This window comes from Meles meles, chromosome 12 (assembly GCF_922984935.1).
Source record: "Meles meles chromosome 12, mMelMel3.1 paternal haplotype, whole genome shotgun sequence".
Lineage (NCBI taxonomy): Eukaryota > Metazoa > Chordata > Mammalia > Carnivora > Mustelidae > Meles > Meles meles.
The window spans coordinates 20,054,331-20,163,924 of NC_060077.1; the positions used below are offsets into that span (position 1 = coordinate 20,054,331).

Sequence of the window (109,594 nt, forward strand, 5' to 3'; positions counted from 1 at the left end):
AGGGCCAAGGGTGCAGGTCCCAGCAGCCAGGAGGATGCAGGAAGTGGCGCTACACTAATACCCCTGCCATGGCCCCCAGAATGGCAGTGAACAGGGAAAGACGTCTTGAGTCTTATAAAGAGGCAAGTGTATGTTTGTCTCGGGAATTCTCCACCCTACATTGGGAGGTAAGGTTTCCTTCTCCTCTGTCCTTTTCAGGCCCAGTGTTCGGTGCATAGTTACATGCCTGTGCTGGGCCCCCGATAGAGCCTGTCTAGGAGATGGCCAGCAGGGGAGGGGCAGCGACGCTGGAGAAGTCTGCCCCCATGACCTCAGCGAGGGTGTGCCCTGGGTAATCCGGCATGAGCCACCCAGAGGTTCCCCAGGTGGTGGCCTTCAGCCTCTCCTCCCCCAGAAGCCTCTCTGTCCTCCCAGCTCTTTCAAAAGTTCCTGTCAGTCACCTGCAGACGTCATTCCTGGGTCCGCCATCATGTCTCCCGATGGAATCTTCCCCAGCACCTCCCTCCAAGACGGAGTAGCTTATGGGTCCAACCTGGGCATTCGGTCTTGTCCAGGGTGCTGAAAGCCGCTGGCACACCGGGATGGAGGTGAGGCTGCCGACCCATGGTGAACACATATGGGGGGTACCCAGGTGTCATTTTAGGGATTCCTCCATGGCCTAAATCCAACAGGAAGGAGCTTGAAAGTACATGATGAAGGGGCGTCTTGGTGGCTCGGGTCACAATCTCAGAGTGCTGGATTGAGTCCCGCACCCAGGCTCCCTGCCCAGTGAGGAGTCTCCTTCTCCCTCTGCCTGCCACTCCTCCTGCTTGTGCTCTCTCTTTTTCTTTGTCAAATACATAAAATCCTTTTTTATCTAAAAAAAATTATGCGATGCAAGAGATTTTCTGACTAAAAAGATGCTTCTGAGCTGAAGCCTGGGAGATGATACCTTTATCCTGAATGTCCTCCGAGACAGTGCACATACTGAGATGCAGTGCGTTTCCAGATTCGCTCACTCATCTGCAGACTCTAAGATCGATGGGGGTGGAAATAATGTTAATGCGCTTATCAACCAGCTCAGCAAATGTTTATCAGGCCCTCCCCTTCATAACACTGTGCTGGGCCTTCAGGGCTTGGTAAAGACATGTGAGGTTTGGGTCTGGAGGGTTATAGGTAATAAGGTGTCAACATTCAATACAGAGTATAAAAGATGAGAGAACATGTATTTCAGTGCTGTTAACATCTAGCTGGTAAATTTAGGAAGTCACGGGTCTTATCAGGAGCTGGCTTTCTGAGAGCTCACTGCCGTCCCTTGTTTAGGCAGAATTTGGGGTTGACAAGCGTGTTAAGCATAGTTTCCTATCACAATCCCACATTTCCGTGAAGTTGACTCTAAGACTTACTTTTGCTGCTGGAGCTTTGGAAGAGGGTCCTCTGTGAGCGATATAAACCTCAAGGAAATTAGGAAATTGTATCAGTACTCAGTAGCAACCACGTTTCTCTGTGTGTGTGTCTCTGACTCTGACTGCCTCTGTTTGTCTCTCTGTCTCTGTCCCTCTCTCTCACCATTTCTGTCACATGCATGCAATCTTCTCTTTCTGTGTGCAAATTTTATGTTTTTTTTAAAGATGTTATTTATTTATTTGACGGAGATCACAAGTAGGCAGAGAGGCAGGCAGAGAAAGAGAGAGGAAGGGAAGCAGGCTCCCTGCCGAGCAGAGAGCCCAATGCAGGGCTAGATCCCAGGACCCTGAGATCATGACCTGAGCCGAAGGCAGAGGCTCAACCCACTGAGCCACCCAGACACCCCTCGTGTGCAAATTTTAATATCCTCTACCTCACACTGGCTCTTTCCCATGGACCCCAGCCACTGACTTCCGTAGAGACTCATTCTTCTAACATAATGCATAAACATCTAACAGGTAACATCCTTCCCTCTGGATTCAAGTTCAAAGCTCTGCGTGTGGTCTAGTGGTGTCAGCAGCCCTGTTCTAGCCAATTACCATGGTGAGGAAAAGGACTCTATTGAGAAGGCTGAAATTACGTGGGAAGGAGAAGCATCTTCCAGAATGAAATGATGTGGTGTCTTATGGCTCCAGGGACACGGGATGATAAGCAGCAGCTGCATGAGTGAGACATTACAGAGCGCCTACACGAGGCTCTGTCCCAGCAGTTCTGTGTGAGATGCTGCTTTGTTCTTAAAACATCACTGCAAAGTGCTTCAGTTTTATAAGTGATTCATATTCAGAGAGGAAGAGCTAATTTGCCATGCTGACTCACCTGCTAGGCGGTGGGACAAAGATTCTCATCCAGATCCTATTCTTTGAGCCATCTGCCTGCTATGCCACCAGTGACAACAGGCACGGTTATTAAACTTCTGCTTTTAATGGTCTTCCTAGGACACTTGCAAGTTGTTCTTCTCCATAATGGCACTTCCTAATCGCACTCAAAGGTCTCCCTTAACATTTTTCTTCTGCTCCCGCATGTGCATTGATGGCTTGCTTGAAATCCTTTCCTGTGTTTTCATGGGCTCTGACCACCTCTAATGAACAGCGTATGTTTCTGTCAGTGTGTGACTCCTGACCTTCAGGAGGAGAGATGAACAAACACACACAAACACACACGTACACACACAGAAACACACACTTACACACAAACACACACGAACACTCACGCCCATGTGTGCGCACACACATACGCCCCCATGCACACTCAGACATGCATGCCCATACGCATATGCATGCACATGTGCGCACATACACAGCCACATATATGCACACCCACACACTCATGCATGAGCACCCATACATAGATGTGCACTCACATGCACACTCACAAATACACACCCACACACTCATGCCTGCCTGCCTATACACATGTGTGCTCACACATGCACACTCACACAGACACCATCAGCTTTGAGGAGTCATCTCGGAATCTAGTTCCCCTTCCTTCTGAACATACGCCTTCCTCTCCCCATGTCCCGTGCAGCCTGGGCTCAGGCACTGTGTCACATTTCTTCCTGGAGGAGAGGAGCCAGTGCACTCCTGCACACAGAGCTGGGCATGCTGCATGCTTCCTTACGGAGCCTGAACAAGTCAATGCTTAGCTCAAAGCAATAGTGCTCTGATAGCTGAAGGCTACTAGATATGTGAAAACTAGATAATACTGGTCAGGAACCAGGTCTTCCTCTGGCCGGCACCACCTACACAGGTGCTGCCTGTGTGTCCTATCAAGGGTTGGTCCTGTGTAAGGTGACACCTGCAAAGCAGCATGACCTCATGTGCATAATGCGAGTGAGGAGGGATTCCAAGTCCTGCTAGCCCCAGCTTTCCAGGACCAAGCGGTGGCCACTTCTGGGCTGAGGGCTACGGCACCATCACACCATCCATCCGTCCATCCTGCCATCGTTATTGACCAAGCTCCCACTACGTGCAAGGAAATGCTCCACACTGGTGTGCAAACGGGAAAAAGAACTGGAGGTGTGGTGGTCATAAGGGGCCAGGCTGCTACTGGAACAACGGATGTTTGAGGTCCTTCGGGCCTGTGACTGTCGTCCAGGTCACGCACGGGGAGCAGCCACCATGTCGAATGACACCAGCTGGTGTGCCAGAAGGAAAGAGGGTCCCTGGGAGTCCCGCACTGGCAATTAAATGCTTTGATTAGATATGACATGTGTCATGTCTATTCAAAACTCAGTGACCAGGACCAGTCACTGTCCCCACCCAACCCAGGAGACCTGAAAGTGCAGTCCTTCCATGCCTACAGAAGGTAAGAACCAGGCACAACTGGCGAATATCACTACGCTGCCATGGGGAGGCATGGGCTCCTTTACCATAATGTCTCCCCCGTGCTTTCCAAGACTCGCACATCACGGAGACCTGGAGCGTGGAGGATCTTTCTTAGCCAGTCGTTTGGTCCCAGAGCCCTCTCCATGGAGAACGGGACCTGAATTGCTACTTCCTTGTACACACAGTCCTCTAAGGACCAGATATGAGTCCTTATTGATGATCTATACCGACAGGCACTCACAGTGATGAAGGCTTTGGCCACACCCCGCCCCGCAGTCCTGCGCTGTACAACTTCCGGAGTCACCCATGAGTGACATTCTTACTGGGGGTGGTATCAGGTGAGTTGGATGAACCTACAAGAAGGTCTTCTGTGACTGCAGACTTGCTGGAGGCAGGCAGCTCATCTGCAGTGAGAGACTCGAATGTGTAAACCTGAAGACTTTGCAGGATTTACCTTTAATTCAAGTGCTGATACTTGCTTTCTTGTTTCTCTGGAACCCTAGGTTGAAATGCATCACTCACTGCTTCACAAAAGAGGAGGCAGCTTGTGACTGAGTATCACGGGACCACCTTCTGTCCTAATTCTCTCCACCGGTTTGGTGGAGGTCTTTGTTCCTCAGGTTCAGTGTGAGGTCTCCTTCTGGCGGGGACAGCAAAGGGGCTGCTCAGCCCATTCCCTCTAGAAGATGTCCTTCTCTTGGCTGCACAGTGGCCTCAGTCGATCTTGTCCAGGTTTGGGTATGTGAAAAGCACGAACCACCTCAGTGAACTCTGTTTAGGGTTATTTCATTTTACTCATAATACCTGGTACTTCTATCAATGCTATCTGTGGTTCACACTCCTCACCTCCTTCCACACCGCGGTGGGAAGAACCATGGTCCTGACAGGTGTGTGCCCCATCTCCAAATCTCACGGACCACAAGCCTTGGCCAAACCGTCTCACATGTCTTGAGACTCAGGGACCTCCTCTGCTCAGTGACTCAGAGAGAGTAACACCGGCTCTCGGGGCTGAGATGAGGGTCAGAGAGGGTGTCAGCTGATCAGTGGTGGGCGGATTTGCCTTGCATTGGTCTTCCCTGGGGCTCTGGCCTGAGCACTGTGAGGGCTGTGGAAGCTTAGCGGTCATCCAGGGCTTCTTCCCGCTTAGCCTCCCCCAGAGGTGAGCTGTTCTTCGCTTGCCCAGAGTTAGGAACCTAGGTGGGATGCTTGGGAAGTGGTTCTGGTTGACTTTAACAACATCCTTTCAATCTGCTCAGGAATTGGAGATATCATTTTTCAAACCTTTCGAGACCATGACCAGGAACCAAGGTCTTAATAAACCCACAACATTTGGACAACTTATAGAAGCTCATTTTTTGTCATAGTCGTGAGAAGGATCAGAAGTATCCCACTGGGGGCACCTGGGTGATTCACTCAGTTAAGTGTCTGGCTCAGGTCATGACCGCAGGGTCATAAGATCGAGCCCTACATGGGCTCCAAGTTCAGCACAGAATCTGCTTAAGATTCTCTCCCTTTCTCCCTCTCCCTTCTCCGCTGCCCCTTCCCTACCTGATGCACTCTCTCTGTGTGTGTGTCTCTCTCTCCCTCTGAAATAAATAGATAAATAAATAAATAAATAAAATACTTCTTTTAAAAAAGAAGCAGCATGGGGGGGTTGCCTGGGTGGCTCAGTGGGTTAAAGCCTCTGCCTTTGGCTCAGGTCATGATCCCAGGGTCCTGGGATCTAGCCCCGCATTGGGCTCTCTGCTCAGCAGGGAGCTTGCTTCCCTCTCTCTCTCTCTCTCTCTCTCTGCCTGCCTCTCTGCCTACTTCTGATCTGTCAAATAAATAAATAAATAAATGAAATCTTTAAAAAAGCGTGCCTCAGTGGCTCAGTGGGTTAAAGCCTCTGTCTTCAGCTCAGGTCATGATCCCAGGGTCCTGGGATCGAGCCCCACATTGGGCTCTCTTCTCAGCAGGGAGCCTGCTTCTCCCTCTCTCTCTCTGTCTGCTTGTGATCTCTGTCTATCAAATAAATAAATAAAATCTTTAAAAAAAAAAAAAGAAGAAGAAGCATGGGCACCTGGGTGGCTCAGTCGTTGAGCATCTGCCTTCAGCTCAGGTCATCATCCCAGGGTGCTGGGATCGAGCCCCACATCGGGGTCCCTGCTCAGCTGGAAACCTGCTTCTCCCTCTCCCACTCCTCCTGCTTGTGTTCCCTCTCTCGCTGTGTCTCTCTGTCAAATAAATAAATAAAATCTTAAAAAATAAAAAATAAATAAAATAAATTTAAAAAAAAAGAAGCTGTTCCACTGAAGTCAAGCAGCTAGTAAACAGGTCTGATATCCCTATTATGAAGGATATTGGATGGAGATTGTGGAGAACACATGAGACAAGGAAAAATGTGTAGTTGTTGAAAAAAGAGACATAATCATCCATATTTACAGAATGTATGATTATGTACACAGAAAACGCAATTACTCAACATCACAAATCATTAGGACTTAAAGGAAAATTCAAAATACAAAAATAAAATCTGTCTTCATGATGAGCAATAACTAGAAGATTCCATAGAAAAAGTAAGTTTCTCCAAACTGAGGGTTGCTGGAGGGGAGGAAAGTGGGAGGGGTGGGGTGGCTGGTGATGGACGTGGGGGAGGGTATGTGCTATGGTGAGTGCTGTGCATTGTATAAGACTGATGATTCACAGACCTGTACCCTTGAAGTAGATAATACATGATATGTTAATATAAAAAAATAAAAAATAAGGGGCGCTTGGTGGCTCAGTGGGTTAAAGCCTTTGCCTTCAGCTCGGTCATGATCTCAGGGTCCTGGGATCAAGCCCCACATGGGGCTCTCTGCTCGGCAGGGAGCCTGCTTCCCCTCTCTCTCTGCCTGCCTCTCTGCCTACTTGTGATCTCTGTCTGTCAAATAAATAAATAAATAAAAATACTTTTAAAAAGTAAAAACTAAAAAAGTAAATTTCCCTTTACTATGGCAGCAAGACCGGTGAAAATGGGAGATTTTTACAAAAGTGCCTATAAAACACCCCTGACAAAAGGAAGCTGACATTTGCTGTGTTTGTAAACAGAAAGCCTCAAAATCGTATCGCTGACATTCTTCCTGTTTTAATGCATGTCTCCAGTGCGACACCAATCAAAGCCTCAATGCAAAGTTTCGGGGACATTGACAAGTCAATTCTCAATCCATCTTGAAAACGTGCAAGAACTATAAAGACAAGAAAGGAAGGCAAGAAGGAGAAAGTGGTGGTTCTCTCCCAGCATTATATGTATATAACAAATGCATTGTGTATAAAGCAGGTGCAGACATCAATAGAGCAGACAGATCAATAGAATATAAAGAAAAGTCCAGAAACAGAGACATCAACCTACGTGAGTTTAACAGACCAGAAAGGAAGTACTTCGAATCCATAGGGGAGTGATAGCAATAAATGGTGTGGAGACAGTTGTCTATTACCGTGGGAAAATAAAATTAATCTTCAACCTCACCTCATTTCCCAAAGTAATTTAAGATGGATTTAAGACCTAAATATAAAAAATATAAGAAAATGTAACCTGAAGTGACAAAAGACATTGAACAACAACAACAAAAAAAAAATGTAGAAAGAGACTCTTAACTCTAGGAAACAAACTGAGGGTTGCTGGAGGGGTGTGGGGTGGGGGCCTGGGGTAGCTGGTGATGGACATTAAGGGGGACACATGATGGAGTGAGCGCTGGGTGTGATGTGCAGTGGAAAAGCCCCTGAACTCTACCCCTGAAACTAGTAATATACTAAATGTCAATTACAATGAAATTAAATTAAAATTTTTTTAATGCAGCAAGGTAAAATAACACATAAAAGAACACATAAGCTCGACTACACCAACATTTCTTACTTCTACATGACTGAAGATCCAGCTAGGAGATTACTCACAAACTGGGAGAAAACATTCACACAACTTGTAAAGAGGGGTTCACATGTACGTTCATTGCCTTCACATGGTAATCCGAGAAAGATAAGCAGCACAGAAACTCAGAGGATAGAAGCACACAATTCACGGGTCGGAGATTACAGACAGCCAGCAAACATTCAAAATGGTTGTCTGGCTGCGAATGTGGAACCAGGGTTCTTGTACCATGGTGGTGCGAACTTCAGGGTTGAATAACCTTTTGTGGAGAGCCTTCCGGGAGCGCCTATTAGAACAGAAACCGCAGAAGCCCTGTGGCTCACCAGTTCCTCTTCTTGGAATCCACCCTGGGGAAATGTTCACACGGGGGGGGAGAGGGGGGGTAGTGCAGAGACAGTGAGATGCAGGGACCTGCAACAGAACTAATGATAGCCTGGAGGGGAAAAATGGAATTAAATATCTTCCAGGGGTTAACTGCAAGATTTGGTTAAATGATGACCTGTCGGGGTAGTTCTCGTTCACCCTACAGGACTGGATGATCCTGACAGCTGTGGGTTGACCCCATCATGTATGGAACAGTGTGGTCATAGGAGGAGGGGCACGGCGGGAGCTGCCGTACCTCACTGGGATGCCCAGAAGCTGGATCTGGGTCAGTGAGTCCTTCCAAGCGGTTACTGCCATGTGTGGACGACTGACACCCAGAAAAGTATTGCACGTCCTCCCCGGCTGAGCCCAAGCAGTGCAGCGGACAGCAACCTGACATCATTGTGTTTGCAGAGCCCTGAGTCCTGTGGAATTAACATTCAGGTGCTCTGTCACACTCCACTGGGGAATGGCCAACATCTGGGGATGTGTGGAGAAAGGCAGGGTGTCCTGTTCAATGTGGTCCCATCCTTCCTGGTACCGTCTGCACCCTGAAGGCATATGAGTCTCTGCCCAGAGTGCCACAGGGGTCCTCTGCCCTCATGCAGGGGCTCGGCATTTTCACGTGCCCCTGCTGGAACCCAGATTTTTTCCCCTCTGAAGTTTGAGGCAGAGATTGAGGAGGATTATAGGTTCCCCTCTCTGAGCACATTTGAAATTATAATGAGCAGGCTTGGTGATGCATGGAGTGTGTTTGATACCAACAGGAGAAATTACCCCTTTCTAAGCCAGCTCTCTGCTTTCATAACACACATCGAATCAATGTCTGGAAAACAAACAGTCACCAGGTGACTCGGCAACTGTCCAGGGGTGGAGGGTGCCACGGGAAGCACTACACTAATTAGCTGAAGGAACTGTACAGCTCTGTCCTCAGGGCTCAACAGAAAGCTCTTCAGCATGGCCCCTGGATGCTGATGAGTCACAGGATCAAACAGGAACCTCCCTCGTGAGCCTCAGCAGGTGCCCCCCACAGGGAAAGAACAGAGGAATGTCTGAGCCCCTAAAGTTTTGCACGTGAGCCTGGGGTCTGTGGACCAGCAGCATGAGCTCACCAGGAACTTAGAAATGCAGGCTCCAGGCTCTTCCCTCCACATCTTCCCCTTCTGGGTATTAGAAGCCTACTAGGATCAGGGCACATGGCTGACCAGAAGAAAGACTTCATTTCCCAGCTGAACTTCATTGCTAGTGACCATGTGACCAGTCCTGGCCAATGCACTGTGAGCAGAGGTCATGGGAGGAACTTCCAGGTCATGGCCTGAAAAGATGGAGGTGAACCCTCCCTCCCATTCCTCCTTTCTGCTGGTCACATGAGGCTGGGTCAGCCTAGGTTCACCACTGCTCATGTTGGTCCAGGAAAACCAAAGGGAAAGGGGGATTTTGTGAGCTTTGGAGCAATTTAATTGCTTTATCATGTGGTGATCACTGAGCTCCCTGGGGCTGGGCTTCTTCAGCTGTGAAGTAGGAATGATGATGGTGATGATGGTGATGATGGTGGTGATGATGGTGATGATGGTGATGATGGTGATGATGATGGTGATGATGATGGTGATGGCAATGATGGTGCTGGTGATCATGATGGGGATGATGGGATCTCTTGACAGGGAGAGGAGGAGATGTGATGGAGTCATGGAAGGGCATGGAGCATAAGGTGTGCCTATTATTACTACCATCATTATTATTATCTCACACTCTTGGTGATGTGGAGCTTTCTCTCACCCAGCAGCTGTCCCTCTCGTCGTGGACACCTCTATATAACACAGGAGCTGAGCCCCACCTCTTCTCCCAGCATCTCCTTAACAGAAGTCCACCACAGGGAGCATGAACATCCCTGAGACAAGGAGGGGACACTGGTGGGTCTCTTGACCCAGAACCGAGACCCCAATAGGCCCAGCATCCTGAGAAGACTCACTGATCTACAATCTCTGTTTCCTGGAATAGATGATTATCAGTGTATTCACATCATGCTTGGGCAGTCAGGAATCGACATCAGAAGAGAGGTGTTAGATCACTTTGAAATAAGCCATTGATGTGCCCATCTCCTAGGACATTTCTGTGGGGGTCACAGGAGATGCCACTGCCCAGGGAGGCAAAAGAGGATGGGGTCAATGGGGGCTCTTAGGACATGGGTTGGGGACATCTGGGCCCTTCCAGGACCCACTCTTTGTGCCAAGGCCTTTATGGGGCCCCAGGACGACAGGCTGCAAACAGGGTTCCAGCAGGAGGCTGGGGAGGCTCTAGAGGTCCCCTGACCAGGCTGTCCCTCCCTCTGCCAACTACTCCCCCTCCCTGACAGCCTTTTGAGCCAAGGGCAGCGCTGAGCCAAGGTCTGTGGATGGAGGTGAGCAGAGCAGCTGGGAGGCTCTCTGTCCAGGATGACACCTTCCTGCCCCATGCTCCATTCTGGCTCTCCTGTCCCCACAATGGCCCCTCAAATCAGAATCATCACCAAGGTTATTCTCAGGAAAGGGCACCCTCTTCCATATTCGTGCTAATCACATACTTTTTTGAAAACATTCATGAATTAAAACATTTTGACAAGCTGGAGTAATGCACATGGTGCCTAGTGAATTAAAAGAGAAACAGGAAAATGGATGCCTTATTTCATTCTGTGTCACAAAAATGAATGTGCTGTTCAGGCTCATAAATTTGGGGAAGGAATTTTTGTGGAAATATTGCGAGCTTCAGAAACGTTCTCTGCCCACACAGCTGGACACAAAATCCCAGCCCTCCTCTGACCCGGACATGTCCACTCGGCCCCCCAGACGCAGGGACCTGCACCCTGTGCACTGAGAGTCCCATTGGTGCTGGGACACATGGAATCTGAGAGGTTTCCTAGAATCCCATAATGCTGGGAAGAGCTCGTCCCTTCTGGAAGAAGCCAGAGCAGAAATGGCGGGAAGGGTTATTGATGGATGACAGAGAGGTATCACGTTCCAGAGGAGCCGTCCAGAGAGGGACGGAGGTGGGGGCCATGCTAGTCTTCCTTGTGAGTCCTTCCCACCTACACACTTATTCCGGGCCATCCTCTGATTGGGTGAGGCCCACCCACCATGGAGGCAACCTGCTTTACTGATTCTCACTGATGTCACAACCAACCTCATCCAGAAACGCCCTCACAGAAACATCGACCACATACCTGGGACCCATAGCCCAGCTGGGCTGAAATGTGAATTACTCACCAAGACCCTCCCTGGGGATTGCATGGAGCACCATGTTCCATCTCTCTTCTGGGGAGCCCATTCCTGATGTGAAGCACAGGACCGGGAGTCCAGAGGGATACAGGGGGCAGAGCTGTTGCTTGCTCAGGGCGTGGGCAAAGCAAGGTCCTGGCAGAGTCCTGTTCGTGGGCATCCAGGGGAGGGGCAGAGGTGAAACCACACCCTTGGGACCTCCATCCAGTGTAGACACAGGCTGGAGCTCTTGGTGAGGAGCCATGTGGACGTCTGTTCCTCCAACACCCCAGCAAGGGGTCCCTGTCCTGCTGCTATTCTCTGGACCCTGTTCTCAGCTCAGGGTGGGCTTGGGTGCTTCGTGTCCACGCAAGCCCATGGGGCTCAGGTGTGAGCCGTGGAGGGCTCACTCTCCTGCCACCAGGGTGGCTTCTAGCATGACCAGGTGGCCCATCAGAGCCCATCAGACTCAGGCACCCTCCACACTGGACCTGGGGCCCCCCGGCCAGGTCTTGTCCCCGCACGGGAACCTGGGAGGCTATGGGCATCGCTGCCGGCCACTGCCTCCTCACCTCCAGGATTTCCCAAACTCATGAATTTAGGACAAGTCAATTCTGTTTTCTTTTATGATGAGAATAAATATGAACTCATTAAAGCCCATTACCAGGGTGTAGACACAATGCCCCGTTGTGGGGGAAAAGATGACAGCTGAGCATTTTCTAGAATAAGCAAGCGTACAAGCAAACATCACCGTGATTTACGCATCACAACATACGGAGACCATTTCTCGCTCTTGCTGTTCACAGAACAGGGAAAACGCCCCCAAAACTGGCTGTGGACGGGACCCCTACAGACTCTACCTGAGAATTTACAATGTCATTATCGCGACGGCTGCCACGCACCGTGGTGCACACCGTGTGAGAACGACAGCCTTGATGCCGCCCTCATTCCCGTGCGATGTGCCCACGAAATATAATCAGCTAGCTCGGCATTGCTCGCCTCGGAGAAAGTTTAATCATGTTTAAGTAGGTGTAATTAGGAAGAAATGAGAAATCCCTGCTACCCATGCCCCCTTGCCCTGGTTCAGCCCCACAGCAGCACTGATGCTAACAATTAAGTCAGTAGCTCCCAGATACACTGAGAATAAAATCCAAACTCCTCCCCATGACCTGTGGGTCAGGACAGGCCTCCTCTCCCAGCTGCGGACATCCTCCTCCTCCATCCCTCCCAGCACACTGGCCACTTGTGTCCCTGAGACACCTGTCTCCCTGCCTCGGGGCCTTTACACAAGCTATTCCCTCCCTCCCGAGTGCTCTTCCTGTGTGGGCACTGAGGACATTGAGTTGGGGGCTCATCCTGAGCCTGCTGGGGGCTGGGACGTGCGGTGCCATGATAGAAGCTGCCTGAGGGCTGCAGAGGTGCCTGGAAGTGACATTCCCAACTCTGTGTCATCCTGACAGCACCTCCACTCTTCCCACCTCTGTGAGCCCAGGACATGGCTCTGGGCAAACTACAAGTAGGCCCTTCCTCAGACACATTACTGCCATCTGCAGGGAAACTACCCCGTGAGGGCATAACTCCAGGATGACTGATGGGAACTGTACTGGCAGACTTGGGCAGTGCACAACCTGATCAACAGCACCTGGCAGCCCTGCCTCCTCCTCCTCCTCTGCATCCCTGACTCTTCCTTCTGACCCAGACCTCTAGTCGCCAGCTGACACTCTGTGTTCTGTGTAATAAATGTCGGTCTCACCTCTTGACTAGAACGTCTAGGAGGCCTGGGGTTTGGTTGTTTTATTCAAGGCTGTGCTTCCAGGGTAGGAAACATCGTCTGGTACAAGATAGGGACTCAACCAACACGTGTTGAAGAAACAAATGAATGACTGAAGGAATGATTTCTCCTTTCTCCCTTCCCCTGTGCCCGTCGGAGGGTGGGGTCCCTGGATTGTGTGCCGCCCCCACCAGACCCAGGGCCCCCAGGTGCCGTCAGGGAGAGCTGCCCAGCAGGCTCTCCGGTTGGCTGCTCTGCACCTGCGGAGGCACGTCTGGGCTGGGCTGGGCCGCCAGGTGCCCAGGGACTTCAAGCGCAGCCCGGAGGAAATGAGCCGGATTCTCTCATCACGGAAGCGTTTGAACAACCACACAGGCACGGAGCAGCAGCCAGTGAAAACGCAAGCTCAGAAAACAGCGGCGGCTTCTAGAAAGTAGAGGTTTGCGTTGCGCGCTAGACTTCCGAGCAGGCGTGGCCGGCAGGGGCGGCGGGTTCAGAGGCCAGTTCTCTGGGAGCCGTAAGGGCATGGGTCCCACGTGCCAGGAGCAGGTCCTGAATTGGATCCGCACCGGCCCCCCTGGTGACTCGGAGCCCCTCGGAGCCTCACGAGCGCGTCCTCGTAAAGTTCCTGCGAACGCCAGTCAGGCCGGAGCCCCCGAAGAGCAAACGCAGGGACTGAGGCCTCAGCACCGCAGGGCAACGTGACTGGCAGGTGCAGGGGGGAGGGGTGCTGCTTCCTGTCTGTGGGCCCACAGGGTGCACCGGGCACCTCTGCTGGTCTGCCCACATGTCTCATTCCCTCTGCCCTCCTGTGCAGTGTTCAGGGAGGTGACCTTCCTTTCCAGGTGTGAATGTCCACTCCCGTCCAGGACGCACCTGCCCTCCCCACCCACCTTCCCAAGTCCCAGATCCTGGAATCTCATCTGCAATGCCTACTTGGGTGGGTCCCCATCCGGAGACCTTCCTATGACCAGGACATGGAGCTCAGGGACTGCCCGGCTCTGGGGTCCCCTCGGATCCTGGCTGCAGGCCTGAAATTGGGGGGGTGTCTTCTCCCAGGGATGGGAGTGGGGGTGTGTGAGGGGGTTGGAGGATGGAGGGGGTCAGCAAATCAGGGGACGCCCCCTGCCCCCAGCTTCCAGGCCAGCAAACAGGGCTCTGCATGGGGACTGAGCTGCTCTCGGCCAAACGGCTGGCAGAAAGCCCGGCGAGTGTTCACCTGGGCTGTCTGTCTGCCTGTGTATCTGCCTGTGTGTCTGCAGGGCCCCTGTCCTCACCCCCTGGCTGTATGGGCAGCAGCTGCTTCCCGCGGGGGCATCAAGGTCCTGCTTACTGACATGGAGGTGAAAGTCACGTATCACCATGTGTGTCCGTGACGGTGAGAACATCACAGAGTCAGGAGGAGCCGCGGTCGGCTGCTCAGAGACGGTGACTCCACCTCTGGTCCGCGTGGTGCCTGGGATGGTGTGGGTCGGCGGGGGCCCGTCCCTCTGTCCCAGCTGGGGGACACCATCCTCGGGGGAGCACGTCTCTGAGGGGGTGCTGGGTAATGGTCAGCTCATTCCCACCAACCAGATGCAGGAAGCTGGGCGGGCGCTTAGCCTCCAGCACTTTCTAGAGCAGCATCACCTGCCCTTCCCCGTGGTGCCGGCTGGGGAAGAGCCAAACTATGCTTCCAGTCCAGGAAGGACCAGGAGAAAGCAGGGGCGGGGCAGGGGCAGTGCCTCGGGACACAGAAGCTCAGAAAGGTGGGTGCAGGAAGAGTATGAGGTCTCCTCTACTTTCTGTGGCCACCCTAGACGCCCTCTGTGGGGTGACAAGGGGCACGAGCGGGTCCCCGTGGGGACAGACACAGAGTTGAGCTCCCACGTCCTGCAGGAGGGAGCGAGTAGGATGTGGCCCTGCTTGGGCACCTGGCCCAGGGCCCTAGGTGCAGGCAGAGAGGAGGTTAGGAGCCTGGATGCCCCAGGACGGGGATCGGGGACAAACGTAGCCAGGTCCAGTTCTGCTGACACCCCTCCAGGGGCACCTCGCGATCAGTTGCTGGCCGCCGGCTCCATGGGAACAGAGCCTTAGCAACCCCCACACGTGTCCCTGTGGCACAGGCGGCATTCAGGAATTCAGCTTAATTTAGGAAAGGAGTCTCCTGGAGAGTCAGAGTCTAAAGCCACGTTGGACGCTGGGGCCTGAGGGTCCAGAATGGGTCACGACAGAGGAAAGTGGGTAAAATCATGTGTGGGACAGGCAAGGAACACAGGCCCTGAGCTCCGGCCTCCCTTGTGTGCCTCTGCACACTGTCCATGGCTGGATTCCACCCAAAGGCAAGACAGAATGACACGAGAGTGAGGCCTCACCTGTGCCATGGCTCTGACCCGTGACAGGCCCCTCCAGGATACGGGTCCCAGACCTGTGCAGCCCAGCCCTCTGGGCCAAAGCAGGTGGAGGCTCTGGGGTCTGCCAGGGGGATGCCAGGGAGGAGGGGCCACGGAGGGGCATCTAGCCTGGACCAGAGTGCTCAGGCCCACAGGTGTAACAATGTCACGGACCTGAGCTGTGCCCTTCGGGGGTACCTGAGGCCTCCAGGGAGACATATTGGCACCCATCACCCCACAGGGACTCAGGGTGAGCTGTGAACCTCAGAGCGTGGCCACAGACACATTCTGGCCAGGCTGGAGAGCCCAGCTGGACAGTCCCACGCCCTCTAAGAACCCTCTTGCTCTGTGAGGCAAACCTACAGATCCAAACGCACGGCTCCAGAATGAAGCCGACCACCGGCTGTGAGTGTCTTCTGACCCTCCTATTCCAGCTCTAGGAGGCAGGTCCCTCCCCCGCGCCCCAGTGGGTGCAGAGGGGAGATGGGGCTGGTGGGTACCCTCTCTGCCCCCAGGACTCACAACACTGCAGGGGCAGTCTGGGTGTGACCCAATGCTGGGCATATTGCTGGGCGGGGCTGTCCTGTGTCCTCACTGGCATGTGCCCTCCACTCCAGCTGTCTTGGCACATAGCACACACTCAGTAAGCATGCGTCAGGGACAAGCTAAGTGTGGCTCCCTCCACTTAGTGTGTGCAAAGCCCAGCAGGGGTGGGACCTGCAGGCCTGATCCGGGTTGACCAGATGACTGGAGTGGGAACCTGCGGAGTTCATTCTGGAATGAGCTCAGGACCTCCAGAGTTTTGGAATGAGTTCAGGATTCGGACTGGAGAAGCCAGTGCTGAGCCACCACAAAGCAGGAAGGAGGGGCCCCCAGGAGGGCGAGATTCTGGAGGTGAAGTCAGATGAACACCCACCACCCAGGGAGCGCAGCATGCCCACGTGTCCATGCCGCCCCCACCCACTCTACCCGTGTCGTCAGCACTGCCAGGCTGAGACACAGGGCAGGTAAACTGAGGGCCCAGTAGTGGCCTCATTGCCCCAGGTCCCAGGGCCGCTGAGTTCTGAGCCTCGCCCTTCCCTCCCTCATGCCCCAGAGCCAGGGTCCAGCCACCTCTCCTGGAGCCCCCGCCTGTGGGGAGCTCCGGTTCCAGCAGGGATCCTGCTTTTCCTCTGCCTGCCCCCAGCACGCAGGCACAGGCTCTGGGCTGCAGCTGGTGATGTGGGCACAAGGCCGCCCAGGGGATGTCAGCAGAGCCCCTGTCCACTTGCCGTCTGCAGGCTTGGGGTTACGTGGGAACCAGCTGCAGCCTCATCCCGGGGCAGAAAATGGCAGCAGGCTCAGGGCAGGAAAAGGAGGGCCTGCCTCGTCTGCCGCCAGGGGGTTTGGGCCCAAGTGATGGGACAGACAGAACCTCCATCAGGAACCCCCCCCACCCCGGAGTCTCCCTGCACAGAAAGCCTTCCTGTGTCGATTGGGTCCCATGTAGACCAGGGCTCTGTGCCTTCTTCCAGGGCCTGCCCTTGATGGATGCAGGGTCGGGGCTCGCGAGACAGACTCTCCTGAGGAGCCAGAGAGCTGGTGCAAGGATGGGGCACAGCCGCGGGCACTGAGTGCCAGGCAGCCTTCAGTAAATGTCACTCTCCACAGTTGGCACCTGAGGTTTTCCTTTCCCTATCCCTCCTAGTGTTGGGGGCTGACCCCCTCTGCCGCCAGCGCCTGTGGTGTATATAGGGCCCTTGCCTTTTCCTACACGTGAATGCTGTGACCTGGGTCACCCAACAATGCCCAGCATCCCTGGCCACTGCGTTTTTTGGGGTTTGGGCATTCAACCTGATGCGGACCAATCAGAGTCCTTTTCGGGCAGTTGCAGGAGCTAGTGAAGGAGTCGGGGGTCTTTCTGGAGAGCATGCGAGGTTGGAGGGCTTGCAGGGCTGGTGAGGTCACGGCCGGAGGGGATCTTGGGCTGTCGGGGGACCGGTGCGGGGCCTGAGGTTGAGGCCCACAGGTGACAAGAGGGAGGGAGGGGAAGCTTCCTGATGGCTCACAGCGGGCCGGCCGCAACAGTAGTCCTTCCTTATGCGCCGCAAATGCCCCGCACACGCCCACGGGGAGCCAGTCGGGCTGTCCCCCAAGCGCAGAACGTCAGCCTCTGGATGGCCGCGCTCGGCACTCCGGCCGTGCTTCCCGCCCCCACGAGGCGCCGCGGGAGTGGGGTCACCGAGCGCAACTCCCCCGGCATGCGTGGTGTGTCAAAACCCAAAACCTTGGCGATTGATAAATAATGGCTAGGGAGACCCCACGTTGGGTCCGAGCAGCGGGCGGAGCCCGGTCCGTGTGGGCGCGGCTCCGAAGACGCCCCGCCCCTTACCGGCCCCGCCCACCCGTCGGAGGCGGCCGTGCCCCTCCCCCACCTCCGCCACCGAGGAAGGGCGGGCTCCGCCGCGGGCCAAGCTCTGGGCGGGGCTGTAAGGGACAAGTTTCTGTCCTGAAGGGGGTGGGGAGGGTCTTCCCTCGGAGGGTCCAGTGTCCCCTCCTCGGTCCTGCTAGTGCTGACCAGAACGGAACCCTCCGCCGCGCGCTCCCCGGGAGGAAGGGCGGTGACGACCTGGCGACACGCAGCCGGGACTGGGGTCCCGCGCCCTCCCTGCAGGTGGATGCTCGCCGGCTCAAGGGAGCCGTGCCGGGTTCTGGGGCTCCCCCGCGAGGAGCCGGGACCCGCGCACCCGGGCTTCGCCACCGGGCGCCGAGCCCCGTGGACCGCCGGAGTGTCGCTGCGTGAGAACACCAACAGCAGCCTAAGTCCTCCGGTTTAACCAAACCCGGCGAGCCCCAGCTCTCGAAGAGGGGCACCCGGAAGGGGGTCTCCTCGCTCCTGGAAAGGGGAGCACTAGAACGGGGGCGCCTTCCAGTTCCTTGCTGCCTGGTGAGCGCGGAAGCCACGTTCACCTCCAGCGCACTTCAAATAAAGCTTGAAATGTCCCCAATTGAGGAAATATTTATTTGCACATGATCAAGGAAATGTCACAGAAAAATCTGTTCAGTTGCAGAAAATGGCCTGGTCCTTGGCGCTGACCCCAGACGGCAGGAGGAGGGCCAGCCCTGAGCAACGAAGCTGTTGGAGTCTCCATCCTGCTCGCTGGACCGGCAGCGCTTCCTCCCCTGCCTCTCAAGTCCTGTCCTCCGGGGAGGGGGGGGGCTTCCTCCAGGCTTCCGGATTCCCTGCCAAGAGATGCCAGAGAGACGTGGTTTTGGAAGACGGGCCACTGCGCTGCTGTGCCCTGTCCTGCCTCAGGAGAGCCAGACCACAGACTAGGCAGTGTTCTCAGAGGGACCTGCCAGGTTAGGGTGAAGGGGGGATCTGGGGACTGGCAGGGGACTTGGGGATGGGGAAGAGACACATCTCTAGCTGTCTCCCTCTGCCTGTGCCCAGAGAAGGACCCAGTGAGGAAAAGGCCCTAGGTCCTTCCCAAGACAGCTCCTCTCTGGACATGCTGGTGACACCCAGGGCCTGCTTTTTACCCCTGGAGTCGTCCACACCTCATGGTGAGCTAGCCCATCCCAGGCCCTGTGTCTAGGGGCCATGAGGCAGCTCTCGTTAGGAGCCCACAGTTAGAGGAGGCCCCTGCGGAGGAGTGGGGGCTGCGGATCTCCCAGGACCCCAGGGCGGCCCCGGGGGTGCTGACAGGACCAGAGGGCATAAAGGAAAGGTGGGAGGTGGAGCTGCGACCCAGGAGGGGACCAGTAGGGAAGACAAGCCAGCCCTGCAGGGAACTCCCAGGAGGGAGAGGTCCCAGCCCCAAATTCAGAGTGTGAGATCTAAGGCACATTGCATCTTCCATAAACTGATCTAACTTCTACTTCAGCCCATGCAGCACACGGTATTCATGGGCCAGAGTCCTCTGTGACCTATCCTCCCCCCGCATTGTCATGGGGCCTCACCCCCACAAACGGCTCTCTGATCCTAACAGCACTGATGTGCAGCTTCCCTCAACGGACAGGAAGGAGAGACTCCCTGGGCATGTGTGTCCATCATTCCAGGAGGAAGAGCTAATTCCAGGGCTGGGGCAGGAAAAGGGTGAGTGGGGAGTCCAGTGGGGCCAGAGAGGGAGCCCCTGAACCAGCAGGGCTGGACGCATCCCCAAACTGACAAGATGCCCTCACCTCGTTATTTTTGCATATTAGGGTATGTTTTGTTTACTTCCTCCCCGAATTAAGTCCCATGGTTAAATAGAGTGCCAGGGGGACCCAGGGCAGGGATGTGAGCCAGAGTGAGCTGCTGGCCTCAGCAGAGCGAGTCTGAGCACGAACGCGCTTACACACCTACATCTATAACCGCACGTCTTTTTCTACAGATGGTAGCACGCCTCTGGACATTTCATAAACATCTCGAGGATCCTTCCACATCGTGAGGCTGCAGCGCCCTCGCCATGGGGAGACAGCAGAGCCCCGCTGAGCAGACGCCCCACAGTTCAGGTGGGTCCCTAACAACAGACGTTTACTTCAGCCTTTTGTTCCGACAAATAAGCCCACAGTGCATGTCCTTGCACAGACGTCCTTGCGCACATTAGAGCATTATTTGTAACGCATGCTTGGAATGCTCGGAGAATATTGCACAATAATTTACTTAATGGAGCCCTATTTTTAAACATTTAGATTGTCTCCAATTTTTCCACCATTATAAACAACACTGCTATGATCATAAATCTTGGCACACACTCCTGATTACTTCCCTGGGATGAATTTCTAGAAGGAAGGCCTGGAGTGCTTTCAACCTTCAAGCTGCTTCAAGCCCATTTTGCAAGGGCTGAGTCAGGGCCGCCCAGGCTGGTGGAGCAGGCTGTGCACTGCTCAGGATGACCAGGAGGGGGCACGAGGGGGCTGAGGAGGAGCCCGTGGTGCACGGGCCAGGAACCTAGGTGTCCCCTGGAGCGGATCCTTTTCCTGGTCTGCGCAAGGGTGCTGTGGTGCCAGCAGAGCCCTGGCCAAGTTGTCAGAGGCAGAGTCTGGGTCACAGAAGCCCTGACTGAGACCACCCACCTCGGGCACCAGACAGTCAGGATGTGGAGTCAACTCCAAGGACTGTCCAGTCTCATTCAAGTGACTCTGCATCGTCCCTGGGGAGAGGCTGTGTCATCGCTCCCGTCACAGTCCCCTGGGACTGTTTACCACCCGCAGGAACGGAGTTGCCCACCTGTCACCAGCTGACCGATGCCCATCTGGTCCTCAGTGGACGCTGTCCCCTAGATGCTCTGGTCCCTGGGCTCGGGAGCAGCCCCGTCCCTCGCGAGCCAGGCCCAGGCTTGTGCAGAGGTCCCCCAACCCCGGCTGACCCCACAGCTCTGGTGCCTCTGCCCCAGGGGTGAGCGAGCCAGCCACATAGTCTGGGGTCCCCGCACTTCACCATTTCACTGCAAAGCCGGGCCCTCAGTAGTGACTGTGGTCATCGCAGAGCAGGGCCTGGCAGATGGAGACGGGCTTTGGGCAGGGTATCTTCGGAGATGATGCTCCAGACCCAGGGGCCACCCAGTCAGTAAAGACAGAGAGACAGAGACAGACAGAGAGACATAGACTGAGGGGTAGAGAGAGAGAGAGAGAGACACACACACACACACACAGGGACAGAGAGAGAGGGAAGGAGGGACAGAGACAGAGAGAGACAGACAGAGGGAGGGACAGAGAGAGAGACAGGGAGAGAGAGGGATAGAGACAGAGAGAAACAGAAACACAGATGGAGAGACAGAAATTGACAAAAATAGAGAAACAGACAGAGACACAGAAATATGGAGAAGGCAGAGAAAGAGAAACAGAGACACAGAGACAGAAAGAAACAGAGACACAGAAATAGAGAAGGGAAGAAAGAGTCAGAAAGAGACACAAAGACAGGCAGAGAAGATAGGGAGAGAGACAGAGACAGAGAGACACAGGTGGAGAGACAGAAACGAAGAGACAGAGAGAGAGAGAGGCAGAGAGAGAGGCATAGAGACAAAAAGAGATAGGGGGAGAGAAAGACAGAGACACAGATTGAAATGGAGAAGGGAGAGACAGAGAGGAAGAGACACAGGTAAGAGACAGAGACACAGACAGAGAGACAAAAGACTGACAAACACAGAGACACAGATGCAGAGACAGAGATAGACAAGAGAGAGGAGACAGCATCAGGACTGTCTTCAGGAGGCTCAGGGTGGACCTGGCAGGACCCCTGCCCTCTGGTCCCAGGAGGTGGGGTCTGGGCAGGCAGATGATCTTGAGTTTTTCTATTTCCTTCCTCTGCACAGAGACAGGGAGCTACAGCCAGGGAGGAGGGAGGAGGGAGGAGGGAGGTTGGAGAAGCAGCTGGTGTCTGCTCTGGTGACACGAAGCCCTTGGACCACGTTAGGGCATCAGACCCTCTGAGAGGCCAGAATGAGAAAAGGGGGGCCGGGAGGGAGGTGTCAGTGCTCGGGATGCTGCTGCCTGCCACCAACCCCTAACTCCTGACTCCCCGTCCAGCGTCCCAGGAGGCTTTTCGCTGCCACAATGACTGGAGCAGGTAAAGACCTGTGCCTCCAGCAGGTGGTGACCAGGCACTGCCCCACGCTCCCAGAAGGCCTTGCAGCTGACCTCTCCCAGGCTCCCCATAGACCCCTCAGGAGCAGCGCTAAGGAGGGGAGGAGGGAGGACTGTGTCCACGGGGACAGCCGCCCCTTGGCCCAGAACAGTGTCTGCAGGCCAGAGCCCTGGCCCAAAAGTCTAGGTAATTCTATTCTTCAAGATAAGTTTCCAAATATTTAAATATTGCTTTGGATTAAAAAAAAATCCTCTGTGGACTTTGACGCATCCCCAACTGAACACAAAATTCAAGGAGAGAATGTACAGGTAGACATCTTGACGCCAAAACCCACCTGTGTCCGTGCCCACAGAACCCTGCAAACCCACCTCAGGCTTGTCGGATCCCTGAATCCACTAATTCTCACTTCCATACGCTGGGGAATGGGGGCGGTGGGAGGGGGGGGTGTCTCGGGCTGGGTGGAGCCTGGGCATTCGGGGACATTGACCAGGGAGTGCTGGGGTGGGTTTTGTCCCAGCAAAACCCCACTCGCCCAGCCGACTCTAAGGACCCTATGGCAGGGCCCTCAGAGAGCTGGGCAGAGCCCCACCAGCTATCATTTCTATGCTAATCCGCCTCCGGCCTCGCACCAGGACCGCCCCCTGCTCTTCTGCATCTGGGTCCCGTACTGGTACCCTGCGGGCTCTCACCAGTTGAATTTTCCCGACGCAGCCCACCCCACACCGCCTCTGCAGGCGCCCTGGCTGAGTGCCATTACACCGCCTCTCCAGCCCTTCAGTGGGAGGACAATGGTCCTCAGTCACATCAGCCCATGGGTGGGCCACCCCTCTTCTGAGGGAGTGCATCCCGGCGAGGGTGCCCTTCTCAGCACACACCCAGGGACAGGGAGAAGGGCCGGCGGCGCTCGGGCTCTCCCTGGGGTCTCTCCACTGGAGCCCCCGCTTTGAAACGCTATTCTGCGGGTTCAACCCCCTTCAAAAGCATTCAGGACAGGGGCTGCAAAGTGCTGGCCTGAGGGAAAGGTGCTTTATTAGGTCTGCTTTTTCCAACTTAAAAGGGGGGGGCACATAAAGACCAGACTTTCAGCTTCTCCCTGAGCCCCTGGGCATGGGGGCAAGGGTCCTCAATTCTAGAGAGGGGCGCTCCCAACCTCCCCTTCTAGCACTGAGTGACCTCATGAGCATCACGTCTGGCCCCTGCAAGCACCTGAGTTTAATATCTGTGGTTGAGAGGAAAAGTTCATTTTCCGGACTCAAAACACTCAGGTTGCTTCAGGAAGACAGAAGGACAAGGAACTGGTCCACAGCCGGGTTGCCCAAACCGTATCTGCTCCTGGTGGAAACAAATCATGAAGTGTTGGGCTCAGTGTTTCGGGGAAAGAGAGCGTGTCACTGCTTTGCTTCCATCCCTGATCTGGAGAAGAGGTTTGGCTCTGGTGTGGGCTCAGCTGAGGATGTCCCTGAAGGAGCCCTTTGAGGCCACCATTGCTACCTGGTCCTTTGCAGGTTCACTTGACAGACAGCAAAGGTAACCTGGCAACAACAGGAATGCCTCGGTGCTGTCACACCTGTCTACCAGTTACAGGCAGAGTCCCCCCCCCCCGCGGCCCCCCCAAACCCCCCGGGAAATGGTCATGGCCCTACATGCCTCTAAAGTAAATTCCCCGGCCACAGCTGAGGCCACATGCTTTCTGCGGTGGCGCTGAGCAGAGTCACCCCGAGCAGACGTTCGCTGAGACATCTACATGCCAGCAGACCCTCGGTCTCACCCCATCCCCGGTCCAGGTTTCCAATCTCGACACTTGCCTGTGCCACAACGACTAGAGGATGACCGTGGTGGCTGCCCTGATCGGAAACAGGGTCATCTGGGAAATGCCCGAAGACAAAACCACCTGGTGCAATCCCTGCCGTGGGCAAATGCCAGGTTAACTGCTCCCTGAAAGGCAGGCGTGAGCAGGCTCACAGCAGCACTGTCTGTAAGAGCCCCAAATGCAAACCACTCCGATGCCCAGAAACAGCACAGTGGATAAATAAATGATGCTGTTACCGCGATCAGATGCTATTCAGCAGTGAGACGGAACAACCCGGAGAAGAACCCGATAGCAATGACTCGCAGACGTTATCATGAACAAGACGCCAGATACTATAGCATTCCATTTATCTGCAGTGTAAAGCAGGCAAAACTCAGCTACTGTGATATAAAACAGGGGGTGCCTGGGTTGCTCAGTGGGTTAAGCCTCTGCCTTCAGCTCCAGTCATGATCTCAGGGTCCTGGGATCAAGCCCCACATCGGGCTCTCTGCTCGGTGGGGAGCCTGCTTCTCCCTCTCTCTCTCTCTCTCTCTGCCTACTCGTGATCTCTGTCTGTCAAATAAATAAATAAAATCTTTAAAAAATTCATTAAAACAGGGCACTAGCTCATTTCAAGAAGGAAGCCAATCAGTATATCCTGATTTATGGAAAAATACCACAATTTTTATTTTTTTTAAAGATTTTATTTGACAGAGAGAGATCACAAGTAGGCAGAGAGGCAGGCAGAGAGAGTGAGAGGGAAGCAGACTCCCTGCCGAGCAGAGAGCCCGACGCCGGACTCGATCCCAGGACCTTGAGATCATGACCCGAGCCGAAGGCAGTGGCTTAAACCACTGAGCCACCCAGGCGCCCCAATACCACAATTTTTAAGAGATTTGAGGGGATACTTCGCCGGAGAATATACCTACGTGGCTGATAAGTACATGGGAAGATGCTCAGGGGGCTCGGTCGGTGAAATGTCTGCCTCCGGCTCAGGTCGTGATCCCAAGGTCCCAGCTCAAGCCCTGCGTCAGCTCTCTGCTCAGCGGGGAGTCTGCTTCTCCGTCTGCCCCTCCCCCTACTCACTCTCTCTCCTGCTCTCAAGTAAATAAATAAAATTTTAAAAAAATAGATGCTCAACCTCATTAATCACTAGGGACGTACAAATCCAAACCACAGCGGGGTTCATACCCGCTAAAATGGCTCAGACGGACAGGACGGACCACACCGCGTGCCATAGGCATGCACATGGTACAGCATTTGTGCAAGACTTTGGCGGTTCCTCCAACAGTTAAATATGGGGCTACCACCATGTGCATTGATTTCCTGCAGCTGCTGTAACGAACGACCACATATTCAGTGGCTTTAATGCAACACAAATTTATCATCTTGTAGTTCTGGAGACTGGAAGTCCAGAATGAGCCTTCAAGGGGCTCCAATCCGGGTGTGGGCAGGGCTGGTTCTGTGGGAGGCTTGGAGGGGGGCGGAATGTTTTCTGCCGCTCCCTTCTAGAGGTCGCCACAGCGCCCAGCCTGCTTGCATGTTCCCGTGGTCTGCTCCCCCAATGTGCCCACGGCCACCTCCTGGTTATAAAGACCCTGGCGATCACACTGAGCGCCCCCCCTGAATAAACCAGGCTCCCCATCTCTAGACCAACTTCATCACGCCTGCAAAGCCCCTCGGCCGTCTGAGGCCTCTTCACGGTGCACGTGCGTGGGCTGTTGCCCTCCGTGTTTAACGGAATGACTTGGCCGGAGTTCAAGGCAATGGAAGACACGGGGCAGCCACGATCAGATGTCAGCGGACCACACGAAGGTAATCTCACTCCTGTTTCTGAAGTCCCCCAGGGCACCCCAGGCCCAGGTAACGTCTGACCCAAATTTTGCCTGATGGCTCAACTGAAATGCCGGTTCAGGAATGGTGCCGAGTCCAGGCTGAATACCATGCCAACCGGTGAGTGAAAGGATGACCAGGAAGAATTTGGTGAGGAGTAAAATACAGAGGTTCGCTCCTATCTAGTCAGCAAATCGGTGCGATGGGTAAATGAAGGTGACCAAAGCCTAGGGTGTGACATGGCGGAGCTGCATGAGGCTGGCTCTCCTTGGAGCTGAGCGCACGCCCCAGCAGGAACAAAGACGCTTCCCGAAGGGCTGCCCCACGACGGCCCGGAGACTCTCAAGCCGAAGGGACAGATTGGGGATAACATGGGCCAAAGCAGCGGGGACCAGACTGGGCTGCTTATTTGGGGGCTTGTCTTGTGGCGGTTTCTGAGCCTAGCAAACAGTATGGGCCGGAGCGGGGGTACAGATCTGTGCATTTGGAGTTCAGTGTGTTGTTACTGTCCTCGTTTGAAAGAGTGCTTTTTTCTCCTCGAGCTTTCAAAGCTTCTGGAATTGACACAGTGGGAAGACAGAGAACCGGTCATTAAGGGCAGAGCATGTGATCTGTCCTTTGTCTTTACCATAAAACCTCCCCAGCTGATGCACATGCTACCATCTTTGGCACAACCTGGCTTCATCTTCAGACTCGGCGGTTACAACGCCGGCTTGAGGGGTTCCTGGGGGCTCAGTGGGTTAAGCATCTGCCTTCAGCTCAGGTCATGACTCCAGGGTTCTGGGATTGAGCTCCACATTGGGCTCCCTACTAGCTGGGAAGCCTGCTTCTTCCTCTCCCACTCCCCCTGCTTGTGTTCCCTCTCTTACTCTTTCTGTCAAAAAAAAAAAATCTTAAAAACAAAACCAAAAACACACCGGCCTGAAGGAGGCAAGCCTGGGTCACACAGCAACCAAGACACCTGCTATCGTGGACACGATGGCATAGTCGGGCGGACAGAGACTGAGTGAGAAAACGTCCTAACAAAACCCTCTCTCTGCTGTGTCCCAGCTGCCCAGGCATTTCAGGTGTGCGCTCCCAGCTCTGAGCCCCTCAGTGACAGGGGCTGTGCGCACCTCAGGGCCAGCGCAGAGCACCGCCTCCACCGCGGACAGGAGCACAGGCTCCGGGAGGCCCCTGCCCATCCGCAGCCTTGGACAGGCCCTTGAGCTCCACACAGCACCTTCTTCAGGAAGAGGCTGTGAGAAAACAAAATTCAACTGGCCAAACCATAAAGGTCGTTCTGGCTTGATTCAAGGGTTCGAGACTCGGGCGGTATCCAGCGAGCAGAGACAGGAGCTCCGAGAAGCTGAGCAGACTTTCACAGGCAGAGGGAGCAGGAACGAGGCCATCACTAGACAGATCAGTGGGTTTCTTGGGGCACCCGGGAGTCTCAGCCGGTAAAGCGTCCAACTCTCAGTTTCCGCTCAGGTCATGATCTCGGCGTTGTGGGTTCGAGTCCCACGTAGGGCTCTGTGTTCTGGGCTGAGTCGGCTTGGGATTCTCTGCCTCTTTCCTTCCCGCTCATCCTCACTCTCTCCAAAATAAATTTTTAAAAAATAAAAATAAACAAAAATAAAAGCGGGCTGGTTATGGCAACGTTACTCCCTTTGGGGGAAGGCAGGGGTCTAACAGGACCCAACCAGCTCTGACCAGGCAGGTCCTGACGGACCTGCTGAAGAGTCTGTTTCTGGGAGATCTGAAACTGTCATTGTTTTGGTTCAGGGACGCGAGGCTCAGCACACACGACTCCCCCCAAGGCCCACTGCCTTCTTTGTAGCATGGTCTCGTGGGGACTGAGTGGGTGACACAGCCACCAGTCCTCCATCAACCACTGCCTTGGGCCCAGTGTCACAGAGGGCTCAGCCCCAGCTTCTGCCTGGCTCCAGCCAATGGTGGCACTGCCTGGCTGTCAGAGGGCAGGAGGAGGGGGTCAGGCCGTGGGCTTTCTCCATCATCAGGTGCGGTTTCTTCCTCCATTCCTGCTTCCAGCTCCCGCAGGGGCCCCATCTGGGCTCCAGTGGGGTCATTGCTGACGTATTCCTCCCTCGGAGCGTGGTAGGGGCTTGGGGCTGCCCGGCCCAGCTGTTTGCAGTTTTCCCTGGGACTTTACTATGTGCTCACTAACTTTCCTCCGTGGAACCGCCTCTGTTTTCCAGACTGAAACCTGATTGACGAAGCACTCGGTAACACGTGCCCTGTTTTCCAGCCAAGCACTTGCAGATTCACAGACCCGACGCCCCTTTGCAGTAATTATATGTTTACGTGGCTTCCCCCTCCCACTTGATTACACATTGAGCGGGAATAATGTAAAACGCAGCTGCTGGGGCTGGCTGGGCCTCCCAGTACCCATTCTTTGTTAGCAAGAGAATCTTCCTTTTATTCAAGAAGACAAAGCACCTTGCTAGAAACACAGCTCTCCGCTCCATCCAGCTCTGGGAGGCCGCCGTGTCATTTGTCACGGAACTAAATTCCCAACCAAGGAGGAGTCATGGATTTTTGTTGCCATTGGGATACAAATTCATGTTTTCTGACACACAGTGGGTATGCGGGCAAGATGGCATGACTGGTTCACTTTTCATCACCCTGAACCCAAACTGGGACCCCGGGCCCATCACTCTGACTTACTGCCTTCCTCACAGGAACCCTTCCACGTGTATGAAGAGCAGATCCCATTCAGTTGAACAGAGCATAAGTGCAAGAAAAGGGGCTGACATGGAAATCTAGACATATGCACCCATTTCCTGTGACTGTTGACTTCTGGCCTCTGCCTGTCACTGTGGGTGACCTAAGGACAGGCATTCCCTCTGCCTCCCCAAGACCAGCGTGACTAGTTAGCATGCGGGTGGGACCCCGCCCCGCTAGGTTCTTAGTCCCACAGATGAGGAAACTCTGCAGGGAGGGAAGGGGCTGCCGTCCTGCCTAACACCCACCCTCCCTGTGAGACGCCGGCTGCGTCCCCCGACACGCACTCCCCTGTGGGAACAAAGCTCACTCAAGCTAGCGACAATGCCCGATCACAGAACAGGAAGGCGCCTTCCAGAGAACACAAGCAGCTTCCAAATGTTTACAGCAAGCCCCCGTAAGAAGTACAGTCATGTGTGCGTGGGTGCAGCTGAGATTAAAATATAAAAAGTAGTAACAACTTAGAGCCGGAATGTCCTTTTTCCTTTTTAAAGGCATTAAAGAAAACGGCACTTGACAGTTTTGATCACCCACACAGCGACCCCCCAGCTCGGCAACACAAACGGGCATCCTAGCATGACCGTCTGCCTCCCCTCCCCCGCTGTAACACCTGTAACACCACTTTCCTTCTTTTTAACCTCACCAGCCACATACTCACCCCTAAACACTATGGGGGGATTCTGCCTGTTTGCCTTTTATGCGTGGAATCCTGTGTGTACTCAAACACTGCCTGCACTTTTCTATCTTGCCTCCTTTGCTCAAAATTGTTCGCAGGGCCCCTCAATGCTCTTGACGACAGCGGCGGCCCGTCTCCCCGCGTTATATCCCATCACGTATCTCCACACCCCACAATTTACTCATCCCTTCTACTCCTGACAGACACAGGCTCTTCCCAGTGTGTGGCCGCTCAATGAGCGGCACCAGAAACATCTGTGTCCAGGTCTCCTGCCGTGGCTGTAGCAATAAACAAACTAAGGAAACAAATAAACAGAATAAAAGTTGAATAAACCAAACAGAGGTTTTACCCACTTACACCCGTGAGGGGCTGATGAAGGTGTGCGTTGCCGCCCGTCCTTACCCACTCTTACATTGCGGTTTACATTTCTGGGGTCCAAACGGTATCCCATTTGCATTTCCCTGACAGAGATTAAGCTCCTTTCCATGTGTTTACTGTCATTTACGTGTCCTTTTTCAAAAAGCCTCTGTTAATCTTTCACCATTATTATTATTATTTAGAGAAACACTGCACGCACCAGTGCGTGGGAGGCAGAGGGAGAGAGAGCATCTCAAGGAGATGCTCGCCGAGCGTGGAGCCCAGTGCAGGGCTCGATCTCACGACCCTGAAATCATGACTTGAGCTGAAACCAAGACTCAGACGCTTAACAGACTGAGCCACTCGGGTGCCCCTCACCCATTTTTTAATTAATTTTCTTACTGATTCGTACAAGCTCCTTACATATTCTGCACTTCTGTCAACTGTAGGTCTTCTCCCCTCTCAACAACAAAAAGTCCTAAACAAAACGTTGTCAAATCAAACCCAGCAATGTATACATAGAATAAAATATCATGACCAAGTTGAGATAATCTGAAAAACTCAGGGTTACTTTAACATTAGAAAATCAACGTGGGGCACCTGGGTGGCTCAGTGGGTTGGGTCTCTGCCTTTGGTCATGGTCTCGGGGTCCTGGGATCAGGCCCTGCATTGGGCTCTCTGCTCTGCGGGGAACTTGCTTCCTCCTCTCTCTGCCTGCCTCTCTGCCTACTTGTGATCTCTGTCAAATAAATAAGTAAATAAAGTCTTTAAAAAAAAAAAGAAAATCAATATAATTCACTTATTAGATGAAAAGAGAAAAATCAAATAATCATCTCACTGCAAAAAGGGTATTTGATAAAATTCTACCATCTTTCATTAAAATACACACACATGCACAACCTAACGAACTAGGAATACAAAGCAATGTTCTTCCGATAAAGGGTGGTCTCCAAGAACCCCCACCCTGAGCCACACTCAACAGTGGAGATGGTAAAACCTTCACACCGAGATCAGGAACAAGTGAGCATGTGCACGATGCCCACGTGTCCTCCATCAGAGCAGAGGCACTCATGCTATGAGGGCGGGGAGAGAGAGAATGGAAGAATGACTGGACGGGAAAGAGAGGGCGGGACTGGGAAGAAGCAAAGTGGGCATCAGTCACAGACCATATGACTGTCCAGGTCAGGAATCCAAACCAAGCTACAGATAAAGAACAAGGAAATAAGGAAGCCGGACAAGGCAGCCAAACACACACTCAGTGTTTTAAGACTATCTTCTCTGCAACAAGCTATTTGCAAGTGGGACTTACAAGGGATCACGAGTTTGTGGAGTAAACACTGACAGAATTTTCAACAGACGCATGCCTAGTAGATTGCAGGAGCAAACATCAAGGTGTCAGCCCTCCCCGGGCAACCCCAGCAGCAACAAGTGGAGGCTTCTGGGAAGAACTGGACAAGCTAATTCTAAGATTCACTTGGAAATGCAGAGAACCAACGTAGGGACTTTTTCTTTGTGTTTTCATGCTGGTTATGAGCCTCTAAATGGATTCCATAGGCAGCGATGGACTGCAGCCCACAGTTCAAACACCACTGAACTAGTTCAACACCTAAGCTCCTACGTCCCCCAACACACACATGCTTCAGTGCTTTTGTTTGAAAATACACTTGGGGCAGAATGGACATCCTCGGCTATCAGCGCTGAGACCTCCAGCAGCTTTCTGAAGAAGAAGAGAGGCTCAGAAAGAACAGAACTCAAAATTCCAGTGGAACTGAAATCAGGGTTAGGAGTGCAACCCAGGTCTTCAAAATCCCATGCTAGGCTGAAACAGCCATCTGCGCAGGGTCTGAAGGCTTCCAGAATCCCTACAGGTCAAAGGACCAGAGGACTTTGGCTGGGAGCGTTGGGTCTTACCCAGCTCCCTGAACTCTAGGAAAAGCTCAAAGCAGAGCCAGCATCTCACCAGACCTGCAGGCGCCTAGAGCATCCAGTGGGACTTACCAAGCAACTGAGAAAGCTATGGTATGCCCTCTTGGTGGTAGCAAGGCAGCCTTGTAGAGCCAGATAGGACCATGGCTCCATCATGTTCATTCTACAGACAGAAATCCATGCTTGGCCAACTGTGTGCCAGGCGCTAGCCCAGGAACTGGGGATACTCAGGAGAACCCACAAGGCTCCTGCTCTCCTGGAGCGAATACTGGGGGGAGCTATATGTAGGATGTAATGTGAGACGGTGGTTGGTGCTCCAAAGGCAGATCAGCCCCAAGAAGGGAGGACCAGTGCAGGAAATTCTACTTAGTGTGCACACCTACAGCCAGGGTGAAAAGGGGACAGAGTTGGGACCTGGATGGGAAGACTGGTCCAGAAAAAGCCAGAAGAGTGACACAGCCAAAGAAATCACAAGAGCAAAGGCCCTGAGGTAGAAACTGCTCGTGGCTCAATTTTAAAAACCCTATTACCGTTTATATGCATTACCTTATCTCAACCTTATCAGTGGAAAAGCTGTATTTCACAGACAAGAGATGTGAGCTGGCGGAAAGAACATCTACTTCACTGCCAGTTGAAGCGCAGCTCGGAGAGCGCTCGGGGCCCCAAGAAGTGCTTCTGCTCTCCAACCGCTGGGCAGTCTGCCCTGAAGCTCTAGCCTGGACTGGAAGGTGCCACTCTCCTTCAGAACACACAAGTGGGAAAACCGAGGCCCAAGAGGAATGCACTCGAGTAGCAGTCACTCCACATCCAGGTGGCTGCTCTCCCAGAACCAGGCCCCCTGTACCAATCTCGACTACTTTTTTCCCACAGGAGTCCCCAGACCCTGAAGCCAGGTTACCGGGAGGGCCTTCACGGCTTGCTAAGCCCTGCAGTTTCTGCTATGGAAACATTCCCAGATGGATGGGATAAGGGTCCCGATCCCCAGGACCCAGAAGTCACCAGGGCCTCAGAAACCTGGAGCGACTGCCCTGGACAAGGCAGGGCCTGGCCCCCAACCCCCAGCTCCCTGGCCCTCCAGCCCCTTGCCTCAGAACTTCCCACTCCCCCACCCCAGACCCCAGCCCCCAGGCTCGGAGCTACCCAGCCCCCGGCCCCCAGCCTCAGAGCTCCCTGGTCCCCCAGCTCCTAGCCTCAGAGCTCCCCGGCCTTCAAACCCTCAGCCTCAAAGCTCCCCTGCCAGCCCCCAGCCTCTAGCCTCAGAGCTCCCCGGTCCCCTGACCCCCAGCCCCCAGGCTCAGAGCTCCTCGGCCCCCCAGCCCCCAGTCTCGGAGCTACCCAGCCCCCTGGCCCCCCGCCTCAGAGCTCCCCGGCCCCCCGACCCCCAGCCCCCAGGTTCAGAGCTCCCTGGCCCCCATGCCCTTGGCCTCAGGGCTCCCCGCTCCCCCGCAGCCTCTAGCCTCAGAGCTCCCCGGGCTCCCCCAGCCCCCAGCCTCTACCTTCAGAGCTCCACGGCCCCCCAAGCCCCAGCGCTCCCCGAGCTCCCTGCCCCTCGGCCCCGGGGCCCCCAGCCCTCCGGTCCAAGAGCTCCCCAGGCCCAGAATCTCCCGGTCTCCCAGGGCCCAGTCCCTGAACCCCAGTCCTCGGCCCGAGCTCATGCCCTAGCAGCGAGTACCAGAAGACCTCGCCCCGGCGCAGGGAGGGACCGCCCCAGAGAGCCGCGCACTCGGCCTGCGCAGCCCCCGCCCTCCTTCCGCCCAGCGCCCGGCAGGCCCGATGCAGGTAGCGCGCAATTCGGCGCCGCGCTTTCGCCACTGCTCTGGACAACGGTCTGAGAAAACGAACACCACACACGCGCTATCCTTTGATCACATCAGCTCCTACCGTGGCGACGCCTCCGAATGCAAAAGGCTAGAACCAAAATACTTTCTGGCGCCTCGAACGGCTCCAAGGAGTAGCGAATCTGCGGAATCTGCTCGCCGGAAGTAGGGCTGCCCTTCGCCGGAAGTTGCGCTTCCTCCATTTTGTTGCCCGCTATGGCGGCGGTGTCGAGTTTGGGGCCGGGATGCGGCGCTTTTGACTGAGGGGGTAGGCCAGGCGGAGGCATTGGGGACATCCGCGCGGCGCAGAAGAAGACCAGCCTGTACGCCGGGGACGCTGTCATGTACGGCGCGAGCGGAGGCCGTGCCAAAACCGAGAGGAAAAGCGGCGCGAAGGAAGAGGCCGGACCCGGTGGTGCCGGCGGTGGGGGGAACCGAGTGGAGCTGCTGGTCTTCGGCTATGCCTGCAAGCTGTTCCGGGATGACGAGCGGGCGCTGGCCCAGGAGCAGGGACAGCACCTCATCCCCTGGATGGGGGACCACAAGATCCTCATCGACAGGTCGGTTCCTCCCCCCACCCGCCGGTCCTCCCCTTCCCTCGCCCGCTTGATTTCGTCTGATGTTGACTTGATGGCCAGGACTAAAAAGGGGTTTTGTGGAGCCAGCGGGGATCTGGGGGACCCCCTCCTCTGTCCATACATCCCCCAGGTTTTGGAGGGAGGAGGACGGTGAAACCTGCCCTAAGACACTGGCTGGAATTGCGCGCCGCGTGTGTCGCGGGAGGGATCGTCTCTGCTCCTGCAGCCCCTCGCGACCCCTCACCCCAGTCGATGGTTCCGGTTGGCCACTCCGCACGGTGAAAGCGGCCGGTGCGCTGGCCTCTCCCGATCGGCGTTCTCGTGGGGGTAGTGCGCTGTCTCCCTACTCGCGGCGCTCCCACAGCTCAGTGTGGTGGCAGGGCAACCCCGAAATGCGCACGCGGAGGCCGAGCGGTTAGAAAACCTCTTGGATTCCGAGAGTTAGCCTTGAACCTCGTGTGCCGCCTGCGCCCTCCTTGTGGAGCGCCGGCATTTTGCCGGCATGACATTTGACTCCGCCGGCCCCCTCCTCCCCACTGGGACAATCTGACGGAACTGACCTGGTTCAGACCGAGGGTGAAGGTGCCAGTCAGTTGGAAGCCGGTTGACTTGGGGCAGACACTGGCTTTGGTGTTAGAGATAGTGTTCTTAGGGCTGGTTTCACGGTCTATTAAAACCGAAGGGTGGAACTGGGACGGAGATGTGTTTCTTTTCAAATCAAACCTGCTTTAGGTAATCGCCCTGGGGGATGTTTAGCCACTTTGGGCAGAGGGGTCCCGGGACTGGGGATTTCTAAAGATGTTTGGTTTGAAAAGGATGGCATTACATGGTGTAGGTTGTTTGCTCCCCGCCGCCATCCCCCCATATTTTCAGTCCCACTTTCCTTCTCCTCCTTGGAGTTTTGGTTTGTTGGTTTGGTTTTTTTGCCGGTTTGGCAACTCTACGTCTGGGGCCCGGACTGAAAAGCTAACGATGACCAGCCATTTAACTGTGGAATAGTGTCTCCGAGTGAAGGAAGCCCGTCGTTTGATTAAAGCTGGATTCTGCAAAGCCCTGGGACATGACTGTAGGGATGACCTGTGAGCTGGCCAGAATGGACACATTCATGACCAAATAGGCCTTATTCCATCCCTGACATTGCCGTTTGGAGTTAGATCTAGACAACAGTGACTTTGGAAGGGAGGGTTGCTGGAGCAGGTCTGGACCTGATGCTCCATGCTCTGCTCAAACATGCTGTGCCTTTAAACCTTAGTTTCTGTGATCAGTGTTGCCTGAGTTGTCAGGCAGCTTGCTTTTCCAAAGTGTTACAAAGTGTCACTTGTGATATTTATATTAAAGCTTGGTAAGCAACAAGTCTGAGCTCCTTATGCAGTTTGCCCTATCATTCTGTACATGATTGGAGTGTGGTCTTCCAAAACTAATGGGGAGCAAACGCTACACATGTACATGTATATTTTCAAATAATGATCTACATTTGTAAGTTAAGGAGGTTTACAGCAAAGTAAAAATGATTTTGAAATTTAATAAAGTGCAATAACTTGGCTACTCTGGAATTTTGGCCTTTTTTCTTGTAAATGTCTTCTTTTTTTTTTTTTAATACTTTTTGGTCCACATTACAAAAGTCAGCATTAAAAAATCAGGCAGACTTTTGTTTGTCTCTCTGTGTTTGTTTTTGCAAGCCTAAATTTGAGTGTTTCTAACTCACTCGTTTATTATCTGATATTGCACATCACAGCAGCTTCCCTGAATCTTCATGTTAAAAGCATAACAAAAAGTGCCCTTCTTATTCCTAATTTGGCTGCAGTGCCTGTTGGTCCATGCACATAAACATGGATGCGTCTTAACGTATGTGATTCCCTGGGGGTGTAAAGTTTAGAAGAAGATATTTATACTGCACCTGCTAATAGTTTTGCTCTGTTTCCAGTGAACCTCCTTAAACTGCACGTATATGTCACTGTTCCTATGTATGTGTGTCTCTCTATCACATAACCCAGCACTTATTTCCTCAGCCAAGTGGCTAGGGGGCGAGCCTAGCCAAGATTTTACCTCCAATGGACGCAAGTTTCTTTGGTGAAGATCTCTCCTGAGAGTTCGGGACTAGCAGAAAGAAGCGAGGAAATTTCGACCGTTGGGTTCTTACGGATAGGTATTTATGTATTCGGTTTGTGTGAATGTAAGCTATGATATTTGACTTCTCAGAAAAAAAAAATTTTTAGTTTTTATTTTTTTGCAAATGGCATTGAATGGTTGACCAAACCATAAACGGTAAGCACTGCCAGTGAAGTGGGCACCATTTATGCTGTTAAAGGATTGTTTACCTTTAATTATAAGCTTTATCATATTATACAAAGGAATTTAGACTTTGTTAAGATAACTTGAGTTTTAAAAGTAGGTGAGATGTGACTAGCCAAATTAAATATAAATCGGAGAAGATTTTTTTATGTTTGTTTTAATATTTATATTTTCTTTGTTTTAATTGGTAAGTATATATGTGAAACATCCCACACGAACCAACCTAGACGTTAACTTCTTCCCAGTGACCAGCGTGTTCATATTACAGATATGATGGGCGCGGTCACCTGCATGACCTTTCTGAGTACGATGCTGAGTATTCCACGTGGAACCGCGATTACCAGCTCTCTGAAGAGGAGGCACGAATAGATGCCCTGTGTGATGAGGAGAGGTATTTAGCCTTGCATACGGACTTGCTTGAGGAGGAGGCAAGGCAAGGTACTGCTCAAGAAAAACTTACTTAAGCAACAAACTTTTTAAAATTTTTTAAGTATTTAAAATTTACTCCCATTCATTTTTTTATACTCACTCTTTCTGATATTATCTTGACAGTACCCAGTGGATTGGAAAAACAGGAGTCTTTGCGTTCTGAGAGGACCTCAGGATAGTTTATATATAGAGAGCCACAAAGAATTTTCCCAGCTTTTGAGGGCAGACTGGGATTTGAAAAAACAAAAACCAAACTCTTTAACTGTTCTTCTTTAACAGTATCGTATAAACTAAAATTGATGTTCTTGTCTTTGCCTTAACAATCTTTAATACAGTTCTTAATCCCCAAATTTCTCAGCAGGAAGAAATTTTCCACAAAAGACGTGTATTCTGCTATCTGTGGTAAACGTGTACTGGCAAAAGTACATATTAATAGATGTGAGGTGTGAATTTGTAAAAACATTTTTGCCTCCAAAAGAGGCTGAAAAAAGTGTGTTGTATGCTTTACTGATAGCCACAACTTTAGAAATATGTAAAATTTTTCTCAGTAAGTTTCCATTTTTGTTAATAAAATTCTCATTTTTATTCAAGAGGAAGAATACAAGCGATTGAGTGAAGCCCTGGCAGAGGATGGGAGCTATAACGCGGTGGGCTTCACGTACGGTAGTGACTACTATGACCCATCAGAGCCCACAGAAGAGGAGGAACCTTCTAAACAGAGAGGTGAGGGGAGAACACTGCGCCAAGTGACATGGTGTTGGCGGCTACGGCATATGCAGTGGGAAAGTCTTCAAGGTACGGGTGCAGCCGCTGAATACTTGTCACCTCAAGGCGACGCAGGCGGCATTAGCAGACTCCTTCTCAGGGTAGAACAGAGCTAGAAGCCAGAAAATGAAGTGTTCTTGGAGATGGAAACTGAATGCAGGCTCATGTCTGCATTAGACCTCGTTGCCTTTCGCAGATTGCTCTTGGACTCCCTTAACTGGAAATGACTTACTCTGTAGTCTTTGTTCCTTATCTCATGAGACCCAGTGATTTGCCCTCGGGGCGTTGAGAGAGTAGGTGTTAACGACCCTGGAGTGAACCCCTTTCCCTGTGCCCTCCACACCTGAAATGACAGCCAGGCTCAGCAGAAGGCTGGCTGTGGAGCCGCTTGCTGCTCAGCAGGGAAGAGCTGGAGGACACCCCCGCCCCCACCCAGTTGAACTCGGTAGGGACCCGCAGCACGGGCGCCCGTGTGGTGGTGCACAGTCATAGTGATGTGAAATGGGAGACTTTAAAATCCTACTCTGCTGCTTTAACTCTAGGAACTTTGGATATAAAAATAGAGTGCCCCAAAGTAGCTGGACTGTGAGCGCAGGAACAGATACCCTGCCGCTTTGGTAGGCTCTGAGAGCACTGTTGTCACAGCCTTGTGCAGCGATCAGACACTGACATCAGTAATGACAATGTGAGCCGGAAACTGCAAGACTGGGTCACTGTGTGCAGGACACTCTGTTTAAGGGGAAAGAGAATTGTGTGGGGCACCGGCTGGCTCCGTCCATAGAGCACGTGACTTGATCTCAGGGCCGAGAGTTCCCGTTCCACGTTGGGTGTGGAGCTTAAAATAAACAGATAAAAACGTTAAAGGGAAGGAGAACTTTAACTTTTCGAATGTTTAACTTTATTTGAATGTTTAAAATAATGAACTAGAATGACATCAACCAGGGCTTTCGTTTTAGGGCTAACACTCAGTTATTTGGGACTTAATTGGCTTCTCCTTCAGTTGCAAACCTCCTCACAAGTCTAAAGTGGTTACGACCGCTCCGTGATGCACCGTGGTCTGCCCGGCCTGGTGCGGCCACCTGGGGCTCCTGCAGCCTTCAGGGGCAGGCATCACGTGGACGGGACAGAGGTCGGTCTTGCACGGGTGCTTCCTTGTTGCCCTTCCCCTCCTCCTGCTCTTTGCGTCGTGGGCAGCGGTCATGGCTGTGTGGCTGTGTCCTAGGAGCTTGTGATAAGACTTTACAGCGGTCATTGGGACTGTGATCAGTTAAAGCCTCGTTAAGACATTTCACGCCTTCAGGGGCACCTGGGTGGCTCAGTGGGTTAAAGCCTCTGCCTTCAGCCCGGGTCATGATCACAGGTCCTGAGATTGAGCCCCACATCGGGCTCTCTGCTCAGCAGGGAGCCTGCTTCCTCCTCTTTCTCTCTGCCTGCCTCTTTGCCTACTTGTGATCTCTGTCGAATAAATAAATAAAATATTTTTTTAAAAAAAAGACATTTCACACCTTCAGAAGTGAGGACGCAGTGGGAATGTTCTTACAGGTCTGGAAGTAAACGCTCACTCCTTTGTCCACACTTACCTCTGCTAGAGTTCCGGATAATAGAGTCCGTTGTTTGTTCCTGAATCGTGTGCATTTTGTCTGCTTTAAACACATCATGTTTTTGATCAGAAGGAAAGAATGTGTACTCTAACTTTGTACCTGAAGAATGGAAATTTGTAAAAGCCAAACGTCACTTGCAAGGTCAAGTGACAATCTTTGGAAAAATCCATAATACTAATTTCTTAACGTTCTCGATTAGGGCTGTGCACACTGCCACCATCACCCCAGCGGACAGATTTTGTCAGCGAAGTGTCAATGGGGTCACAGCCGCACTGGTTTGTGCACACAGTGTCTGGGCAGCCTCTGTGTCTCAACCGCAGAGTCAAGTAGTTGGCCCACAGGGCACGTGTGGCTGGAAGTGAGCTTACCGTCTGGCATTGTCCACAAAGTTGCCAACCCCTGTTACACATGTCAGATATCGTCTCGGTATAATTAAGCTTCTCTATAATTACTGAAATTTAAGAATTTCAATGTGATTTAGTTTGCCTTCTAAGTTTTAGTATGCTTTCTTTTCAACATAAAGTTCTCTTTAGTATTTTATAGTTTATTTTTCTTTCTGTAGTCATCCTCAGGACTTTGCCTTATATGCTGATTAAATTTTTTTGAAGATAGATTTATTTGAGATAGAGCACTACAGAGCATGTGCCTGAGCGAGGGGGTGGGGTGGTGTGCACAGGGAGAAGGAGAATCTGGAGCAGACTCCACTGAGTGTGGAGCCCAATGCGGGGCTGGATCCCAGGAGCCGAGATCTGGCCCGAGCCAAAATGAAGAGCCAGCGCTCAGCGGAGCGACCCAGACGCCCTGCTGATCAGTTTTTCCAGTGAAAGTCAGACCCATGTGAAACTTACATCCCGGCTTTTAGTTCTTCTCTTATGCTAATGCAGTAAAATGCCGCACATACCTGCACAGAGTAGAATTCAGGTTGGCGCCCAGTACCACTGATGAGGAAGTTCTACTTAAGTGTTGCATTATTTAAAAAAAAAAAATAGTTGGTTGTTTTTGTTTTTGTTTTGGGGTTTTTCAGTGCCATCAGCAGGTCTAAATATTCCTTGATTTTCAAAGTTACTCTGTTGTCCTGGCATTCTGGGAACACTTGAAGCTCCATGCTGCGAGCCGGCGGCGGTGGCTTTGTGTCTATATATCACCCCCTCTTCCTCCTGCATGGCAGATTCTTCTATTCCTGTTTTTTTCCTATCATTATTAAAGATCTTTTTTTTTTTTAAAAAAAAAAGGGGGTTTGAATTTATTTGAATCTGAGTGTTGCAACGGCTGTGTTTTGTTCTGTGCTACTAAAGCCATTTTCCTGTAAATTAAGGTGTGTGGAGCTCCGTGTAACCTCTGTGTCCCACACAGCTCTTGATTCGGGCTCCGCTACTCCGGGAGCAGCGGCCCCAGGCTCAAGGAGACTGTGAGATTTGAAGTTGCTCTTTGACGTGTTGCAAACCAGGGTGTCCGGTGTCCTACAGCCACACCGGGCCATTTGGGCCCTACTTCTGGGCTGCAGGGCTGCTGATTGCAGGAAGTGATCAGGCCTGAGTGTCTCTGGTTTTTAGGGGAGAAGAAGGCTGCAGAAACAGACAGGACGGACAGTGTTCATCCGCCCGTATCTCATCAGACTAGAATTCCCAGGTTTTTAGGTACGATGAAACCTGCTTACAAGCCCTTCTTGGCTTCGTAGAAGAATTAGATTTGATAGAAACCATCTCATCAAGAAACCACATATGGTGGAACGTTGATTTTGATGAAGATTTCATGTTTACTTAATGTTATTTTTTTGGCAGGGAAACCTAAGTGTGCCTTGAACTCCTTTATAATGTTAGCTTTGACAAGTTTTCTCTTAGGTTTTTGTACATTTCACTATGTCCTTTCAGTAGGTGATCCCCTGAGAGATTGCAAGATATGCAGATACCCTCTGATTCGGGAGGCTCTGACGAGCAGTGTCCTGTGAGACCCACAGCGGACAGAGCTGTTTGTAGATGGAAATGGGAAAGAGGCGTCTGGTCATTGACGGTAGGGAGGTGGTTTGCGTGTGTCAGGAATTCTTGGCAGTTACACTTAAGGGCTTTACAGCTCAATGGTGAAATCAGCCTGCCATCTGGAGGTTGGGCACCCATGCTGTGCTTGTCTCCCTGGGGATCCTGCAGAAACAACTCAGAGGAGGTCTTAGTGCCAGTTGAACACACACACAGATCACAGAGCTGGGAGCAGGGAGAACTGACCGCAGGCTGAGTGCCCGCTAAGCAGGGTGCATTGTGGGGAGACGCCTGGAGCTGGGTCTCTGGGAGAGCTCAGTGCCTTGGCGGCCTCATCCGGAGGGAGTTGGTAATGCCCGACGGGCACATGCCGGGGCGGAAAAGGAGACAGGCGAGTGTTTCTAGAGGTGATGATGGTGACGATGCGAAGGTGAAGAACCAGGGAGCGCCACTCGCTCTGGTCCCTCTGTCATTGCTTACTGTTGGTGGCCGCCTTCCTTCCTGGTCATTGTTCTGAAGTTTTATATTTTCTTTTTATACAGAAAAAAATGAGGCTGAAAACATAGAGGAAAACGAGGAGCCTTTCATTGCCCCTGTGGGGCTGAACGTGCCACCTGACGTGGAGCTGGTATGTATGCCTACTGTCCTGGTGCTGCCCATCGTTCCCGCTATGGGTTAGGAGCGCCAGGCGCATGGAGCCTGGCGCAGCCCTGACGGCTCTGTAAGGTCATGATGCTGTCAGATGATCTGTGAGTCGCGGACACCGGACCACACCCTGCCTGTCCTCCTCCGAAGAGAAAGGGAGGAATTCTAGCCCAGAGCACCAGGGACTCAAGGAGCTGGCCCTCGGGGGCCATAGGGCTAAGCCCCCAGGTTTATCAGCGTGGAGAAAGCAAGTCAGGGTGAACGGCGAGGAAGCCGTCAGCCACATTCAGGCCCAAGAACAGTCTTGATCACAGCAGTGTGGCTTGTGGGGAAGTGGCTTTGTCCTGCCTTTTGCGGGGTCTTAAGGGAAATGCTTTTACCTTACCTTGCTGCTTTCGTGCCCAGGCTTCCCGTCCCTGGGTACGAAGGCCCACTGGCATCTCCAGGCCACCTGGCACTCCGGAGGAACCCTGGGCAGGACTTGTCTTGCCCTGAGTGCTCTGCACCTTGAGCCTGGCCGAGCGGCGCAGTTCACGCTCCCCTCACGCTGCTCTTCCAGCTGCGCCCTGAGGGGTTCAGGCTGGGTTACGGTGGGCATTCCTGGGTCTCCTACACTCCCAGCCCTGCACTGGCTGCTTTGTATCTTCTGTGTTGTGTGATGTGAACGGCCCCATATGCTAGCTGCTGTGCCTGGCTCTCTTCTGTAGAAGACTGTGGCCGTGTGGGTGGAGGGCTGGGAGTGTTGCCTGGGCACACTCCGCAGAGGCCGGGGCCGGGGGGACGATGTAGGTGTTAGGGGTGGTTTTTCCCATGACGTTTTTGTGACTGAATTTCTAGTGGCATGGACACAGGCCTGCCCTGGTTCTGAACCTCTGGGTGCGGGGGTGGGGGGAGTGTTGAACTCTTGGTGGAAGGTTCTAGCCCCTGTTTTCCCGTGTTGATGGCAAGTGGCAGAGCTTCCACCCCGTCCCTTCCTGCATTTACACACTCACACCCTCTCCCTCCTTCGCACTCTCAGTCTTCGTGCAAGTAGGAGTGAAAATGCAGATTTTTTTTTTCTTCAAAAATTTAATTTATTGGGGTGCCTGGGTGGCTCAGTGGGTTAAGCATCTGTCTTCGGCTCAGGTCATGATTTCAGGGTCCTGGGATCAAGCTCCACATTGGACTCTGCTCTGCGGGGAGCCTGCTTCCCCCTCTCTCTGCCTGTCTTTCTGCCTCCTTGTGATCTCTCTCTCTCTGTCAAATAAATAAAATCTTTAAAAAATAAAATAAAATAATAGATTTTATTTATTTATTTGACAGATCACAAGTAGGCAGAGAGGTCGGCAGAGAGAGAGGGGGAAGCAGGCTCCCTGCAGAGCAGAGAGCCCGATGCGGGGCTCTATCCCAAGACCCTGGGATCATGACTTGAGCCGAAGGCAGAGGCTTTAACCCACTGAGCCACCCAGGTGACCCATGTCTGTGGATTTTGCTGGGTGAAATTATCCTATTTGTTTCCCCATTTCCAGTGTTCAGTTAAAGCTGAACATGCCAGTTGAACGTCGGTTATCCTGAGACTTGTGTTACTGGGCTTCCTCTGTGTGGTTCTGGGTTACATTCTTTCTTGTTCTGGAATGTGCTATTTATTTTACATGAGAGACCCACTAAAAACAACTTGCTCCCTTACCTATATTTAATGCTGAAAGCTTTTATTTAAGATTGACTATATGGAATTTTATTTATTTTTATGTGAAAGTTTATTTTTATGTGAAAGTTTATTTTTATGTGAAAGTTTATTTTTAAACCTTTATGCAGATATAAACATGGAAGTATAATAGATTTTATTGCGTTGTTTACTTTCTATTAAAGTATTTAATGGCTCTGCATTCTCAGCCAGAGTAAGCGTCACTAAGCTGTTTAATGGTCTCCTGGAGCTAAAAATAGTCGCTACCCTTTGGAGACCAGAATAGTAATTTGCCTTCTTGATGTTAAAGAGTTTCTTGTGATAGTATCGCAGAGCGGCCTCTCAAGTGGGACATTGTTTGATTCTGTGGAAACCGTGTCTGAGCACTGTCGGGGCACTGCTGGAAAGGGTCATTCCCTTTGTGCTGGCGTCAGGGCTTGGGGGCAGTTGGTGGTCTGTGACTCACACTGTGATGTTCGGGGGGGCGGCGTGGAACACGGGGTGCTTGCAGTGGGAGCTTCTGGCCTGTGGGGGGGAAGCAGTGCTGCCTCTGTGCAGGGGGTCCCCCCCTCACTAGGTAAAGAAAGCAGGCACTTGAATGTTCTTGATGTTGAAACTGGGCTTTTGGAGGAGAGCCTAATGACGGGATCTCTGGGGTTGTGTGAAGAGTGAGTAGTTAGAAATCGTGGCACTCGGGAGACGGATGTCGGTGGGTGTTCGAGGCAGGCCACGGCTGGTATTGTCCTCCATGAAACCCCAGCAGCCCTCCCGGCTCCACATCCCACCAGGCCCCTAAAGCAACCTCACAGCTTTGTTTTAGCTTTTCCTAGTGAGTCTGTGTGTGTTTTCTTGTGTTTCTCCTTCGGTGTATACCCTGGCATCGTTTGTTCCCGGGTTGTGTTTTCAGCCCTCTGTCCCCTTCTCAGGGACCCGGATGCCCATCTTGGTCACCTCCTGAGCTCTCCATGTGCCTGGTCCTGACTCATGGTGTACTCTGCTCCCACCTGCGTGTGTTAAGTTGTGTGCCTCCACACCTGGCGCACACCTAGAGCTCCGCTGGGAGTGGGGAGGGAGGGTTGTTCTGGTCAGCCACGGGGGCTGGAAGTGCTGCTGCCCCACAGATCCGGTTAGAAGTTCTTTCTGGGAGAAACACGCTCATCTGAACACTAAGCTGTGTTATAGGAAGAATAGGGCAGGATTCATTGTGTAATTGCCGCCATGCTCAACGTTTCCCCGTCTGGGGTTAAGGCCGTGCGGTGACAGTTGCCAACCACGTGCTCTGTGCTGTGCTCCTGTCCTCAGTCCTCGCAGCATGGGCGCCTGGGGAGTAGATGTGCCTGGCCGCACACACTGGAGACACGTTGAGGTCTAGAGGGCTCAGAGCTCTGGCTGATGGATGTTGAGATTAGAGTGTTGTTGTCATCATAATTCAGGGGTTCTGTCACCCCAGGATAGGGGTGGGAAGCATCCTGTGGAGTTCCTGCCTTTTCTTTGGGGTCCGTAAGGACTGTTCACGTATGATGAGTGTGCCCCGTGTGCACCGTGCATGCATGTTCTCCGAGCACCTTGTCTTCCAACATCTATTTCCTCGCAGAATGTAGAGTGTTTATGGAGTCACACACATCACTAGGTCCCATTGTAGCCCCAGGATTTTCTATTTTGTTCTGGAAGTCCCTTCCCACCCCTAAGATTTTAAAAATATTTTCCTGTTTCCTGCTGTTGCATTTATAGTTTTTTTGTTTGTTTTTTTTTTTAACAATTGAACTGTGAGTTGATGTAATATTTATTTTGGGCTGTGAATGAAGTGGGCATTTGCTTCTTCCTTCCCTGATCACAGCAGAGGAGAGGGCCAGCCCAGCCGCTCCAGGGGCTGTCGCTGTTCACGCTGCCTTCCGTTCCCATGCCACCCCATCCTGGTCCCTCTGCTTTTCCAGAGCTGTTAGGAGACCTGACACTGTCATGGGCTTTCTCACCTTCTTCCATTTCCCATTGCCTACCCCACAGTTTTTAGAGCTGTCTGTAATCTGGGAGGAGTGAGGAGGCATGAGCCTATCTTCTTGGGCTCGGGCACCTTCTTAAGTCAAAGGCTTCCCTGTATAAGACAAGCATTTCCCCTTTTATCATTAGTTTTTGTAACATATCATATACGTGTGTATGTCCTTGAAATCCCACTCTGTGGTAGGGATACTCGTGGTATAAATAGGAAAAGACCTGCGTAAGGGTAGTGTGATGCGGAGAGCAAAGACTCTTCCCACCAGGTGCGGGCATGTTACCCACCTGCTCTGGCGGCAGGCCCAGAAGTGCGCTCAGCACAGCTCTCTCTGTAGTCACCAGCGCTGTGGCCTTGTCTTTCCACCACGCTGTTGTGTCATGAATAGGCATTCTTTTAGGGATTTTAAACTGACAGCTTAGTGTGGTTGGCAGAGAGCGCCTCTCCATAGAGGCCGTTGTGGTTTCCTTTCAAGGTCACTGTTCTGAATTCGGTGTTAATGATCGATGTGTGTGTGGAACACAGATCTGAAGATTAATCCTGCTGTTAGCATGAGCCATTGAAAGTCTGCCTCAGGATCCGTACTCCAGGCACAGTGGGCCTGTGACGGAATCTGGTTTATTTTGGGAACAGTAAATAACTTTAATTGTAGGTACTTATCCTGTTTAAGTGTGAAGGACCGTATCACTTCAGGCATTAAATTTGAAAATTAAGGCATTTAAATTTTATGAAGGATGTGGTTCTGGAATTACGGAAAGTATCTTGAATACTTAACTGCCCATTTTTAATGAATAATTTCCCACTTTATTTGCATGTAATTTCTAAGTGTTAATCTCTTCATTATTATTAGAAGTATTTTTGGAGTATGGCTTTCACTGTCTGGTCTGATGAGCTCCGCTGGTGGGTGGGAAGTGCCACGCGTGTCATGTGGTGGAAGGAACTTCGCAGCTTGGTCAGGAAACTGGTTGGCAGGGTCTGATTCCTGGTAGTAACCTCACTTGGAGGCAGCAAGGCGGTGCCCTCTGTTCCCACAGGTGAGACAGACCCTCCCTGTTGTGGCCAGACCGTGCCCTCATGGTGTGGGGGTGAGTTAGGTGCAGGAGCAGGTGAGAGCATGGGGCTTTCCTCAGCTGCCCAGAAAGGCTGCTTCCCAAGCTAGGAAATCTAGTCCCAGCTCAGAAGGCAAGAGGAGTGCTGGGTAGACCCTTGAGAAACAGGGTGAATGTGTACACCCTCCCTAGAGACATGCACATGCGCATAATTTGCATACAGCTTCTGAGGGTTCACAGCCTCCAGCCCCATCACGGAACCTGTTGAATGTGGAGGTACAGTGAGTTGGTATAAAAAAGGTTGCCTTGAGGGGTGCCTGGGTGGCTCAGTGGGTTAAACCTCTGCCTTCGGCTCAGGTCATGATCTCAGGGTCCTGGGATCAAGTCCCGCATCAGGCTCTCTGCTTGGTAGGGAGCCTGCCTCCCCCCACCTCTCTCTGCCTGCCTCTCTGCCTACTTGGGATCTCTGTCTGTCAAATAAATAAATAAAATCTTTAAAAAAAAAAAAAAAAAGGTTGCCTCAAGTCAGTTCTGCTCAAGGCTGGAGTGGCCTGCCTTGGTCTGTGAGTTTTCTCCCCGTGAGATACTGCAGAATCCAGAAACAGGCCAAAGTGTCATGGAACCAAACAGGCTGTTCAAATGGGGTTCTTCTGACTGAAATGTCCCTCTCTTTTTCTTTTTTTTAATTTAAAGATTTTGTTTATCTGAGAGGGAAAATGCAAGTTGGGGGAGGAACAGAGGGGGAGGGACGAGCAAACTCCCCGCTGAGTGCAGAGCCTTACATGGGGCTCTATCCCAGAACCCTGAGATCATAACCTGAGCCAAAGTCAAGAGTCGGCCACTTAACTGAGCCATCCGGTGCCCCTTGAAATGTCTCTTACTTCATGTATTTGACAGTAAAATGAGGTTTTTCTTCTGTTTTAAGTCATGTGGCCAGTGAAAAGGGGGAAAATTGATCATGCGAATATGTATGTTTTTCCATAGCCACCAACAGCCAAGATGCACGCTATCATTGAGCGCACAGCGAATTTCGTGTGTAAACAGGGAGCACAGTTTGAAATTATGCTGAAAGCCAAGCAGGCCCGAAACTCTCAATTCGACTTTCTACGCTTTGATCACTACCTCAACCCCTACTACAAATTCATTCAGAAAGCCATGAAAGAAGGACGCTATACGGTGCTGGCAGAAAACAGAAGCGAAGAGAAAAAGAGTATGTGAGACCACGTGTCCTGTGTGGACCTGGGGCCTGTGCAGGGGATAAGCCTGCGCTGCAGGGCTTCCAGAATGTTCGTGCGACCCCCCACTGTGGCGTTCGTCAGACCTGCTGCTGGGGTTTAGGATGGGGCAAAGCTCTCCTTGAGGAAATCTTGACAACACACTAGATTCTTAATTATTTCCAGAGACAGTGAAATATAATTAAATATTGGTGCTATCAGAACACAATCATCTGGGTTGGAAGTTTTTCCTCTCATTTTGGCTGTTTCATGTTTCCCGGAGAAAAGAGTAAATCTGCCTCCTGGGATGGTTCCCGCCATACACGCACACGTGGCTTTAGGGCCTGAGGTTAAGTTATGTGTGCACAAAAATGGAAGTTAGTTCTACTCTCCTTTTTTTATTCATGTCTACCTTAAGCTGTTGTTTTTATTAAATATCTAAATTGGGAATTCTTACCACAAAGGCCAAGTAACTTTTGCATAACGTTTAGGGACAGCAGTCTGTCTGCACATGTCTGCCAAGGAAACGTGTTTTTCAGATTCATTTGTACAAACCTTGGTTACAGATCTCATTTTCTCACATCTGTTAGTTTTCTAAAGTATCTGTTGCCTTGTTCTGCCTTTCTTCCACCAGCACGTTTTGCCATTTTTCTGAAAAGTTAAAACACAATGGCCCCAGATTAGGGGACGCTGGACGGCTATGCTGGGTGGGCCCACGGCGCACACCTGTCTTCGTCCCCCGCTTGCCACAGAGCGCGTTGGGCGGTAGTGCTGCAGGGGCTGCTCCCCAGGGGTGCTTTCTGGGTAGAGGACTGCCACACGCTTGCCTGCAGCCCGCCTCTGTCTGCTTCTGAGTGTTCCCGTCACGTATCTGTGCCCTGTCTCTCCCCACGCACCAGAATCTTGAAACACGCTTTTGCTTTCCAGAGTCGGGGGTCAGCTCTGATGATGACGATGACGAAGGAGATGGGAGTTACCTGCACCCGTCTCTCTTTGCTTCCAAGAAGTGTAACCGCCTGGAGGAGCTGATGAAGGTTTCGATCTTCTGTGTTTTTTATGCCATAACAGAACTGGTGTTAGTCTAGTTTTGGGAAATCACGAAGCGGCCATTTTTTTTTTTTTTTTGTATCTTACTTTATCATCATCAAAGTCTGTTTTGCATTTTTGTTGTTTGCTTGGTGGCTCACACTTTTATGGGGGACAGTATAGTCCTGGCCATCCCGCCTTCCTTTTCCGAGTGGTTACTAGAAGGTGGAAGCCATGTGTTCCCTCGCTTCCCCTGGGACTCGGGAGCAGCCACATAGAGCATGGCCATGGTCATTCAGGTTCTCTGCGTGTCCTGAGGCATGTCCACTGTGCTCCGAAAACAACACTGTGTTCTGTGGTTGAGTTGAGACTTCTTGGCCACAGAAGGGTTCCCCCTGACTCCGGGTACGGGAATGATGTGACCACACATCCTCTCTGTCTGCAGCCTTTGAAGGTGGTGGACCCGGATCACCCCCTTGCCGCGCTGGTCCGTAAAGCCCAGGCCGACAGCCCCGCTCCCACCCCCCCCTCGGCAGACGGCAGTGCGCAGCCCTCCCAGGCGGAGTACGCCGCTGACTGTGAGTACCTCGCTGTGCGCCTCCCGGCCCGCGGCCTACTGCACGGCCAACCCAGCCGGGCCCCACTACAGCCGTGCATGCCGCGCGGGGCTAGTGGAGGTGCTGGGAGGACTCGGTCCCTTGGGTCTTCATGGGTAGCCGTCCTCAGTATGTGGCCTCATCCTGTTGTGCATCCCCTAATGGTGACAGATGGCTGCTCTGTGTCCAGTGTCAGCCGTGCCTTCCAGGAAGGCTGAAGAAGAGCGAGGGCAGAAAGCAGGTGTTTGGGGACTTTGCCCTTCTTTGAAGGGCACTCCGCCCCTCCCACCCAAGAAGCCATGCCTGGTGCCTCCCTTTGACCCTCGCAGACAGGACAGTGTCGTGTGGTCTCCCGGCCTGCAGTGGGGGCTGGAGTCTGACATGCCACGGCCCTAACTGAAGTTGAAGCTCTGTTACAAAGCCCAAGGAGCGAGGACTCTGGCGGGCTGTGGCGCTGTCCGCATGGTTGCTTTCCTGCAAAAGACACAGCTCGAGCTAGTGTGCGATGTGTGCCTCAGCGTTCTGGCTCGTACGTTCCCTCCTGTCCAGCCTGCTTGCTGGCCTTTTGTCTTCTTAATTACCAGAAGATTATTAATGGAAGGCAAATCTTGAGGTTCTGTTCAAGTAATGATTTGAAAGTATTGGAGCTTGGTCTCTTTATCCGATCTTTTAAAGTTACTCAGAAGTTAACGATGAACGAGGGGAGAGGCTTCAGGACAGCTGCAGGAGTTCGTGGTGGACCCGATCCGATCAGATGATCTATCCGTAAAGCTCGTCACCGTCAGAGGGCGAGAGGTCATCCGGAGAGTAATTCTCTTTTAAGACATAGGCTGCTTGTTATTTGAGTGTCTGTCTGAAAGAGTAGCCAGGCCCACCTGCGTCCCTGTCCTGGCGTGGCCTGCGGCCGTGTGTGACTAATGGTCCGAAGTGACATCTGCAGGCTTTACAGGTCAGTGACTTGGGGGCACTTAATGCGCGTATCCTGAAAGAGCCTTGTGAAGGACTGGGGGTTTGCACTGCTCACGGCGGGGAGTGCTGTGTGGATGGCAGGGCCCCACAGGTGAGTGGGAGCCAGGAGTGACCATAGAAGATGGCTGAGTGGAACATCCCTCGGCTTCCTCGTTCTCCTGTTTCACACCCGTCATTGAACTTCTGCAAGTTAAACACCTTGTCTGTGTGCATCCACTAGATCTGTGGAGCTGTTGGACTGTCTGGCACGGAAGAGAGGAAATTCGGGGGCAGGGTGACCATTACCAGATCGTCACTCTGTGTCATGGAGCACGTGCTGTTCAGCACCCAGGGTGGTGGCAGGCAGCATGTCTGTTGCCCCCATGGCACTGGGTAGAGGGACCCCACCACACAGCTGGCCCAGTGGCTGCTCTGTGACTTAGGCTCCCTGTGGGCTCACAGAGCCCCACTGATGCCAGTCCCTCCTCTGTCAAACGGCAGGTGCACCGGGTGCGACTCCCTGTGGGGACCCCAGCCCCCTCCCCTAGGGAGTGCTCCAGCAGGGGGCACCAGTTAGCACCCGCCTCCTCACGCAGTGGGAGCCTGACAGGCGGCTGCGAGCGGGGTGTCTGGGACTGGCACCTGGTGCTCAGCTGCACAGCTCAGCTGTCTAGCCCAAGAGCTGAAAGAACAGCACTGACAGGACTCGTGGCAGCTCACACATGGATCAGGGACCAGGTGCCAGAGTTTGCAGAGAAGCAAGAAATCTAAAACATTCAGGTGAACTTTCTCAATTGCAGGTGTCGACAATGAGATCATATTTTGTAAAAATGCAAGGCAGTCCAAGAAAACATGTGGCCCAGTGGGTGCTGATTGTAGACATCCCCCTACAGGCAGCCTCCGCTGTGGAAGGGGCCGCGGGCGCAAAGGCAACAGGCTGTCCCAGAGCTGCTCTAGAGCCTGTACTCAGCAGAGGTCAGGGCTGCCTAGAGGCTAGGGAGGCGGGCTGTGAGGTGTCTGCACTTCAGGCAGACACCTTGTTACCGAAGTGAGAGCCATCCCATCGACGTGGGGAGGCCAGAAACTGGACAGCAGACAGTGTAGAACTGCATGCCTGAGCATGGGCCCTCTGAAGCCGGGCTATGCAGAGGGAGAGGGGCCGTGCCTAGTGGGGACTGTGAGAGCATCAGCCTCAGGGTCACCACAGCAGCCACGGTCCAGGGTCCAGGGCTCGTGGGGTGAGGCAAGAGGCCTGGACAGCTGGACACACTGATCCAGTTTCCAGGAAGAGCCCCGGCACAAGTACGTGTGAGCACCTGTATTCAGGTCTTCAAAGATGTTTATTTTCGTCTGTAGATTCTATGGTTATCTTAAAAAAAAAAAAAAAAAAGAATATGAAAGGTTTGAGAAGGAGGCACGGTGAAGGGAAATGAGTCTTGTCAGGTAGTCTGTGAAATGTTACAGGGAAGACCTCTTGGGGCCTGATGAGGTGGTGGTCCAAACCAGCTCTGTGCTAAGAACTGGTCTAGAAGTGGTGCCTGCAGAGCTGAACCGTCTCACGACGAGAACAGGAGCTGGGCTGTTGGCCAGTCGCCTGGGACGGTGTGCCGAGCTGCCCCCCTCCGCGCTGGACGCCGTTTGGTGAGGGGTGCCGGCGCCCAGAGCAGAGTTTGGGTGGCCTCTGTGATGTGGTGGCTCTCATGCCCCGTTCTCTCCCCTGGTTCTGCACAGTCTTGTAAGCAGTTGTCCTTCCATTCATTTGCATAAATTTTAATTAAATACGTCATCATCACAGTAGCTTCTGTGGAGGAAGTCACTTCACAGGAGAGCTCTGTTGGGCAAACAGGTCCGGCCTGCCAGAGAGGAGCCTCCTGGCCCTAGGGTGCAGCGTGTCCCATTACCGGCTCACCCCGCACACAAACCAGGGGCTCCTTCCAAGTGTTTGTGAGCCAGAGCCCTCAGACCCACGCTCGGAAGTGGGTGGGGAAGGAGCTGCAGGCAGCCTGGAAGGAAGGGGGTCCCTGGGGAAGAGCCCCGCCTTTTACCCAGCAGCCTGGCGGCTTCCAGGCGGAGGTGCTGCGTGGACAGCTTTCTGCGAAGTCAGGAGACTTTAACCAGTGAAGGATTCTGTTCTTTAAGCCAACAGATAACTAGATTCTGCTAAGAGAAAAAAACTGATTGAGGAAGCAGAAGGGTCTAACACACCAACAGCTTTTATAGTCAAACGGGAGAGGAAAATGTGCAGCAGAAACACGGGCTGCCGTGTGAATAATTCAGGGAGGTAACATGGCCCCGCCGTTTTTTCCAAGGTTTCCCCTCGTGGCTTCCCCGAATGGCATCGTTCCTGCTGGCTCTAGAGCCCGGTCCGCGGGGAGTGCAAGCCAGGGTCGCCGTCGCGCCAGACCACAGCACACGTGTGCAGGATGTAAGACGGTCGTGGGCCCTGGGCAGCACGCGCGAACATGAGAAGTGTAAGCCTTGGGGTGCAGTCCGGGTTTCTGGGCTGTTGAAAGTGTTATTTGACATTAGTGAGTTTGAAGTCCTTCGAGATGAGAGAGGTTACAGAGAAGCCATGCTGGGGGGACCTGTGCCGCGGCGGGAGCGAGTGCGGGTGGGCTGGTGGCCTCTGTCCACCTGGGACCCTCACGGAGGAAGGAGGTATGGGAGTGTCCTCACAAGCCAGATTTCTAGTGCTGGCGGGAGACTGACATGCCCTGTGTGCCCTCGGGAGAGGATGCCCTCCGGAGAGGACGGAGGGGACCCTGTCCGTGCACAGGGGCGGGGTCAGGGGTGGAGCAGGTATAGAAGGAGGGAAGTGCCTCCAGCAGGTCAGGTGGGAGATGACCGTGGGGCTCCGTGGGGGCCTGTTGCGTCACCCGCCGGGCTGTGCCTTTTGGACTGTGTTGGTGACTGTCCGCTTCCCAGAAAAAGCACAAGGATGGATGGGATGATTGTGTGAGAGTACCCCAGCACCCCGAGGGGCTCTTGCAGGCCTGTGTTGTTAACACGCAGTCTGAGCACGTCTGTCAGCGCTTCCTGCAGGAGCCTGGGGCCCACGGGGCCCATCAGAGCTGGAGTCACCAAGGTTTTCCCATTCTTTCTATTAGCTCGTGATTAAGAATCCCCTCAGGCCATTACTTGGGATCGACTTCTTTCCAGTGAGAGATTTTCCTGGTTAGAGGCTTCCTTGGAAGAAAATCGGCTGTTTTTATTTGGAAAGAATTTTTTTAAAAGACCCTTAAATAGAGACGTGTAAAACTAACAATTCGCTTGTATTAGCTTGACAGTCATTTTCTGTTATTTGGTTCTCTCCTGCTATTTAGCTGTAAATCTTTGCAGAAGAGGGTCGTAAATACAGTTAATTATGCAGGAAATAGTGATACTGAAATATTGCCCACTGGTGTTGCAGTTTTTTAAAAATAAAATGCCAACCCAGTTTTTTTTCATGTTTCATTCTATAAATAGCTGAAGTGAAATTAAACCGTATTGTGTGGCTAGACTAGATATTTTCTTGTTTCTGCTGTTTTTTTAAGTGTGATTTTGCTGGGGTTGCTCATAGCATTTTTTTTTCCTGCAAAATCATGACCTTGAAGTGCTTTGTTTACCTTTGAAACCCTTTTTTTTAAAAAAACACATTTATTGTAAGTGAAGGGAAATGGAAGGAAGAAAGTAAAGGTATTACCCAGGATTCCACCACCCAGAAATAGACATTTTTACCATGAGGGAGCGTCCCTGATGCAGTGGGAAACACTGACGTGAGTGTAGTGAGGCAAGGGGAGAGTGGGAAGCTCCCAGCCAGGAACACAAAGATGAGCTTTGTGCCGAGTAGGGATTAGAAGGTTGGACATAGAGAAATATTTGTGTTAAAGTGGAAGTAAGCTTTTTTAATTTTACTCGAATTTAGCAGAAGACCCTGTAATAAAAAATCAAAGGGAAGTGGTTGCTGATTTTCAGATAAAAGTTTCTTCCGTACATCAAGAATTCTGTTCTGGCGATTAGGAGAACATTTAAAGAGATTGAGATTGTAGATTTTTTTAAAAGCTCTATTTTTATCTTAGATGTCCTTAATTAACTGTGAAACCGGAGGGAATTAAAATACTCCTAAATCCCTTCCCTTTCCACCCCCCCAGCTCTGGATTTTCAGGAAGCAGTGTTTGCGTTTGTGTTGTGAGAGCATGAGCCGGTCCGCTGCTCACTCTGCAGCCCGCAGCCCCTGGCCCGCTGGCCTCCCTCCTGAGGGTTGGGCTTCCACCAGGGCGCCTCTGCGCATTCAGCCTTGCGGACCCGTGTCGTGAGGGTCTTGTTCCTGCGTTCTCGCATGCCCGAGAAGTGCCTCCTGCCCTGGTACAGACAGGAAACCTGGTCTGGGTGTACAGTTCTCGGGGAGCATCTCCCTTCCCCGACTTTGTAAGCTAGCATCCAGCCTGGTCTTTTCCTGGCCCAGCCGGCTGCCGCCACTGACCAGTCGTGTGGAGTTGTTAGCTGCTTAGCTGTCACTCGTTGCCCCTGGCCGCCGTTCTCGGAGCTTGGTCACGTCGCTGAGCACCGTGGTGGAGAGAACCGTACTCGGTCCTGTTGCCTGGAGCCCAGGAGCGCTGCCAGGAGGGCTCTGAACTTGGACGTTGCTGGGAAGAGGAAGGAGCCGGCTGCTCCCCCACCTCGCCGCCGGGGGCCTGGCGCCCTCTGGCTGGATGCCTGGTGACCTGGCGCACACTTCCCCGTTGTCCTGGAGCATGTCCTGCCCCCTCTCGGAGATTCGGTTCTGCGTCCTGGAGGCTGTTTTCCGTTGTGTCTCTGTTGTGGGTCCATCCATCTCTGTCCGTCTCCTTCCGTGTCGGTGACCAGTTTTCTCGCTTACACCTCTTCTGCCTGTTGCAGCTTAAAATGTGTTGGTTCCGGAAAGGCATGATTTGGGGCCTCCATTCTCGCAGTGCGACAGCACGGTCTGCAGACTTGCTGGGAAGGTCCCCATGTCACGTTTTGGGTCCTGCGTGTCCCCGGTCTCTGTGGGCCAAGCACTGGCAGGAGTGCGAGGGGACATGACTGGGCTGCAGCAGACCGGGGTCACGGGTGCCCGGACTTGAATTCCAGAGGACATTTGTGTCTTGAAACGTTCTGTTTTCAGTGGCTGAAATGCAGTACCGTTGTGAGCTCTCCTGGGCTGCGCAGAAGCGGGCTGGAAGCCCAGTTACCCAGCCCCTCTCGGGCTCTGTCTGGCCCCGGCGGCTCGCTTTCCTTTCCTTTGTGCTCCGTGGAATTCTCTCCCACCAGATTCGTCTGCAGCTCCGAAAACTCCAAGCTTGCTTGCATTTTGTTTTCGTCCGGGCTGGGGGGCCACACAGCTCTGCGCCCATTCCTGGTCGTCTCCTGCCCACGCCCGCAGCTCTGTCCGAGCCTTTTACCCGATGCTGCGGCGCTTCCTTGACACCATTCCCGCCGCCTCCGAGACCCTTTGTCTTCCTTTCCAAGCGCAGCCTTTTCCGAAAATGCCCCCAAGCAGGTGTGGAGCGGCTGAGCCTGAAGTCGGCAAGCCGACCCCACGAAGCTGCAGGCGCCTCCGCCCGCGGTTCAGGTCCCGCGCTAGAGCCACTCCTTCGCCCAGAACTCTCTAGAGCCTGTTTCGGTGTAACGGGCTGCAAACCCAATACAGTATTGAAAACTCAAAACTTGCTGTGTGAGGGTCACTGATGAAGGCTTTACGTAGTGGGTGGAGACAAGAAGCCTTTCTAGAAGGAGGTGTTATTTGCCAGAAAGAGAGTGATTGCTTTCAAGCACTGGCGGAACGTCCCTGACTCCTGTATTCATAGGGTGAAACTGACGGGTTTGGGTGGTTTTCCAGCTGAACAGATGACGTTCTTCGTCATTGCAGAAGCCGTTCAGATTTTCAGTCTAAGGCTTTGGTGACTGAGACAAGTCTCCTTTTGTTTGGGGATTTTTTTTTAAACATTTTATTTGTTTGACAGAACACAAGCAGGCAGAGCAGCAGGCAGAGAGAGTGAGGGAAAAACAGGCTCCCGCTGAGCCAGGAGCCTCATGCAGGACTCGATCCCAGGACCCCGGGATCATGACCTGAGCCAAAGGCAGAAGCTTAACCCACTGAGCCACCAAGGTGCCTGTTACAGACTTTTTTTTTTTTTTAGATATTTATTTATTTATTTGACAGAGATCCCAAGTAGGCAGAGAGGCAGGCAGAGAGAGAGGAGGAAGCAGACTCCCCGCTGAGCAGAGAGCCCGATGAGGGACTCAGTCCTAGGACCTTCGGATCATGACCCGAGCCGAAGGCAGAGGCTTTAACCCACTGAGCCATCTAGGTGCCCCAAGAAGAGGTAGTGTTGTAGAGGTTTATGTTACATGGTGAGATCACCATGAAAATTACTTATTCTGACCCTGGTCTGTCAGCTCTTAACTACCAGGGAGGGCCGTGATCCTGCTGTGCCCGCCCCCAGGGCCTGTGCAGTCACTTCTGTTACCCAGTGGCTCCCCCCTCACCTCCCCGCCCTGCGCCCTAAAGTCTAGCTTTAGCTTGAATGTGAAGTAGGGTAAAGGAACCTCATTTGTGATCTGGAAAATTGTCTGCAATGTTGCACGTTTGTGTTTACCAGATGACTGTGAACCCAACTCGGAGATCAGACCCCCGAGTGTGTTTGAAGATGCCTCCCATCCTCTCCCCAGAATCCATCCATGTCTCAGGAACCCCTGAACGTGTGATCACAGAAGGGAAGGAATAGGGGGAAACCCAGATAATGGTGGGCCTGAGGACAGTTGTTACTCCTGTGTCTTTTCCATGTGTTTTTAATACACTGTTGAAGTTATTAACCGCTGAGATTAGAAGATTCAGAAAGTGTGAGTTTTGGAAAACAGAAACAAATATTCCGGTTTGTGGAGGGGAGGGAGGTGTAGCTAGCGTGAACAAAGCTGCCAGGTGGGCGGCGGCCTGCAGGCTGGGTCAGGCACTGCCTGGGCGTGTGCGACCAATCTTTACATCCTGCTTTCAACCCCAGTTAAGTGAAATGTCATTCTTTGTGAAAAGACTGTCATTCTTCCCATTTGTACACCTGTATCCCCCAAAAAACCACTCAGGTATTTTTATTATATTTGGAATTTCATCAATTAAAAGATGTGCGGGACTTTTTCTTACTCTCTGAGTATATCATGCCCCCAGTTTTGCCTCTTGGTCCACAAGGAGTAATATATTTACTGTCTGGCTCTTTGTAGGAAACATTTACCAAAGCCTGCTCTATCCCAGAATTAGTGAGAGACCTTACTTGAATATAAATGTCTTCATTTTATTGACTTTTTATATGAAAATCCTACACAGCAAAGACCAGTTTTGGTAAAATTCAGTTCTCAAGTATGTTGTTTGTATTCTTGGGAAACATTCTCACATCCTGTTGATACAGATCTGTGTCTGTAGCCCCCGCCTCCCCGCCTTTTTGCCGTCGCCCCCGGGCTGGGCAGCAGACGTCTTGAATCCACAGCTTCTGTAGCAGGACCCCCGACTTGCCCTCACACCCCCAGTTTAGGCCAGAGCAGCGGGCACCTTGCGAGTCTTCTAGTCCCTCACACCCACGTGTAATCACATTACACGCCCTTGGTGACCTCCTTCAGGATCTTCCCCCCAAGTCTGGTGTTCCTCACCAGGTCCACTCGTGGTCTCAGCTGATGTCAGCAGCCTCATCTGCCGCAGCCCCTGGTCCTCGTGCTGCGTTCCTGCAGCCCGTGCAGCCAGTGTGATCCTGAAGGTGAACCTGTGTCATTATCTCTCTACTGAGAACCTCCTTGTGGTTTCCCATCCCATTTAGATTCCAGAAACTCACCTCCACTGCCCCCAATCTGCTCTTCCTGTTCCTGAAATGTGCTAAGTGGGATCTGACCACAGGGCTTTTGCACGAGCTCCTCCTTGGCCTGAAACACTGTCCTCTCAGGTCAGACCTCCCCTGGCTGTGCTGATGGTCTTCCCCAGTTCATGTCCTTCTCACAGGGTTTCATATTGTCTTGGCCATTCTCAGAGTCTGAGCTTACTTTGTTTCTCATCTGGTTTCCTTTATAGCCTCACTTGAAGCAGCAGGAGGGCAGGACTGGTCTGTCATGGATACTGTGGGGCCTCCAGCCCCTAGACTCCTCTCTCCTGCGAGGACGTATTTAGTAATGGTGGCTGGATGGACACACGCAGTAATATCTTGGAGAGGAGCGAGAATAAGGCTGTTTCTGGGCCTCCTCCCTGGCGTTCAGGGGGCAGCGGAAAGTCAGATGCTCGTTATCTCTCTGATTGTAATTAAGATATTTTTAAAATTATTTGAATCAGAGTAATACACTTGGAAGTCATGTAACAAATGCTTTTTATGAGAAGTATTTTTCGAACCCCCCACACTTGTTTCACAGTATTTACTTTTAACCATTTGTCTTTGCATTCTTAGTGGTTACCCTGTGCCTCTAAGTCACGGGTCCATACTGCTGTTTCAGGGTTTATCCTCCTTGGGTTAGATTTTCTCTGTTATCTTTGTGGTGTTATGGGTAGTAATTGAGTTCATTTGTGCTCCTCTCACACCCCAAATTTTACTTACCTTAAGTGTTTCGTCTCTGGTTGCTTGTGACTTGAACTGATAGACTTAAATCTGTACTTTATAATTAAAATTCACAGGAGAAGGATCCCGAAATGGCTTACTCATCAGTCTCCTCCCCTGACTCCTCTGTAAGTTTGGGGCCTGTCTTTACAGCCTGCATTCGTGGAGCCCCAGCTGTCAGGTGCTGGAGGCCGTCACCCAGACAGAGTCGCCGTGACTGCCCGGCCCGGCATCCGCGGGGCCGCTGGGTGGTGGGCTGCCTCTCCTGGCACATAGTCATTTCAGACGCAGCAGGTGACCTGCGGGCGCTCTCAGAGCGGTGCACACTCTGGTCTGTTAGGGGTCGTGCTTGGCCGTCCGGTGACACCCACCGCTGTTTGCTGAGCCCCTTTGCCCCCGTCCCCATGCAAAGGCTCTGTGCTCGCAGCCTGCAGCCCGCTGTTGTCTGGCTTCTTGCCAATGGCCTGGGTTACTGCCTGCGCCTCCTGGGGCGCGTGAATGCCTTACTCCTTCACTCTTGGAGTTCATGCTCCAGTAGCGTACACAGGAAGGGGTACGTGGGAGCACAGATATTTTAGTCCTCAAATATCTGAAGGTGCCCTCATTCTGCTCTCGCATGTGGTAGTTAGGACAGGCCTAGAACTCTGGTTGGATACTGTCCCTTTGGCTTTGGAAGATTTGGGCCTCCGTGTCCTAGGGGCCCTTGCTGCTGCCGAGAAGCCTCCCGCCATCCCACGTCTCATCCTTGTGCACATAACTCGTGGTCACTGAGCAGATGGGCATTGTGCTCGCGCCCTGCTGGGATTGGCAGTGAACAAGATTCCTTCCGCCATGGAAAATCGTGGAGACTGAGTGCCCAAGAGCAGGTCACCGTGCCGGTGGACGTCGTTGGGGAGGCCCTCCAAGCCAGAGGCCTGAGGAGAGTGGAATGGGAGAGCGGTGGGACAGGAAGCAGGGAATGTGGCTTAGGCCTGGGTGGGAGAGAGGGGAGGGTTTTGGGTTTGGGGGGCTGCTCTGTCTGGTGCAGGCAGTGCTCCTGGAGTTTTAGAGCAGGGGTGGGGGAGTGGGGAGCGAGCGGTGCAGCTGACCCTCCAGCAGGAGGCACTCCCTGAGAGAGTGGCAGTGCCAGGAGGAGGCAGGGATCCAGATCTGAACCCAGGCGAATTGTTTATCACATGTCCCAGTGGGGGTGTGGAGTGAGCGGTTAATGTGCAGGGCCGCCCAGAGCTGGAGGTAGAAATTCTGGAATCTTCAAGCACACAGAGGGTTTAAAGCCATTGAACTCACTAGGAAGATCCCCGGGGTGCATGGGGAGGACCGTCTACAGGACCTGGACTTAGACAGGTGAGACGGTTCAGTCCAGGCCCCGGGGCTGTTGGGCATGCTCCAGCCTCCTGGCTTTTTGTGTAAGTCAGGTGGGTTGGTTCCGTGGCACTAGGTGAAGCTGTTTCTGTGCTCAGGGCACACGCATGCTGTTGGTCTTCCCCGGACCGGCTCTCAACTGGCTCACGCGGAAGGGCTTGCTCACCAGCCCTGCCCCCAAACCCTTTCAACACCGGGGTTCTCTTCTGGGAGTTAAATGTATATGAGATGAAGAGCACGTAAAGTATCAGTAAATTGACTTTGATTTTTGACGCCAGTTTAATAGAAGGGCTTTAGAAGGGAATTAGGTGTGTTGCTCTGCCCCCCACCCTCCATTAGGATGCTCCGTCCATCTCTGAGGCAGCTGTGGTCTGGGAAGGAGGGCTCCAGAATGTGCCTTACGTCCTGAAGCAGCTGGATTTGTTTTCTGGCAGCTGTGTCTGCCCTTAGGAGATGTAGGTGCCCGTGGAAACTTCTCTCTTGGATTCATTTGGAGTAGGCATTTGTGGCACCCCGGATGCTGACCAGGCCATCCACATCCAACTTCCTGTAAAGCCCACCCGACTCCCAGAAATTCAGCCTAGAGTGTGGAGAGCAGCGAGCCTGGTGAGGTATGTGATGTCAATGAAGCCCGGTGTGGGAGAGAGTGGCTGTGGCCCTTCGGGACTCGGTGCCCCGCCATGACGACAATAACTAAGAGAGTGCAGTCTTGGAGCACCAGGCCTCTGGCTGCCCTGCCTGTGGTCTGGTCCAGTGATTCTCAAAACTGGGTGTTGGTGACCGTCTTGAGTTGGGGGGGAAGGCACATGTACAAAAAACTCAGGTGCCCTGACGGCCGTTTTCAAGGGTCTGTAGTGTCATCGAGCCCCGGTCTTCTGAAAGCCTCTGTATAAGCGAGTGAGGCCACATGTGCGTGTAAACAGAGCATCTGGGAAGGCTCCCAGCCCGCTGTCAGCTGGCTGTGCTCATGAAATGCTGGGCAAGTGCCTGCCGTGCACCGGGGCACAGCCTGTTGCCTGCCACTAAGCTTCACATGTGGGGCCCTCATACCTTGCAGTGCCCCCTGGAGTCAGCCTGGGGAGGCGGGAGGGGGCTGTGTCCCACAGAGGACACTGTGGGATGTCCCGGTGTCAGAGGGGAGGGAGCGAGGCACTCGGTGTCAGAGGGGAGGGAGCGAGGCACTCTTCTCGGGAGTGGGATCCAGCAGTGGTGGGACAGGTGAGGCTTGTGTGTCGGGCTGCAGGTCACCATCACTGTCACACCCCAGCCCCCGGAGCTGGGGGAAAAGGACAGAAAGGACCCTCTCCCTGAGGCGTTTATCCCTGACAATCCTCAAAGTGAGGATCCAGCTGAAAGGGGACCTGTTACACCCGTGTGGCACATGCATTCTGTGCCAGAAGGCCTGCTGGCCAGCAAGCCACCCCGCATCTCACTAGGCGGCGGTGTGGGCTGGCTGGCAGCATTATTTTTAGGTAAACGGAGAACGTCAAGCTCCTGTCTGCCTTTGCCGTGATGAAGACTGCTGGAAGGCTCACTGCACGGCTGTCGAGAGGGTGGAGACTGGCTGCTCGGGTGGCTAGGGACACCGGTTCAGTGGGACCCCTTGCTGTGGTCCCCTGAGGACCAGGCCAGGGCACGGCAGGTTTGGGCAGGCTCTCATCTTCCTACCTCTTTGTGAGCTCTGCGGTGCTCTTAGAGCTTCCGCTCATCTCAGCCAACATCTTCCCGGGTTCTGAGCATGGGTCCCTGAGCGAGTCTGCTGGCTTGCCAGGAGCAGTTTTTAATCCTGGTTAAATTTAACATGATGAATGGTTCAGGAAAGTCCTATGGACTGATGGCTAGCCTGCATATAAGGACTTCCAAAGGCATGGTGCTCAGTTTTGAAAACCATTTGCTGATTTCTGTTAACACGAAGAATGCCTGACCTACACCGGTAGTCAAAACTTGTGAACTCTTCTATTTTTATGCATTCACATGGCTCATTGGTTGTGGCTGTGGCTTAAAGTGTACTTTGGCTTGCTTTTGGGCAGGAGGCTGACTGTCCCAGACAAGAACGGAGTGTCTGTCCTTCCACTGAGATGTGACACTCTGGACTCGGCAGTAAGAGGGGTCCCGGACGTCCCCTCTCCGGGGACCGTTGGCTGCATACGGGTGTTCTCTGAGGCAGGTCAGGGTTATGCTCTGTTCTCGCCGATGCCATTTTGTCTCCTCTTTGGGGTGGCTCTGCCTGGGGGCTGAGAAGAAGGACCCCGGTAGCATGATGGCCTGAAGGCGAGTGGGTAGGAACTCTAATTGCATTCTTGCAAGGACAGCACATCTCACAGAGGTGTAGGCTTGTGTGCAAACGCCTGGCTTGGTTAGGAAAAGCTTCCACTGGAACTGCTGCGTCCGTCTGTCCATCTGACGAACACCACGTTCTCCGTGCTGGGTTACAGTGAGTGAAAGTGCCTTTCTAGCCAGCAGTCTTGGATGGGCCCTGCCCTCCCGCAGGGATCACGCCCACTGGATCTGGGGCCACGTATCTGACTGTGAAAGCTCAGGGTGTCGATGTGAACGTGTAACCGTGGTTGGTGTGTGACATCGAGAGAGGACAGCAAGCCGGGAGCTCACGCACAGCTAACAGAGCGCGTCGCTGTGGGTGGGCCTGCAGCCCAGTCACCTGTGCATTGTTTCAGCCTTGCAGGGAAGGCAGGGGCCGAGCTGTCCAAGCTGCCATCCTGCTGCTGTTTCCCTGCAGAGCACCCGTCACTGGGAACCGGGGTCGAAGCGTCTGGTGTCGATAAATGCTCTTACTAAAAGTGAATTCATTGAAAATCAAAATCAAAATTTTTTTAAGGTTTTTTTTTTTTTCTTTTTTTTTTGAGAGGGATTGAGAGTATGAGAGAACGCAAGCAGGGGGAGCGGCAGGCAGAGGGAAAAGCAGACTTGCCACTGAGCAGGGAGCCCGATGTGGGTCTTGATCTCAGGACCCTGGGTTCATGACCTGAACCGAAGGCAGATGTTTAACAACTGAGCCACCCGGGCACCCTCAAAATGAAATCTCTAATTGGAAAATTCTTTTCACCATTCTGCAATGAAAAGGAAATTAAATCTTGGTGTAGTTGGAACCATTTGCATATCTGTAACAGGATTAGAAATAAAATTCTTAACTGAATCACTGAATCTTCTGTGATTTAGCTGGTTTTCCCAAAAAATTTTTCCAAAAAAGAGATGAATAAGCTGATAGGACTTTTAATTACTGAAACAGTAGGCTGCTTCCCTACAGATATTTGCACGTGTCCAAACTACATAGGAAACTGTCATGCGTTGCTGTCTGTGATGGCAGGGTGCCCAGCGACCTGTGTCCGTGGGGTGTGGTGGGCCCACTGCTGCACATCTTGGAGGGGGGCCATGTATGGTCATGAGCATAGACGGTGTCACAGACATGTGAGGGAAGCACGACTCCCCCGGAATAACCAAGAAAGGAACCTAGCGCTCAGTCGCATGAGCTCATCGACCTGGTCAGCACCTGCTGCTGGAGGGGGGCTTCTCGTTGGCACATTCACTACCCCTTCGCTGTCTCATGTCCCCAGGCGTATGTCCCCTTGGCTGCCTGCCTTGTATTAGAATAACCTCTAGAAAACAGTGTGGTTGCTGATGGCTGGAGTGACGTAGCACCTGTCTTCCCACAGCGACCGTGGCCGCCATGTACTACAGCTACTACATGCTGCCCGACGGTACCTACTGCCTGGCGCCTCCCCCGCCAGGGGTCGACGTGGCCACTTACTACAGCACCCTGCCTGCCGGGGTGGCTGTGCCCAGCTCCACCGGGGTGACGACCACAGCCCCGCCGCCCCCCGGGACCACGCCCCCGCCCCCCCCAACCACAGCAGAGACAAGTAGCGGGGTGACCTCCACCATCACCACAAGGTAGGCCCACTTCTGCCTGTCGCCTGGTACTTCTGGGCTCTCGGTTTGGGGTCTTCAGTCTGGGTCTCATGAAGGGTCTCTGTCGCCTGAGGGTTTAAGTGTCCAAATGTCGGAGTTAGGGAGTTGATAGTGCAGCGGAAATCATGACGGAAACACTTAGAAAATTGACTCCGAGTAACCCCACATCGCCCCCAACTCTCACATCCTCAGCACCCCACCGCCCCCCATAACTTCTGGGACCTTACACCCATGCTGCCTTGACCCCCCCCCCCACACACACACAGCTGGCCTTTCTGATGTTACCATCTCAACTGGGCAAAACTTCGTAAATTCAGGCGGAAGGGTCATTGTGGTTATGTGTGAGAAGTGCAGGATTTAGAAAGTTGACAGAAGTGACTCCTACAAGCCGTGAGCAGGTGGGTGCTGGTGGCCGGGCCAGCTGGGCATTGAACAAAAGCAGAGTGGACCAGGGACTGGGCCCCCGCACCTGTCTTATGCCAGTGTCCGGGGTCTGCAGAGTGGGGGAGTGCGCTGTGGGCACAGTGTCAGGGGCCCGGGTGCCTGTGGTTGAAATTGGACTGAACACTCGGGTGTTTCTGCAAGGACTTCCCTTCTGACCGTGCTGAGAAAGGGGACACGAACAAGTGTGTTGAAGTGCACATCCTCTGTTTTTAACGTGAAAAAGACTCCGTGCGTCACTTATTCTTGGTTGCTTCTAAGAGTTGGCTTATCACTGCAGGGAAATGTTAGAGGCAAAAATGAACCTGTTTTCCTGGTTTTAAGTCTTATTTTCCATAAAACCCCATTTTTATCATTGGCAAATGATAGTTTGGTCTCTTTTCAAGGAACTGACTTTGTGGTTGAAGTGCTCAGAGCCAGTGTGTGTGTGTGTGTGTGTCCCCAGACGCTGAGAGCCCCCCACACTGCACTGGTTGGCCAGCTGGTGGTCTTGGGGGGTCCCTGCGCATGAGTGTGATGAAGCTCTTCTCCGCAGTGCACTTGCCCCCGTGGCAGCCATCATCCCCCCGCCCCCCGACATTCAGCCCGTGATTGACAAGCTGGCAGAGTACGTGGCTCGCAACGGCCTCAAGTTCGAGACCAGCGTTCGTGCCAAGAACGACCAGAGGTGAGGGACGGAGAGTGGGGGCGGATGCGGGCCTGTGGCGTCTCACGTAGCTTGTTTTTAGTCTAGCTACGTGATTCCTTTCTTTAATGTTTTAATCCTCACGTGTTTACATAAATATGTCTTAAAATTACCTTGCTGAATTACTTAGAGCTGTGTGGTAGGTTTTTGTTTTGTTTTGTTTTGTAAGTAAGAATGTTGAAGCTACCTAAAACAGAGCTGGAGTTCCTGCTTTTCGAGAATCTGCCATTTAGGGGGTGGGGACTGGTGAAGTAGGTGCCGGGGAGGAAGGAGGGCACCTGTCGTGATGAACACCGGGTGGGTATGGAGGTGTTCGGTCACTACCCCCTGCACTTGAAACGAATGTCACACTCTATGGTAACCAAGTGATGGGAAATAAAAACTGAAAAAATACATACGTGAGGTAGGAAAATACCAGTTTTTTAAAAAAGCGTATTTATAAAGAAACACAAAACAAAGAACCAGGGGAAAGAGTCTGCCATTTAATCAAATAACGTTCCGTGCCTCTGTCTCCCATGTCCAAGAGGTGGGTAGGATCCAGCCATCCTACTGCGCACGGCTATTGCCGTAACTGGCTCGAGTTAGTCATTGGAGAGTATGGAGGACGGCGTCTGCTCGCAGCGAGCCATCGGTAGGTGCCCTGCATGTCCGCATAGCTGACTTGTCCTTGTCTCTGCTCTTAGGTTCGAGTTCCTGCAGCCGTGGCACCAGTATAACGCCTACTACGAGTTCAAGAAGCAGTTCTTCCTCCAGAAGGAAGGGGGCGACAGCGCACAGGTACCCGTCTGCGGGGGTTGGGGGGTGATGCAGGTTCCCATCTCCGAGGTCGGAGGAGCTGGGGGGCGCGCAGGTTCCTGTCGGCAGGGGCCGGGAGACCGGAAGGCTCTGTGTCGCTGCCGCACAGATGCGGGAATAGTTTGTACTTATTCTCAGGATGTAGCAAAGGGCTCTCTAGCCATACTCTGTCTGGGAGCATTGTGCTCAGCATGCACAGTCTCTAACTTTTCCTTCCTCAGAGTGGAAGCCTGTGTTTGGCATTCCTAGAAAACTTTGACCCCTGGGCAGTCCATGGATGATCAATGTGTTCTAAACAAAGAATCCTGTCTCTTGAAGCTTGTAATGTTTTGGTTGGCTGTTATTTTTAACAGCTCTTGGTGGAGGCCAGGTTCCATATTTCCTTTGAGTTAAGCGACCCATCCATAGGTAAACTGTAAGCGTGTGGGCTCCTGGCCGATGCCGGTGCTGCGCGGCGCTGTCCATGGTGGGGCCGTTATCCTGGGGGGCAGCTGGCTGTGCCGCTGCTTCCCCCCGTGGGACCCTGAGGCCTGCTGGATGCCGCTCCCCTGTCCTTGTGTGCTCTCTCCTGCTCCGCTCCCCCATTTCCATGGGCGCCCTGATGTTTTGCTCAGACCTATTTGGTAGCTGATGTAGGCCTTGCTTCTTATCAGTGGCTTTCTTCGGGCTTTTCTCTGTAATTGCTCCGACTGAGCAAAAACAACTCGTGTGCAGCCGACGCGCACAGCCTGGGGTCTGAAAGCCTTCTTGGACACCTGTCTCTGAGGAAGAGGCAGTGCGCCTTGGCCCCCAGCATGGCATTAGAGCTTTGAGAGACAGTCTGTCCTTCCACGGGGAAAACCTCCTCGTGCTCCCCTCTGTGTAGTGTTGTAGCAGAAGGTGCCAAGTTTGAGTTTCACAATGGACTCTGTCTGTCTGTCTGTGACCAACCACGGGCATCTCTGACGGCGCCATTGATTGCCATGTTTCATCTCTAGGCTGTGTCAGCACCAGAAGAGGCTCCTGCGGAATCTGCTTCTGAGAAGCCGAGCGACAGCGGAGAGGAGGGTGTGTGTGAGGACTCAGCCGAGGCAGGAAGAGGCGGCCCCCCGGGGAAGAAGGAGGCATCGTCCAGTAAGACGGTGGCAGATGGGAAGCTGGTCAAAGGTAGGCCACTGCCAGTCCCGCCCTCGCAGAGGAGAGGTCGCGGCAGGGGCTAGGGGAAGGGGTGAGGGGGTCGCCACTCCTGGGAGGTCGCTGTCATAGATCCCCCGCCTCACAGTGCTTTCCTCGGCTGGGGCATGGGGCCGTGTGTATAGGGGCTCAGCCGAGGCGTAGCTTTGTCCGCAGTCTGTTCTGGTGAGCTTAATGGGAAGGTTCAGCACAGTTCCCAGATGTTTGGCTCCTCCGACTCCTGCAGCCACACTCACGTGTGGACTCCGGCACCAGTGCGATTAGTTGACTCTGGGTCCTGGGTCCTGAGGCTGCTCCCGGGCGCCCTCCACTCCCTCCACTCCTGTTCTCAGCAGGAGTTTTCCACCTGCTCGGACAGGCGAGCACAGAAGGAGCCAGTGCACTAGGACGGGGTTGGGAAAGCCGCACACGTGCACCACCAGCAGGAGGCTTAGTTTGGGTCAAACGTAGGATGCTGCAGTGAGTCCTGCCTGGCGGGGATGAGAGAGGCTGTGGAGTACCAGGCACCCCAGGGCAGGGCTGCGGTCCCTGGCAGAGGCTGCGCTCCCGGAGCTGTGGTGGGCGCACACAGGAGGCGAGGTCAGAGTGGCGGGTGGGTCCTGGGGGAGTGGCTTGCACAGCAGCCACAGCCGGCTCGTGGGGATCCGGGACTGGGTTCATCTCAAGTGCCATGTCAGAGGAGTGAGTGCAAGTGGGTGACTGAGGGTACCCCCGGGGGGGATCACTTGGAGTGCCGATGGGGCTGGGGCCGGCTCCAGATCTATAGGAGAATGTGGGTGGGGAGGGCGAGCTGCAGGGGTAGAGGGTCGCAGGACTGCAGGAAGGCCGGTGCTTTGCCTCCGGCTGCTGTGTTGGGTGGGGGCCAGGGGTGATCTGGAGTAGCCGGCCCAGCCCACACGGACGACTGACCAGGGAAACTCAGTATCTCTGAGCCTCTCCTTGCACAAGTTAGCTAAGCACATGTGTTGAGTTGCTTAGCCTTCCCAGCCATCTGCAGACTCTCGCTGAAATAACAAAGGAACATAGAGAATAAAATCAGTTCTTGCCTCAGAAGTGGGGGTGACCCCCAGGCTGTCGCAGCCTCTGCCAGCCACAGAGGCGGTGGGTGAGAGGCCAGAGCAGCTTGGAACGCGGCGGCAGGTGGCTTGCCCCTTAGCCACGACTGCTCCCACACCACCACGACCACACGGCCCGCGCCTGGGACAGTGCGGCTTGGAGCCGCAGAGCCCATGGGTGCCAGGGAGGCAGCGGGACTGAGCGCACGGCCTGGAAACAGCCTCCAAATGGTTCGATGCGGTGAAAGTCTCAGGAGCACAGTGGATGCAAAGACAGGCTGAAATGTTCTCAGATCCACAGGGGAGGAGATGGAGGTGGCAGAGAAGAATCCAGAAGGAGACAGGGGCAGGTTGTCCCCAGGCAGAGAAAAGGACAATTGGCCCATCACACCCACGTCTGCAACAAGAAGAGCCGATAAGGGGGTGTCTGGAATTCTGAACGGAAAGTCTTCCGGGTGCTCCCGAGCTCAGAGACTCTCAAGAGATGCGTCAGCATTTCCGGAATAGTGAGTCAGAGTCAGTGCTGCTGACGAGAATGATGAGAATGTTTCTTCTTCTTCTTTTTTTTTTTTAAAGATTTTATCCATTTATTTGACAGAGAGAAATCACAAGAGAGGCAGGCAGAGAGAGAGGAAGGGAAGCAGGCTCTCCACTGAGCAGAGAGCCCGGTGCGGGACTTGATCCCAGGACCCTGAGATCATGACCTGAGCCGAAGGCAGCGGCTCAACCCACTGAGCCACCCAGGCGCCCTCTTCTTCTTTTTTTGAGATACTTTTTTTTTTTTTTTTTTTTTTTTAAAGATTTTATTTATTTATTTGACAGAGAGAGAGATCACAAGTAGGCAGAGACGCAGGCAGAGAGAGAGGAGGAAGCAGGCTCCCCGCGGAGCAGAGAGCCCGATGCGGGGCCCGATCCCAGGACCCTGAGATCATGACCTGAGCCGAAGGCAGCGGCCCAATCCACTGAGCCACCCAGGCGCCCCTTTTTGAGATACTTTTAAGTCCTCTTTACACCCAGTGTGGGGCTTGAACTCAGGAGCCAGAAATCGAGTTGCACGCTCCACTGACTGAGCTGGCCGGGCACCCCGAATGAGAATGTTTACCAAAAAATTATTAAATGCAGCAAAAATGTCAAACACAAATTTACATAGCTTTGTATGCTTATGTTGGTAAAGAAAACCTGTGACAGCTATTCAGCTCAAACCTAGAAAAACTGGGTGGCTCAGTCAGCTAACCGTCTGCCTTCTGCTTGGGTTATGATCTCAGGATCCTGGGATCGAGCCCCACTTTGGGCTCCTGCTCGTAGGGGAGCCTGCTCCTTCTGCCTCTGCCCTTCCCCCTGTTTGTGTGCTTGCTTTGACAAATAAATGAAGTCTTAAAAAAAAAAACAAAAAACGAAAAAAACAACCCAGAAGGAAAGCATTAAATGCATCTGAGGAACGCTGGAGGGGGGGGCAATGCGTGTCAGCAGGAACCAGCGAGGATGTAGGGAAAGGCTGGTGAAGCGTGCTATTTTGCCAGCGGATACACAGCAGACAACAGGTGAAGAACACATTTTCGAAGTGGACAGGAATCATACATGTAACCCTAAATTTGAATGAATTTGAAAATAACTGAAAAAAATGGTCTAGAAAAGTATTAATTACTACTATCGTGTCAAGAAGAAGCAGTGTGATGGACGCACAGTCTGGAAGAATTTCGGGGACGTACACTGGTCAGTGAAGTCCCGGAACACAGGCAGCTGGCAGGACTGCATCAGGTCAAGTTTGCTCCTGCAAGAAAGAGGAGCTTGGCCACCCAAGGAGCGGGAATGCAGGACGGCCTGGGGCCAGGTGGGGCCTGGGAGCAGTCCACGGACACCACCCCGGGTGGGAGCCCACAAGCTTGGCTGATCCACAAGCAGCAGATCCCTGGTCGGCGTGGGCGTGTCCTGGGGTGTGGATGGTGCACTTCAGTGCGACTAACTGATGGCTGGAAGTCCGGCCCCCAGTTACAGAAAACAAGTAAATACGACTGGTCCTTCACATCTCACAACAATAGTTCCAGACAGATTATGTATTTAAATGTAAAAAAAAAAAAAATCATAAAGGGGCTTCAAAGGCAAACAAAGTTATTTCCAGGAGGGAATTCTGAAGTAAAATTCATCACAGAAGATTATATATTAAAGACCTTCCTAATCCATATAAAAGAAAATATTCTCAACATTGGTGGAGCACACTAGCCCAGATGAATTGCAAATGACTCTTATCTCTATCTTCAGCATAAGTAAAGCTCACAATATTAAAATGCAAAAAAAAATTCATAAAGGGGCGCCTGGTTGGCGCAGTTGCCAGCTTGGTTTTGGCTCAGGTCATGATCTCTTGGGTCAGGGTCTGTGCTGTGGGCACAGTCTGCTTGTCCCTCTGCCTGTGTTCCTCCCACTGCTCCTGCACACACTGTCTCTCTCTAATATAAAATATTTTTAAAAATAGAAACACGAAGATAGAAGAAAATAAAGGCAGTTTCTTTTTCATAATCTAAGAGTTGGAATAGACTTTCTAGAAATTGAAGCCATAAATCCTAAGGAAAGGTAAGGAGGTCTGATGGGGGAAGGACCTGAAAGAAATTAAATGACAAATGTCAAAATGTTGGTTACGATTCACATGGCTGGAGAAGGGGCAGTGTGCACACTGTGGGGAGAGCTCAGTGACCAGTAAGGAAAGAGCATGGCAGAGAAGTAGTAGACCAAGGACATGGCAGATCGCTCACCAAAGAAGAAAAGACAATAGGAAATACATTTTTAAATTTTTTAAGTGTATCTGCATTAACAAAATGCTGTCTTTTGCCTCTCAAATCAGTCAAGTTATGCATAATGCTCTGCGAGGGAGAGGCTCAGGGCAGCGGGAATCCGCGCCGTCTTTGCAAGTGCACATGGGCGCAGCTCCTAGAACAGCCACGTGCTCGCACCTGACACCTGTGGCTCGGCCAGCGCCCCGACCCAGTGCTCCCTGCGGGGCTCGTGGGCTCTTAGAGGTAAACCCTCGGACGTAGTCGTGGGAAACTGAAATACATTGGAACGTCCAGACCAAGAAATGAAACTCCAGTTTTTTAAAAATGATCTCTGCTGACAGGGGAACAAGGCACAGTGTGGCTCCCTGAGTGGAGCGAGCTGGAACGCTCGAGTATGGCCCCATGCACGCCTGCGTGTCTGTGCCACAGCTGATCTTTCATTTTGTCCACCTGTGGTGTCAGTTTTCCGTAGAGAACGCAGTCCCTTCTGAAGGCTGACATTCGTAACGAGGCTTGGTCCCTCACCGGCAGGACGGAGGCCTGGGGACTGTATGTGCCACACGCACTGACCGAGCTCCCCGGCCCGGCTCCCAGCTGCCTTGGCCCCACGCCCTGCAGCTCAGGGTGAGCAGGCTGTGGAAACATGATGCGAAACCCGCAAAAGTGTGGAGGAGAGAGGCCAGGCGGGCGTCTGTGAGCTGAGACTGGAGGAGGAAGCAGCAGCCCCGCCGGAGGTGGGGGAAGGGAGGCTGTGCCGGCGGAGACGGGGCCAGAGCTGCCACATCCTTGCAGCAGGGGGACCAGGGCTAAGTTCCCTACATGAAGGGTTTCGGGTCCCCTGCTCCCTAGCTCAGCTCCCTGGGAAAGTTCCTTGGTCTTTGTAGCCTCGGTTCCCCACCTATAAGCAGGAAGCCCAGCAGCATCCCGGATGGGGCTGCACGTTCATTGGGTGAGGCCCGGGTCTGGCCACTTGGCCCATGCCGTTGCTGACTCACTTCAGCGTCTGCGTCAGTAACGGGGCTCTTTGGCCTTGCGTTTCACACGCATACATGCCAGGGTCCGTAGACGTGTTGTGTTAGCATAGGAAGTGTTCCAGAAGCGAGTATTTTAAAGTACAGCATTTGTTGACGGCTGGTTTATTCAGTCTGGAGGAAGAGATGTTTTGAGAATCGTTAAAGTTATCTTGGGATGTGCTGCTGTAGCCACAAGTCTGTGAGCAATTTTGATTGACATTTAAGTGACTCTTTTGCCTTTTAAGGTCTTTTGGCCCTATGTTGTTGAGAAGATTGTGTTACTATAGGTGGTAAAGGGTAATATTAAACTTTTTTTCTCACAGAAAATGTCAGGGTGTACAAACGGAGCGTGCCATGATGAGCGCAGCACCCCACTCCCCCCGCTGCCCACCCGAGTCCCCAACATCGTAGCCTCTCACCCAGAGATGATTTAGTGTGTTTGTGGAAGAGGGGACTGTGTAACAGTCCCGCTGTTAATGTGGGCTCCCCTAACGAACCTTCGTCTTCATGGTCCCTGCGCGGGGTATGTTGTGCTCGAGGAGAGGTGGTGTGGTGCGGATTTTCTGGGGGACTCAAGCTGTGCCTTCCACAACACGTGGTATGTGACTGTGCTCTAGCCCAAGGCGGTTGTCGACAAAAGGTGGTTATGTGGCAGACCTAGGGTACTTATGTGCTGCAAGGCTTCCGTGGTGTGGAGCCGCAGAGTGCGGATGGTGGGGCCCTCGGGGGCCAGCTGAGTCCTGCCGACACAGACACAGACCCACAGACACAGCCCTTCTGGAGCCTGCCAGTTTTCGTAATGGAAAGTTTCAGGCGCATCCAGAAGATGAGCATACCTTCCCAGACCCGCTTCCTGTGTTCTCCGAGTCAGCAATGTGTGCTGCACTTTAAAGTTTGCCCTGCAAGGCGCCTGGGTAGCTCAGTGGATTAAGCCTCTGCCTTCAGCAAAGGTCATGATCTCAGGGTCCTGGGATCAAGCCCCACATCGGGCTCTCTGCTCACCGGGGAGCCTGCTTCCCCCTCTCTCTCTCTGCCTGCCTGCCTGTCTGCTTACTTGTGATCTCTGTCTGTCAAATGAATAAATAAAATCTTTTTTTTTAAATTTCCCTTTGCTGTGGTTTACTTGAATGTCTTTCATTAGGTAATGATTCATGGTTTTTAAGAGTGAAGTAACATAGTACAGTCAGGCAGGTGTCGTTCAGAATCCCCTTCACCGTAGTGTCCAAAGGAGCCAGGGACTCGCGAGGGGGTGTTGTGTGGATGGAGACGGGGAAGATTATTTCCTTTTGGGCCTTTGTATTTCTCTTAGTAAAATTCGTAGATGTTCTCGGGGAGAACATGGCACCACCTGACATTTTGTGGCAGCCATAGAGTAGTCAGACATCACGTCTTCCATGAAGCAGGGACGTGTTAAAGTAAAGTGTTCACTGAATGAGGCACCTGGCCCAGTAACTTTTGCTTTGTAACAAGAGGCTACGTTACAGAGTGGGGTTTTTAGAAACACCTTTCCGTAGTCAAGTCGCATCATGTGCCTGTTTGTCCCATGCACATTCAGCCATACGCTGATTCTGGGAGAGGAAGGAAAACCCCGAGAGCAACTGACCCTTTATAGATGCGGTGACCCTGGCTCACCCTTGGTGGCTGCGTCCCGGCAAGGCGTGCATGGGGTCCCCCCGCGGGCCAGCCCAGCCCCCCTGCATGCAGCGTGCATTTCAGCGGCCCTATTTGAATACGCAGGCGCTGCCCGCAGCCCTAGAACCTCCCTCCATGTAAGAAGTGGCCCCACTCGGGACGCTACCCCGCCGGCCAATGCGCTTGTGGATGGTGGGGCCCCTGCGGGTTTCTGCTCTGTGTTTCCAGATACCTAAAAGTCTATCACCGTTTTCACTTTTCTCAATAGCTTCATTTGCTCCGATAAGCTTTGCAATCAAGGCCAAAGAAAATGATCTACTTCCCCTGGAAAAAAATCGTGTTAAGCTAGATGATGACAGTGATGATGATGAAGAAGGCAAAGAAGGCCAAGAAAGTTCTAGTAGTGCTACAAACACTAACCTGGCAGTTACCCCACCCTGTGTAGTGGTTGAGGAGAAGCGGCCTCAGCTGACCCAGGAGGAGCTAGAAGCGAAGCAAGGTTTGTCCATATGTTTTCAACTTCTTGAAGGAAAAAGTACGTAAACACAAGCTTAACCCACTCAGCCCGCAGGACAGAGACTGCCAGCGGGACCTCTATCCTCCTGACCCTGGAACCGCGGGGAGTCCAGTGGTGGTATTGTACACGAGGAAGGTTCTTGGTTAGAGCAGTGAGCACTGCTCTTCACTAAGTGGCAGACACAGCGCCCCCGCCAACATGTTTCTAGAGTCTGCCCAGAGTGCTTTCGTGGGGGCGGGGGGCCTATGCGCTCTGACCACAGCCCTGGGCCGAATGCTCGGCCTGCGCTCCCAGCTCGGATGCTATACCAGACAAGGAGATGCCCTGCCGTGAGCCCGTCCGACCCTTCAAGGTGACACGGGCCCCGGCCAGGCCACCAGCTGCTCCAGCACCACCAGTGGCGTTGGTGAGGATGCTCCCCCGGCCTCCCACCCGCCCCCAGAACACACTGTACTCTGCACTCACATAGTTAATTAACGCCGGCGTCAGCTTCTGCCTCTGCTCCCCAGCATGTACGCTGCGCTTTCTGTACACACGTGCACAGGTGAAGCCACATTCGTAGGAGGATGCCTCACTCAGACCTGGCCTGGTGCGAGTCACCATCCCTCGGCAGGCTCGGCTCTGTGTGTGTGCGTCTGAATTCGCACCGACTGCCGTAAACCAAGCCACGTGTTGGGAGTAAACCTTGTAACGTGGCATCCCTGGCCAGGGTTAGTGGCATTCTGAGGTTTCCCTGATCCCCGCTCTCCCTGCTGTGCAGTCCCATCAGGTTTGTGGCTTTGATTCTGAAGGTGAAACGTTAGAAATACTAATAATAAGCGTTTTGAACTAAGTCTCTCAAAATTCAATTTGCCTGATTCGTCTGTCCCGAAATTTGGGTTATGTTAATCTTTTAGAAAACTGCATTGTATTTCATGACCCTTTCGCTGCCTGTGAAAATCAAAATAGCAAGGTGTGTATAAAAGACCACGTGTTGTAAACATTTGCTTTCTTCTGTGTTTATTCCTTAAGCAAAGCAAAAGCTGGAGGACCGACTCGCGGCTGCGGCCAGAGAGAAGCTGGCCCAGGCGTCTAAGGAGTCAAAGGAGAAGCAGCTTCAAGCAGAACGTAAAAGGAAAGCAGCTTTATTTTTACAGACCTTAAAAAATCCTCTGCCAGAAGCAGAAGTCGGAAAAGTTGAGGAAAATCCTTTCAGTGTGGAGGTGAGTTAAGTCCACATCAGCATTCCGGGTAGAAGTGGGTGAGTGTGGGCCTCCTGCCCTTGGGGGCCCGGAGCTCGTGGCCAAAGCGCCCACCAGAGCCCCCACCGGAGCCCCCACCGCAGGTGCCAGGTGTGGTCACAGAGACTCGGGCCTCTCTCCCCAGCCAGGAACCTTTGCTCCCGCGAGCACATGAGGCCGCCGGGGCTTCCCTGGGAGGGACGCACGTCCACCTGGGGACACATTTGGCCGGAACAGTGACTGCTCGGGTCCGTGTCAACATTAGCACTTGAATTCGAAAGCAAACTCAGACGTGGTCACGGCCATGACCAGCCCTCCACGCTTCCTCCCCCAACCCCAGGCTCAGGCCAGCGCTTCCCATGGTCCCCAGCGTGTCTCGGAAAGGCCTTTCCCGGTGACGGAGAAGGTGCCCTGTGCTCTTGATCACCCAGACGTCTCTGAGTCTAGGGCCATGACTCCAGATGGATTTTGGCCACACATAGCCGCTGGGTGTATTTGTTTTTTGAGGAAAGCCTCATGGTGAGTTCCAGGCTCCTGCCTCCTGCTGCCGGCCAAGCCCGCTGTCTCTGTCAGGAGTCGGTCTGGGGCTCGGTCAGAGAGGGACAGAGGCCGACATGCCTCCGCTGGGACGGTTGTGGCTCACGGGGGCTGGGGAGCTGGAACTCTCCTGGCGGGGGGCTCGGAGGGGGCCGTGCACACGTCCTGCAGTCTGCTGCCGTGTGTGCGTGGAGTAGATGGCGTAGTTCATGGACATTTGTGTGTGGGGCTGTTGGAGCCGATTCTGTCACATGGTCACAGCTGTGCTTCCTGACAGCGCTGTGCTTGAGCGAAAACTCTGTCACAGCCGGAATTACTCTGTGTTAGTGCGCCACATTCCCCAGTCTGCTGTGTGGCCTCCTCCCAGCAGCAGAATTCTTCCCTATAAATGCGAGATAGGTTTCAACTCGGGCTTTTTTCCTGTTTATCCATGCACAGCGAGTCCCACCTTTCTTGTTTTCGAGAAAGTGTTCCGAATCGTAATACATGGAAATGAGTGTTGATGCTTCTTATTTAAATCACTGGGTCATTCCCCTTGCGGACCTAGTGGGAGAGATTGTAGCTCCTACACTGTTTCGACAAAAATGTAACACTAGTAGCAGATGGTAGTAAACGTCTTTAATTGCTTTGAAACAAAAATAATTATGTTGGCAATTGTCATAAGTGAGATTCCACTTGAAAGTGTTGCATCCTAAAGCAGCTTCTGGAGATGGGTCAGCCTGCCTTCATGGGCTGCTCTGTGCACACGTCACTCGCCGCTGCTGGCACACCTGTCCCCCGCCGGCCTGGGTACGGCCCTCTGGAGTGAGGCCCCCAGGTCCGTGTGAGCCGCCGTGCACAGGGCAGCTCAGGATGTCCTCCGAGGGCCTGGCTCGAGACCCCGCAGGGCTTTATGGCAGCTCGTCTGCTTCGACTTCCATTACAGCACCACGTGCGTGTGACACAGACCGTTCATGTGCAAGGGCAAGGCGCCGAGGGGAACACACACTTCCCTTCCCATGTGTTCCTGTTTCATAATTCCTAGGGAAGTACCAATTTCTTACTCATTGTAGTTTTTATTGTGTAAAATGACCATACCTTCATCTGGGCATCTTAACCCTTTCCGAGCACACCATTCAGAGGCACTGAGTACACTTCTGTCGCATGCCACTGTCCCCACCCTCCACCGTCAGGCCCCTGGTACCTTCCCGAATGAGACTGCCCTGTGCACCGCTGGCTGGGGGCCACTGGCGCCCATGCCGTCCGTCTCCATCAGCCTGGCTGCCCTTGGGGCTCGTGGAGGCGGGGTATTGGCGGGACCAGCTTGGGTCACCTGTCACGATGTTGGTTTTTAAGCTGAATCATAACCCATTGTATGTGAATGCTGCATATTAGTGCTTGTGTATTCTCAAGGGAAAACGGTATAGATTTAAATGTCACAGTCCGGGGCGCCCGGGTGGCTCAGTCGTTAAGCATCTGCCTTCAGCTCAGGTCATGATCCCAGCGTCCTGGGATCGAGCCCCGCATCAGGCTCCCTGCCTAGTGGGAAGTCTGCTGCTCTCTCTGCCACTCCCCCTGCTTGTGTCCCTGTCTCTCTTTCTCTGTTAAATAAATTAATAATGATTTTTTAGAATTTAAGTAAATAAATGTCACAGTCCTAGGATGGCAGCCTGTGCGTTACTGTGCGTGCCGGGCTTTTCACCCCGCAGAGCTCTTCCCTGTGTCCGTCAGGCTTGTGCTTGTGTGTGTTTATCGTGTGTGAGCACCTGCTGCCAGCCCGTAAGCTGCCCCAGCCTTGGGCCGACATGCAGCTGGCCTGGTTTTAGCGCTGTGATCATGCTCCCGTGTCCCATGCACTTACTCCAGTGAGTAGAGCCATAGTGTGAGCCCCTGACCGTGGAAATGGTTTCTAAATCTCAGGCACTACTAAGTGAGCCCTTGACACGATTGTGGCGGGTTTTGTCTTTCACCAGGGGATGTGAAAATACCGGAGTGGGTGCCGGCTGTCAACAGGCTCTGGTGGCTGTCGGTCTTGACTGGTGGAAAGATGGCATCTGTTCCGTTAGCTCGTGTACATTAGCTGTCCTGACACGAGTGACTTCTTAGGGGCTTTTGGCGTCCTGGCCCCTGCCCCCCGAGGGCCGCCTCCGTAGCCTCTCCACATGTTCTCCTGGCTGCCGACCTGACTCTCGCTGGGGATGGCTTTTTGTGACCAGTTTCCCTGATGGTTTTCCTCTTTGTCCGCTGTGGTCTGGCTGCCTTGGAATTCACTTTGAAGAGCGTATAGCTAGACACAGTGCATGTCGACAGGTCCCTCACCTTCCTGCTCACTGTAGAGACCTGGAGTACACGCCTGCCCCATCCCCCCGCTGACCGCGTCAGGAGAGAGGTCTTCCATGACCAGATACGATCTCACGTCTAGAGCGGGATTATCGCCGTGGACAGATGGGGCAGTACATTGTGGAGCAGTCTGTAAGGCACAGAAAAGCACGTACGTGAGTCCTCGGAAATTCATGTACATGGCTCGTTTTGGGGTGTGCTCTTGGTTCAGAGTGAAGAGAAACCAACGATCCTAAATCTGAGCCCCTTTGCATTGTCACGTGACCATTCGCGTGGTAACAGCCCGTTTCAGGACACCTTCAGATGCCAGCAGTTTGTTCAAGGTAATGGTCCTGCCGAGTTTATGGGGCCAGCAAGCGATTGCAGGGATGCGAGAACAAAAATCAGCCAGTGTTGGTTGAGCCTCTGCTGTATTCAAGGCACCAGCGCACCTCGGAAGATGAACGGGGAGCCTGTTTCTTACCCGGTGACCGCACAGTTGCATCTGTCCCCCGGGGTCGTCCTGCAGGGCAGCCGAGCAGATGAGCTTGTGGATGTGCCTGGGCCTTCAGGAGGCGGAGATGGCGTCTCAGCCAGGCTTGGGGAGCCTTGGTCCTGTGAGAGGTGACACCATAGGGAGGGCTGTCCGGGGCCAGGGATGCACATGGGCGGGAGGTGGGCGCCGCCGCCTGAGGCAGCAGCAATCAGTACCGCCCCGGGGTCTGCAGGAACAGGTGCGGGCCGCTGTCTGCCAGCTTCAAAGGGACGCGGACGAGCGAGCGCACTTCCACGGAAGGAGTGCACACTGGCCGCTGTGTTGGCGGGAGGGCCGGCAGGAGCCTTGTGCGGGCCCGTGAGTGACCGGGTGACCAGCGGCGCCCACGCAGCGGAACACACAGAGAACAGCATGGGCGCTCAGCTCCGGCTGTCAGATTGCGTGGGAGGGGGCTGCGCGGGACATGTGACTGACAGGAAGGAAATGGAGATTCAAATGAGCAGGTTTATTTATTTATTTATGTTTTAAGATTTTATCTGGCAGAGAATGCGCCCACGAGCTGGGGGAGTGGCAGGCAGAGGGCAGAGGGAGAAGTAGATTCCCCCTGAGCAGGGGGCCTGAAGCTGGGCTCGATCCCAGGACCCCGGGATCATGACCTGAGCTGAAGGCAGGGGCTTCGCCGACAGCCCCCAGGCGCCCCTGGACGGGCAGCTGCAGAGGACGTGTTTCAGTCTGCCGCGTCAGACTCACCGTCACACCTTGCGGCGTGTGCGGGGTTCCCCCACTCTGACAGCTGACACCGCCTCCCTTCCTGGGGGAGGTCATGTCTTCAGGTACCTGCTCATCTGCTTCTGGGCAGTTCGTTTCCTCACGGCGGGACATGATAGTTGTTGGGTTCGTGCCAGCGTGTTGGCAAGTTCTTCTTTGTGATCAAAGGACGGGCTCGTGTCGTTTCCCAGTGTCCTAAACTGGGGGCACTAAGTTTTCCCAGTGTCTCTCCCTGAATTCCCAGTGCCACTCAGACCTGCCCGTGTACTCCCCTCCCCCCTGCTGATTTGTGCTTCGCTCATTGTTGCTGGAATAGTGACATTCCAGCCCAGGAATGCAGCTCTGCTCATTCGCTGCCGGTCTGCTTGCACACCCAGGGCCATGCCTCCCGCAGGTCTTCCCGTTGGCCTGTCCTTGATCGTGGCCACAGAGGGCTGGGCCAGGCGCCGTCAGAACCCAGAGTGGGGCATGGGGAGCCGCGGAGGGCTGTCTTTCAGGCCGCTGGTACGTGCCATTCAAGCTGGCAAGGCAGTGGAGACTCTGAGTAAGGCAGAAACAGCATTCGTGTGCAGGGGTGTTTTCAAGGCGTGCACTACCCAACATGGTAGCCGCTAGCTACCCGGAGTCATTGAAATTTAACTTGATAAAGATTAAATGGGGTACCTGGGTGGCCCAGTCACTGGGGCACCTGCCTTCGGCTCAGGTCACTATCTGGCCCCGTGCCAGACTCCCCGCTCCAGAGGGACTAGTGCTCCCTCTGCCCCTGCCCTCCCCCCGACTCGCACTCTTCTCTGCCTCCTTTTCTCTCGGTCTCTTTCAAATAAATGGATAAAACCTTTTTTAAAAACTAAGTGAAATTCAAACTCCAGGTCCCTAGCCGCACTGGCCGCACGTGGCCAGTAGCTGACCGCCGTGTACGGGCCGCTATACAGACGCTTCCGTTGTTGCGGCCGAGCACAGAGGACACGGCTAGCGAGCTGTTGAGTCTGCCTTCTAGTGGTTTGAAAGTCCGCCTTGCTGCGCAGTCAGGCTCTGATGGCACAGGGTCAGGAACCGACCCCACTGCCCCCACCTGGCTGAACAAAACCAGTAGAGAGTGGTGCTTGTTGTTCTGACCTGGGAGCGTGGTACAGCTCCCTCAGGGCTCAAGGGTTCACTCCAGGCACAGCATCCCCTAGCCAGCTACGTTCTCAGCCCTGACTCACCTCATCACCCACTCAGACCTGAATCCTGGACAGCTCAACTGGGCTCTTGTGCATCTCCCTCAGCATGGCACAGCAACCAGGGAATTGGAATGTTCTGGTCTGTTCCCTGCTCAGGTAGAGTGAGCATCCTCTGGAATTCATGGATTGAGGGGGCAGGAAGGGCCGTTGCCCACACAGGCAGGATTTTCTCATGTAGGGGAGCAAGTGTCTACTGTACTTGTCCAAACATTTTGCTTACATTTTCTGGAAAAGTTTTACGGCCCAAGTCGTTATTGTGCATCTTTGAGAAACTTCCCTCAGTGTCTCTTGAATTTCCCTGGCCTGTCTCGCTGTGTAGCAAGAATCCCCCCAGGGTAGCTGAGAGGTCAGTGATGTACACCTGTCCCTTAGTGAGTGATGGGACACCCCTGAGAGGCCTTCAGGTACCCTGCCCTTGTGTTTGCACAACCAGAGCCTTGGGCCTGTGCCTGGAGCGCCCGAAGCACATCCCCCAGCCCCCACTGTCCTTTCAGTGCAGAACGGGCATGGCCCGAAAACCTCCAGGTGGCATGTCTCTGAGCTTGGTGCCGGCACCTGCTCATGAGCGGGGACCGGGTGGGGGGGGCACCGTCTGCATGAGACTGTGACTGAGCCTGCCCTTCTGCCCTGGCATGGCGACCGGGCTGTGGGCGGGTCTGGGCGTCTCTGCCTCCCGAGTGTGCAGGGCGCTCGGCTTCAGAAGTGACAGCTCAGGCCCCTACAGCAGGTGGGGACGTGGCTGTGGGGGGTTGTGGCTTTAGCAGGAAGCGCTGTCCCCTTATCCAGTGGGCCTTGTCCACGTGGACCACAAGGACCCAAGGAGAGGACAGGAGCAGTTGCAGGATTCCGTGGGCCCTGCCCCGCAGGCACACCCCTCCCTCAGGCTCAGCACCCGCCTCGCGCTGTCCCCGGAGCATCCCAGCTGGGTCCTCGGATGCCCCCGATGTTCAAGTGCAGAGTTGCGGGGTGTCCCCCGGTCTGTGTGGTGTTCAGTTAGAGTGCATCGAGGACCTTTCTTGGGGATGAGGGCAGGCAGCACGTGAGCTGGGGTTCAGGTTCGGGTTTGGGTGGGTTTGGGGTTTGTTCTGTTTTGTGTCTGTGAACTTGGATATTTTACACTATGATGCGGACCGTCGGTGGACATAGGATTACTGCCTTATTTTTAAAGGCTAAGCACTGTTTCACCGTCCGGCTGCACCACATGCGACCAGTGCCCTTGAGGGTCGTTTGCATGGTTTGCAGGTCGTGGTCGTTCCAGAGTGGTGTGGTATGGGACCTTGGGCGTGCAGCGTGCACACTTGACTCATCAGAAGAAATTGCTAGAACTGGCATTGCCCTGGATGATGGTCGCAGCTGACGGGCTCCCCGTCTTTGTCCACCTGTGGGCCTTCCCGCCATGGGGCCTCAGGGTGCATCACCTCTGTGTGTTTCGCGTGGATGCAGGGGTTTATGGTGAACAGTGTGTTGAGTACAGGACCGTGCTGGATCAGCACATGCAGACTGGCTGGTGCCTGTGGGGCTGCCTGGGTGAGGACTGCCGTGAGAACCGTGTTTTCCCGCTGGTCCTGAGGCATGACTGGTGCATGCACTGTGCGTGTGAGGTCCGCGGCGTGATCACTGAGGTGTGTATGACATGATGGCCACGATAGGTTTAGTTAACATCCGTCAACTCAGGCACAGGAAGGAAAGAAAGAAGGTTTTTTTCTTTAGACAGAGTTCTTAAAATCAAAGAGGAACCTCTTAGTTCAGGTCTTCCTTTAAAAATTACTTTCAGACTGGTGTAGAGATTCATAAAAGCCCGATGTTGGAGGTCTGAGAATCTCTCGGTCGGTGGAAGGTCACAGTGATTTATGAAGGCACAAGCACGGCTCTTTTCTACCTCGGTGTCCTTGCTGCCACATTCCCTTGATGAGGTCAAGTGCCGCCGGCTGGGGCTGGTGAATGAGCACAGGCTGGGAAACTGTCACGTATACTCCTGGCATCTGCCACTTCCCTGGAGACCAGGGCGATGTTTTAGAGCCGTAGAAAGAGATGTGCTCCTTTCTGAGAGGTGTTGGTGTGTTAAATGGTATGAGGGCCCCAACGTTGAAATTTTATGTGTGCGCGTTTTGAAATGTCCTGCTTTTCCTCTTAACACCCCGATGTTTGCTTCTGTCCCCAGGAAGCCAGTTCTGTGCCCTGTCCGCTACTGGCTGGAGGTAGACCTCTGCCCACTTCAGACGTTAAGCCCCCGGAGGGGCCCTCCAGCAAAAGCAAGGACCCGCCGAGGGAAGAGGAGAAGGAGAGGAAGAAGAAGAAGCACAAAAAGCGGTCTCGCACAAGGTCGCGCTCCCCCAAGTACCACTCGTCCTCCAAATCCAGACCCAGGTCCCACTCGAAAGCAAAGCACTGTCTCCCCAGTGCCTATCGGACGGCGCGCCGTTCCAGGTGGGTGTGCAGGGCTCCCGTGGCGCAGGACTGCCGTGGGCGCTGGGCCCTCCTTCCCCAGAGCAGCAGGGCCAGCAGGGGTGAGCGCAGCCCTCCTGACAGCTCCCCTGCGGGGCCAGCTTGCAAACCCCAGTGACATCTTTCCAGGTTGTCTCGGAGTTTGATTTCTAAAGCTACAGCCAGGTTTTTTAAGAACAGATTTATATAAATTTTAGCGGGTTTGTTTAGTATGTAAAACCCACAGGGGCAGGGTGTCTCGTTTTGTCTGTGTGGCCTTTCCCGTGCTAATTGCCCGTGTGCATGCTGTGACGGGGCTCAGCGCGTCTCCTGTCCAGCGTCCACACAGGCGGCACCTGTCTCTTCCCTCCGTCCATTTGCCCTTCTGCCCGCCCACAAGAGGCGCCCTTAACCGCCGGGTGTGAGAGCAGGTGAAGACTTGAGGCCGCAGGTACAGCCGAGGCCCTTAAAGGGTCGCAGAATTTACTGCCCCGGGAAGCAGTTCTGTCTGAAACAGCTGGCTTGCAGCAGGTTTAAAACCTCTGCCTTTACACCCTGCATCACGGCCTGCGGCCCATTACTCGGCGTCGAGTGGAGTCCGCCGGCTTCCTCTCCAGCGCAGTGCTCGGCCTGCTGGGACCGCGTCTGTCCTCTGCAGCTGATGCGTGTCCACCTCCTTGCCTGGGAAAGCGCGCGACCAGCACATCCTGTCTCAGACGCACCCGCCTCTCTTGAGTATGTCCCTGTTTCTAGCCACACCAGACCTCAAAGGCCTGACAAGTACGGCAGCAGTGAAATTGCATTTTCTTCATGTAAACACGTTTGATCCTCGGCTGTGTCGGATTCTGGTCGTTCTTCAGAAGTTCTGTCTTAACACACACACCCCCACACAGACACACACATGCACACCCAGACACAAGCCCACACACCTTGCTGTTCTTTGATTAAATGAACAACTTTGCTGATAGAATTTCAATTTTTGGAAGCTCCCTGGAATTTGTAGGTAAATATCAAAATGTTTTAAAGTTTCTTTTTGAGAGAGTTTCTTAAATGGTACCGTGTAGTGGACATAAGTCCTGTCAGCCCACACCAGCCCTCTGAGCTGTAGCGTGCCTGGTAAATTCTGGCCCATTGTCCTTAACCGCACGGCTTTAACAAGGGCGACTGTGAGGTGCCCCTGACCCCTCGTCTTGGGGACAGGCAATGACGAAACTCATCCCGTGCAAGCCTCGAGCTATGCTCTGATCGTTGAGTGTTCAACGCGTAGAGCGTCAAGTGTAGCCCATCCCCAGCTGTGGGGGCGGGAGAGGTGGCCGCCAGCATCTCCCCAGCTTGTTCTCGTCACAGCTGCAACGCTCGTCTGACTCTCAGAGTTGCGAGATTCTAGGTTTTATGTGCTTTTTAATTGACTCTATTAGAGTAGGGCATTTTATATGTCATTTAATACTTTTTTTAAGGTTTTATTTATTTGAGAGAGAAAGAGCACACAAGAGGGAGCATGAGCAGGGGAGGGGCAGAGGGAGAGGGAGAAGCAGGCTCCCAGCTGAGCAGGGAGCCCGATGCGGTACTCGATCCCAGGACCTTGGGATCATGACCTGAGTGGAAGGCAGACACTTAACTGACTGAGCCACCCAGGTGTTCCTATTTTAATACTTGTTAAATAATTGTTGTTGGTTTTTATTTTTTGCGAGAGGGAGAGGAGGGGCAGAAGGAGTGGGAAAGAGAATCCAAGCAGGCTCCACACCCAGTGCAGAGCCCAACACGGGGCTTTGTCTCGCAGCCCCCAGACCGTGACCTGAGCTGACTGAGCCACCCAGGTGCCCCTAAATCATTGTTTTAAAAAAGATTGAGAGTTCCATACTTTATATGTGAGTATATTTTATATTTTTCTGTATGTTCAATGCTGACAAGTGCAAGAAGCAAAATCTTAATTCTTAGTGTGTAACCTTGAGTTATAAGAAAAAGTTAAAAATTTTCTGCTTTTGAGTTCTGCGATGGCAAACTGCCAGCTTCACCTTAATTTGACCTACAGTTAAAATTACCTGTCACCAGAGCTGATTTTTTCATGACTCAAGCTGTTCCAGTTGTGGTGGCTGAGTGTCTCCATGCTCCTTCCAGCTGACTGTGGGTACGTGGGCTGACTTCTCCGTCCACTGAGGCAGCCAGACCCTCCGGCCTCTGATTGGCAGTTCATAGGATATCAGGGCAAAGTGCACTTCGTTATAAAATCATAAAAATTATATCGTGACACAAAGTCCTCCAAGTGTTTGGTAATCCGTGATGTTTTGCCTTGAAAAATCACGTGTGGCAACGATGCTTTTTGAAGCCAGACCCCGCCAAGCTCAGGGCCGCGGGGTTGAGAGGAGAGACCAGCTGTCCCACAGCCCCGGGACTGCTCAGAGGAGATGCGGCTCACGCCAGTCCCCAGGGCAGTCCTGCCTGGGCTTGTGGCTAACAGCCGCGCGTCTGCTCCGTTTGGGAATGTGGTGTGTGTCCCCGGGCGGCCGCCCCTGCTCTCTCAGTCCAGGCTCTGCCAGCTCGGATGACCCCAGTGGGTTTACACTGCAGCAGGTTTAAACCAGGAGACACTGGTGTTCTTAGTAATTGAATCTGGATGTGTGAAAAATACTTCAATTTTTAACCAGATCTTGAAGTTGCTAAAAGACAGTGTCATCATTGTTAACTGTCTTTTCAGATAGCGCTACCCTTTACAGTAAGGGACCTGTCAGACTGTTCTAGGCCTGACGCATGACTTGATTATTTTATTTTTTTTATAAACTTTTTTTTTTTTTTTTTTTTTAAAGATTTTATTTATTTATTTGACAGAGATCACAAGTAGGCAGAGAGGCAGGCAGAGGGGGAGGGGAAGCAGGCTCCCTGCTGAGCAAAGAGCCCAATGTGGGGCTCGATCCCAGGACCCCAAGATCACGACCCGAGCCGAAGGCAGAGGCTCAACCCACTGAGCCACCCAGGTGCCCCACGACTTGATTATTTCAGAAAGACTGCTGCCACCTCCAAGTAAAAGGCACATTTATTTGTCAGTATTTGTACTTATAGAGTTCTGTGGTTGAAATGTATTTTCTTTTACATATTGAATTACTGAAGTGTTTTGTAAGGCGTGGAAGGTTAGGGTTAGAGGCCCTTTCTTAGCAGCAGTGATCTCCGTGTGAAGATAAGTGGCGTTCGCGTGCCTCCGGTCCGAGTACGTAGCTCATTGAAGCTGTCAGTGGCCCTGGGTCTCCAGAGGCAGCCGGGCCATAGAGTAATCTTGAGCTTCAGAAATCAGTATGTTGCTTCTTAGAAAGCATAACGATTACCGCATAGTGCTTAGTGTGTTTTAAATCAACATTAATTGAAATGTAAGACTTTTTTTCCTTCTTTTTTTTTGGTGAGGATTTATTTATTAGAGAAAAAGCACACGCAGGTGGGGAGGGGCAGAAAGGGAGGGAGCGAAACCAGCAAGCTGCGCGCTTGGCCAGAGCCCAACGCGGGGCTCAATCCCACGACCCTGAGACCAGGACCTGAGCCAAAATCAAGAGTCAGAGGCTCCGCCGACCAAGGCACCCAGATGCCCCCTCTGTGCTTTCCGCTTCTTTCTCACCAGGTTCTCTGCCATAAATGGAATGAAGTAGTACTCAGGCCATTAGCATATCGCCTAAAAATTGAGCTTTAATAGTTAGGTGTTGTTAAAATCTTGTAAGACTCTAAAGCTTAAAATGAAGCTTACTTGAAGAACGCTAGAGAAGATCACCTTCGGCCTTTGGTCCATCGGCTCGTCAGTATTTAAGGGGAGGCCGAATGGGGGCAGGTTCCAGGTAGAACTCTGTGCCCTGTTTACAGTGTTGGGGGCAGCGTCCGCACAGTCCCAAGCTCCCTCCAGACTTCTGCTTGGGGACGAGCTAGGGATTAGAATGACGTTTTCTTTTCTTTTCAAGATTTTTTTTATTTATTTGACAGATCATAATTGGCAGAGGCAGGAAGGGAGAGAGGGGGAGGCAGGCTTCCCGCTGAGCAGAGAGCCTGATGTGGGGCTCGATCCCAGGGTACTGGGATCATGACCTGAGCCGAAGGCAGAGGCTTAACCATCTGAGCCACCCAATTGCCCTTAGAAACACGTTTTCTAAGTCAGAGTTAATATTCGGGAACAACTTATGCCAGCAAAATTGGGGTAATGATGGTCATTCATACAGTCTCCTCATCCTGCACAGGGTTCCCAAGAGGTGACGCTCAGTGTTTAGCGTGCAGGTGAGGGCCAGGGGTTCCCCGTTCTATGGAGCAGACCCTAACCCAGCAGATGCCTGCGGGCTCTCTGCATCCACAGCGGTGTGGGAACATCTGGCCCCTTGGGAGCCGCCTGGGCGGAGGATGGAGTATGGTCGGCTGCAGGAGCTCTTGGCTGCTCAGGCCGGTGAGCACTGGACCCTGCTGCCCCACGCCCGCCAGGAGCTGCTCCAGAGCGGTGGAGGGAACAGGGCAGGGGTTGCTTTCAGTGGTTAAACACAGAAGGAAAGAAGCTTTTTGCAAACAGCACTGTCATTCAGGTGAAGAGCCGTGTTCCGCCACTATCTGAAAGCAGACTGCTATTTATGAGCCACAAGAAAAAGTGTCTGAGCCCCGTCGCGCAGGTTATTTACTTATAAAATGGAGCTCCTGTTTCTGGCGTTGTTGTGATACCAGTATTAACTGCCTTATTAACAGAATTAAAATATCAGTGCTTCTTTCATTAACATAAAACCTAAGGGGGGGCCTAGGGGGCTCAGTGTGTTAAAGCCTCTGCCTTCCGCACAGGTGGTCCCAGAGTCCTGGGATCGAGCCCCACATTGGGCTCTCTGCTCAGTGGGGAGCCTGCTCCCCCCTCCCCTGTGCTTGCCTCTCTGCCTACTTGTGATCACTGTCAAATAATAAAATCTAAAAATAAAGAAAGAAATAAAACCTAAGTAAGACGAAGCTTACTGCCCTTGGTACTGAGTGGGCTACTTTCCCAGACGACTCCACATCTACTGGGGACAGCCACCTCCCCTCAGAGACCTGGAATGGTCACTGCAGAGTGGTATTGTGTGAGAGTTAGGAATCCGCAGGCACTAAAAACTAATGCACGTTTCCTGATTATTGAGTGTATCGTTCTCCGCGTGAGCATTCCACGGGTGTAGAGGTCTGATTATGCAGAGCTTTCTCTGAGGCTCTGGTCCCACCCCAGCCGGCACCCTGAATTCTCAGTGCAAAGTGTGTGCCTCTGTGTTGCAGGCCCCAGCCTCCCCAGGGCCACGCTCGCCCAGTGGGAGCACTGACCACAGCAGCTGTTAGTAGCTCCTCTCCCCGACTCCTGGAGCTCTTTGGAGGGGAAACCCGGTAAAATTTCGAGGTGTCTGATGGACCTCACCCTCATAGTTTGTAAATATTGGGAGGTCTGGAAGAAAAACCATCAACACCATTTCGTAAGCCAGAACGCAGTGGTGCTGGAGAAGACGAAGCCGATGACGGTTTTACCTGGGGCCGTTCACGGCCGATCTTTCTCATGAGTAATGTGGGGTTCTCTCTGTGACGCAGGAGCAGGGACTGTGATGATAAGCTGATGTTTGGAACAACAGTGTATGTTATTTTGGGGGGGTGTAATTAAAATGGTTCGGTGTGGAATCTTTTATGGCAAAATCAAACTGCTCTTTATATTATTTTTGAATGGGTTGTCATAGAAACAGAATGAAAAGAAATTGGTTTTTTGTCCAGATTTCTGCTTACTCTTTGTCTTCTTAAAACAGTAATTTCACTGAATGAACAAAAAAGGAGAATCCTAAACGTGTCATTACAGGACCCTCCTCGGAGGGCTTTGACCCCCAGTGGTGAGGGTCTGCAGTCGGTGCTCTGAGCACTGGTTGCCTTGAGTGGACGAGGTCTCTGCCCGGATAGAGCGAGTGTCTCTCCAGGAACCTGAGAAGGAAGAATGAGATATTTTAAAGGATGGTTTTAATCCAGGGCATCTCCCAAATGTAAATTATCTTGAGAGGTGGTGTGCTGGGAGTTGAACTGCTGCAGCCGGCTCATCATTCACGCCACGAGGCCATGCGGTGGGCGTGAACGAGAGAGGGTTCGAAGTAGTGGCTCTGGTTCGTCTGCTCTCTTCCTTCTGCCAGTGTTCAGAACAAATAGAAACAGCTCGCCTGAGTATCACTGCTTTTCCTTGTGTCATTTGGATCAAGAGGTCTGTGAGCTAAAAATGGTTGAGGGCAGTAGAACGCAGAGGCAGAAGGAGGATGCGAAACTGCAGGCCTGACTTGGTCACCTGGTCAACCCTGGAATTGGGCAGCGTTGGTGCTGTGGGCCGTTCGGACCAGCCTCATGCGTGCTGTGCCCTGGTTACGTTGGGCGGCAGTGTGCTGAGTGTTCTGGACTAGGAGCAGAGTCTCTGTCTGCCTCTGCGTCTGGACTCAGTTCTGTGTCAGTGGAGTAGTGAGGCCGGGGAGGGGGACACTACTTTGCCCCCCAGAAGCACAGAGGCGGCACCTGTCGGGCACCTGCAGACCCATGAGGCCCATCACTGCCTCAGCATGGACGTGATCGCCTGCCTGCCAGCCACATGGACTAAAACTCCTCTGTTCCTCTGCCCAGGTCACGATCCCGGTCCCCTCGGAGAAGAGCACACTCTCCCGAGAGACGGAGGGAAGAAAGGAGTGTCCCCACTGCCTACCGGATGAGTAACAGCCCAGGCGTCAGCAGGAAGCGGACCCGGTCCAGGTAGGCGACTGAGTCCATAGACACAGTCTGTGCTGCCGGGAATGCGAACGTGTATCCTGAGGGCTGGCACAAGCCAGGGAGGCGTCCCTCGGCAGATGCTCAGCCCCTAGCAGATCTTCTGTTAGTCCTGGAGCTGACTGCAGAGGGAGCTCTGTGTCCCTGGGGTCGGGGTGGCATCGGGCAGTGCCCAGCACCAGCCCCTAAGTCTAGCTACCCCGCCGGACCCACACACACAGATGAAAGGAGAGGAGAAGTTCGAGTCCCAAGTGAGTCCCTTCCACTCCCGGGCTAGCAGGTGCTGTGGACAGGGCCACAGAGTCCTCCCGGGCTGAGAGCAGAGAGCTCCACCCTCCACCCCCTTGACGGCTGTCATGGTTGCGGGACGCTAGAGAGACCCGCTGCCGCGTCCACTACGGTAGGCCTCTCAGCCAGGACGCCTGGCCCCAGCCTCCGACTCCCGGCCCGCCAGCATCCCCAGCCCCTCCAGTGAGAGAGCACCACCAAGTCATAGCACGGAAAGTCCTGGCACCCTGCCCCCGTGACAGGACACGTCTGGGCCATGTGGGCCTGTCTGGGGCCTGCTGGTGCGCCTGCCAGGAGCATGGTGGTGGACAGGGCCACTGCCAGGTGTTTCCATCTCAGCCATAGGGCACTGCGAGGGCATCATCTCGCATGGGGGCTGCCACCCCACGGCCTCCCATCACTCATTGTTCCTTTCTCCCCGAAGGGAAGAGCTCTTACTTCTCATGTCGTTGCATGGGAGCAAGCCCAGGCCCCAGCTCAGGTAGCTGGACGAGGAGCATCGTTCTCCCCATGACAGACCTGCCCAGAGGAGGCGGGGGGCAGGGGGTTGTGCGTGTCTTTGCTCCGGTTTCGTGACTGCTTCCGCGTGTATGTGAATTGGGACACTCGGGGTTCCTGAGCCTCCCAGACAACACACCTGAATGACAGGTGTCAGGGGCCCTGCCCTCCCCAGGTCCTGCCTGTCTGTGGAGGACACAGGTTGAGCAGCCTCCGGGGCCCCTTTGCAGCGGGGCTCATCGCGGCCGCAGCTCTGGAAAGACGTTCCTAATAGGGAAGGGGGCCTGCAGTCTGCTCGCTGGCGAAGTGTGATCTTTCTCTGGAAGCCGCGGAGTCCTCGCAGGGGTGCAGGCGGCAGAGCCGGCAGATAGGCTCGCCACACAGGCCGAGTGCGCTCCGCCCGAGGCCCTGCTGCCACGTGTGGCACCCGCCCTGGCCTGGACAGCATGATGGGCTCCAGGTCCATTTCCTGTTGTACTCCTTGCCCTCATCACTGTTGAACATTTGAAATTCATTGTCACCTCCAGTGTATGTAAAGGGCATGGTCTAAAATTAATTCTGCAACAAAAGATCTCTCCCCACAGAAGCATTCCGGCTTTGGCCTCAAATTAACCTTTGCTTTCAAGGAGCCGTCTCAGGAGAAGGCGGCGGTTCTGTCAGGAATCGTGAGAACTTGTTTGATCGCTGGAGCTTTAATGAGTTGTGCGAAGCAAGTGACAGCTCCACTGACCGCAGAGCTGCGCTCCCTGCCTGGTCGGGTGGGATTCCCCCAAGCGCCTGACCCCAGGCAGTGGGAGGCTATGCTGGGTCCAGTGGGGCCAGGAGAGGGCACGTGTGCAGCCACAGGTCCAAGCCCGTGAACCCAGCAGTCACCGCTCCCCTGCAGCCTTCCACGCAGAGCAGGGGTGAAGCCACTCCTTTCCCGTGGCAGCAGGGGGCCCGTTCACCACCCCCCTCGAGTTGAAGGATCATCTCTACAAGCTGATCTGAGTGCCCCTTTCACTGACTTCTTGTTTCAAAATTTTTTTGGTTTACCAGATAGTTTTACACTCACCGTTGAAAACAGTGCAGGGAGCGTGCATGTGGGCTTGTCAGCCCGACTAAGCAGGGTCATCCTCTCCGGCTGCCTCTCCTTCCCTCCCGACCTCTCTCCTGCCCCTGCCTGTGTGTCCCGTGACTTGGACTTGTCTTACTGCGTGACCGTGGGTGGGTTGGTGGGAAACATTTTGGCAGGAGCTCCACAAGAGTGACATGTCACTTCCTTTGTGTCACACCAGCTGCCTGTCCCATCGTCAGTGACGCTGCACGCCCCACACAGGTCATCAGGTGATGGCACCGACATGCCACGCGAACACCCCACTGGCCTTAGCGTTCACTGACGCAAAACTGGTTTGCACAGTGGTCACGGCCAAGTGGTGCCTTTCAAATTCTGTCTTCTCTACAGAAGACACACGCCCCTCGCTTTTGTGTCTCTGTGGACTTCGGGTTTAGGGTTTGTGTTTTTGTTGGTGCCGTGTGAATCCATTTCCAGTATCACTCTGACAGCGAACATTCACCCCACATGTGGCCCCTTGGTTCTTGAAGCACTTTGTTGCTTTTTGGCCCCAAATATTCCAGGCCTTGCCAGTGCTTTCCCTGCCCCAGCCTGGGGGTCCGCTGTTTGTCCAAGGATCCTTGGTTCCTTGTACTGAGCTTTTGAAGATCAAGATGTGGTTACAGTGAACTTTTTTAAAGAGTAGAATCCATGTGAATGGCCACATTGTACCACAGCACACCTCGCAGGGCACCCGTGCTCTTATTAGAGTGAATAGTACATGTTGCTTGGGCTGGTTGGCCACGGACCGCTTTCACTTAGCGCTACACTGGGCACATCTGTGAGCATCAAGTGACACCCGCCGTGGCAGGCTCTTACATGCTAAATGTTGCCCATCCACAGTGTACTTCGTCAGCGAAGCCCGCGTGTCTTCGTTCCCTTGGGCAGCCACTGCCAAGGAAAAGGAGTTAAAAGCCAGGAGAGGACATAAGGCAGAACCTTAAAATTGCTTGAAGAGGGACGCCTGGGTGGCTCAGTGGGTTGAGCCTCTGCCTTTGGCTCAGGTCATAATCTCAGGGTCTTGGGGTCGAACCCCGCATCGGGCTCCCTGCTCCGCGGGGGGTCTGCTTCTCCCTCTCCCTCTACCCTTCCCCCTGTTCATTCTCTCTCTCTCTGTGTGTGTCTCTCTCTCTCAGGTAAATAAATGAAATCTTTAAAAAAAAAAAGTGGGGAAGGAGAGGAAAAAGAGTGAATGGACAACAGAAAACAAGAGGAACGTAGACTCAGCACAGCCCTTGCAAACATGTGTATTGAGTGCGGGCAGACGGAGAATAATGAGAGGGCAGAGGGTTTAGACTGCGCTACAACAAAACCGAATGCTAAGCTGCTTGCAGAGAGGTTTTCAGTGTGCAAGTAGGTTAAAAAGATGAGGAGAGAGAAGCATGCCATGCTCAGCAGAAGCGGAGGGGGGCCAGCCTCATGCCGACGGGCTCCTCTGGGTGGGCCCCCCGCGGAAGCACTTTCAGATGCTCGCAGCAGGGCGCCTGGGTGGCACAGTCCACCAAGCTTCCGACTCTTGATTTCAGCTCAGGTCCTGATCTCTCAGGGTTGTGAGATGAAGCCCCATGGCCGTCTTCGTGCTGGGCGTGGAGCCTGCTTAAGATTCTCTCTCTCCCTCTGCCCTGCCCCGACTCGTGTGTGCGCACTCTCTCACGCTCTCTTTCTCTTTCTCTCAAAAACACTAAGTAGAAGGGGCACCTGGGTGGCTCAGTTAAGCGTCTGCCTTCAGCTCAGGTCATGATCTCAGGGTCCTGGGATCCAGTTTCTAACTGGGCTCCTTGCTCAGCGGGGAGCCTGCCTCTCCCCCTGCCTGCTCTGCGGGCTGCTCCCCCACCTTGTGCTCTCTCGCTTGCTCTGACACATGAATAAAACAAAATAGTAAGAAGAAGAAATAAAATACTTGAAGCAACACTGAGAGAATTAGGGACAGGCAGACAACCAGACCGTGCAGATATGGAAACTGTACACAGCCACGTGCTAGCTTGTCTCCTGTGCTGTTGCAGAAGGCTCTGGAAGTCCCCGGAGACTCAGGTGGTGCAGACTATGTTCCCTTACCATGTGGCAGCAAGTCTAAAAATCTATAAAAAGATACCTGGAAAATCCCCAAATATTGGGAAGTTAATACATTTTTAAATTACCCATAGGTCAAATACAAAAATCACGGGGGAAAAAAGATATTTTTAAATGATAGTGAAAATGTTACAGCCAAATCTGTGGGCTCATTTGGCTAGAAGGAAGTTAGTAGCTTTATGTTTGTATCAGAGAAGAAAAAAGGTCTAAGAATAATGATCTAATCTTCTGTCTTAAGAAGCTAGAAAAATAAATAAAATCTTTTTAAAAAAAAAGGAACCTAAAAAAATAACAAATTATACCCAAAGTAGGTAGAAGCAAAGAAATAATAAAGGTAAGATCAGAAATCAAGAAAATAGGGGCGCCTGGGTGGCTCAGTGGGTTAAGCCTCTGCCTTTGGCTCAGGTCATGATCTCAGGGTCCTGGGATCCAGCTCCACGGCGAGCCTGCTTCCCTCTCTCTCTCTCTACCTGCCTCTCTGCCTACTTGTGATCTGTCTGCCAAATACATAAATAAAAACTTAAAAAAAAAAGAAATCAGGAAAATAGAAAAATGCATATCTTAAAATTTGTGTGGAACAGAAGATCTCGATTAGTCAAAGCAATCAGGAAAAAAAACAAAGTTGGTGGCATCACAATTCCAGACTTCAAGCTCTGTTACAAAGCTGTTGTCATCGAGACGGCATGGTACTGGCCCAAAAACAGACACATAGATCCATGGAACAGAACAGAAAGCTCAGAAGTGGACCCTTAGCTCTATGGTCAACTAATCTCCGACAAAGCAGGAAAGAACGTCCAGTGGAAGAGGAACAGTCTCTTCAATAAATGGTGCTGAACACGGGACAGCTACATGCAGAAGAATGAAACTGGACCCATTTGCTTACACCACACACAAGAACAGACTCAAAATGGATGAAAGACCTCAGTATGAGACAGGAATCCATCCAGAGGAGAACACAGGCAGCAACCTCTGTGACCTCAGCCTTAGCAACATCTTCCTAGAAACATCACCAAAAGCAAGGGAAACAAAGGCAAAAATGAGCTATTGGGACTTCATCAAGATCAAAAGCTTTTGCATAGCAAAGGAAAAAGTCAACAAAACCAAAAGACAACCGACAGAATGGGAAAAGATATTTGCAAATGACGTATCAGATAAAGGGCTAGTATCCAAAATCTGTCAAGAACTGATACAATTCAACACCTCCCCCCACCAAAAATAATCCAATTTAAAACTGGGCAGAAGGTTACCATAGTGGCTTCACTGCTGGTGGGAATGCACGTGTTGCAGCCACTCTGTAAACCAGCATGGAGGGTCCTCAAGATGTTAAATATAGAAAAATTACAATCAGGTCGTGTCATTATTGGGTATTTACCCAGAGAAAATGAAAATCCTGACTGGAGACGACACGTGCGCCCGTATTTATCTATTTATCGCAGCAATATTTGCAACAGCTGAACTCGAAGAAGCTGCTCCTGTTGGCCGATGAGTGGATGAAGAAGGCACGGTCTGTACCAGGGAATATTGCGTGGCCCTGGAAGAGGAATGAACTCTTGCCATTTGCAGTGATGTGGATGGAGCTAGAGGGTATTGTGCTGAGCGAAATAAGTCAGAAAGACAACTACCACAGGATTTTACTCGTCTGTGGAATTGCAGAAACGAGCAGACCCACAGTGCAGAGAACAAACTGGTTGCCACCACCAGGGCCCAGGAGGTCGTGGGCTGAAGGCGTCCTGGGGACAGAAGGCCCAGCACAGGGAGTCCAGTCGGAGTTGTTGGTGACAGAGGGCAGCTACACTTGTAAGCACAGTATCACACACTCGCGTGGAGGTTGGAAACTAGTGTGACACTGTGTGTCGTCTGTACGTGGCCTCTTTTAAAGAGAGGAGGGGAGAAAGTAGGAAACAGACTAACGGTAAAACTGAAAAATGGTTCTTTGAAAATGGTCAAGGGGCGCCTGGGTGGCTCAGTGGATTAAAGCCTCTGCCTTCGGCTCAGGTCATGATCCCAGGGTCCTGGGATCAAGTCCCACATCGGGCTCTCTGCTCAGCAGGGAGCCTGCTTCCCCCTCTCTCTCTGCCTGTTTCTCTGCCTACTTGTGATCTCTCTGTCAAATAAATCTTTAAAAAAAGAAAAGAAAATGGTCAAAAACCAATGTCTTCCTTTAGGTTGATCAAGAGTGAAAGAGCCTACAGACATTAAAAGGAGAATAAGGAAATTTGTTTCTGGTTAGTTTGGCAACTTGGGTGAAATGAACGAATTCCTGAAAGATACAAGTGACCACGCTGTCACCAGAAGAAATAATCTAAATAACCGTGTCTGCCGAAGAATTTATGTACCATTTAAAACCACCAGACTCCAGACCCAGATGGTTTCCATCATTAAATTCTAACAAGTGTTCAAGGGCAAGGAGAGACCAGTTTATAGACCATCTTGAAAGAACACGGGAACACTTGGCAGCTTACGGTGTGAGGCTCCGTGGCGGGGGCTCCTGCAGACCTAGGCCAGCGGGCGTGTCAGGAGGGGCGTGCACATGTGCAGAAGGGCGTGTGTGTTCACAGACCAAAATGCTCAGGTGCAGAGGTGGAGAGACCCACGGGGCGTCTGCAGTCGGCGCCCAGCAGCATAGTGCAAGGAGACGCGTCCCAGCCGAGTGGGTCTGAGGACTGCGGGTCCGTTAGCGCCCACCGGCAACCCTGGTAAGTCACTGTTCAGAGTCAGGGAGAAAAGTCCCAGGACGTCCCGGCAGAGGCAGGAGAGCTGTCAGACACATGCTTCACCCACTCACTAAAAAGAAAAGGAGACACAGCCCTGAGCAAAGGGAGTCGGAGGAAGCGTCTAGCGGGGATGGGGGTGCACTGGCCGCCCCCAGGACCAGCAGCCGGCCGCCGAGACAGCGGGGCGAGAACAGGGTAGAAAGGCAGGAGGACTGGAAAGGAAGTGTTTCCTTCCGCAATCCAGCCTGAAACAGTGGGGAAGGTAACCATAACCATATCCATGTCAACTTCTCTCTACACTAAAAACCACCAACATTTTTGAGAAATCTCAGAACCGGAAGTACACAGAAAGCCCGTGTTTGTGGATGGAAGGTTGACGTCCCTCAGGTTTCTTCTCCCTGAACTGACCTGTCCACGCCGTGCCGCCCCGGCAGGACTCCATGGGTGGACAGGACGTTCGTGTGTGCATAGGGGGACCTGGAGTGGGCACCGCGGTCTCGCAGAAGAGCAGGTTTAGGGGGACGCTTCCTGCCCACTCCGGACTCGATCCTCCCAGGGAGGTCACGAGCTGACACCCTGAAGCGGAAGGGACGCCCAGCAGGTCGGGACGAGTGCTCTGCCCTGGACCTCGCTCCCGCAGCTGGCTGTCCCGGCTGTCGCAAGGGAGGACGGCCACACGGTCCGCAGGCACACAGCTGAGCTCGGGGAGGGTCCCGCACTCCTGGAAGGTCCCCGCCAGCGGAGAACCCCACACAGAGGGAGGAGAGCGCTCGTCGCATGTGTCTCTGCCAAGGCCCGTGTCCATTAGAAGCAACCCGACTGAGGAGCCGGCGGTGACCAGAGTTCACGAAACAGTCCACGGACGTGGCCTCCAGATTTGGCCTCCGAAGAGCAGCCGAGCGTGCTGGCCTCTTTCAGGTTCAACACGGGGTGGCCGCAGCGGGGACCAGCAATGGGGTCATGGGGCTCCGGGAGCAGCGGGCCACTTCCTGCGACACCGAGCACTGGCCCCACTGCCCCACGGTCCTTCCCGCCACTCACCTGCCGGCAACATTCGTCCTTGGGAGGACCTGATCTGTCATTGCCACAGTGGGCAGCAGTGCACACGTCTGCGCCCAGGAGAGAGCACAGTCGTGGCAGCAGGTCGCACACTCCTCGGCATGCCCGAGTGTCCGACGACTTCCTCGGTGTGCACATGGGCCTCTGCGCGAGAGCACCGTGGGGAGCCCGGGGGCAGTGCGTGCGGGTGTGTGGACAGGCCGTGGGGTCCCCAGGTGGGGAAGGGTCTGGGAGCCGCTCTGCCTCTCAGAGGCGCCGAGCAGAGTGGGCCATGTGGGCTGACCCTGGCCGTCATGCTCGTGAAGACACGCAGGTGCCTACCGTCGTGAGTCCCATCACCCACAGGACCCACGTAGGCACATGGGAGGGTCTCACGACGGCACTGACCGCACATAGACTCCCCAGCAAGTACTCGGTTGCCTCCGGTCACTTGTCTGTCATGTGTGAGGGGGCATAGTTTCCAAACAGCAGTGACCATCGTTTCCAGAGGAAGCAGAGAGGCCACGAGCAAGGAGGCCTGGTGCCCATCTGGGCCTCCCATATATGTTCCTTTTCCTTCTGAAATGTTCTCTGGGGAGTCACAGGAGGGTCACAAGGCAGTGTGTGCACTGGAGCTTTGCCAGCTGGAGTGTGGGGAGCAGGCTGTGTCTGCAAGGGGACGAGGGACCAAGGGCCCTGGAGGGGGACATGGGCCCTGTTAGCTGCTGGGTGAGCGGGGACGGGCTCTGCAGTCCCGGGGAGTTCAGGTCAGGGAGCAGGAGCGGCTGTACGTGCGCACGGCCCCAGCTGGGATCCTCCCCACGTCGTGCGAGGAGGAGTCGTCCTCGCATCGACACAGACAGGCTGCATGAACGGTGCTTGGTGACTCTCCTTTGGTTTTTTTTTTTTTTTTTTTTTAAAGATTTAATTTATTTATTTGAAAGACAGAGATCACAAGTAGGCAGAGAGGCAGGCAGAGAGAGGAAGGAAAGCAGGCTCCCTGCTCAGCAGAGAGCCCGATGTGGGGCTCAATCCCAGGACCCTGGGATCATGACCTGAGCCGAAGGCAGAGGCTTAACCCACTGAGCCACCCAGGCGCCCCTCCTTTGGTTTTTTAAATGCAGATAAAGTGCTGACCGCGTTTCAAACCCCATAGGCCTCTTGAAACGGGGGACAGACCTCCTACTGGGGAGGGGGACGGGCTTCCTTCCTTCCAGTGTGTGACTTGCTGCATCTGTCAGTTGCAAGCTAAGTAAAACGTGCACAGCTTTCAAAAGGAGTTAGCCAACCCCACCAGCTGGCCCTGGGAAGACGCTCGAAACTGCTCCTGCAGAGTCTGCAGTGTCTTGGTCTGAAGCCACTTTCCTTGCAGAAGCCCCCACGAGAAGAAGAAGAAGAGGCGCTCGCGGTCCCGGACCGAGTCCAAGGCTGGATCCCAGTCGGCATCCCCGAGCAAGCAGGCCACACGCCGGCACACGGCCCACTCGGCCAGCATCTCTCCCGTGGAGAGTCGGGGCTCCAGCCAGGAGCGCTCCAGGTAAGCCCACCCTGAGCCTGGCCTGGGCTCCCCGCACGCAGCTGCTCGGAACTGGGCTCAGACCTCGGCAGCGCCGGTTCGGAAGCTGCCCCCGGTGCCCTGGCTCTAGCAGAAGGAGTCCCCGCATAGCGGCCCTCTCAGTGGTGGTCTCTGGGGTGAGCTGCCCCCCCCCCCAGGTGCTGGCTAGAGGACTCCCCACTGTCTGATCCGCTGGGAAATGGTGCCTGGTGTGACCACAGCTGTTCTGAAACCACCAACAATGGCGCCTTTGTCCTCAGCAAGGGCCGCCTGGGGCGGGCGTGGCCCCAGCTGCAGAGCCCGGCGTGATCCCGGAGACGGCAGGCGTTGGGGTAGGTGGTGAGCGGGACCCAGCCCCCTCACCCCACTCACCCTAGGCCACAGGCGTCAGGGGTCGAACATCAGAGTCCACAGCTGACTGTCATGTGAGCAGCCTACCAGTGGCACGGATGTACATGTCCTCGATGCCTGTGGCCGTCAGGAAGCATTTACTAGATGCCCCTGCTGCCCACCCACCCAGAGCTGGGCAGGGGCTCCGGAGCCACTGGTTCAGGGGTGAGGCTCTGTCACTGTTGGTTACAGACCTGCTGCCTTCGTCCATGTGGGTCGCGGGCCCCGAAACTAGAGGATGGGTTCGTAGGTAGCAGGCGCACAGCCAGCTCCCAGGTTGGGTCGCAACCTGAGACGTGGCTCTGCAGGTACAGAGGAGTGTGTGTGGTGGCCGCCGAGGCCAGAGTCAGGCACGCGACCTGGAGTGCGCATACCTCACGGGGTTGCCAGTCCGAGCACCTCCGGCTTCCGCCACTTCTGTCCTGTTGTCGTCATCACTACCCGTGGCTCACAGGGTGTTCATGGGAAGTGCTCTTGGCATTAGGCTACAGTTTACAAAAAATTTCAAGTGTCTATAACATGAAACGTGAACGCAGAATACGTATTTCTAACATTGGCATCTTTAAACACGCTAGTAACAGTTAACGACAGCACGTCTAAGTGTTTTTCAAGACTGTGACCTCTCTCTGTTCATATTAGGGGAGTTTCTCAGGAAAAAGATGGCCAGATCTCCTCGGCAATTGTCTCCTCCGTGCAGAGCAAAATAACTCAGGTAAAGTCGCACCCCCCTTCTCCAGGAGGCTGGCTTTCCCTTGGCGCCCCCATCTCGCCCCTGCCAGTGGGCCCTGACTGACGCTGGAGGGCTGCGGTGTCCCCAACCAGGCTGTCCCACCGACATGTTCGTGGGGCGCTCCTGTACCCATCGTCCGCATGCTGGGTCTCAGCGGGAAGCCACAGGGACCCCGTGCATCTCTCCATGCAGGATCTCATGGCCAAAGTGAGGGCGATGCTCGCCGCTTCTAAGAACATGCAGACCAGTGCCTCCTGAGACGCGGGCATCGCGCTCGCCCAGCGCCCGGGCTGCAGGGGCTGGAGAGCCAGGACGCTTCCGCGCACATAGACCCGTCCACATTCTCCCCCAGGACTCCCCTGGGCAGTTGGTGGTTTTTGTAAATTAATTTTTGATGACATTTTCAGTTTAAGATTTTTGACCAGCAGTCTCTTACCTGTATATTTGTAAATAATATCATGTTTCTGTGAAAATGTATTATCAAATAAAATGGGAGGAAAACACCTTTTCTAGCTAGCGACTGTGGGGCAGTTTCTTCCTTGTTTGGCTGTGAGTGAGTTTTCACCATTTGTCATCTGTCCTGGGTCTCCCGTCGCGTCCTGACAGGCAGCGGCCTGGCGGCGATGGGCGGACACATCCCAGCCTGGGCAGCAGGAGGAGCAGGTACCTGCGGTCCCTCCTGAGCCACCCCCACGTCCTCTGCGGAGACCGTGTGTCTCCACCTGAGCCCTGCACAGCTCAGCCCCCCGGTTCCCGGTGCTGGGCAGGCATCCTCCTCGGGCAGGAAAGTGTGGACTTGCTGCCTCACCCGGGGTCTCGGGCACTGTGGGTGCCAGCAGGCCGGGTCTCGCAGGAGACACTGTTCCTGGTCCAGTTTTAGTCAAAACACCAAACACGAGGTCTTAACGACAGTGGCCAGAGGTTCAGAACGGCTTTGCTGCAGTCTGTTGCCCGTGCGCGCGCCCCACCATGCGCGTCCACGGCCCAGTCATCAGGGTTCCGCCTGCTTCCCTGGAGCTCCTTCTGCCCCAGATGGTCGGGAGGGGCTAGCAGCGGGTCTTTGGGGGCCCCCAGCCGGGGGACGGGTGCAGAGCAGAGGAGGAAGCCCCCGCCCACTGCCAGGTGTCTGTCAGGATGTGTGTGTCCACTGGCCAGCGTCTGGACACACAGTGCTCAGCCTCGCATACTGCTCTGGACTCTGTCTTCTGAGCCTTCCAGACGCACCGCGGTGGCTCGAAGGGACCGGCCCTGCCCTGTCTCCTTTTACCAGTCCTGCTGCTGTCCCCCACTGGAATGCGCCAGGAATCAGCCTGCGGCCTGCCGGCGGCTTTAGCTGCAGAGCGGGTCCCTGGCTGTGCGAGGACGGTGGCAGCTTTGAGTTCAATGGGAACACATGCTGTCCAGAAGGCTCTTCCCCAACCCGTCTGCGTGCCCTTGTGCTCCCTCCCCACGGCGGTGTGACCTCAGACGCTGTCTCTGATGCGTCATTTCTTAATCGGGGTGACGTGGAGCAGCTTCTCTCAGAAACATCCACTTGTGTTTTCTTCTGCCGAGCAGACCCTGTGCCGGGGCTGCCTGTCACTCAGCATCTGCCTGTGTCCCGGCGCTCCAAGTGTCCCGCTGAGTCCTTTCTGCACCGTTTATTTTTGTTTAAATAATCTTTTTCTAATTTTTCCCTTGTTTTCGGTTGCAGGTTCCTTGTTTTTGTGCAGACATTGCTTTTATAGGTAGCTGTACGTTTTTCTCATGGCCTCGTTTATAGAGGCCACGTTCAACAGTCTCGTTTCCCCTTGAAGGAACCAGAAGTGAGTGTGGATGGGGAGGGAGTCGTGGGGGCCGACACAGCAGGACAGCCACGGCGCTCAGCGTTGGCCATGTGTCCCCAGCGGTGTCCGCGGTTGGACCCGGGTCTGACCCGGTGTCTGGGAGCGCACTGGGGATACCCCGGCTTTGCATAGTCGCTAGCAGCATGCCCCGGAGAGCCCACCAGACAGGCACGAGCCATGGGGATTGTGCTTGGGGGCTGCCACACTGGGACGTGCGAAGGGCCCCACACACAGGCTTCCTGGCCCCTCCCAGGTCCCCTGCTGAGCCTCCACGGGGCGCTGGCTGCAGTGGGGGTGCCGGGACACGGGGCCGTGTGGTGGGACGCATCTGTCATTCTGCCCCACCACCGCTGAGCCCGCGTGCCAGCCCTAGGCTGTCGTGCTCTGTGGGACGGGAGAGGTAGCCACAGCACCCCTGCCCTCCTGGTCTGTGCCCCCCACCCGACACACTCCCCTCCTGCTCCACACGGGATGGCCTCCACGCAGTCCGCCACAGAGGACACTGCCATCGGCATTGGGTCCAGAGTTTTTCCCATTTAGAAATATCCTCTCAGGATGAATTTGCGGTATTTTTACTGGATTTTTAAAAATATTTATTTGACAGAGATCACAAGTAGGCAGAGAGGCAGGCAGAGAGAGGAGGAGGCAGGCTCCCCGCTGAGCAGAGAGCCCGATGCGGGGCTCGATCCCAGGACCCTGGGATCATGACCTGAGCCGAAGGCAGAGGCTTTAATGCACTGAGCCCCCCAGGCTCCCTTTACTGGATTTATTTTTAAGGCTCTTAAAAATGGGCCAGTGAAATTGTTCTCCAAAACCTCTTGCTGCCTGTTCGCTGTGCGGCCCAATGCCGGCAGATTCCCGCAAATTCTGGGAACAGTCCAGAGCTGCTGGGCTGGCCCCTGATGGAGCGGCACGGAGCCGGCAGGCGGTGGGAAGGACCCAGAACAAGGCCACTCCAGCAGGCGCTTTCCAGGAACGCTGGGGTGGGGTGTTGGCGTGAGCGACCCGTTCACCCTGGTGCACCCTCCCCGCGCCCCTGCACAGACACGGGCAGACCTGCTCTTGGCTGCCCTGCCCCTCCCGCGGCCCTCCTCACACCTGAGGGGGCGCGTCACCCACCAGCTTCCTCTCCTGCTGGGGTGACCGTTGCCTCAGAGCAATTTTGTATCTGACCGTGAACCTCTCCTGTGGTGTCTTCTTAACGAACATCGCGGCACAGCTGTCGATGCGCGTGAGAGCGAGGGCCACCCAACACAGTGCTCTGTGGTGGGGCCTGTCCCCAGCATGGCCCATGCATCACGATGTGGGGGCTGGAGTGGGCCGCAGCCTGCAGATCACCTTCCCTTCTGCCCGCCCCACCGGCGGCATCATCAGTCCTGCGGGCTCAAGCCCAGTGCCTCAGGACCTCCCGCAAGGGACCACGAGTGCCCCGTGGCTCCCTGGGGCCCAGGGGACAGGCAGCCTTGAGAGCCCATGGAGCCCGGGAGCGGCAGCCTTCTCGGGCTTTTCCAAGGGTTGGGATCCAAGCTCTGGCCCAGGCTTTCGGGGGGCGCAGCACGGCATGGCCCCCAGGCGGGAGCGGACGAAGCCCATCAGAACAGGCCAGCCCCCCCCAGGACATCGGGTGCTGCTGTCCAAAGACGGTGGGAAGGATGCAGGCTTCCAAGAACCAACGGTTCACCCCGTCATCCAAGAAACCAGAAGGTCTCCACGAGCTGCTCAGCCTTCACAGGACTTGCCAGGCGGACGGCCGACACCATCTTTCTGTCTTAAGCAGTCTGTGAGGTCGATGTCGAGTGGGCTGTGCAGAGAAGGCGAGCAAGGGGGCATCTCTGAGGCACTGACACAGGGACGGTGACCTGCTAGAGGTAACGTGGTCCGCAGGGGTCCGGGGGCACTGCGGGGTTCTGGGCTGCTGGTGCAAAGGTCCTGAGGTAGGAATGTGCCTGAGTGACAGGGAGAAGCAGAAGGGCAGGGGCTCCAGCCAGTTTAGGTGAGTGGGTGGGGATGAGGAGCCTGGACAGGACCCACAGACCAGACTAGCAGCTGCGATCTGTCTCCTGAGTGCAAGGGGATGCCCCTGATGGGTGAGGCAGAGGGTCCCACCCTGCTCACGTAGGGAAGGCAGCCCTGACTGTGGCTAAGCAGGGCAGGGTGTGTGCAGGGGCAGGTAGGAGGTGTGACAGTGTCCAGGCAGCTGTCCCAAACCGCAGCACCCCACTGTCTCAGCTCTGTGGTTTGAGGTCCTCATGCAGGCTGCATGGTGGCTCCCACTGGATGCTCTGGGGGAGATGCCCCCGCGGCTGCTCCCTCCACTCCCCCTTCTCAGGACACAGTCCCGGACTCGGGAACGCCCCCGCCCTGGGGAAGCCGGACGGTCTCCTCTTGGGATCCATAAGTGGGCTTCCGTCTGCAGCGCCCTCTTCCCAGATCAGCTCACGTTCTCAGGTTGGGGCAGACGTAAATCTGGGGGAACACCGTTTGCCACACTTCAGGGGCCCTAAAGGAAACCCCAAGACCCCAGAGTAGTTGCTGTAGTTCCCAGGAGCGCTGGGCTGAGCAGGGTGTGCGGAGAGAGTCCCCACACCGCGGCCTTCCTGCCCCGGCCGTGCTCCTCCAGGCACCCTTTAGGATGCGCCTGTCGCGTGGGCCTTGTCTCCCGGCCCTGGGACGACACCCCCAGACCCGTCTCCCCAGTCCCAAGACGACACCCCCCGAGCCCGTCTCCCCACCAGCACGGTGTTCACTGGACATTCATCCTGTCGCATGCCCTCAGTGGAACAGTGGTGATCTGTGTTGCCCACAAGCTGGAAACCAAATGTGTACCCTAGAGCAGCGTGTCCTGGTTTGCCGGCAGCGCTCTCGCTTCTGGAAGCCGTTCGGCATCCCTGTGCCGCTCAGACCTGGCAGCCCACAGAAACCTGGCTTTTTGCAGCTCCCCAAGGTGCCGCTCATGCAGCGGGGTCCTGGGTGCAGGGGTCATGAGACAGGGACACAGAGCTCTGGGGCCTGGAGCCGCCCTGACCACTCCCCTGGGGGCGAGCGCACCTGCATGGCATTAGCATCCATCCCCCACTGCAGGATTCAAGAACATTTCACCTCCCCCAGAAGAGCAGTCGCTCCTCCCCCCCAACCTCTGGTGACCAGTCTGTCTGCTGTGGACATAGCACACTGGCCCCACCCACGGTGGGTGCGCCCCCTCCCAGCGGTCCATCCACAGGCCCATGGTGTTTGCGCTCTGCGGCCCTGAACGACCCTGCAGAGACCCTCCCGCTCTGTAGGTCCACGGTTCTTTTTAAATTGGGGGACGTCTTGGTTCCCCCTGCGGAGGGTGGCTGCAAGGACCCACCCAGCGGGGTCCAGGCCTGGGGAGGAGAGGTCGGCCAGGTGCAGAGAGGGGCTTCGGAGCTCCTGGGGGACACGGCCTGGGCATGGGGACCAGCCCTGGGACAGAGGTGTATGGCAGGGCGTGAGGACTGGGCTGTGTCTCTAAGCACAGCAAGACACCAACGGGGACCCTGACTCCCATGGCCACCTCACTCACCCAAGCCCTCCACGCTGGACGCCGCTCCCTGACCTCACACCCTCCCTCTGGGCTGAACTGGCCCCCACTTCGACCCCCATACCACGGGATGTGACTGCGTGCGCAGGGGGACAGGTGATGTGCGGTCCCCCAGGCCGGCCCATCCCACAGGACTGAGTCCCTGCGGAGAGCAGAGCGGGACACAGACACGCATGGGGCAGGATCCCTGAGGACGGGGAGCCATGACAGTGTCTGCAGCCCTGGGGGATGCCAGGGAGGGGCCAGCCCGCCGCTGGGCATGGGACCTGTGCCACGCCTGGACAGGGCCCTGCACCTCTGGACAGTGAGAAGCACACACAAATAATGGGCTGGTACAGCTAGAGACCGGTGAGGTTGTCCCCACGGCGGTGACGTTGCGCTGCTCTCACCGGCCATGATGGCCCCCTTGCCCCTCTGCCCCCTGGTTCAGCGCCCGAGCCCAGAGCAAAGATGGGAGTGGGGGGGGCTGGGACCACCCTGGTCCTGGCCAATCTCTGTCCCCTCCCCCACCCCTCCCCCATCCTTCCCCACCCTTCCCCCCCTTGCCCTCTCTTTCTCCTTCCCTCCCCTCCCCTGTCCTCCCCCCCACTCCTCTCCCCCCCCTTTTCCCCCTCTGCCTCCTCCTTCCTCCCTCTCCCTCCTCCTCCTCCTCTCCCTTCCTCCCCCTCCCCTCTCTCCCTCCCCCCAACCCCTGCCAGGAAAGGTCTTGCTTGAGTGAGCAGAGGGACCCAGCAAAGCCAGCTCCGAAGTCACCACATGAGTCTTCTGCCCATCTGCTCTGAAAGCGGTCACAAAGGCCTGCTCTGTCTAGAGTGGAGGGCAGGGCCTCCCTGGGACAAGAGTCACAGTTTCAGGACATATTTTAATTTTTTTTTAAAAGTCTACTTATTGGGCACCTGGGTGGCTCAATCAGTTGGGCGTCTGCCTTTGGCTCAGGTCATGATCCCCTGGATTCTGGGATGAGCCCCGTGTCCAGCCCCCTGTTGAGTTTCCCACTCAGTTTCCTGCCCCTCCCTCACTCGCTTCCTCCCTCCTCCCTCTCTCTCCCTCCCTCCCTCTCTCTCATGTGCTGTCTCTCTCTCTCTCAAATAAATGAAATCTTTAAAGGAAAAAAAAAAGATCTATTAAATAGAGAGAAGGTGCATGCCAGTGCAGGCTTGTGCAAGAGCGGGTGGGGTTGGGGTGCAGAGGGAGAGCAGAAATCAGGGGTCCAAACCTAACCGACGGAGCCCCCCAAGCGCCCCTTAAGGACTTTTTTTTTTTTAAAGATTTTATTGATTTATTTGGCAGAGAGAGATCACAAGTAGGCAGAGAGGCAGGCAGAGAGAGTGAGAGGGAAGCAGGCTCCCTGCTGAGCAGAGAGCCCGATGCAGGACTCGATCCCAGGACCCTGAGATCATGACCCGAGCCAAAGGCAGCAGCCTAAACCACTGAGCCACCCAGGCGCCCCCTTAAGGACATGTTTTAACATCACCTCCCACTCTGATCCCACGGCCTGGCCTCCTCCCCCTTGGCTCCTCTGACACAGAGGCTGCCCCAGGGACTGGGCACGGGCTGTCCTGCCTCAGCTGAGCTGTCCATCCATGTCCTGTCACTGTCCTGCCCGTCCCCACTGCCACCCTGTCCAACAAGTAAGGGTTCGCGTGGCCACCGTGACACCGAGCACACGCTCACTGGCATAGACACAGTCGGGCTCTCTCTACCCTGAGGCCAGCAGATGGAGCTCAGCTTTGCTGGGGTGAAAGCAGGTTCCCGCGGGGCTCCATGGCTACCGCCGGCAGGGATGACCGCATCCCCAGCTGCTGGCTCACTCGGGCCACTGCTTCCTTTGTTCTGTGACCTGCTGCCTCCTGTAAGGCCCCTGGTGATGACACTGGGCCACCAGACCCTCCAGGACAGTCGCATCCCAAGATCTTTGACTTGATCACGGGACTTTGCAGCCGGTTTGGCCACATGAGGGACCGTGCTCTGGGATCCTGGAGGTTGAGACGGGGCATCTGTGTTGCGCACTTTGCCTGCGTGATTCGTGTCCCCACACAAGGGCAGGGCCAGCGCCCTGCTAGAGTGCAGGCAGGGGCCCAGCCTAAGGGCGCCACCTCCCCTGGAAGTCCCTGTCTTGGAGGAGGGCCCCTCCTTGAGTAAGTCTGCCTTTTCCATCCAACACACGTAGTTAACACTTCTCTTGTTCTCAATTTACTGATTTTCAGTTACACAAGCAAACCAGAAATAGCTGCTCCCGGTAGGAGGGTAAAGCAGGCTGAGAAGCTGAAGGCCTTGCCCCGCCCCCAGCCGTGTGCCCACTGTCCTCCCCGGTCCCTCCAGCAGACCCCAGGCCGAGGATCCCAGGGACAGAGAACACGCCTGGGGCATTAGGGACGGGAAGGGCAAAAGGGGCCCCTGAGAGGCCGTGTCCCTGGAGGGGGCAGGTCACATGCAAGGGCCTGGAGCATCTCCCCGCATCATTCCTGGGCCTGACATTCAGGGCCCGGGCCAGAGAGTGGCAGGGGCAGCGCCCGGTGGAGGACATGGGTAGAACTCTGGTCTGAGTCTGCTCCCTGCCTTCCTGCCTGGAATCCTCACTGCACGCACGCTGGGTTCTCTCCAGAACCTTCCCTCTCACACACACAGAGCCCAGGAAAGCTGCAGCCCCCATCCGTCCAGCTCAGCAAGCCTAAGCTACCATCCCAGGGCTGTCCCTCCTTGCAGGATGTGGGCTGTGGGGGCAGCCCTGAACCAGTCGTGTGGCCCAGAGATGGTAAGGAGGGATGGAGCCATCCTGGCTTCTATGCTCCAGGCGGCAGGGGTCTGCGTCCCAAACCCCTGGGCGGACAGGGGCCAAAGGGGATTTTCTAAAGGAAATTGGAGATGCTAACACCAGAGAAAGGGAGATGGATGGCAGGCAGACAAGGCTGGATCAAGAGCTTGGAAGGATATTATCATTATATGTGCTTGTTGTTTTGTGGGTTTTTTCTGACTTCTCTTCCCACACTTTGTTTTTTTCACCCAACAAGATGTGTGAGTGGCCCCGCTGGGGCACCCCCATCTAGTCCTTTCTTTCTGACTTCCAGGTAGTTCTGTCTTCTGGGTGTGTCTGTCCAGGACACCTCCTTGGTGTTAGAAGAGGCGCCTGCTTCTCTCGCGGGTCACACCCCCGCGCCAGCGATCACAGATCAGAGGACAACACCCTCAACCACGTCCTGGGCCAAGACCGGCACAAGCGACCCAACACGCTGCCCTGCTTTAGTGAGTCAGCCCTGCACGGACCTGCGGGCAGCTTCTGACGGCGAAGTGGTACGTCCTGCCTTCGCCTTCTCGTGCAAAGATGGGAGTGTTTCTCTACGGCAGACACCAACAACGCTAGCCATAGAAAATGTACTTTTTAAATTTTAATAGCTGTTCCCTGATGGCCTTCCAATAAGTCTGTACCCCACCCCCACCCATGGCCCCAAAGTCTCCACTTCCCACACCCTGGGTGCACAATGATATATCACTTTTCCAACATCACCCATCTGACAGTGAAAAGTGGCTGCTCATCGGTACTTGGATTCTGTCCATGTTCAAACGCCAGAATTCAGCAGCAGACTCAAAGAGGGAGCAGCAGCTGGGGTGGCGTGGCTCCCGGCATGAAGTGACACCCCCCCCCAAGCGTGTCCTAGTCCAGCTTCCTCAGATCTCACTGAGGTCGCCAGCCACCATCTAGACCCACCTAAGGTCCATGCTTATGTTTGTGCTCCTGAGGCCACGGTCACAGCTACCTCTCCTCACACCAACTGGAATGAGCCCCTCTACCCCACCCCAGCATCCTGCTCCAGACCCTCAAATGTAGGAAGAACCCTTACACAAGGGTGGACTGCTCCAGCTTCCCTTTCTGAGCTCCTTGATCCAGCCCTGCCTGCCATCCATCTCCCTTAATCTGACTGCAGGACCTCCAGTTTCCGTTAGAAAATCCCCTCCTTCCCATGGGCTACACAGGCAGGTCAGCTCATTTCCATCCCCAGGCCACATGGTTGACTCAGGGACAAACACACAATCCACATCATCCGTGAAAGATGGCCCTGGGTCTGTGGCTTGTGGGTCTGTGTGTGGCTGGGCTTGCACCATGGCAAGGATGTTGGCTGAAGCTGCCCGTCATCATCTTGGCTGACGTTTAGAGAAACCTTGCCCGAAAATGAAGCCAACGCAGAAATGGAGGGGAGGAGCTGGGTTCTGATCTGGTCCTTGTGCGACCTGATTCAGCCTTGCCTGCCCTCAGTGTACTCCAGGGTATCCCAGCCAAACAAACCCCTAAATTTTCTTTCCTTGACTAGAACCAGTTTGAGCTGGTCTCTGCCACTGGCAACCAGGTTGTCCCG

General features: G+C 53.9%; 1 protein-coding gene and 1 long non-coding RNA gene across 3 annotated transcripts; both read left to right on the forward strand.

Moving 5' to 3' along the window:
- The first annotated feature begins 18,430 nt into the window (after nt 1-18,430).
- On the forward strand, nt 18,431-24,259 carry LOC123954334. Its single transcript, XR_006821070.1, has 3 exons — nt 18,431-18,737; nt 19,751-19,871; nt 22,578-24,259. It is a non-coding gene; the product is annotated as an uncharacterized LOC123954334 (long non-coding RNA).
- A 9,027-nt stretch (nt 24,260-33,286) lies between these two features.
- LOC123953986 (splicing factor SWAP) lies at nt 33,287-100,357 on the forward strand. Of its 2 annotated transcripts, none has more exons than XM_046024498.1 (18): nt 33,287-33,627; nt 36,206-36,375; nt 36,958-37,089; nt 41,248-41,333; nt 47,037-47,262; nt 48,194-48,300; nt 48,738-48,870; nt 63,434-63,671; nt 64,666-64,797; nt 65,499-65,592; nt 66,588-66,756; nt 73,520-73,750; nt 74,780-74,970; nt 82,472-82,737; nt 89,338-89,463; nt 98,552-98,716; nt 99,764-99,836; nt 100,047-100,357. In XM_046024498.1, exons 1-18 carry the CDS (start codon nt 33,410-33,412, stop codon nt 100,110-100,112), a joined length of 2,823 nt encoding a protein of 940 aa, XP_045880454.1. In that variant the 5' UTR covers nt 33,287-33,409; the 3' UTR covers nt 100,113-100,357. The 2 variants fall into 2 exon arrangements, with proteins under 2 accessions (XP_045880454.1, XP_045880455.1); XM_046024499.1 differs by having other exon boundaries at nt 33,489-33,627; nt 36,206-36,328.
- The last annotated feature ends 9,237 nt before the right edge of the window (nt 100,358-109,594 follow it).

Bases quoted from the DNA above. Each gene is read 5' to 3' on its own strand.
- LOC123953986 (XM_046024498.1), top strand. From the start codon at position 33,410: ATGTACGGCGCGAGCGGAGGCCGTGCCAAAACCGAGAGGAAAAGCGGC. The intron at 47,263-48,193 runs GTATGTGAGACC...TTTGCTTTCCAG, and splicing joins CAGAAGCGAAGAGAAAAAGA to AGTCGGGGGTCAGCTCTGAT. The intron at 48,871-63,433 runs GTGAGTACCTCG...GTCTTCCCACAG, and splicing joins GGCGGAGTACGCCGCTGACT to CGACCGTGGCCGCCATGTAC.